The sequence below is a fragment of the Gobius niger genome (genome assembly GCF_951799975.1).
Source record: "Gobius niger genome assembly, chromosome: 16".
In the NCBI taxonomy this organism is placed as follows: domain Eukaryota; kingdom Metazoa; phylum Chordata; class Actinopteri; order Gobiiformes; family Gobiidae; genus Gobius; species Gobius niger.
Window position 1 is genome coordinate 7,954,833 of NC_136867.1, and position 135,846 is coordinate 8,090,678.

Consider the following 135,846-nt stretch of genomic DNA (forward strand, 5'->3'; position numbering starts at 1 on the left):
TTTTTATTTTTATTTTTATTTTTATTTTATTTATTTTTTGTTGAAAGCACTGTTTCCTGTGTGCTCGTGCGCTTGACAGAGCTTTGACGAAGCCATAGAGGCGGTTGAGCAATAAAGAGTTACTAACGCCCCCTGTTGGCGTGTTTGAACTTTTGTTTTCCTTCTTAAAAGTAGGCTTCACGAATAACAGTGCAACTAGCCTAGCCTGCCTGGCAAACCAGCCTTTACTTCAATAACAACAACAAAATCCAATGGAAGCGTACATGGCCGTCTTTCTGTGTTTGGAAATGTTCTTTGTGCAAGTAGCAAGTCAGGCGACAGAGATGGATGGCACAACTATCAACATGCTTCTGCTAGGACTTAGCATTAACCTTTTTTAGTTTACTACTGACGGCTTTTTGAGTGAATAGGCAATATATTTTTTTTTTTAATCGTTTAAAAGCATGGAAACCCTGATTAAGCAGTTGTGGCGGTATTCCTGCATTTCTTATCACTGCCTGCAGGTGGCGACAGTACACCAAGTTTGCCTGTCTCTTGGTAACCCTATCTTTTGGCATAAGTCTAATCACAGCCTATGTTTCAAATAGCTTGATTATGATGATATTATGATTTTCAGCCCAACTTGTTTTACACCAACTTTAAACTCACAAAAATAGTGCCTTAGTACATGTTGATCTAAATAAGCCGCACTTTGGACACTTTTATGAAGCTATCCAAAGTCACATTTTTGGTGTTTTCTGCTGAGGACCTGTTTACGTAAGTGTTCTGGCCTGTGAGTGTGACTCCTCCCAGAGATAGAGATGGTGAATAAGATAAAACAAATGATTATCCCAATGCGCCTGGCAGGATGTCCCAAACATTATTTCTTTCCCCTCACCAGACTGACTGCTGACAAGAGCCAAGATGTTCTCTGTCCTGAGGAAGCCCACCACAAGGACCATCCTGTGTGACCTGCGGAACGCCCACAGCAAGGCACCAAGGGAGAAGATCGGACCCATGGTAAGACTCACTCAGTGTCTGTGATGGCAAGAGGGCAACTCAAGAGTTTGAGGACCAGAATTCGTTGTAATATACTGTAGTATAAACAATAGATGAGAAGGATGAAGTTGTACAGTAAATTATCAAATGGCACAAGGGAAGAATGTTAGCACAAGTTAAAGCCACACTGCGGAACATTAAAGGTTTTGTGGCAGAAGCATCTACAAGGAGACACGCTGGAGCTGGAAATGTCCTGCTCTCTGCAAAATTACAAGTTAGGTCCGAGTAGAGGTGAGCCCACTCAAAGTAAGTACACATACTTTGTATTTTCAGGTATTTTTTACCAATGAAAACCAACAAAATGTATCAAATAAGACTTGTATGTTACTTGAATGTTAGGCAGTGTGAGTTTAAGTTCGGAACTACTTTATAAACAGCAGAGGTGGGTAGTACTCAGTTATATTTACTATTACTATACTTATAGGGCTGCAACTAACGATTATTTTGGTAATCGATTAATCTACCGATAATTTTTTACGATTAATTGATTAATCGCTTGGCTGTGAAAGGTGCATGGAAATTGTATTTTTTTCAATTTTTTGACCATATAAAGCTAAAGTGGCGCCGCTTGAGGACAAGTTGATGGAGTAAACTTAAAGTAAACGTTTGTTGGAGGCTCTTTGTGCTAATTCTGCTTTCTGATTGGACGAGACAAAGACAGATATTAATGAAATTTACAACGTACAAAACACTGCAGACCCTCACTTTAAAAACAAAGTAGGTTTTCATTCAAAATACATAATTTTCATGTCTTTTTTGCTCTATTTTAGTCTGTGTTTACTAGAAAACGATTAATCGATTACTGAAATAGTTGACAACTATTTTAATAATTGATTAGTTGTCGATTAATCGATTAGTTGTTTCAGCCCTATATACCTAATACAGTATATTTAGTGCATGTGCTTGAGTAACTTTTTGAAGTAATTGTGCTTCTGAGAGTAGTCTTACCATATGGTACTTTTTACCTCTACTTGAGTAATATACGGAAGTATCTGTACTCTTACTTGAGTGAAAGAAAAATATTACTCGTTCCACAGTGAGTCTTTATATGGGAAAAGTGTCATGATGTGTCATGAATAGATGTTGTTTGTGTTTTATGTACTTCATTCTTCTTCTTCTTGAGTAAAATAATTTAAACCCAAAATGGTGCAAAATGTTACCGATGTAAATCATATGTGCATACTGTTGTTCTGCACAACTAAAAATGGACTTGTCACATATTTTGTTCCCCCTGTAATAGTTTTGAACACTTTTGAGATACTCACCTCCACTTATGATTTACTGTCCATACTTTTGCGTAGCACTTTTTGCCGAGTACTTGCACTTGTACTTCAGTAGTGCTGCTTGGAAGACACCGTTTTCATGAAGCCTGTATCAGTATCATCCCTTTATTGGCTCTAATACGATCAAGTCAAGCGCGCTGTGTTCCCGGCGTCTGCAGAGTGGCTGACATGTTTTATTCATTTTTCTATCCATAGTCCGCGCGCCCGCAGCCCTGCATGGCGTGTGTGATGGGGATGGACGGGGAGCTGTGCGGCTCGTGTTGATACCACTACGAAACTGTTGATCTGTCCTGGGGGGCGAGCATAGGCCTTTTACAAAGACAGGCGGAGGTTAGAAATACTAAAGTGCAATGGGACACAGGGACTATCATGGTAGGGGGATATAAACGGGGTGACGCACAAGGACTTGACAGGATGATGCGATTGGGACAGTCTTTTGCAGGCACTGCTGACTAATCCCTTCTTTTCTACAGAGATTACATGATGCCACAAAAGGCCAATATTATGATTAACGAACATGCTGCATATTGTCTAAATGATTGTTCCCCACCTGCTAATAAGATGGTGCTCTTTTGTGTTTTATTAAGACAACATTCTAGTCTGTAGCACAACTGCAGTCTTGGCTTTATTCAAACTGCTTTACTCCCCTCTTTTATAAATCTATACTTAAAGGTGCATTATGCAACTTTTTATGTAGAAGAAGAAGATGATATTAGTGTGTATTTGACCTTTGAGCGGCTGTGTGAGTGGTCAGCATGGCTCTCTAGGACGCTCCAGGATCAATTGTTTAGAAGGTTTTCTCTGCTGCGTTGTAGAGACCACCGTGATCAAAAGTAAAGGCGCCATGTTGACCACTCACACAGCCGCTTGGTCACTACAAGGTCAAATACGCACTAATATCAACTTTAATTTTCACGTAAAAAGTTGCATCGTGCACCTTTAATGAAGGGCATTTCAAGTTGCTTATATCTGTGATAATAATGGCACAATGGGCTAAATGTTTGTCCACCGACTGAAGGTTTTTGAGCCTATAATTTGTCTGTCAAATCACAAAGCAACAGGTTTTCTGCGATAGTTTTTGTTAACTCAAGGGGGGAAAAGTGATGAAAACAAAGTGTGTATTTATTCGCAACTAACGTCATCCTTCATCAGGAACATTGTTTTATTGTCCAAGGCAGTTTTCAGACTAAGGAGCACCTAACAAAAAGGTTAATCAGATCTACAATAGGTCTACAATAGTAAATCAGGGCTGTAGCCTGAATAAAATAGGCTCTGGAAGCTGTAGTATGAACAGCTAAAGTAATAGATGATTTATTGTTGTTTACACTGCTCTGACATATTGTTTTTTGCTGTAAAAATGTAACTATGATAAATAGTTGATATATAATGGTTTAATATGGCACACAGTAGACTTTTCAGTTGATTTTGTTTTACAGAAGTCTGCCTTTGTCCTGCTGGTGTTCTCTGTGACTCTCCTGGCCCCAGCTGGATGGATCCTGCACCACATCCCGGAGTACAGAAACAGATCTTCTCCCACCACTGACCGAAGCGACCTGTGAACTCCTGCGCCAATAAATATTTGTACAATCTCACATTTTGTACACATTATTTCTCACACTAATCGTCTCGAGGAGCGCTTGCTTGTTGTTGTACGTGCACAGCTTATTGGACAGGATGTTGCTTCTTATCAGATGCTGAAGGGAATATTTATGCAAACACTGCCTCAGACTGTTTACCCTCAGCCTAGGGTGCTTGATTAGTATGTTCAGCTTGAGTTGCACTGGACATTGCTGTTTTATGTCTCCAATCAAAGTCATTCAGCACTCATTTCTGAGGCATCTGCTGCCACTGAAAGGAATGAAAACCTGCCTCCAACCAAAAAAAAGCTTACATTGAATATGCAGGATTATCAAACACACGTGAATGAAACAAAATGGAACTTTTAGGATGACAAGAATTCAAATCAGGGCAACCCACAATGCGAATTGAAATCGCCTGTTGCATTTTGCGCATTTCATTCCAAATATTAAACTCCAAACACTTAATAGAAGCTGGTTAGTTCTCCCTCGCTGTCTGTTGTGTCTGCTCAGAAAGGACTATTGGTGAAATCTTGAATGACAATTTGTCAAAACCCGGGTTAGTCCATTTTGGAAAGGTGCGCCGTGGTCATTTACGCACAGCCACGTTATATGCGCAAAAACGCTGTGATCCAATCCTGCTCAGCTCAAAGCCGTTCGGACGACTGGCTCCCGTTTCGTTTGTCCCGTTAAATGTTGGGGGAAAGGGGTGGAATATTCGCGACAGGTGACCCCCCAGCGCGGAGTGGTACATCCAAAGACGAGCTGGAGCCGGAGGTGGGGGTCTGCTCACTTTTTCACGACCCAGAGAAACACAGCGAACGCCGGTGAGGGTAGGGAAAAAAAACAGTGAAACACTTGCGACCGCGGGCTGCATGTTTCCCCAAGAGTCCTCAAAATGTCTACGAAGGCAGAGCAATGTAAGTGCCAGCCATTTTTTTTTTAAACAACCTTTCATATGTTATTCAGCGCGTGTGTGTGTGTTTTTTTGTAAACTGGTTGTGAATATGTTTGGGAATAAGAAAGCGAGGCGAGGGGAGCTGTCCTTGGTGATGAAAACGGTTTCCAGGGCAGGTTGCAACACGTCCTTTTCGCTGCAGACTCCGTGCACATTTTCCAACCTGTTCTGAAAAAGAAAAGGAAAGGACGAGGGGGGGAAAAAAGCCTCCAATGTCTCACCGACGTCATGTTTTTTTTGATTGACGCGCGTAAAAAAAACCGGGACCACCCGCGCATGTAGTAGCTGAGGCTGTATTACGTTGACGCTCTCAAGGTCGACCTCGCGGATTCTTTGCTCAACAATATGGTGGCACATGTGACATGATTGATCAGTAGATGTGGTTTGGTCACTCGAGTCTCGCTCAGCCATTACCACGCGCAGTCCCCGTGTCCCCTTCGCGTTGCTTCGTGTTGGTTTTTTGGAACAGGTGGAAAGATCGCCCTCACCACCAGCGACTCCAGCGTCTTGATACACACAGGTGCTACTATTCGTGCGATATGTTATTAAAAATAGTAATATCAGGGAGGAAATATGCCTGTTTATGACTAGGCTTCTAAACGATAATCACTGTTGGAATGGTCGTGAAATGATTGAAGACAACAGTAGGCTACTTGGAGCGATTCTGTAGTTAAAGGTTGCCTATATGTCAAATCTTCAGAGTATTTGATACATTTTTAAAAATTGATCCAAATCCCTTTTCCTTGACTTGATCATAGGGGATAAAACAAAATTTAAATTCTCTAGTTGGACGACATTGACCATATATTATACTAACTAGGCCTATATAATCCCCAGAATACCTATATATAATATATATATGTATCGCCAAAATACTTCATGAATGCTATTAGGGATGTTCATGATTATTCAGTTAGTTGATTAATCGTTATTATGGGCTTAATCAATTAAGGGTATGTTTTACAATTAATCGTTATGCTGTATGTTTTGAAATACAGTATAATGGAAGTGCAAATAAGCATTAAAATGTGGCATCTCTTGAAGTTTATAAACCTATTATTATTATTTTGGTTGATAATTTAACTTTTAAACAATGTTTCCGGAATATTAGTGGAGAAAAAGTTATGTCTACAGTCTTCAATATCAGCATCAGAATCAGATTAGTTTTTTATTGCCATGGTGAGAACAGGTTCACAAACTAGGAAGGTTTCTTAGTGCTGATGTGCAACATATAACACAGAATCTAGATAAAAAATAAGCTATAAAACTTTAAACTGTAGGGCTATGGGGGCACACATAAGAATATTAAATAAATAAGATAAACAATGAAAGGTAAGGTAAAATATGGTAAGATGACAACAATTGACATAAAACAATAGCGGGATTGTGTGTGTAGGTGTATAAAATGTCTCATAAAATAACACTAAGCCGATGGTTAACAGTTAATCGATAATCGATAATCGTTTGATAAAGTAACCGGTTAATCGATTAAGGAATTTGTGCAGAATGCGCTTCCCTAAACAATATGTTTGCCATATAATGTTTTTTTCCAACTCGTTTTTTTTTCTTTTCATTTTTTTTTTTGTAGTCTAAGTTTGACAAATAATGTTATATGTTGAAATTGCACTTTATTAAAGAAACAACATTTACATTGAAATGTACAGTTGGAAATGTTCAAGTGCTTCGCAGACAACAAAGCAAACAGCCTCGTCTCCAAGCGGTCGTTTTTTGTTTAAAACCTGTTCCATAAACACCCGACGCCCATAGCTGTAGTTTTGAAATGTATTTTTGTCAAATCCAGGGCAGAGAGAGAGAAACACTGCCCAAAATGGGTTACATATGACCTACAGGCCCATGTTACTCCGCTGTGTTTTCAGCAGGACAAAACTTGTCATTCAAAGTTCATATGTGTGAAAAGGGCAGGTGTGCAGTAAGAAGCAGTTGACTCTGATGCCACTGGTTGCTTCAGTAGCCGTATGAATCTGAGCGTTTTGTTCCTAAGTAATAGGTTACTGCCTCCTCTAGGGCTCTTGTATCCTCAATGGACGCCACAAAGGTCACAGGCCAAATGACCAACATTCAGAACTGAAAACAGCCCTCTTTTTGGTGCTTGGTGGTGTGGTATTAGAAAAGTGAAGTAGTTTTCATGCCAGCGATTCCTGAGACAGCTTTTGTAGAACACTAGAAGCCTCCTTTGCCTGTTGAAATGCGCTCATTCATTTGTTTCTTCTTGTCTTCTGTGCAGTTGCCTCTAAGATCCGATACTTGCAGGAGTATCACAACCGCGTGCAGCACAATATTTATCCTGTGCCCTCAGGAACTGACATTGCTAACACGCTAAAATACTTCTCCCAGACTCTGCTCGGGTAAGTACCCTGCACAGGTGAAGTAGCACACCACTTACTTTACCACACGGAGTTACTGCAACATCACAGGCTAGTGCATTCACAAACACACTGCCAGGAAGGAATATCGACATCAGTTTAGAATGTTGATCTTGATTTCGGTAGTTTTGACCATTAAGTCCCAACTTATCCAGCATTCAGACGATTTCATTTTACCTTTGGACTCGAGCAGGACAAAAGCTTTATAATAAGTGTAAGAATTAGACAATTCACAATAACAGGACATTTGGTGATGTGACCAGACTGGCTGCTAATACCAAGACTTGTTTTGTACTGAAAGCAATTTGAGAGCTGAAATGATCTGGAGAAGGGGTATAGATAGACTTTAAAAACTCGAGCACTTCCTGGAGAAACAGGAATCCACTGCATGACATCAGCAGGTGGAACAGAGCGTTTTTAGCTCTTAAGAAGGACATATGTTTCTTAAATACACGATTTAGGAAAATATCTAACTGATTTTTTTTTTTTTGACAAGTATTCTGATTGCAGTCGTAATTTCATGTTTTGTTTTTTACTAAATCAAGATTCAGTTAACAAGTGTGAATTTAAAGGTATAGCATCTTTAACATTAAACTATGAACTCCCTAAACTAACTCGTAATAAACTTACTGTTTCAGTTTGCTGAGGTGAAAACTACACATGTAATATAGTAAATCCCAATATACACCAATTAATGGATTGTTTTACTGTCCTAAATAATTGCAGTCTTTACGATTTGCTAATGCCTTTAAAGCCACACCGCATGGCATCTGTTTTATTACAGATATATTTATTGTTGAACATGCTAGCTGTGAGCGGCTCACCTCTCCTCAGGCCTGACTGTAACTTCACTGTGAGCGGGACGTCTCCAGCTCGTCTCCATGGAGATGTTGACTAAAGGCAGCCAAATATGAGATTTATGTTAAGCCCTCATCCAAATCCAATGCAAAAATAGCATCTTCAGCGTCGAGCTGCTCATTAGGAGCATGTTTTGTATTGGCAACAGCAGAATCCATAATGTTATGCGATGTAAAATCTCACAGGCATGAATAATTTAATATGATTGAAAGCTTACAAAAGTAAAGCTTACAAAAAAATAAGTTTTCACATTTTTGATAGTGCCAAAAAATGTCAAATAAATGTTTTTTTCTTAGAAGGAACAGGCCACCGTTTTTCATACTGAGATGTGTTCTTACCTGAGCTTGATGTGTATCTGTCTGGTCTATACGCGTGCGCTCAGTCACGCAAAAAGACCAAAGATGTTGCTAGCATTTAGCCTCTCCTCCTCTCCTCCATTGGGCCAAATGGGGATGAAGTTTGAAGCGACCAAGCTCTTCCAGGTTTTCCCTATATAAATATGGTTACATGAGCCTTTAAGTATAGTCACACAAAAGTAAACATGTCAATTTTCAAATTTTTCTCAAGAGCACTTCGACGTCCGCGCAGTCAAGTGAAGATATTGCAGCGATATTATAGTTCTAGTAGTAGTAGTAGTTCGAGTAGCATTGAACAGGCAACAATCTAGGTCCTGATGAATAAAAGATAAATAAATAAATGAACTCAAATCAAGATCCATGTTCTAAATTCACCTATTTTGATCAAATGTGGATGTTCTTTTGTTGCAGTGAAGTCACTCTCACACATTACACCAGTACACAGTGGTCCAGCCGCGAGTGCGCAGGCAGGAGCAGCAGGAGCAGAGGTGGGCAGCAGGCTGAGGGATGTGCATTGATTGGGTGTTGAGGTGATAGATGAACAGGCCGTGTGTAGTGTCCTTCCCCAGGGGAGTGGCAGAGGGCAGCTCCTCTGGAAGTGCAGTCACACAGGGTCAGGCTGCTCCCCAGAGTCCAGGGATCGAGAGAGGGACAGGGGGAACGAGTGGAGGAAGAAGCTGACATGTCCTGCCTCAATTCAGGTCAAGTAGGCGGCCATTTTGGACAAATCTTAGCTCTTCTTTGATCGGTGCTGCTCATTATAGAGGAGATTTAACTTTGGACAGTTGGCCACAGGATGCTGCATGGTGGTAGTTTGGAAAAAATAATTTAGTCTAGTTTGCATGCTCTCCCAGTGTTCACATAGGCTGAACCACAGAAACCATCGATATAGCTGCTTCCCTTTTTAAACTATAGACCAGGGGTCACCAACGTGGTGCCCGCGGGCACCCAGGGGCCCTTTGGGGCATGTCCAGTAGCCCTTGGGACTTTTTCTAAAGTGTAAAACACTTCATTTTCTTGAATCTAATTCTTAAAATTACAGTTATTTCGGTTCTTGTGACTTAGTATGAGTTTAAAATAAAGCTATTTTAACATAATATGGGGTCAATATCCTATAAGTGAACAGTGTAGTTTATGTCTTTAGGATTTGTTTTTAACTGGTGGCCCTCGAACAACTTAATGCTCTTAAAGTAGCCCTCAGCTAAAATAAGGTTGGTGACCCCTGCTATAGACGTTTTGGACATTTTTGGAGCGAAACGTTTTGGGAGTCAGAATGAGAATCCAGGACAAGGCTGTTGTTTTGCTAACATGCCCCAATAACCCATTCCCCAGTACGCCTCTATTTCTGACCTCTGCGTCTTCAGCACAGACGGCTAGAGGTGCCATTCTTGGAGCATGTGCTAATTCGAGTGAGATTTCAATCCCCAAGTGTCCACAATTTGCTCCCCGGGATTTCATCAGCCTTTTACTATACACAAGAGATCATCCTTCCATGGATCATCTGCACTCTGGTGATGCACAAGGATAAGAATATGCAAAATGGCTCAAGGCAAGGGAGGGTGGAACTGGCACGGGCGAGCTTTGAGGAGTTGAGATGTGTGTCATGTTCTCGGAAAGAATAGCCAAATGGCCAAAGGTGCTGGTGGGCTGTCACCGAATCACATTCCAGATTTTTGTTTTTTTGCATGGACTCCCAATTCTTGATGATTTTTGGATGTCCTGACGCAGTTTCTTCCATGTCAGGTTGATCTCGCAGCTTCAGGGAGGTTTTCAGACTAGGGACTATGAGACTAGGCTTGGCAGGTGAGCGGCTGAGATGCAAAGGGGTGCGGGTTGTGATTGGCCGACAGGTGACAGGAAGTGGGAAGGAAGTAGGAAGTAGAGGAGTCCACATCTAGCAGCGTAGACACTCTCTCACACACTTTCAGCTAACACATACACACATCCAGATAACATGGTAACACAGTGGGCTTTTGACAGTACCTGTGTGTCATGTGTCTGTACCAGTGCATTCTACATGTGTTTTGTGTGTCGTTCCCGTGTCGTGCGTGCGTGTGTGTGTGTGTGTGTGTGTGTGTGTGTGAGGGTGTGTGTGTGAGGGTGTGTGTGTGAGGGCGTGTGTGTGAGGGCGTGTGTGAGTGTGTCGTTGTGCACCAGTGTACGTGAGCGAGTGCGTCTGTTGGCGTCTATGTTCATTGTTCAAATTAATGATGTGTTCTTGATGATCAAATGAAGGCGGTGAAAAAGTCCCACCCTGAGATTCAGTTCATTGTGATATATTTGCTTTAAAGCCACAATACGGAACATTGCGGGTGACACGTCGCTACGCCACACGAGCTAATGAGCTACCGTCGCAACTCCAAACGTAAACAAGCGAAGCGAATACAAGTGGTGGTCAAAGTGCTTTCATAACTTGAATAAAAGTACAGAAAGTGAACGTTTGGAAGTATTTTCTGTAGTATTCAAAAAACCTTCCTTGTGAGTCAGTGGCATTGACGGTGCGTCTGCATACTGCCCCCTGCTGTTTTGGAGTTAGCGTCATAATGGGACAAAACATTTCAACAGAAACGTGTTAGAGTGATGTATTTACAGTATCTTTCAAATGTAGTGGAGTATAAGTAACAGGTTCTCAACAAAAATACTCCTCAAGTAAAGTGCAGATCCTCAAACAGTTCTTAGTAAGTACATTTACTGACCACCACTGGCCACACTTGCACAAACTAGTCTACCAAAATGTGCACCAAAGCCTGACAGCGACAAATTCTAGTGGGAAAACAAAGCATTTGGATAAAGACCTCATGTATTTGAACCTAGTGTATAGATAAGTGTAGTCAAAGCATAACAGTAGTATATTCAGGGAGGTGAGCTGGTAATGTCCCCCTCCCAGCAAAGTTTCGAGTCTGTGGAGTCTGTAATGACCCGTAATGAAATGATGCTTGTATTTAATTCTTTCATTGGTTAAAATGTTCCGTAGTGTGGTTTTAAATGTAAAATAAGCTCTTGATCAGAGTATTTCAGGGTATGACTTTGAGGGGATTTGCAATATGTTTAGATTTGCAATAGAAATTGTTTTGTCAAAAGTATGGTACAAAATCCCCTTTCTCACCAGCCAAGATGGAACTGTAATTCTGCTTTGAGGGATCCTTCTAAAACATTAGCCTTTAAATCATGACATAGACTAGTTTTGCTTTACATGAAAACGACAGTTAAAGTTGGTTACAGAGCAATGCTCTCTGGCCCTCCTCCCCTCCCTTTCCCTAGACGCTCCACACTCAACCCAACTAGTTTTTGCTTTTGTTTTCCTCTCCCCAAATTGACTATGTCCACCACCTTCCCCAGGGGACAGCAAACACAATTGTCCATCCTACATTAGCTCACACACATAATGCTACCAACCATCCCTTAAACAACCTATTCCTTTGTCATTAGTTCCTTTACCCTAGATTAGTTACGTTTATTTGATAAACCTGAATCCATATGCCTGTTGGATCTCATTTTCTCCTGATGATACTGGTGCAGTATCATAATGTATGCATACAGACATTATTTCTCTGGTGCAATAAACATGTGCTGTGACCTAGCATATTGGACTAACTCACACACATGTTTATTACTGGCTGAAGCATGTTTCAAAAGTGTCACCTCTGTATTTTCCCGAACCAATTTGGTGTCACTCCCATCCTTGACAGCCCCACTAAAGACAAGGAAATTTCTTTTGTTTTTCTAAACCAAAATTGGACATTTTTGCATGATGGAAACCTATTAATTGGACTCTGGCAGCCATCGAGGGACAGTCTTTTGTGCTGTCCCTTTTTGGAGAAGTATGGGGTTGCCACTGAAAACATGCCATTTTTTATATTTTTGCTCCTTGTCACCAGATACGCATGAGATGCAGTGATCATTGCAGTTTGAGCTCATGTTTTTGTTGTCAAAAACGAACAAAGTGAGAGTAATTGATGTGAAAAGTCACTCAGGGGAAATTTGCCCGAACCTTTGGTGACAAAGTTACAGTGAGACACTGCATCCTATGTGGGGTTTATCTGGGTTTGTTTTTTTCTATTTACGCTGTCTCTGTAGTGCCATTTCAATGTAATGTGCTGTTTTTTTGTGTCTTTGTTGTCTCTTTTTTTCCCTTGATCCCCTCCCCAACCCTTCCCTCCCCTCCGGCCCCGGAGCAGCATTCTGTCCCGCACAGGCAGGAAGGAGAACCAGGAAGCTTCCAATTTGGCCGTGCCCATGACCATGTGTCTTTTTCCTGTGCCATTCCCACTCACCCCATCTCTAAGACCACAAGTCAGTTCCATCAACCCTACAGTTACTCGCTCCCTCCTTTACAGCGTTCTGCGCGATGCCCCGTCCGACCGCACGGGGCAGGGGCAGCAGAGTCGGGACGCTCAGCTCTCAGAGTACCCCTCTCTGGACTATCAGGGCCTGTATGTGACCCTCGTGACCCTGCTCGACCTGGTGCCTTTGCTGCAGCACGGGCAGCATGGTGAGTCAAGGCCCAGTGCACTACTCCTACTCTTTGTCATCATCATCCCGAGCCGCCTGGCCTGCATGAAGCCTGCCACCAATGCTGCTTTTTTTGGCCTCCGTTTTTTTTTTTTGGTAAAAAAATCGGGAGGAGAGACGTCCTGCTGAGGATACGGAGGCTTGCATGGGGTGATGGGGAGCACGCTGGATCCCGTACAACCTAACCGTTCATAAGCCATTGGATAAAACGCCAGACATAGGCCTTCTTCTGTGTACCGTAGCTGACTGCATGTTTGTATTGTAAAGTGGGAGAAATGTCCACTTATGTTGTCATGTGCAAATATATTTACTGTAGGTTCAAATGCGCATACAGGAAAATGTAATGTCTTTAATTTTTTACCACATTGCGAGTACATCTGAGAATGACGTCTTTTGCATAATTGCTCAAACCTGCATCAATGCCTTTTTCATAAATATTTGACCATTGTTATAAAAAGCTTAAAAGCATGAACAGCCATCTCCTTGAGTAAAAATGCTTTGCTTTCTCCCGAGGGCAATCCCGCGCCTCAGTAGCTTTTGAGGAAAGCTCGCTGCCCACTTATGTCTAAACGATTTTCTCACTGTTCAAAAATGTAAATGTCACACTGATCGATTTGTCATGTAAGGCTGCGTACGGTGTGTGTTTACTGTAAGTGCAGCTTAAATTGAATGCGTGTCTGTGTGTGTGTCTCTCTGCCTCTCTCCCCCTCTCTCCACAGATCTGGGACAGGCCATATTTTACACTACAACTTGCCTCCTGCCCTTTCTCAGTGACGATATTCTCAGCACTTTGCCCTATACAATGATCTCCACATTAGCCACTTTCCCCCCTTTCCTGCACAAAGACATCATTGAGTACTTGAGCACTTCTTTCCTTCCCATGGCGATATGTAAGTATGGCTTCTGATAACACGATAAAGACATTATTATTATATTTTCCAGATTAGATGGCTATGTAATGTAGGTTCATAATCACCGCAGTTAAGCATAATTATGGTGGGTTGATGTGCATGAATAACATCAGCCTGTACGCGCTCTAAACATGTATGTGTTGATGTTAAGTTAAAATATTAATGTGTAATCTGTTCCCACAAAATTGAATTGAATGCAAGCTGTATATTATAGTTTAGATTAAATAAAGTGATTGCTTTAAATTACCAAAACAAGCTGGAAGTGCATAATCAGGTGAGTATTTTTGCTTTGTAGTGGGTTCCACTCGGAGGGAAGGGAGTGTGCCAGCGTATGTCAATCTGTCTGCTTCCTCCATGCTAATGATCGCCATGCAGAACACCACAAATCATGGTAAACACTTTCCTTGTATTGAGCCAAATGTAAGTCACTTTAAGCAGATAGCATTTAGCCACTTTTTGAAATGTGTCTTTTCATTTCTGCAGTGTACCACTGTCAGTTGTTGGAATGTTTCATGAAGCACAAGCAGGAAGTATGGAAGGTAGGCCGGCATCAACATCAATGTGATCATTGATGCAACTGTTAGACATATGAGAGTGACTACTAAAGACAGATACATATCTAGGCTGTACAATTTTATGCTAACAGCTAAATAAATTGCTAATTTGCTACTGTAGCTCATTTGCTACTGTAGCTCATTTGCTACTGTAGCTCATTTGCTGCTGTAGCTCATTTGCTACTGTAGCTCATTTGCTACTGTAGCTCATTTGCTACTGTAGCTCATTTGCTACTGTTGCTTATTTGCTACTGTAGCTCATTTGCTACTGTTGCTCATTTGCTACTGTTGCTAATTTGCTACTGTAGCTTATTTGCTACTGTAGCTCATTTGCTACTGTTGCTCATTTGCTACTGCTACTGTTTTCACAAATAGCCTAAGTTGAATACACCACACTGGTCACTCCCAAGTTCAAATATAAAAAGTTTGGAGGCCGGTCATTTACTGTCCAAGGCCCAAACTGTGGAACACACTTCCGGTAGCTTCACGTTTGAAGCATTACTGAGTTGAGTGTTTTAAAATCACAGACACATCTATTCAGACAAGTTTTCGATGCGTAGCCACTGACTCGACTGCTGTTTTTATGTGCATTTGAGTTTTTATTTATTGATATCTATTGATGCTTTGTGATTCTTGTTTTTATACTGGAAAGCACCCTGGGCACCTTCTGGCTGTGTTACGGCACTATACAAATAAAATTTGATGAATTGATTGATAAGGCTACAGTAAAATAATGTGAAGTCCTGCACAATGAGGAAATTCAAACCTTTGGCTTTGTACACCTTAATCTTGGTAAGTCATTTCTATGGAAAAGAAGTAAAAGTCATTCTGTCCATATTTATGTCACTGTTGAACCAGAGGAGAGCGAAGCAGTTAAGTAGTTCCCTGCTATATGCGGGAAATGCTGTCGTTGAGGCAGAAGTAGTAGTTCGTTGATGATATGTAGGCTTTAAAAACACGGTGAAGCACCACTTCAGCTGTTGACGGACAAGCATTCGAAAAGGAAACTACAAATGCAGGTTTAAAGATACATGAATAATTTTGATGGGTTAACAACATTAAAACATGATCAGGAGTCCGTTTTGTGCTAAACAGCATGGGCCCAGTAGTTTTACACAACAACAAACACTGCTACTTAGATATTGTACTAAAGGCAGCCTTTTGTCCGCAGGATTTGCTATATGTCATCTCCTATGGCCCATCCCAAGTCAAGCCTCCAGCCGTGCAGATGCTGTTTCATTACTGGCCTAATCTGAAGCCACCAGGGGCCATCAGTGAATACAGAGGGCTTCAGTACACCGGTCAGCCTCCCTACGAGCTCTAATACTCCTCTGCATTAGTCCATGTACTGACCGAGCACCTAACCAAGACCTTTGTTCTTCTCTGCTCTTCAGCCTGGAATCCCATTCACTGTCAACACATAGAGTGCCACAATGCTATTAATAAGCCGGCGGTTAAGGTGACTCTTGCCTACAAAACTTTAAATCTAATCACAAATCATGGAAATAAGTATCGTGCTTGTTTGGTCTTAATTCTAGCATCCACAAAGCTTGCCTACCATTTCTCAGGCTCCTCCCCTCCTCTGCTCAGTGATGTTTGACGCTTTAGAACTAGCATCGGGACATAGTAAATAAATCAGCATGTACCCTGGCAGCCGTGTGAGCGAGGCAATGATATCATCTTTCTTTAAACAAACTAGTGACTGTGTGCGTTTTGCTTTGTTTGCGCTCTGCTGCCCTGACTTAACAGCTGACAAATTGAGAAAGGAGAGCACAGATTTCAATTATCATGAGCGGGTGGTGGTGGTGATGAAGGGGGTCTTAATTGGAAGCGGTGACCCCATCATAGCCCGCGAGGATAGGGTACGCCGGCATCCAAAGAGCACTGTAAATTACTGAGCATTGAGGACAGGAGGAGCGGGGTTTAGCACAGGGGCCGGGCGCAAGCTGCAGGGGAGCACAGGGGAGCATATGCAGCCAGTCATCCACTCAGTAGCAAAAAAGGGTTCATGTAATGTCAGAGCCCATGGTTTATTTTGAGATCACGGGCAGTTTGAATCTTTGTTATACAGTACAAATATGCGCGCGACTGTGGTTGCCAGTAACAAAGGAGTTTGTAAGCACGTTTCACAACTTTTAGGGCGCAGTGCTATGTAATGGTAGACAGATAAAAATGCTTTTTAATTAGATGCACAGTCTTTTTCCCCCCAAAATTTATGTTTCTTTGTTGTTTTTACAGTATATGGAATTACAAAACTAATTTCATTCCACTACATGAGAAAAAGTTACACATACACATGATTAAAGATAATAATAATGAAAATAATAGGCTTAAAATGTGTATTGCTTGGGCATTGTAAAAAAACAAAACAAAAAAGACCAAAGTAAATTACATAGACTTCGCCCTTTTTCAAAACTTGCAGAAAACTCTACAATGGTATAATGTACTGTAGGGCTGAAAGATATATTGTATCATTATTGAGATATGAACTTTCAATATATCAATATTGCAAAAGCAAAATATATCGTTATTGTATTGATATTGAGATATGAACATTCAAAATATGAAAATTGATATAAATATAAAAGATATAAACGATAGAGATTTTCATCAATAAAACTGCACTCTATTGCATTATGATTTTATTTTTCTGAAAAATGCTTGGTTTTCACCTAACCCATAGTTATATCGTATCGATATCGAGATATCTGGCATGAATATCGAGATATGAAATTTTGTCCATCTCGTTCAGCCCTACTGTATATATTTTCTTAGGCCAATAGCATAATAATGAAATAATATGAATGAAACCCCTGAAAGTCGAAATGCGGAACATTCCAGGTTGAGTGAAATAAGCTGTTGTGAAACTGAAAACATAAACCAACATGCCAGTGATACGAAATGTGCTCAAAATAAAGCATTTATAAGTGGGCCTGATGTTTGGCCCCCTGCTGTAGAACGTCTGTGCTGTATTCTATAGTGGGTGAAATATTCCGCAGTGTAGCTTTAATCACAGCGCCGAATGCCGCCTGCTTGCCCACGCGCGCCACTATCTAATCCTGCCTGTTTCCGTTGCAGATGTGTATAGATCCGACCCTCTCCGTTGCCCTGGGAGACAAGCCCCCTCCTCTTTACATATGCGAGGAGTGCAGCCAGAGGATCGCGGGGTATGGACGTGTCACACCCCCACCATCCTTCATCAGCACGCCATTCCCCTCTGCCTGCGACGTTATTCTTCCATTTAATGTTGCCATAGTTACCCTAGTCACTGGTCCGATAATGAGATCATCATTACACAACCAGCCATCACTTGTTTCAGCTCCGCCGTACAGTCTGCAGCTCACAGATGGGTTTTAATGGTTGAAGAGAGAGTTTTAGTTCTAGCATTTGCCTTTCAGTGTATGCTCAGGCTTTACATATGTTAAGTTTAATCACGATATCTCGATTTGGCAAGACTGTTATGATTCGGTGATACTTTTGTTAAATGTTGCCCTATGCTCAAACACACACACACTGTTACTTATACTACTACTACTACTACTACTACTACTACTACTACTAGTTTGATCTCTCAGAAGAAGCAGATGGCTATAGTTATCCAGTTAAGGCAGTATGTTGCCTGTTGTTGTTTTTTGTCATCTCCTCCATCCATATTTGATGCCTTATTATATAAATGGTGCTCAAGGCGTTGTAATATTGTGTGATGTGTTCCTCTTGCAGAGACCACGCTGAATGGCTTGTGGATGTACTTCTTCCACAAGGTGAGGAAATACATCATATATTCATGTTTTTTTGTCTAAATGCCATATATTCTGCATGACAATGCATTGCATTATGTCTCAATTATGAGTGTATGATAGTATTCCCATTTTACAGTGAGTTTATTTCTTGCAGCAGAGATATCTGCAATTTGCCAAAAGAAGGTAAGACACTCTATTGTTTTCAGATAGTTTGACATAATGATAAGTGCGGATTGTAGGGATGCACAGTTAATCACAGTTCAATCACAAAGGATGCATATATATTATTATTATATTATCTTTATGGGATTTTAAAACCCGCTAACACTTTAGCTTAGACCTCTGGAAACATGTTCTGAAATGCGTGAGATTCCTCTTGTTAGCAGTTCATATTTCGGTTTTCTCTACATTGTTCATTCTCTGTGTTTAAAGTGTGTACTGGGGACAAAAGATATCTTATAAAACCTAAATAGCAAATATAATAGCAATAACATAGTGATAAGAAACATTTTTATTGGCAACTGCCCTAATTATTCATCATGTAAAACCCATGGATATTAGTGACAAAATCTTTCTATCTGAATATCAACATTAGACATTTTACCTGCCCTGTCTTAATTAATCACGGCAGGCCATATAAGATAGTGGTATAATCTGCAACCACAAAACCATGTTCTTATTGTCTGTTTAGCCGTGCCATTATCTCCGCCACAATCTTAATCCTATGTCATTTTAGCACGCTCTCAATTTTCTGCTTATTAACATCATCAGATAATCTTAAATCGAATATCAAAGAGCAAACATCAGTTGCTCCTTTCCAGTTACTTCGTTTTTCCATCCGTATCCAGCACAAGGTCAGGTATTTTTGGAGCTGTTATCTCCTCTCTCTGACAAGTCCGTTTATAGCCGTAGCTCAGATGAGTTTGACTGAATCTGCTGGGGCGTGCTGTCTGTTCGCTCGTGGTGAATGTGCGGCTGAGGGCACAGAATCAGGTTTACGGATGCCTCCGAGGGCCCCAGGTGTGAGGAGGGCCGCTGTATTTCTATTTCTTCTCGCCTTTGAGCAAAAGTTGACCAAAAGTGTGAGTTTTTGTATCATAACATAAAACGCTTGATGCACACAGAAAACATACGCTTCAGCAGGTGTAATCTTTAAGCCTACCTTTATGAAATAGCCCGTCCCAATTTTCCTAAAAGCTTTTGAACGCACTTTCTTTTTTTTTTTTCTTTTTTTTTGCATTTCAGGACAGACACAGTGAGTGTTAGTAGTTAAGGGGCTGTGCAAACCTGAGGGGGGAGTGTATTAATTTGACAGAGAGCACTGCATCTCCCTAATGGCACAAGATTAGTGGCTGATCAGATTAAGGGGGGGTCCTCTGGCGGTATCCTTTTTATTTTTTAGAAATCCGAGACGACCAGGGGATTGGGGAAGTGCCATTATTTGGTACCGATGAAATTGAGCAGCAAAAATTGAAGATATAAGAAGAAAAATGTTCTTTAAATTGACGAGGGGATGCCACAGTGTCATTTTTAATGCTATGTTTAGTAAAGAATAATAGTCATATGTTTGATTGTATTTCATTAAAGAGGTGGCAGTAGTGTAAGTAAGGCATTGGTCCAGATAGATAGACAGACAAATCGTAGATAGACAAAAATCATACTTCTAGATTATCATAGATTACCGTCAGTATTATATAACCTGACTCAACTCTCTAAACTCATTAAAATATCAAACCAGGTAAAACTAGATCATTTTATTTGCAAAAGTGTGAACATGAATCAGTATCGGGTATATCCCAGAATGGGTTGATCCCGGCGCACATCACCGTATGCCGCTCCTTGCCCTTTGCAGAACTGCAGCTCTCACGTCAGGCGGGCCGTGGTCACCTGCTTCTCGGCCGGCTGCTGCGGGCGCCATGGCAACCGGCCCGTCCGCTACTGCAAGCGTTGCCATGTCAACCACCACAGCGAGGTGGGGGCTGCGGCGGAGACCCATCTGTACCAGACCTCGCCCCCGCCCATCAACACCCGGGAGTGCGGAGCGGAGGAGCTGGTGTGCACCGTGGAGGCTGTGATAAGGTGATGGGAGCGTGTGTTTTCAGCCGGGGCCATAACAGAGTGAACACTGTCGGCATCACATGTTTCGGCTGGTTGCATTGCACGTTTTCGGGTTTTGATGTCGCCGATGTAAAGTATTGGTGAAGCACGATTCTCCCCAGAAATATCCTTGCAGAAATGACACAAATGTTGAAGCTGATGAGGGTTTGGTAGCAATCGGTTCCACAAAATCACTGTATTACTCTTGCGGTTTAAAGCGGCTCATACTCGTTGTACAATGAAGTCCATTCAGTCCATTTGTAGTATCAAGTCTCCCTTTTTCGCCGGGAAACTATCGGATTCACCCCGCTTTCCCACGGTACTCCCGTATAAGTGTTATCCTGTAAATCGCCCGTACTAGTACAAAAACACATTGCACGGTCATTCCCAACTGAACTCTGTCACCAGACTTGTGAGATCTGCCACCTGCAGCATCCTGGGTGGAATTTGTAGCAAGGTTGCAGCATAGTTGTCAAGTCTCCCATTTTTGCTAGGAAATGTGCATATTCTACCCATTTTTGAAGCTTGGCTGGGGTAGTTTGACAGCGCACAGCAGGCGCACACCGGATTTGCCTATTGGCAAATCCAAAAGTTGACAGGTATGTTTGTGTCTGCATATGGTGAACTATGGAAAACCTGAAAGTACCAGAAATGTTTATAACAATTAGTGTTGGCTAATATTGTAAACATTATGGGCTACTCTGCCATGCGATATTTTGACACTGATCGCCGATAACGATGCGAGACAGTCTTTTTGTGTTATTATAGGCTCAAAAGAAAAACAGTTTTATAATTGCAGCATTTTAAGTGCCCTCACAAAACAACAGCAGCAGATATTATAGTTTTAACATTTTCTGCTTCTAAAGGCCATTCAGGTCTCTTCCATTATGTTCAGGGCCTGTAAAAGACATCAGCACTAGGACTAGGAGCACATGGCTAATTATTCTAATAAAAGTGTGTAGCGACAAGAGCACTCTCATCACCCTGTTGGATTGGATTCTGCCTGAGTTTCCGACTCCTCTGTAAAAGGTAAATGACAGAACTCCAAAGGAAACAAGGAGCTTTTCTCTACCGTTTTGTTTTAAGCAGCTGCTGATTGTCCTCAGCCCGACCCTACCCGAGCCCGTGCACGTAGTGTCCGGCTCGACAATACGTAGTAATAAAGTAATGAAAAAAAAAAAACACACAAATGTAATATCGGGCCGTGTCAGGGTCGGGCTCGGGCTCAGGCGGAGAGTCTTAACTCTACCTCAACCTTTTGTGGGATTTTGTTGCCCGTTTTATCATTTTTTTAATAATATTGCATTTTGGGAAAACTATTTTCTATTGTGCCACACTCTCTTTTTTCTACAGTTTGCTCAAGGAGGCAGAAATACATGCGGAACAGCGCGAGTTTGAGCTAAATAGGCGTCGCCAAATGGGCCTGTCCTCGTCACATCACTCTCTGGACAACATAGAGTACGACAACAAAGAGGACGATCAACACGACCAGCGGCTCCTCAGCCAATTTGGCATCTGGTTCCTGGTGCGTTTACTGATTGTTTTCCAGAAAGCAGGATTGGATATAAATGTTTAATGTTATTGTAGGAATGCACATGGTTTTCTATTGGACTCCTACATAATATAATAATTTAGAGGTCATTCAGAGATTTCTGTAAAGGTTCTCAATCCAGTGAATGGTTTGTCATCTCTGTTTGTCTTTCCGTAGGTGAGCTCGTGCACCCCCAATGAGAACACCCCCACAGAGAGCCTGGCCCGCCTGGTCAGTATGGTGTTCCAGTGGTTCCACTCCACAGCCTACATGATGGACGATGAGGTGGGGAGTCTGGTGGAGAAGCTCAAGCCTCAGTTTGTCACCAAGTGGCTCAAGACCGTGTGCGAAGTGCGCTTCGATGTCATGGTCATGTGTCTGCTGCCCAAACCAGCCGAGTTTGCGAGGGTAAGATTTGATCAGGTTTAGTAACTCTGCGTGGGCACGGTGTTGAATGAGCCGGCTTTGGGGCCCTTTTGCCAAAGTACAGTGGAGTGATCCCTAAGTCTACTGTTAAGTTAAAAATGTCCTGTATTATGTTATGTTTGAATAAAGCTAAAATGATGCAGTTTAAATGGAACAAAATGAATATACAGGTAATCCTCATGTTGAGCGTTGTATCACATAAAAATATGGGAAATAATTTGCCCCCTAGTAAGGTGGGCCCCTATACAGAAGCCCAGTCTGCTTATTGGCAGAAACGGCCCTGTTAATAGGGGTGTGAGGATGAATGCTGACATTTAATTGAAGAGTTTGTGTTAAAGACGTGCTCAGATTACCATGTAAACGTGTCTGTGCAGGTGGGAGGATACTGGGACAAGTCGTGCAGCCCAGTGACTCAGTTGAAGGAGGGACTGAACCGGATCCTGTGTCTGATACCTTATAATGTCATCAGCCAGCCGCTGTGGGAGTGCTTTATGCCCGAGTGGCTGGAGGCCATTCGCACAGAGGTGCCAGACAACCAACTCAAAGAGTTTCGGGAAGTGCTCAGGTACTTTTCCAGGGCAGTAATTAAGCATGCTCGACTAGTTCATTTCATCTGACATGAAAACAGCTAATCACACTCTCTGCTTCATGCCTGCAGCAAAATGTTTGACATCGAGCTGTGTCCTCTGCCATTCTCCATGGAGGAGATGTTCGGCTTCATCAGCTGCAGGTTCTCAGGATACCCAGCATCAGTGCAGGAGCAGGCTCTACTGTGGTTACATGTAAGCGCTGCCCCTCACACACACATGTCCCCTCTCCCTGGAGCTGTCCCGTAGTTCTGTCTGCGGCGCCTGTGAATCTAACAGCTTGTCTTGGGGTGTGAAAATGGATTTGGGTCAGTGACTGAGACTGGGAGGAGGGAGAGAGTTTGTCTTTCATCCCTTGTGCACGCACAGGCCGCCTCCAACTCTACACGGATCAATTGAAGTTTTCTGTCACATCTCTGATCCAAAAATGGTGATGTTTTTAGCTTTAGTATGTAGGTCACAAGAATCAGGCTAAGGAGGCATCATCGGGGCACAAACGGAACATACTGTATACTGAAAAAGTAGACTGTAGATTCTCAATCACCCAGGTCATGACAATCAATATGTCATCAGAAGGCAGTGTGAATCTGATATATAGAGCTTAATATGCAAATTGAATCACAATCCTTTTTCCCCCCAAATTATTCCTGGTAATTCAAATAAATGTATGTGTTTGCTGTAGGTGCTGTCCGAGCTGGATATTGTGGTCCCCCTTCAGCTGCTCATCGGGATGTTCTCAGATGGGGTCAACTCTTTGAAAGAGCTGGCCAATCAGAGGAAGGCTCGCGCTTCAGATCTGTCCGGCAACACCGGGGCTCGCAGGGTGAGTGTGCGGTCAAAGTTAGTGACATTGTTAAAGGAATCGGCGTTATTTCCATAGGTTGTGTATCATCCACATGAAGCTAAAACTGGCATTAAGTAAAGTGTCTTTTCCATCAGCAAAAATTAACTAAGGTGCAATATTTTGTTCCTTGAGTATTAAAAAGTTACAACAGTATTCATCATAAAGGTGTGATTGTGGCCAGTGTGAAAGAACCTTAAAGCAAGACACTGCAGGTGAATTGGGGATAAATTATTGTAATAGATATGAGGGGGGAAATGTACTGAAGGTCCTTTTATGTTTTCACATAAAAAATAAGGCATTTTAGGCATATATTTTCAGCAATAGAGCCAAGTTTAAAGGTGCATAATGCAACTTTTTATGCGGAAAAAAATAAAATAATATTGTGCATATTTGACCTTGTAGTGACCCAGTGGTCCATCAGCAGAGACGCCCTTCCACACAATGAATCCTGGGGCGTCACAGAGACCACTGTGATCAAAAGGCACCATGTTGACCACTCATACAGCCACTGGGCCACTACAAGGTCAAATACACACAAATATCAACTTTTTTTCCACTTAAAAAGTTGCATAATGCACCTTTAAATTGATGGTTTTATTTTGATATAGTTGTCACAAAGATTTTATTCAGAAGAGATTAAGACATATTGCCTAGTTTGTGAATATTAAAGTTCAATAATCAGTAATGAAGTTCAAGACTGAGAAGTTTAGGGTCTGTAGGGGCTACTCAAGTGGACATATTGTTGCAAGGGTGTAAAGAAAACCACATTTTGAGAAAGTGTTTGTGCTACACGTGGATACCAAACATGTCAATATTGGTGAATGTATACGCGTGGGGAAAGACGAGGGAGCGCCACCCGCTTGTAGTTATTTCTTGTAAACGTCATGTAATAAGCATCATGAGTTTGGTCTATTTTTTACTCTGACATCAAAGCTAAGTTGTTAGGGGAGAAAATCTAGCTAAAGATCGATGTTTTCACCTGCTAGTAATTTTACCCGTCCCGTCTGACGAGGGACTACAAGAATAGTTAGTCATTTGAAACCCGGCAATTTCGCACTCCTCTGCTCAGCGCCTGTTTTGACAATTCACTTGGACGTACTGTAAGTTGCTATGGTAACTGGCAGTGTCTATTTATAGCTCTTTTAAGGGGATTAATTGAACTTGACTGTGATGCAGATTTATCACTGAAGTAAGGCTTCCTTGCACTTACACTTCACAAAGATAATTCCAGCAGGCGAGACTTAAACACGCAGGTAAATGTATGAGGTGCCATGCTGTTGTTTTGTTTTTCTGCAGGTGAGCGTGGTGTCGGACCCGGGCCGCCGTGGGCAGCACAACACCCTCAGCCCGTTCCCCAGCCCGTTTAGGAGCCCTTTCAGAAGCCCCCTGCGCTGTAGTCCCTTCAAAAACCTGGGCCACGCCACGGGAAACTGCGCCCTCGACCTGGACTGTGACGACGATGACATGAACCTCGGCTGCTTCATTCTCATGTTCGACCTCGTCTTGAAGCAGGTGACAAAAGTTGATTAATTTGTTTATTTGAGAAGTTGAGCTTTCCTGCCATGTATGTAGAGTCTTGGGATTTGGATATAGCGCTCATTGACGGAAATAATGCTAATTTCCCAGCCCTAGTTTGACGTAAAAGAAGCCGATTTACATACATTGCCTTGAGATTAATACAACAACGCCCAGAGGTGGGATTTGGGAGTTCTATTTCCTGTTCCCCTGTCTTTTACGCCCGTCTCCCCCGCTGTCCCAGATGGAGCTCCAGGACGATGGCGTGATGCTGGGTCTAGACAGCAGCCTGGGGAAGGACATCGTGGGCATCATCAACAACGTCTTCCAAGCCCCGTGGGGCGGCTCCCACACCTGCCAGAAGGATGAGAAGGCCCTGGAGTGCAGCCTGTGCCAATCCAGCATCCTGTGTTACCAGCTGGGCTGCGAGCTCCTGGAGAGGCTGACCCCCCGGGAGGAGATACGCCTGGTGGTGAGGCACACAGCAAGGGCTTTCTCAGTGTCAAGTTCAAAATAATCCTGCACTTTAGCCAGGAAATGTCCCTGGATAATATAGTCCTAATGCTGGGGTAACAAATACAGGTATTTTCCTGTAGTACCTTTGTATTGTAAACATAGCAACAACCAAACAGAGCAAACTATATACAACACATTGTAATTGAGACAGACATCCGGGTCAGTGTGACCTCCTTAGCTTAAAAGCCAGCCATATTTGTTTGGGTGAAGCTGTTTGGCCAGTTTCATGCAGCAAACATGTAGAGCGGGTGTGTGGCAGGTTGCACCTTAAAAATGGCAGAAACTTTGTTTACTGTCTGAGCCTGATCCTATAAATGTGCACTTCTGTTAGCAAACAGCTTCCAGGCCTGTTTGAATTTAATGTTTTATCCCTTTCCCACTGAATGGCAAGGCATGACATGTCCGTTCCTTGGCATTCGAGGTTCAAGGTTCAACTATATTATTGTCCCGAAACAAATTGATATAGTAAAACAACAATTGTATGTAAACAAAGATCATCCAGTCGCAGACTAATAATACCATATCAGTCGGGCTCTGAACAGCTGAGAGACAATCAGCATAAAATCAGACAAAGCCGAAGGTGCTGCAGCTTTCTTGCTGAGCGACATTAGAGCATTTATCTTGGCAACAGCCTCTGGAATTAAAGAGGGATGGGTTCCCGCCCAGGGCATTCTCAGGCTGCGTCTGGAGGGGAGGAAGTTCAACTCCTTAAAGAGCGGATGGTTGACACTCCATTATCTGTTGGGCTGTACGAACGACCCTTCTCTGTCTGCTCTGTGCACCAATGGTTTTATCTCCTACTTAGACCAACTTTGTTAGACGATTTTTGTTGGTCACACAGAGAGCACCAAGCCAAGACACAAAACAAAATGTTGAAACATTCATATAATTTATGTGGTTTCTCTATCATTAACCTATTACCGGATCACGTTTAGTTGGATGTGTATCTGCCCCCCAAAAAACAAAAACTGAAAAGGATTAAACATTTGAATCAGAGGCCATTATTATACACTAATTCTTATCATTCATTCATACATCTTTCATTCATTCAATTCATTCATTTATTGATTTCTAACTATGCTTTGGCCTCACCTAAATGTGGTTGATCGTTCAAAATTTGTGATGTTGAAGTCTGATAGCTCCTCTTTATCTCTATAGTTGTATAACATGTCTCAGATCGATGTCTTTTTGTATTCCACTGAAAGCATATACGCACTACTTTCACCTTGTCTAATATGGCAGCGTCTGTTGCCATGACAGTCGTATGGTCATGACGTCACGCTGACTTACTAAATTACACAAAGTAAGAATATAAATCTTGGCAATTTGAATCTACTGTATTTCTAAGATGCTCTGCCCTGGTTCACTTCGCAAGGTCAGAAAACACCAGTGGCACATTTTTGTATTCTCGGCTGGTCCGTTACAGCGGTTGCAAAGTAAACGCGCGAGTGGTTCCTGACAGGGCGCCCTCTTTGTTTCCAGGAGCCGACCGACAGCTTAGAGGAGACGCTGATCATGGCCTCGTCGGGCGTGTTCTCCCTGGGCACCGAGGCCGAGGAGAGCAAGGAGGGAGACAACCCCACGAGCACCAACGCCGACAACCCCAGCACCCAGTCTCCCGATAACGCCCGTGCGTGTCCCTCGTATCGAGAGTCTAACATTTGCATTGTCATACTTTATTTTTTTATTCCATTTTTATGTCATTTTCAGCGATGAGGAACAACTCTGACGTCAAGTTCTGCTACCAGCAACTCCCCGTGTCGTTGAAGCTTATCTACACTGTACTGCAGGTGGGTTTTGTTTGGAAATACCTGACTAACTGATTTATATACATTTTCGCTCATCCTGGTTTCTTATTCTGCACAGGAAATGTCCAAATTCGAGGAGCCCGACATCTTGTTCAACATGCTGAACTGCCTGAAGATCTTGTGCCTCCACGGGGAGTGCTTGTACTTGGCTCGAAAGGATCACCCCCAGTTTTTAGCGTACATCCAGGAAAAGATGCTCATTCCCTGGTCCGTACCAATACATTAAAGCGATAGTCTGCAAGTTTGCAAAGTGAGGAGAGATAGAGTGAAATTTGAAAGTATTCCTCCCCTCTTTGACCAGAAAACCCTTCTTAGTCTGCAAAATGAGGAGAGCAGGAACAGAATTTTCTAAAGTGAACGATAAAGCTCCTCCCCCTCCCCTCCTGATTGGACCTGACAGGAAAAGCTTGTCTCATTGGTCAACGCAGGAGGATACTAGACTCTGATTAGCTGCTAAGATCCGGGAAGGAGGGACTTCACAAAAAATGATTTATATCTATATACATATTATTATTTACTTTACATCAAAAGGCAAGATCAGGTGGATTTTGCTCATTTTATAACATTTGCAAAACATTTAGACTTCCAGACTATCACTTTAACATCCATTTGAGTTTTTTGTTTTTTTTCTATGTTATCAATGGTGTGTTATTTGTATTTCACTCACAAAAGCGCCTTCCTTCCCTCTGTAGCCTGTGGTCCATGCTGAAGTCGGAGTTTTGCCAACTGGCCTCCCTGGCTGTGCCCCAGCTCCTGCATGCCCTTTCCCTGTCCCACGGGGCGGACATCTTCTGGAAGCTCATCAACACCAATTTCAATCACCAAGACTGGAAAATACGCTTCGAAGCAGGTGATGACTAACTCGCAGCTTACACAAACCACGGTTCACTCCATGTTTCCGGATGTGTTACCATGGTTTCAAGAATTGGCACCCCCACAGGCTTTCAATTCAGGACTCTTTTCTTGTCCTTGGATTGGCCGAGCCACTTGACCTTGAACCTCATTGAGGACATCCTTGATTTATGAGGATAGTGTTGCTGCGCCGATACATAAAGCAGTTTCAAAAGGGTTAAGCAGCATAGCACGATAAGATACTAGATAATGCCGAGTGGACGTTTTAATTGTTTTCCATAGTGAGCCATCTTATCCAGTTTTCTGTAACATTTGTAATCCTGCTGAGGACACAAGCAGCAGGGGAAATCTGTACTGGATTCTTTGATTTTCTGACAGAGCCACATCTTTACAATCTCATGCTGACACCTAGTGGTAAACGCGGGAGCTACAAGCGCATTCATCTATCCATCAGTTCTCATTCTAGCAGCAACAATTGCCTTTATAAAATTGTACATGTGGGTGTCTTGTGATCTGGCGTTGACGCTCTCTCAATGCTTTGTCCATTCAATGATTTATAGTGGAAAAAGTGGCGGTGCTGTGTCGCTTCCTGGACATTGGCGCGGTCACCAAAAACCACCTGCTGAAGTATTCTCTGGCCCACGCTTTCTGCTGCTTCCTGGCTTCGGTGGAGGACGTCAACCCGTCTGTGGCCACGCGGGCGCGGCTGCTCCTGGACACCATCAAAAGGCCAGCGCTGCAGGTAAATGCGGGGGAAAAATTGGAACAAACAAATATCAAGCATTGGCTTAAATGACTTGAATTGAGGAAATGTATCTTGTTTTGAGCGGTTTTCACTCATTTAGACACTTTTCCTGATCGGACCAAGTTTACTTTGCTTGTTTGAGGACATTTCAGACCAGTTCTAAGGTAAATCTCGCTTGAAATAAGAAAGTAAAATGAGATAAGACCAATTTTCTTACCCCATTGGCAAAGAAAATGACCTGAAATAAGGACGAAATGTATCGAAACGAGTCAGAAACATCTCAGAACAAGTGAAATAATCAAGGACAAACGCCCAAGAACTTCTTAACTAGTCAAAACAACTAAAATTATTATGCTCAAATTCAGATGTTTATACTGATCTAGTTAAATACTTTTTGCAGTGAAGATGCTGCTTGGACTTGGAGAAGAATATTTGGCGTTTCAACCGGGGACACTTTATCATGCAAAATTGATTGAAAAAAACATGCCTGCCGTAGGTTTTCACTTCACACAATTTTCGTCAATAAAGTAACACTGTTTGCTTCGGTCAAATCTTCTGCTCCAGTTTGTATTTCTTGGATTTTGTGGCATCACCGAGGAAACATGAAACTGTTCTCCACATTTGTAAATGTTTGTTGGCGTTTTATTTAATTTGTCCCTTAATGTCCAATGTAATAATCTGCAAAAGTAAAAGCACAACTTGATACACTGAATTAAAGTGCATATGACAGGTTTGAATGCTTTTGAAAATATGACTTATTTAGAAGGATAACATCTGTTGTAAGTCATGATTATTATATGTCAGTGAAGCAGCAAATTAATTAAGAAATGTTGGGAAGAAAAGTAATTTTACATTGTAGTTTGACTCACTCATTTCCCTTTGACATAACATGGTCGGCACGGCAACAATTTAAAATGGTTTGTCTCTATCTATGTCACTTCCTGTCAGTGTCCAATAAGAAACTGGAACTAAACAAAAATGTTCTAACAACATCTTAAATAATTGTGTTCACTCTGTTTTTGCAAAAAACATGTCATATGCACTTTAAAGTTAAAGGGTTTGGGCAACAGGATTTTGGAAATATACTGTGCCTAATTGCGATTTTTCTGACATGCGATCGCAGTTAGGTTTGTAATTTACTGACAAAGGAGAGAAGAGAGAGCATTATGTACGTTTAGGATTGGCGTGGGGGGGAAAAGAGGAAAGAACGAGAGAGTAAAAACAGTGCCTTGACTGTGCTCCTGTGACTGTTCTCCTACAGGGCCTGTGCCTGTGCATGGATTTCCAGTTTGACACTGTTGTGAGAGATCGCCCCATTATCCTCAGCAAGCTCCTGCTGCTGCACTTCCTCAAGAAGGACATTCCCGCTCTGAGCTGGGAGTTCTTTGTCAACCGCTTCGAAACCCTGTCTCTGGAGGCACAGCTGCATCTGGACTGCAACAAGGAGTTCCCCTTCCCGACCAGTAAGTCTGCTACTTTTACACATTTTACTTTTAAAAAATATACAGAAATGCTTCACTAATATCACTACTGTTTAATAGCCATTACCGCTGTTCGAACAAATGTGGCCAACCTGAGTGACGCGGCCATGTGGAAGATACGCCGGGCACGCTTTGCCAGGAATCGCCAGGAGGGGGTGCGCTCGCTCCGGGACAGCGTCAGAGGAACACAACAATCAGACAGCGCTGACACCAAGCGCGCCTTCTCTCTCCCCGAGACGCTGGGCAACAAGCTTCGTGAGTCAAATCATGTCACATCTGCCACTTTTGGAGCATTGTTGCCCCTTCCTGCCTGAATGACCCTTTCCTCATGCCGCTTTGAAGTTTGCACTGTACATTTTGTCTGATTGTGAGCTCGGCAAACGTACATGAACAACATAGAACGCTTTTGTAATTCATTCTCCATCCCTGCGTTATTCTAAATGTTGTTCTTCATGTGGTTTTAGCTCTAAGGCTTACAAGACAAGAACTCTCTGCTCCAACACTGGGTGATATGATAGAAGTCCTGCCAGGTAAATAACACCGCAGGTTTGCAAGACGTCGTAGTAAAAACCCTTGAAGAGCTTACTCAATCTTTCAAGAAAAACTAATCAGCATCATGTTTGGGATAGATTTTCTGTATTACACTTAAAGATGAAAATCAGGCAACAAATTACCTTTAGTTTTAAGACCATATTTATGAAATAAATTAGGACTATTGTTAATCTCATCCTGTGCCACCATGGAAGTACAGTAACAAACATCACAGAAAGCTCTTTCATTCTTCCTTTCTTTTTTCTTTTTTTTTTAAATCAAAATCTACAACAGGTATTATTGCCTGTCTGTCTAGCAGCAACAGATAAAAACCAGGACTAGAACCAGAGCTGAGCACCACGATGTATCCATGTTCCACTGCTCTCCAGCTCTGTCTGTGCCTCAGCCTTTTGCTCCGCTCCTTCACCCTTTCACCTTTGACATTCTTGCTCATGATGCAGACCAGTCTGAGTGCCCCGAGGACGACAGCCTCATCAAAGACCTGCTCCCGGAGGACGCCGGGATCGACCACCAGACGGTGCACCAGCTCATCATGGTGCTGATGAAGTTCATGGCCAAAGACCAGAGCAGCGCCGAGGCCGACCTGGGCAGCGCCAAAGCCTTCAACACCGTCAAGCGCCACCTCTACGTGCTGCTGGGCTACGACCAACAGGAGGGCTGCTTCATGATCGCGCCCCAGAAGATGCGCACTTCTACCTGCTTCAACGCCTTCATCGCAGGCATCGCACAGGTATATAATATATGTAACACAGGAGAACACTAAATCTGACATTGTGACCTCCCAATTATAACCATCATAAGCGAATTTACCATTTTGAATATAAAGCAAAGCAGAGGATTGACTTGACTTCGTCCCTCAGGTGTTGGACTACAACATCGGCCTGGGGAAGCAGCTGCTCCCTCTGGTGGTGCAGGTGCTGAAGTACTGCACGTGTCCTCAGCTCAGACACTACTTCCAGCAGCCTCCTCGCTGCTCCCTGTGGGCTCTGAAGCCACACATCCGGCAAATGTGGCTCAAAGCACTGCTCGTCATTCTTTACAAGGTACTCCATATATCATCTCGTCTACTGTTTGACACACTGAAACTGGAAAGGGTTAAAATATGAAGACTTTAATTCGTTTTCATTCTTATATTTTAATTTATTTTACAGTTTTCAGCAAATATGCCAATGTTTTTGTTTGTCCAGTACCCGTACAGAGACATGGACGGCAGCAAGGTGGTGCTCCATCTCATCCACATCACCATCAACACTCTGAACGCCCAGTACCACAGCTGCCGCCCCCACGCCACCACGGGCCCCCTGTACAGCGACAACTCCAACATGAGCCGCTACAGCGAGAAGGAGAAAGGTGCGCTGTCTCGGTCATTGATTTCAGCTCTGGTTTAATGAGGGCACAGTCTGAGACACGCTGTTGACTCTTTGCCTCTCGTGTGTGCACTCTCAGAGGAGGACAGTGTTTTCGATGAGTCAGATGTCCATGACACGCCGACTGGTGCCGCGAACAAGGAGTCACAGACCTTCTTTGCTCGTCTGAAGAGGATCGGCGGCAGCAAGTCTGTGAAGTATCAGCCAGTCGAGCTGAATGCCAAGAGAAGTAAGCAGCACACGGCCAAGTGACACTGGCTAATATATTTCACATGTTTACAAGATAATTACTTTTTGAATACAGACATAGATTACTTCCATTCAAACTGTTCCTTGAAAAGAGAATTTCCTCCAAAATCGCTGTGTTTTTGGAGATTTCAGTTATGTTATAATGCAGCTTTGAGTATCCTGTTCACTCTGGTTGTTTCTTCTTCTGCTGCTGAAGTGCTAATCTCTATTTCCTGACACAAAACTGCCCTCTACATTTTTAAAGCCCATAGTCAATCAACTTTCTGCGCTCAAAGTGTGTTTCTCACGGTGCCTTGTATTTGCTAGCATGCCGTTTGTGAAAAGTGAACGCTTGTTTTCACCGTTTTACAAGATGTCATCGCCACCCCTGCCGACAGAGGCCACTCTAAGCCATCAATTTATAATCCTGACCACTCTCTTACTCTCTCACTGTCTATCTCACTATCTTTATCTTACTATATACAATATTAATGCATTCATAAATTTACAAATGACATGTCGACTCTAGGAAAGTTAGGAATCCCTTTTTAGACCACAACTCACAATTTATAATGTACACACCAGCTCTTTCATTTATATTCAAACCAAAAAAATCTGATGTAGGGCCTTTAAAAGAAAACAAAGAAAGACAGGGTCAACGAGGGTCACACTGCCGTGCATTGATTATTCCCCAAGCCAACGCTTCTGTATTGCTTTCCACTCAGGTGACATCGAGCTGTCCGAGTACCGCGAGGCCAGCGCGCTGCAGGACAGCATCCTCCACTGCGTGAGGGAGGAGAGCACCAGGAAGAAGCGCCTTCAGGCCATGCACAAGCAGAAGTCCCTAGACATCTCCAACACCGACACCTTCCTCTTTAACTTAGACGAGCACCGGCGAAAGTCCTGCATCGACCGCTGCGATCTGCAGGCGCCCCCCATCCCCATGCTCCTCCCCCCCACTTCCTCCTCCTCCTCCCAGGGCCGGCATCACGGCAAGGGGTCTTCGGACGGCTCCTCAGTCCGGGCCGAGTTCCTGGATCTGGCGGACAGGCGGGGGTCGCGGGGGGCCCAGTCCGACGTGTCCAAGCCGGTCATCCCGGAGGTGCGCCTGAGTTGCATGGAGACATTCGAGGACAAGCAAGACCAAAGCTCGGGGCCAGAAAAGGACGACCCAGACCTCATCGATCTCTCCTCTGATTGCACCTCCATCCCAGAAAAGCACTCGCTCCTCTCCATGTCCGACACCGACTCGTTAGTGTTTGAGCCGCTTCCTCCTCTGAGGATTGTGGAAAGCGATGAAGAATTCGATCTCGCCACCATTATATCCAAACTGAACGGAAGCCCGAAATTCTCCGCTTCCCCGGTGAGTAGCAACACTTTGAGGCTCTCCCCCGTCGTGCAAGCGAGCCTCGAAGACGAATCCGAGAAAAAGGACATAGAGAAGAGGGCTGACCAGCTGACGCCGAGCGCTTCCCTAGATTACCCGGAAAAGCCGGAAAGCGCTTCCCACGACAGCCAGCTGACGCTAAAGCAGAAGCGGGATATGCTCCGGAAAACGCCGCACGTCCCGGACAACTCCTTGGACGAGGCCTTCGAGGGATCGGGGATCTCGGGCAAGGCGGTTTTCCTGGACATCCCGGAGGACAAAACGGACTCGCCGTCGTCGCCGGAAAAGAGCAACAACGGAGAGGAAGAAGATGGAGACGAAGGAGACGACGAAGATATGGGAGACGAGGCGGACAGCGAGCCCAAACCGGAAAACACGGAGGGGTCAGAGGAGTCCGAGTTTAAAATCCAGATCGTGCCCCGGCAGCGCAAAGAGAGGAAGATAGCGGTCAGCGCCATACAGAGAGAGTATCTGGACATCTCCTTCAACACGTTCGACAAACTGGCCACGGAGACCATTGCTGAAGCAGGTAAGCGCATATTATTGTTACTAATTTTGTTTTTTACATGCTGTAAGACATATAAATCCGTAACTCTTTGGTTGTTTCAAATTCTTTTGCAGATCACAAAATTCTCTCCACTTTGGAAAAGCCCAGAGAATCGGCTTCAGCGCCGACCCTCGAAGCGGCTGTGCCTGAAACAAGTCATCGCTCCTCAGTGTCAAGTAGGAGACCAGCAGTTTTTATTCAGTAGATGATTTTCTTGTAAGTTAGGGATCAGTGAAATGAATACAACAGACCAAACGAGGGAATATGTTCGATTCCACCTCAGGCTGTAACATTAATCAGCATAAACCGTAAATATGCAAATGATTCAGTAAGTATAACAAACAAGCAATAGTGGCTAAATTGTGTGCAATGCATAATTCTAAAATGATGCTGCTCTACTTTTGGTAGATGCTGAAAATACATAACATTTTTGGAATAATGCAGCACTATTTAAACAATAAGAATACTGCCACTGTGTTTAAAGTCATTTCTGCCCAAAAATAAAGGCCTTAAATGTGACTAAGAAGCACTTAATTGCAGCCCAACTGGCATAAAATCTTAATGTCTTTGAAAATAATGACATTGTTTGACTATTTTAAACGTTTGTCAAAAATACAAAAAAGATTGTCTGAAATATGTTCAGCTGCACGAAAATGAAATGAAACGTGAACATATTTCTGGGAGTTACAAAGTATTACATTTGACTACAGCTTATTATATAAACCAAAGTCTCTGAGTAGCATAATAAGAAGCCTAAAACACTGCCCTAGCGAGAGAGGTGTTTCAGACTCACTTGACATTGATAAAAATATCATTAACACCCTTGTCTTCACATTACATAACTTTATTCACACAATGTAACTCACAGGGACATGTTTGTGTCGTGACGTCCTTGCTGCTTTCATATTTAGCCTGTACCTTTTTAATGGCTTCTATTGTTTGTGGTGTGGCCTCCAGCCCAGTACAGGCAGGTGAAGAGAGGCTCTCTGGGAGCTCTGACCATGAGCCAGCTCATGAAGAGGCAGCTCGAGCACCAGTCCAGCGCCCCACACAACATCAGCACGTGGGACACAGGTGCGCCACAGCGAGACACTCACTCCACTCAAAACCACTTTCACATTTTACATGTTCTTCTTTAGTTTGATTTGGATTTCAGACCTTGATAATTACACTTATTTTAAACAAATGTCTTTGGGTCGGCAGGATTTTTATTTTTATTTTTTCAACGTTTTTTGTTTGTTTTCCCTATAAAGAGACGTGTAGTAGGAAAATGTTTCCGAGTTATGAGCAAAAAAATACTAACCGTGTTTGCTGGTCATTTACAGTCTTTATACTGGGTTAAATGAATGAATTAGGTGTGTACCCTGGGTCCATGTAGTATTTCAGATTCAGATGTAATTTATTCAGACTTTAAAACATTTTCCAGATAAAGAGAAACACAAAGTAAATGCATAAATTCTGAAATGGAATAGGCAGAAGCTAAATCTTATTGAGCTTATCTCTATAACTGTCATTAGGGCTTAGTAGGGCTGGGACGATGCAGTTTAGTCATGATCCAATACGTACCACAATACTCGGGGGCCGATCCAATACATATCACGATACTCAGGGGCCGATCCGATACATACCAAGATACTCAGGAGCCGATACATATCACGATACTCGGGCCAATCCATTACGTACCACAATACTCGGGGCCGATCCGATACGTACCACGACACTTGGGGGCCGATCCAATACATATCACAATACTCAGGGGGCCGATCCAATACATATCACGATACTTAGAGGCCGATCCAATACATATCACGATACTCAGGGGCCGATCCGATACGTACCACGATACTCAGGAGCCGATACGTACCACGATACTTGGGGGCCGATCCGATGCGTATCACAATACTTGGGGGCCGATCCAATACATGTCATGATACTCAGGAGCCGATCCGATACGTACCACGACACTTGAGGGCCGATCCAATACGTATCACGATACTCAGGGGCCAATCCAAGACAAATCACGATACTCGTGGTCGATCCGATACGTACCACGATACTTGGGGGCCGATCCAATACATATCACAATACTTGAGAGCCGATCCGATACGGGGCACGATACTTGGGGGGGCGATACAATACTGCGATACAGTAAGTAAATATGATAAGTAATACCTTAAAAAGGAAACAGTCATGTGTCATGTCATTTGACATATTGAAGTATGCATGATAAAAATGCCCCCAAACACAAGTAATAAATGAAATATAGTATTCAAAAAAAGTATTGCGATCCAAGTCCGATCCGATAGTTTGTCCCAGCCCTAGTAGTTAGTGTTATTACTGTGTTATTACACTTTTACCCTTTTTTGTTTGTTTGTCCATCTGTTTTTCATCTGACAAATATATAAATGAATCATATTAAACCTAGTTAACAGTGGTTTCACGTTTCTTCTTGCTAAAGTGAAAATATAGTCAGATTTCATTCACTTGTAATCTCTCTGTCATTTTCCTCTCTGCAGGCCCCACCAAAACCAGCCTGCTCTCAGCTCCCAGCACCGTCAGCATGTTCGTCCCAGCGCCGGAGGAGTTCATCGACGAGCAGCCCACCACCATGTCTGACAGGTCCATAAGGCAGTCCCCCAGGCTCCCAGATGGTGAAAACATGCTTCATTTTGTAATCGGGTCTATTTTCCAGGTGTCGTGACTGTGCGGCCGTGCTGGAGGAGTACGACGAAGAAACCCTGGGCCTGGCCGTGGTTGTTCTCTCCATGTTCATCCACCTCAGTCCCGATTTGGCTGCTCCCATGCTGCTGGATATTATGCAGTCCGTGGGCAGGTACAGTGCAGCATTTCCATTTGAACCCTCCGCTAGCGGCAGCATCCTACACTCGCGCCGCTCTCGAGTGTGAATGAAAGTTTCGTAACTCGCTCTGCCGCTCATGAATAATTGAAATTCCCACTGTAACGCGCTGCTTCTGCTTTTTCGTTTCCAGGTTGGCCTCGAGCGCCAATTTTTCGGGACAAGCGGAGAGGTATGAGACCAGTGTGTTTGGGTGTTGCATGCAGAGGTTTGGTCTAAAAAGCCAAAGAATATGATACCATTCGACAAACTAAAGAAATCTAGTTTTGCCATATTGGAAAAGGCAGACGCTTCTATATTTTTTTGACCAGATGGAAGTCTACATTTTCCAACTATTTCCCCTTCAAAATCACATGTCATGTGCCTGCTTCTTCTCGTAAGTGGCAGATTTTAACACCAGATCCTCTTTCTGTCGCCACCATCCATATGGAGCCCACCACTGAAATCTGCCTGGCTTGCAGAAATAGAAATTCCATTAGTTTTGCCTTTAAACCTTAAAAAAAATACATGTACAGTTTAAAGGAGAGCTAGGCAAGTTTGATTTGTGGCAGGTCGATGAATGTCCTTCGATGTCAGAAGACCACAGGCCAAACCTCCAAACTGTGGCCCAAAAAAGTGGCACATTTTCCAAATCCCAGGGTTGTACATCATATATGAGCTAACAGGGACATTTCATTGTAATTTACAGTATTTTATGTATTTTTATAATACTCCGTGTGGTATTTGATCACCGGTGCATAATATATATTACATATTAATCAAAAATCATCTTGTGGGCCTGAGGTTGTTTACTAGAGGGACGGATTTTGCTCCAGACATTGCCTACCCCTGGTTTAAACAGTTTTATGGCAGAGGCTATTAAGTTTTTATTCTGCAACACATAGCTTAGAGACAACTACATACGACCTGCAGTAGTGCACAAATCAATACTTCCAGTACACACAGGGGGGGACATAAACAGGGGTAATGCTTGTGAGGGCTACAAGAAAGCAGACGGGTGAGTGTGTGTAAGGGTGTGTGGCACGTAGGACACAATAGATGTATGTTTCAGTACATATTGCTGTTATTATCACCATAATAATATACATACATGCATATAGATAGATAGATAAACCTTTATATATACACACACACAAAACCCTATGAGTGAAATGAATGGCGATTTGACTTCCAGAGCGGGTTTCAAGGTGGGTGGGCCAGTTTAGCTCCATTACGTAAACTAGAGTAGACAACATGACCTTCACCGACTCATCACTTTATTTTAGTAGCTACTCTGGCCTGTGAACTGGAGGGTAGTCTGTTCGATTACCGCCCGAGCACATGACGTGTTGTTGTGCCCGCCGGGTAAGAGACCTCACCCCGGTTGCTCTCTCAAGTCGCGGTACAAGGATTAGGCCAGAAAATAGCCCTCTGTTGTATTTTGAGTGTTCACCTGTCTTACTGTACTCGCTGTTGTCTTTCAGTATGTTGATCCCGGGGAATGTAGCGGGCGTGGCAAAGCAGTTTCTGCGCTGCATGTTCCACCAGTTGGCCCCAAATGGCATCTTACCTCAACTTTTCCAAAGCAACATCAAAGGTTGGACCATGTCTAGACATTTATTCATTGTGTATGCGTTTTATTATGTTGCAGTCCATTGAAATTACATACATTTATTTTCTATTGGTAACATTTCTATAGGCATTATTCAACAATGAGACAGTGAGAGTAGAAATCTAAATTTTCCCATTACTCTCAATCATAATACCTTTAATACCGGTACAGCCTCTATACAAACCCAAGAGTAAATTATTTATAGGTGTAATTTTAAAAAAAGAGCATTTTCAGTGTCAGACTCAAACATAATAGTAATAAATCAAGGGCTTGGACTATTTCCTGAATCAACCCACTGTATCTGTTTCTGATCCCACAGATGGCAGTTTCCTGAGAACCCTCGCATCGGCGCTGATAGACTTCAATGACCTGAGTTCAGTCGCTGCCCTCAACATGCTGCTGGAGGTGGGTTTTCCAGCAGAGCCTCCAGCAGGTGGAGCTGTTGTCAAAGCCGCTGCCCCGGCTTCAGAGTCCTTGTACTGATGCTGAGAGAAAAAAAAAATCTGCCTTTTCTTATACTCAGGCAGAATGACTTTGGAAAAAAGATCTGATCGCAATAAGAATTGTAGAGGTCACTAAACTACAATGTTAGCAGGTTTTATAGATGTGTTGTTTGCAGAGGAAACAGTAACACTCAGTATTTATGTTTATTTGTTAATTGCGTCCTATCTTTCACCACTGGGTCAAATTTCCACTAATGCTAAATCAAATCAATGACACAGTTAGAGAGCCACTGGTGCATGAGCTTCAACAATAGCCTGCGCTGCTCTCCTCATGAACTAAGTGGTTGATCTGTGTTGAATGATCAGTTATATGGAAATGCCCTGTATAGGGTCTCCTTATATAACTTAAGCGATGCTCTCTGCCTCTGTGCCCCCCAGGGTTTAAACAATAAGAAGAGTCTGCCAGCAGGGAGCACTATGCTGCACTGTCTGGAAAACATCGCCACATTCATGGAGGCGCTCCCCATGGACTCCCCTAGCAACCTGTGGACGACCATCTGCAACCAGTTCCAGACTTTTCTCACTAAGCTGCCCTCTGTGCTGCCTCTTAAGGTACATGTACTGACTTGGGCTGGGCAGTCTTGTTATGATACACACACACACAAAAAACCCGGAGAAGTAACTTCGTTCCAGTTTGAGTACTTTATTGTTCCACTCTAGCTCAATAAAAGTAATCAAACGAAAAAAAATAAAACTATACCACTACTATACTAATAATAGGAAAATGCTAAAGAAAAATGATAAAAATGAAAATACATATAAATGATTAGTAGAAATGTCACAATAGGCACTTACAAAATCTGGCAAGTTCAAATATAGATAGTAATTCTGGTTACTTTTGCTGTTTATTGTTCTCCTACAGCACTTCAATCTGTATTTGCTGGATTTTGTTGTGTAATATATATGCAATCTGAAAGTGTTTTTGTTTTGCATTTTCAAAGTCCTTGACTTATCAACGGACCCAGTCTGAGCCATAACTGCGTACATCAAGGTGCCATTCAATGGTTAGCATGCTGTTAGCTAAAATGACGGCTTGAATATTGTGTTCCCTATGGTTAATTCTCACTCCAAGAAACACTTTAAAGAGCAGTGCTTTGTCATCAAGTGTTGTTTGATATTTACACATGAACAAAAAGTAGTTTTTACCATTTGCTAATTGCTGCACCAGAATTGCCGTTCGGATTCGACTCGTTTTGCAGCTGTAAGAGTGACCCCGCTGCTCACTTAGTCATGCTCCGATATGCTTTGATGCGATTACGGTGGCAGGAAAAGCCATCCAGCGATGTCCTTGTCCGGCCCGGTAGAAAACAGACTTAAAAATTGTAATTGATCTGAAGCTGTTGCTTTTGACCTTGGAGGCTATGTTAGCTCTCTAATCAATTTACTGTGAATTCACAGCACATAAAGCACGCTTTTTCAGCTCATTGCATTGCACTTTTTTTCCCTTTTCGTTTCCCCAGTGCCCCATGGACTCCAGTCTGCGGATTATCATTTGTCTTCTGAAAATCCCCTCCACGAATGCAACCCGGGTACTTGCGGCGCATAATCTTAAGTATCGATCTCCCCGGCTCCCTGCAGCTAGCGCCTAATTGTGTTTTTTCTGTTTTCCACGCACAGAGCCTCCTGGAGCCCTTCTCCAAACTGCTGAGCTTTGTGATCCAGTACGGCACATTCAGCTTGTCCTACCTGGTGGAGCTGTGCGGCCTGTGCTACAAAGCTTTCAACAAGGTAGGAAACGAAAAGACACATTTCTGAACATCCCGAAACCCAAGCCACAATATATTCAACTCAGGAGCATTCTATAAGGCACTAGATATATGCAAAAGTAAAAACATTTGTACGTAGACTTGAGTCAACTTTCAACATGTAAATAAGTGAAAAATAATGTTTTCAATGATTTCACCTAAATTCACCCTCTGTACGGCAACACGATGGAGACAAACTTTCTTGCTTGCTTGTGAGTCAGTGGCATTGGCTGTAAATCTGCACAGTGCCGCCTACTGTACTGGAGTCTGCATTGTCAGGCTTAAAAATAAAACACATGAACAAATGTGCTTTTTACCTTGGAGCTTTTTATCTAAAAAAAATAGCTTTTCAACAAAAACACTACTCAAGTGACGTCCAGATCCTCAACAACACTACTGAAGTACAGCACTGAAGTAAGTTTACTTTGTTATGGACCACCTAAGGTCAAGTTTCCAGATTTCCCTAGTGGGATATTACAGTAAACCTTAGCCTTAGTTATTGCTGCTGGCACCAGTGGCGTTTATGAAAGCACAGAGATCAAGGCTGAAATATTATAATTGGTTTTGCACGTCATTTTTTTAAGCCATAAATTGTGAAACACCACGGCGAGGGTGTCCTGAAATAGTTTTAAAAAGCTCGTAAAATGTAGTATGGCACCATTACCAGCTTTATTGTGTCATTACTTTGTCTTTTAACGTGATATAGAGAGGTTCAAATGTTGAGGTCCCGCTCTCCAGCCGTTATGTCATTGCTCTTAAGCGCCGTAACCCAAGTCCGCCAGATATGTGGCCCAGCCCGCACTCGTGATTAAGTAGGCAATCAGCCACTATTGATTAACATGACTAGTTGGTGCGCTAAGGTCCAGAATCTATGGCGTATTTTGGGACAAAGATGGAGCCAGGCCTGTCTGCGGCGCGGGGCCAGATGGATACACGGTCCACTGCCACTGTCAGCGCCGCATGCTTTATGTCTCCGGCAATATCGATTTACTGCCCTCCTCCCCTAATTCAACGCACCATAATATCCGTTTTTCTAAAACGTGGGCCGATGTGAGCAATCGCTTTTGGAACCTGCTCACTGTTTGTTGAGCAGTACGATTTTGGAAACTAATTACGATAATTACGGTTTTATGACAAGTGCTCTGTGATGTGATTGGATTTAAGGTGTTTTTTAAATCAAGATTTAGATCACTGTACGTATTTTAGCGACCAGGAGCATCAACGTTTGATAGAGGAGTGGTATTTGACAGCAGGAGTCACACGGAGGGTTGTCAGTAGCCTGGTTTTACTATACCCTCTTACTTACTTCATTTCGCACAAGGGTCTGGATGTTCACAATTGAGCTCCATTATCAGGTGGGAGGGGTGAACTCCTTTGAAACAATTGGATCTGATTTTCACTAGCGTTTGGTTGTGACGTATGTAATGTACCCGTGAGTGAAGCAGCTACTGTATCATAACTCTATCATAACTCTATCATAACTCTATCATAACTCTATCATAACTCTATCATAACTCTATCATAACTCTATCATAGCTCTATCATAACTCTATCATAGCTCTATCATAACTCTATCATAACTCTATCATAACTCTATCATAACTCTATCATAGCTCTATCATAGCTCTATCATAACTCTATCATAACTCTTGGGAGCATTCCTTGCACATTCCAAGGCTTCAGTTTTAATTTCTGCATATTTGGGAGCCGAGTCAGAACGGAGTGAAGAGCTTCCAATACTTTCGTATCCGCCATCATTGCCAAACTACAACCAGCAAATACGGCGCAAATGCTTGACGTCACCTACAAGCCCCGCGACCCCGCTCACTGTTGAAATTCAACAGATGTAACGCGCTGAGATCAGACCCAGACGTACATGTAGGGAAATTTTAATTGACCAGAGTTTACGGATGGCTAAGGCCAGGCTAGGTTGTCAGTAAGTAAGTGCTTTTTTTGTCATTGTACAACAGTACAACACGATAGTGTCCAAGTGTTAGTCCTGAGCCGCTGCGACTGAGCCGAGCCACCATTGTGGGTCGACCTGACCAGCATATTTTTGGAGGTAGAGGAAACCGTAGCACCCAGTGGAAACCTGGATACCTTCAGCCTCCGCTGATCCTCTGAAACGGTGCAGCGCCTCCTGGGTTTGTCCCTGCTTCGTGTGGTGTCCTGCACTGGTCAGCTGCTTGCTCTTCCTCCTGCGCAGCTCCCTCCGCTCCGCCCCTCTGAGCCACAAGTCTTTAACCATTTTCTGGGAAGAGCTTAGCAGTTAATCTAAACTAATAGATACTAAAAGTGGTATTGAAACTTGAAACCCATTTGAGCAGGTATTGACATGTTTTTCTTTCATATAATAATAATTTTTGAAGAAAAGTATAAAAACACGTGACAAAAACAAAGAAATGATTAATATCATGTGCTGAGTTCACTGTACTCGTGTATTAAATGTTGAAAAAGTAGATTTTTCAAAAGTTGGGGGATTTGAGGACAAAGTTAAGCTAACTATTATTTCCTTCACATTGTGCAGACTATCTATCTTAGAAGGCAAACAGTGGCCAAGGGCACCGTTGGCCTGCGGCTTAACAATAGGTCAGGATTTTCTATTTACTAAAGCGCCATGCTCCATTAAGTTTTAATTATAAAGTGGCGTGCACAGGTATGTGACTTAACCGCACAGCCAGAAATGTCAACGATGTTCTGCAGGCTTTTGGAGAATGTTCCTAAAGCCAATGTACAAGAAGAGTGAGGTAGAGTTTAATATCTAAGTGAAGCTATAAACATATTTTGGAGTAAACTCATGCCATTACTGAAATGACTGTTATTTATATGTTTAATAAAAGCTAGCGTCAAATAGAATCCAACAATATCTGATTGAAATTATTTGGAAGATTCAGTTCGGTGGATTTCTTTTTTTTTAACATGTTGACATTTAAGAGAAAACGGAATAAGAGCTAAATTACGACAAGAATCACATTTACAGAGCGGCTGGAGCCTATTCGGGTCACAATATTTCATTTAGAAAACAAGAATTTAGAAAATAACATGCAAAGAGAGCGTCAGTTTGGTTTGCAGAGAATGTTGTATGACCTAAATAACTTGCTGCCCTAATGTGTGCTGCCCTTCTACAGAACTATGAGCTTTATAGATGTGCAGTAAATGTATATGCCGATTATGATGTATAAACTATGGTATTTACTCTCTTAAATTTTAACACACCACGTCTGTGCTTACACTTGAAAACAGTTTTCTTCCAAGCGTGTAATTGAAACCAGTTCTTGAAAATATCTTAAAAACGACATTTCCCCCAAAACTGTGCAGTAAGATGCTAGTGCTGTTGTAAACAGGCAGCTCGCTTTTATGTGCATGGCATGAACAAAGAGCGCGGCTTGTCCCGGGGGAGGAGGAGGCAGTCTGACAGCCTCCTCTGAGTTGCCTGGGACTGTGGGAGCTGAGATGTGGACTGGCCTAAATCTACTCCCCCGACCGGACCGGCCATTCTTCCTCTATACAGTCCCCTTACTGCCCTGTCACTATCTCCCTTCCCTGCTCCGACGACTGGCCTACTTTGTCCTCCCCTTTAGGCCTGTCACAATAATAACTACATTGACTAATCGCTCCCTACATGAAAAATCAATCGCTTTGTATTGTGTGTACCTTTTATTGCACTCTAATGGGACACGTCCTTTTAAACCAGTGATCTCCGGATTGTCCCATAACAACATGTGATTAAACTGATGATAGGAGGCACAGGCATTGACTTAGCTCTCTGTCCCGTTCCGTCTAGGAGAGGGATAAGTTCTACATGTCTCGAATCGTGGTGCTGGAGCTCCTGCAGGCGCTCAAGTTCAAGTCGCCCCTGCCCGACACCAACCTGCTGCTACTGGTCCAGGTAAAACGTCTTTAAGTAATCTTAATAATAATTATATCTAAGTCTGGGTGCTGTTAGATTTTCGATACCAATACTTTAACGATTCTTGGTTTTCAATACCGATACTTGAACGATACATTTTCCAATACCTATGCAAAAATATTTGTCGTCTAGAACCAGGAAACAGAACAATAATGTCTCTCTATCTTCATTTCGCAAACTAGAAGTGGCTTTCGAGTCCAATCAAGAAATGCATTGACGTATTTGGCTCGCTCTGACTATAACTGGGCGTCTCCATTATTATACTCATGTTTATTGGCTCACCTACCGAATTATGAGCCTCCCAAACGCTCCTCAGCCACAGTCACCTTACTTCCCCTCTCGCCCGTTTTCAGTTTGTTTGCGCAGATATCGGGACACGGCTAGCTGAATCCACCATCATCCAGAAGCACATGATCTCCACGCTGCCGGGGGTGAGGAGCCCGTACTGTTTACATCTTATTATCATCCGCCTCATAAAACAGCGGGAAACAAAGATGGCCCCCGCTGTGGAAGCTGCCTGTAAGGATAAAACCGTTTCTTTCTTTTTTTCCTCCAGTGCACCACGGCCGCCATGGAGTGCATGAGGCAATACATAAGCGAGCTGCTCGACTTCATCGCCGATATGCACACGCTAACCAAGCTCAAAGTAAGGGCTTTTTTCTTCTCAGACGGCTTTTCTTGATTTTACAAATGTTGGCTCTCTTAATTTCTTCATGTAGTCGATTTTCAGAAAGCTTCTTTTACTTTGCGCACCAAACTACTCCGTGAAGTGCCATTTTCTAACTACATCCACCTACTCTTTCTCCTTTTGGTCAGACACCTTCAGGCTCTCAAAGAGTGACAGGTGGTAGAGTAATCCTTTTTACTTTGGTGGTTTCTTCTTTTACCGGCTTTAGATACCTCTGTCCGTGAATCATCTGTGCATTCCCTACAACGTCATTGATTTGCTAGCATACCATTGGATAAAAATGACAGCTTGTATTTTTTTTTACGGCGGTTAGCCTTATCTTAACCCCTGGTGTCTGCAGAGGGAGCTCCACGCAAGAATTAAGAGGATCTGGCAAAAGTCTTTACTCATCAAGTGTCTTTTTCATTCATAATACAGTACTGACTGAAAGTATCAAAAACTGCTAAACTGGAGATGAATGTTCTTGTATCAAGTTTAACCCTTAAATGTAAGTCATATCCATCATTTCTCTGTGTAAGTCCTCTCTTGTTTCCGTCGGTCAGAGCCACATGAAGGCCTGCTGCCAGCCGCTGCACGAGGATACCTTTGGGGGTAACCTGAAGGTGGGACTGGCTCAGGTGGCCGCCATGGAGATCAGCAAGGGCAATCACCGCGACAACAAGGCCGTGCTGCGCTACCTGCCCTGGCTCTACCACCCCCCCTCCACCATGCAGCAGGGGTAAGCACATGTAGACTGTAGCACTGGCTGAAAGGCTTCACGGAGAGATTTCAAACGGGGAGACATACAAAGGCCCATACACAACTACAATGGGAACGCACATTAAACAAGCTTGTCAATAGGCTGCCTTCACATGACGCCATAACCGAATATAGGAGCATTATAGTTAAGGCAAGACTCCACAGGTCAATACTACATGGATTTTTTTCTCCCACAGCACAAAATACAGCTTTTATAATTCCTTAAGATGAGTTCTATTTGGAAAGTTTGAAATGATCCCGAATCAACTTTATTCATTAAGTTTATCCAATAACAGAGCCACATAAACTGAGCATTGCCTGACTTCAAGAAATAACTGAAACTGTTGTTTTCTGGTGTTTGCAGACCAAAGGAATTCATCGAGTGCGTGTCCCACATCCGTCAGCTGTCCTGGCTGCTCCTGGGCGCGCTGACCCACTGCTCCCTACACCAGGGCTCCACCTCCTGCATGCCCATCCCCCTGGACGCGGGCTCCCACATCGCTGATCACCTTATCGTCATCCTCATCGGCTTTCCAGAGCAGTCCAAGGTCTGCCAACTGCCCCGCTCATCGCTTTTTTTTTACTGACTCTCAACCAGGGCTGCGCCAAAAAGAGACAAACCATATTGAAGAGGCAGAGGGATGTTTAACCATTAGATTTGCCTTTACTGCCTTTTGCTTAGTGTCTTGCCACATGGATATTATATTCTCTAACATTTGAATAACATTACTTCCTATATCCCAGCACCTTACCCATGTCTTCACTGTGTCCTCAGACGTCGGTGCTGCACATGTGCTCCCTTTTCCACGCCTTCATGTTCGCCCAGCTTTGGACCATCTACTGTGAGCAGGCGGCCGCGGCGCCCTCCCTGCAAAACCAGAACCAGACCGAGTTCTCCTCCACCGCCATCCTCACGGGCCTGGAGTTCTGGAGCCGAGTCACCCCCAGCATCCTGCAGCTCATGGCCCACAACAAAGTGGTCAGTGACGCTACATGTGCTCACATTGGGTTGGGTGTTTCGTTTTTAGTCATTTATTTATGCTTGCTGTGCCTTGGAACTCTGTGTATGTGTTACGCAAGGAACTACCAAGCATCAAAACTTTGTGTGTAACCATATTTTTCCAAAAAATATATTATTAGCTCCTAGGATCTCTTCAGTCAATTTTTAGTGATATTTCTTTAGTTTTTGTGAACATAATGATGTTGTTTTGGTCAGATGGTGGAGATGGTGTGTCTTCACGTCATTAGTCTGATGGAGGCGCTGCAGGAGTGCAACTCGACCATCTTTGTCAAGGTTTGGCTTCTTTTTTTCATTAATTATTTAGTCAAATCTGATACGATACTCCACGCACTTACTATTTATAAAAATCAAATGCATTTTTAATGGGCCTGTATCCTGCCTAACTGTTTTTGTTTTTTTGTTTTTTAACCATGTCATAACAATGTTGTTCCCTTGTGGAACAAACTGGAGTTGTGTTTTGTTCGTTCATGCATATTTAAGTCATTTTGCATAATCCAAACCATCTACTTCTCCGGCAGACCTCAAAACACCAGTCTCCATCTGCAGATGTCGTAAAGTGGGGTTGTTTTTAAAGTCCTGGCTTCATTGGACCCACTCTGCTTCCACTACCCATAATTTCTTACCAATAACTTACACAAACTGTTGCTTTTTTCCTCTGTTCTAGCTCCAGGCAGTTTGTCTTAGAAAGTCTTAGAAAATGGGGTATGAACTTATCCATTCAAACACATAATTTTGAGTGATAAAAGAAAAATACTAGCTCAATACGGCACAACATCGTTTTTTCCATTATTTCTGTCAAAACTCTGAAATAGTGCTATTAATGTCCATGCCGACATATTGATTCCTTGATATTGATTCTGCATCAATGAAGCATTCTAACATCTCTGTGTTCTGTTTGTTCATTCTGTGTCATTCTCTCATTGCAGCTCATCCCGATGTGGTTACCCATGATTCAGTCCAACCTAAAGGTGAGTTTCATATGAAGCACGCTCCATACTCCTCTGTTTTATTATGCTTAACATGTCCATTTGTCCACAGCACCTGTCTGCCGGCCTGCGCCTGCGCCTCCAGGCCATCCAGAACCGGGTGAACCACCAGTGTCTACAGGGACAGCCCTCCGGGACCCCCCCGGCCGCTCTCCGCAAATGGCTGCAGTGCACGCAGTTCAAAATGGCGCAGATAGAGATCCAGTCGTCTGAGGCCGCCTCACAGTTCTACCCCATGTGACCTGCTCCTTTTGTCCAGCCCGCACAGACCTGCACTCTGCTCTTTACCAAAAAAAAGACAAGAAAAAAAGGGACTTTTGAAAATGAATGCTGTGCTTTTGGGAGCATTAGGACTGAAGCCTTTCCAGCATTTCATTACGGTCAGATGTTTTTTATGTACAGCGAGCTATTTTAGAATGCTATGATCGTGCAAATGTTTATAATGTATGGTGTGACTTAAGAGATTGTGAAAATAATATACTAGAGACTATATTGCTTTATAGGTTGCTTGGTCGCAGCCAAACAATAAAAGACCAATTTTTGATAAACAAGTTTGTGTAAGCTCTTGTATCGGAGTTTTCCGCCGCAGAAGAGCTTTTATGTCTTTGCAGTGAGCCGGCTCGCCTCTCCGCACACCTGACCTGTAACTCTGAGGGATATGTTGCCCAACAGTTTCCCGGATTGAGAGTTCTCTCCCTATACAAATGAATGATGAAGCCAGGCCCTATATTAAAGCATGGCGAGGTAGGATTTTGCATTTTTATGATTTCTGTGGTTTCTCTATCCATATCGCATTATTAGATAACGTTTAGTGGCCCATTAGATGTGTATTTGACCAGCAGAAACTCAACATTAGCATTAGCTCAGATGACGCTTTCACGCTATTTCATATCCAAAGTAGGGTGACCAGATTTTCCAACTTAAAAACTGGGACACAATTCGGGACTATGGCATGGAATGGCAACACTGTTGATGTCTTATGGTGAGGAGATGGTAATTGATAATCACATGGGCCAAAAGCTTATATTTTCAAGTTATTTTGGGGACCATATTTTGGCCAAAAACTGGGACGACTGGGACAAATACTGAGTAAAATTGGGACAAATCACTGGTTTTGGAAAAATCTAGCAGGATGTGGGACAACAGACTCAAAACTGGGAGATCTGGTCACTCTAATCTAAAGTAAAATCTGAAAGGTCTGTACATTTATTAATGATTTCTAGCCAGGCTTTGATATCACCTAAATCTGGTCGATGGGTGACCAGATGTCCCAGTTTACCAGGGACAGTCCCCGTTTTTAGTCCTTGAGTCCTTTGTCCCTCGTCCCAATAGATTTCTCCAAAACCATTGATTTTTCCCTGTTTTATTCTGAATCTGTCCCTGTAGTCCCAATCTTTTGGCCAATACAGTCTCCCAAATAACACTAGAATATATAGTTTTTTTTGGCCCCGTCACTATCAATTACTAAGTACAGTATAAACCAATTAAAAATCTCAACTCTAGCATCTTACCATAAGACGTCACCAGTTTTGTCCTTCAGCATGAGGAAGACAGTAAATAAAGTCAAGACCCCCTGCTGCATAGTCACAAATTGTGTCCCAGTTTTTAAGTTTGAAAATCTGGTCACCCTATAGATGGGTTGACAACAGCTGTAAACATCTGGATCGGCTTGCTAACTGTTCGTTAAGATCAAACGCCACTCCTCCTTTTCATTCCGATGGTATGCTATGTTATAAGTTATATGTATGTTACAGCCTCTTTCAAAGTGCTTTATTTTGGTCATTCTGATTCAAATAATCTGGAACGCTCCGCACTGTGGCTTTAATGAGAAGCGCGCAGAACAAGCTAATCTAATGGCTAGTCTAACTCCTCCCATTACCCTATACAGACAGGGCGAGGGGCGAAGCATCCCAGTGCAGAGGACAACTGGTAAATAAACCTATTCTAATAATAACGATAAATGTCCGGCCACGCTGTCATTTCATAGAAAATAGAATCCCCTTTCGGAATTGTAATGTGGCATTTAGGGCGCCCTGAATAGCCAGCCGATAAGGGAAATGGCTAATTTACCATAATGTAGATGGCGGAGTGATACAATTGGCCGCCGTGTTTACGGTTATTGAGCGGAGAGAGAACGTGGAGCTCAGGTGTCTCCGGGAAAAAAAAAAAAGAAAAAATCACAGGACACATGCATTAGCCCCGCTCTCTCTGTGATCTTTGTCAGGCTGTCAGTTAAGCTGCCTCTCGCCATCACAGCGCAGATCGATCACAGGCCGGCTTTGTAACTCGATAAGGTGGAGCCAGACATTCGAGGTAAACAAGACTATTTCGGTGGAGCCCCAACACACACGCACACACACAGATTTCAAATGGTTATTGTGGTACTAATGTGTTTCTAACATCCCAATTCTTCACAAGATCAGAAGCACGTTTCACGACTTTCAGAGCGCAATACTTTCACAATAAGCTCCTATAGTTCACGATCGATCATTTTTTTAATAAGATGCACAATGCACACGTGTTTGCTTCTACAGTATAATGAAAGACAGAACAAGCCGTTCCACAACTAGAAGGAAAAATCTGGTATAGGGCCTTTAAGTCTTTGCTAGTTTAGTTGGCCCTTTAACAGACGCAGCAGCCTGGACAATCACAGAAAGTAGCACCAAACAGTGGCTGGTGGTGCATAAATACAAAGCCTACATAAACAAAATTCAAATCATTGAAGTTCAGTGGATTTTACTCTTAGAAAGTGTTAGCCCTTAGTGGTTCACAACTGGTGGGTCAGGACCTAAAAATGGCTTGCGAAACCATTTCCAGTGGGACACGTTTTTTCTACACACAAAAATAAACATTTCAAGCTGGACAGACTCGAACACTGACAAAATCAACAATTAGAAAGATTTATTGACATCTATTTTTGGCGAGCAGACCCCGGCAGTAGACATCGACATAGGTTGGTTAGAGTTTGGGGTGTCTTTCCCCGGAGCCTGGACACTGGTGGTGGCATTGGAGACCAGCGGAGGATGAAGCTGTGAATGGAAGAGGCGGTGAAGGGATGGAGGTGAGCCGCAGCACTGCTGGGAAGCGTACGAGCCATCACGCTGGAGACTTAAGCACAGCAGGACCAAGGGCGATGATTGGCTGCGACGAAAGTGCGGTGCTAAGCGTATAGGCTGAAGTGACGGTGTGTCCCTGACAGATGCAATCATCGGCTGGAGGTAGGTGACACTGAAATTAGTCTTCCAGGTCGAATTTACACCTATACACTTATTCAACAACATTTTTGGAGGAAAAGACAATACATTACATTATATTTAAGTCTAAGTCTTGTTTGGGTGCCGGCGACATTTCAGCTGAGAACACCTGTTTTAGAGCGAATGTGGCACATTATCCAATTTTTACGATCCTGTGTGGCATGTCTGCATGTGTGTCATGTAATTTAAAGAGGGGGTATTATGCTTTTTTCAATCACACAGCACCAGTCTATAGCACACTACAATGATGACGAAACCTTCTGTTGGTCTGTAAATGCAGTAAATTAGAATAACTGCCTTGTATAAAATTGCTCTCTCAAAATGGCTGTAGTGAATGTCTTGAAATAGGCCTCTGACCCGTTCCGACACGCCCCCTCCACACACTGTCTGACCTATCCCTAAAATGGCCGCCATCAGAGTTTTTACAGATTACTCAAAAATACGTGAATGTGCCAAGGCAACACTTCAGGCATGTTTTTAATGAGGGAATGACATAAAAACATGATGTAAAGCTTGAAAAATACGATTTTGCATAATACCCCCCCCCTTTAAGTTGTTGTATCAAGTAAAAGTTGCTGGAGAAAACACTTTATTGCGGCTTGACAAGACACCTTACAGCAACACAGCAGGGACAAACCTTCTTCCTTGTGGTGAGTCATGGCTTTGACAGAACACAGTCAACTACTGTTCATAGAGTGTCCATTATTCGACTTATGAAATGAGCAAAACCCAAATAGACTTTTTACTTTGGAGTCTATAGAAATGTATTGGAAAAGGGGAAAAAAAAAGTTTTATATTTGCCGTTCAAATGGAGGAAAAAGTAAAAAGTTCTCAAAATACAACTCATGTAAAGTGCAGCTCCTCCACGCACGGCCCCCACCAGACTGCCACCGCCTCTCCAAATCATCGCAGCGCCATATGCTTTCACTCATATCGCCTGCTCTGCTGTCTTCCCGCTCCTTGTGTTCGTTCAGTCACGTCTGTGCAAAAAAACAAACGGGAAAAAAACACGAGATCCACCTCCTTTCACAAACCAACGAGCTGTTCACTAGATCTAATCCAGTCCCGATGAAGTCCCTCACCCCCCTCTCTCTCTCTCACACACACGAGGACAAACCACGGCGAGTCCATCACGCTCCCCCCCCCGTTGGCAACGAGACGACCGCGCATACACCACCCCGCAAAAACAATTACCTTTGGCCTAACGTGGTTTGTGGCGATTAAGCATTGTTGTAAGGTCTAACCGCATTACCACGGTCGAGGCTCCCGTCTGAGGATAACAGATGACATGACAGCAGGGGCTCGAGAGGCGCACCGCACATTAATCTCTGTTCTGATCTGCCAAAATTATATTACCAAACTATAGATACGGCGATGCTTAGGGAAGGAATTGGCTTAATGGGCGGAGATAATTCGATAGAGTTTTTTGTATGTTTGCTTTTTTTTTTGTCACTGCATGTATATGAGGGGCCCATGTTGAGGGCTGGGAGGCGGGGGTGACTCAGTATTTTTGAAGTTACATTGGGTTCACTGCATAGAATATGATGTCAGAATTTCAGATGTAAATTCAGGGCCGACATTTCGTTTTTGGAAGGAAATCAGCAAATGTTTAAAGTGCATATGACAGGTTTTAATGCTTTTGAAAATATGACTTGTTTACATGTAAGTCATAATTATCGTTCTGTTTCAGAGAAGCAGCATTTAATGAAGAAATGTTGATTGTTTTAAGCTAGGAAGTGACATAGACAGAGGTAAAGTTGGCACAAAATGGTTGGCACGGCACCAGTTTAAAGTCGTTTGCCTCTATCTATGTCACTTCCTGTCAGTGTCCAATAAGGAAGTGAACCTATAAGCATCACAAAAACGGTCAAACTAAAGAAAAATGGGCGAAATCTTTTAGCAAAATCTTCAATATAATATTGTGTTAACTATGTTTTAGCAAAAATTGTGTCTAATGTGTCATATGCACTTTAAAGCCACATTGCGGAACTCGATTTTGTAATTGTTAGCCTAACGTCGGAGGTAAGTGGTTTTACACGATATATGACGTGGGAAAGAGTAACTGAGTGGCCTACTTTAAATGTAAGCCTCTTCAACATGATGTCACATGAACGCGATGGGTATAAATGATGATCCACCCAGGCCTTTTGCATGTTTGCTCTTTGTCACTGCATGTACATGAGGGGCCATGTTGAGTGGCTTAGGAGGCGGGTGACTCACTGGTCTGCTAATATCGCACAGTGTGACTAAGAATGACAGAGACAAAAGCCACGCTCTCGCGGCTGACCCCACAGCGCTGATTCAGGAGGACGAAGGCGCCTGTAGTGGACCTTGTCTCTCAGCCTCTTCAGTCTCCTCATCAAAGCGGCCCCTCTACCCGGCCGTGCCGTGCTGTGCTCCTCGGTGGATAATTGCAGGTGCCATCCCTGGCCCAGGCGTGCGTCTGTCAGCCAGGGCCGTCCCAGCGTCCTTCAGCTCACGGCCCAAAATAAAGTGGTTAGTGTCACACAGTGTTTTCGAGATAAATAACTAATAGGCTACTATGTCACATTTTTCCCATTTATTTTTTGTGAAAGTTCATCCCGGTGAAGAACAGGGACGGTAGAAATGGATTTGCCTTTTTTTTTTTTATTGTTGCCACTTAACAAAATGTAACCTAACTTGAGGCAACAGTAAGTTATTTTTCTGCCACATGAACAAAGCTCCTGCAGTACCTCAGCGTGACCTGTCTGGAGCATCGCGATTACCCATAGCCTAGTGGGAGGTTATGTTTGCCTATAGTGCATGTTTTGGATTGGAGGGTTTAACCGGAGCACTCGGCAGAAACCCGCTGTCAGTGGAGAAAAATCTTTGGATATTTTGTCACAGTCTTTGTCCTAATTACTTTTCGTGCAGTTTCCATTTAGCAAACACACCGCGTTGATGAAAATGATAGATCCAAGTGTGCCCCTCTTCTGTTTGCGGATAGTGCGTGCCTAATCAAGTCCCCCTCGGCCTGGGGAGGCATCTGCCACTGTTGTTTGAACTCGCACTCCTCTTTTTTTTCTTTTCCCCTTCCCTTTCCAAAGATGCCTCTCTCTCTCCCTCTCATTAGCAGCAGCTTATGTAATCAGGCTCCCACAGGTATCCAGCCCTGGCCCCGCCCCGCCCGCCCGGCTTTGGAGGGCCATATGCGAGCTGGCTGCGCTGACCTGATGAAGAGGCAGCTGGAGGTATGAGGGTAATTAGTGCTGACCAAAGGGCTCTCAGGAGAGCGGGGAGGGAGAGCGCTGAAGGTCAGCTTTGAAAAGGACTCGACCGACATCAGCAGGTGTGGCTATACTGGCATCATCCCTGGATTAAAGATAAGGCAAAGAGTTAGACAGTATTTTCAAGTTTTTGTGTAAGCTCTCAGTCACACAGGAGCTTCCCGACACTTAAAATCCTCATCACGCTGTCGGTTGAATGAGATTTTTTGCTTACAGCTCACCTCAAGGGACTTCTGATTGGACTTCTTCTCTAGCCTTTTAAGTGAAGGGTTTTCTTTGTTCACACCTCTTTCAAAAAAACACCCCTCCCTTGGCTAAAACCATCCCTGTCATCACCATTTTCCAGCCTGAAGTTTCGACTGAAAACTAGACTGAAAACCAATACTGATTTGCAGAGCCGTCACGATGGGAGAGGCCAACCGGGCCCCAACCTGAAGGGGCCCCCTGCATGTGGCTACCAGGGGCGGAGCTTGAGGGGGGTCTGGGGTGGAATTTGAATGGCCACCCCAACCAAAATGGCACCAAAAAAACTTACCACTGGCCTCCCCCAGTGAAAAATGTGATGAGATAAGAGATAAGAGATAATGAGAGATGGCACAAAGTTTAATGACAAGTTACTATATTATCCTGAGTGGGGCCGGGTACAACTCAACAATGCAAGTCTGGTATTGATAAAAAAAAAAATTAAAAAAAGAAATTTCGAAAGCAGGCACCGAAGAATTTTCCCTATTTTTTTTTTCATTTTTTCCCAGTGTTTGCCCCATTTTCCCCATTTTTCCCCCCCATTTTTCCCCAAATTTGTTGCTAATATTTCTATTTTTCCCAATTTATTCAGTATATTTTTCCTTATTTTTTCCAATTTCCCCCCAATTAATTTACCGCTTTTTCCTTATTCTTGCCCCCTTTTTGTTTTGTTTTTTTTTACACAATTTTTCCTTATTTTTGACACAGTTTTCCCAATTTCCCCCCAAATTATTCCCAATTTTTCCCACACATTTCTTGACATTGGAGACATTTCTTCCACACATTATTATTTTCTGGTTCTAGATGACAAATATTTTAGCATAGGTATCGGAAAAAGTATCATTCAGGTATCCGTATCGGAAACCAAGTATCGTTAAAGTACTGGTATCGAAAAAATGTAATGGTACCCAGCCCTAATCCCGAGAGTAGATTTTTAAAAACTCAACTACACAGTTTCATATAGTACTGGATGCCGTGGCAGAATGGACAGCTATCAAGTCTGTATCATTATTTAGAACCCTTCTAAAGAAGCTCATGAAGCTTGTAGAGACAGTGACAACTCCTGCTCCCGCGGTCTAGTGCTGTCACATTGCTTTCATAACAGTGCGATCCACAGCACTGGGGGCTGGACAATGCATGAATGTTTAAATTGCTCAAAGTGTCCATTGGCATTAACATCAAGTGGCACAGCTAAAGCGGGGAAGGCCGAGTGCTGGGTAATTCATTCACATTACTCTTCAGTGCCTCAGCTCCACCGGCTACAGAGGCGCGGCTCTGCATTTGTTTCACACCATTAGCTAAACGCACACAGTGGGAATTAAAATGGCAATGAGAAAGGGGCTATAGTGTTTTAGTGCTAAACGCTTTTCATTTCTTTGGTTGGTTTGCATTTATCGCGTCTTTTTTCTACTTTGCAAACTTTGCACAGTATGTCACCTTTCACTTTTTTTTTTGTACTGCTATCTACTTGAATCATTAAGCCACAGGGCCGCTTCTAGCTTTTGGAAGAACAAGCAGTTGGCCCCCATTCTGTAGATACAGACGGCGTCTTAGGGAACGTCCACAAACGGCCACAGTCGAGGGGGGAAACTCCTGTTACTCCAACACTCCTTTAACAATCTGAGTTATGGATGTATTTTCTACCAAATATAAATACAGAACGTGGAGAGGAGCAAAGTGGTGGCCTATAAATAACTAAGAATGCTAACCGTAAGACTAACGCTAGCTTCATGCTAGTGGACAATCTTTGTAAAAACATCCAGAAGGACCTGATTTTGACTTGACTTTATTTGTGTGTGCTAAATATGCTTATAGTCCGCCAAAAAAATATCTGAAAAGAGTGCAAAAATAATGATTTTGAAACTTCCTTCCCCCTAGTATGACACATTGCTCCAACAGGAAAAAATAAAAAGTTTATACAAAACTAGTTTCAATTTAATACAAATCTACTTTAGAAAACTGTATTGAGAAGAGAATTGTGTTAATTTTAGAAATGCTTATATCAAAACCAAATTATTATTACTATGTATTGATCCATTTGGAAAACAATTGCACTGTTAGCAAATGGTACTAGCGTCTTTGTTAGCCTGTCAACATAGCTTTTCCTTGGCAGTCCTGGGCCTCATGTCTTCTGTCTAAATGTTTGCAAATAGAAATGAGCAGAAAGGAGCTCTCTGATTGGTTGCTTGATAAAAACTTTCCAAAAGGAGGCCCTGAACAGCCACGGAGAAGCTAATTGAAGCGGCTAATTCCTGATAACCCCTGATCCCAGATGTGCAACCTGGAATAAACAGACTCAAGAAAGTCTGACCAGTCAGTTGACCGTTGACCTGCTGTAGGCAAACGGACACTGAAATCGAGCATGAAATATTATCATAAACTAGATTACTCACAGAACACGGTTCAATGGTTCATTCAGTCACTTTTTATGTACAGCTTTATTTACATCTGAAAACTCAGCAACAAAGTCAACTTATGCACATTGCTTTCACGTGTTTGGTATAATGCATAAATTGAGCACTACTGATTGCCATATATACATTAATGGCTTGCTCCATCAACATGACGACATTGACTTAATTCTAAACGGTTGCACATTGTTTCAGCTTTACTATGTAGAAACAAACTGTATGCTCTGTTACACTGTACATGAATTAACAGTCCAGAAGGCAGATATTTAAATAGCAATATTTACATTCATGCATCCATATCTCTCTCATAGGTACATGGCGGGGTATACGGTTAGCTAATACCTGTGCAATTTAGATGCAAGCATGAGTTTCCAAATGGTCGTTAATTTAGCCAAATCTATGTTTTTACAGACAACCGTGGTGAGCCCACTCTCACGGCGGACACTCTTCAGCATGCACACCCACAGACAGACAGACAGACAGACAGACAGACAGACAGACAGACAGACAGACAGACAGACAGACAGACAGACAGACAGACAGACAGACAGACAGACAGACAGACAGACAGACAGACAGACAGACAGACAGACAGCAGTTTGATGTAGAGGCGGTGCTCCCATGTGGACAGCCGCGGATCTGTGGCACGGGACGCCGGCTCAGGCCTGACTTAGAGTAACCCGATCTATCGGCTGAACCTCGCAAGGTCAAACTCGGGCTCAAGTCCCCAGTTTTTCTATCAGCAATGGGCCGAGCCTTTCTGACACGCAGACAGAAGAAAGGAAAAAGATTGTCACATCCAAACAATAGGTGGCTGAAGGCATGTAGCTGACCCCAAGATTAAACGAGAACCGCTGGCGATGGCACACTGGAGATCATTCACACAGAGCACACCGACATCTCAGGACAAGCACAGCAGAGAGCGATCGGCCTCCACAGACCGACAGCAGCCTTAAAGCATCGGGACATAACACATGGATCATATAGTCTATCAATGATTCACTTAAAAAAAACAGCTATCAAGAGATCAAATCTTTAAATAAATCTTTTCAAGTGCGGATAATGTACAAGACAGATCTTCTCCTCAAAGTAAAAAAATAAAGATAGATAGGTAAATAAATACATGAATGGCTGAAGTATTTTACAGTTAGCCCCGGCCCACAGCTCCTCTTCACCATATCCGATCATTTCTTTAGATTGCATAGTCAGATGAACCGTGTATTAGGGCGAAGCAGGCCTGTCCGAGACCTGTCTCAGAAGTGCAGAACAGAAGATGGACAGTGGCTTATAAAAAGGTTGCATGTATGTAAAAAGTGCATGCATGTTTGTCGACGGCGCTCCGGCTGGGCCCAGGGGACTGCAGCCTTGTCTCTTCCTCAGCTGCTGACGTCGAAACAGCCTGGATCTGCAGCAGACTGGCACACAGTCTCTCCAGTCTGCAGCCAACCAGCCTGTCAGCCACACACACTGTTACCACCAACACAATGTTCAGCCTGCTGGGCCTCTCTCCATGTACATCTTTGTTTCATTCACTTCATCTCTCCCGCCGTCTGTCGCAGCTTCTCTTATAGCCGAATGCTGTCGTTTTCTGGGCAACATGCCAAGCAAAGAGGAAAGGGTCCAGCCCTGATGACTGGGGCTGAGGCGGGACTGTTTTTGGGGGTGAGGTGAGATGATAAGTCAGTTGTCCCAGGACGTAGTCTATACCACAGTGTTGTTGGTGCCCATGGCCTTCTTGTTGCGGATGCTCATGGCGTACTCCCCCCGGCTGGTCCCGTTCTCTTCCTTGCGGAGTGGTTTTCTGTGGAGACACGGTGTGATACAGTGAAATGAATTTCCACGCAGCAGTGTTTTGACGTCCTATTTGCCCTCGTCTAAAGGCCAGCCCATTAACTGGACTTTGTGACTGGTAACCTTTAGGCCCGTCTGATTTCTCTCTCTGACTGGACATCGCCATCCTTTCTAATAAGCTCGCCATTCAAAGGTCATTTTGCACAGAAAACATGAAGGAGACATGGGAAAGAGATGGGAAACTAGCAAGTGCCTGGTGTATTCAGTTCATACGTGGAATGAATGTGTAACTTTAATCGCTTTATTCGGGCTGTGATTATAAAACTAAGATGTTTTTAGTAAAGAAGTTCATATTCACTGTTTCACAAATGCTGAAGCTCCTGTCCATGTTTGGAATGTGCACTCAACTCAATCTTAATTTGAAAACAAAACTAGCTAGCAAAAATCGCTTTTACCCCAAATCTGTTCATGTCTTGTCATCGTCACAACGATATGTGACATGCTACTACTGCTGCTGTGTGTAAAGCCATTCTCCTGTGGCTGGATGCAGTATCGGTGAAAGCAAGTCTTTATGCACTCAGAGTATTATGTTTGTCCAGTGTACTGTGGTTGTGGCGACCCCCTCTCTTGCTCCCCTTATGTAACTCGCAGACACATCTCAATACAGTGGGTACAGTCATTGTCCGCTCGGCCTGTACAGTGCTTCAGCGGCGCAGGAGCCTTGAGCGACATCTTAGCTCGGTGTCTCTGAAAGCTCCACTGGCCGCTCCGGCCCTGGCCACTCTCCAGTGAGTCCGGGCCAAAGCTTTTTGTGAGCTCACGGAAGGAGCGGGAAAGGAGAGTCACTGAAATCAGGTCTGTCTGTTACACAATCCCAGGTGAATTTGGGGCTGTAGGTACAGGGTGCACACTGAGGGACAAGTCATTAAATGCCACGTTTGCTAATGCACATACCTACGTTAGCTCTTGTGATTGGAAATCAACTTGAACTCACAGAACTATAGAGCTATGCTTGCAGACAGACTAGTGTGTGTGTGTGTGTGTGTGTAAATAAGTCTGTCGATGATAAAGACTGTGCTTTGTAAGATTTAAGCCTCCAAACAACTAAATGATTAAACATTCTTTTCACTAGTTCACGCTCATAGTGGAACATTTGTTCGAAGACTAAGTCCTACACACAAAGCTAAAATTAAATGCAAATCTTTTGACAGTCCTGCCATGTCAGATTTACATTGGATTACATTACTATTGGATAACACTTTTAACCAGCCTTTAGTGACTTGTTGTCGTCCTGTGACTCCTGAAGTCTTCAGATGTGGATTATTGTTGCTCCACTCACTGCGTTTCTGCCTCAACACCTGTAAAGCAATCAGCTCCCTGCTGTCAGACTTCAAAATGGCTGCCTCTGAGCTTTCTGGCTCTTCACAAATCCTGCCCAGTGGATCTGCAACTTTCATCTGCCACCAAAGTTGTTTCAATCACAAAGTATGATTGATACAACGGTGGACAAAGCCTTTTTCTGAAATGTCTTGACCAAAAAGGCTTTTTGCTGTATTTTTTTGCAATCATTCCAGTTAGACACTCTTTGGAGATGGAGAAGTCTCATTTCTGTTTTTCTTTAAATCAGCGTCCAATCATGAAACATACACACAACGGTTTAATTATTTCCCGTCACACAGCTCCCTCAAGGCTTACATTGACACATAAAAGACTGCACGTCTCTATCACTTTCCTTTCTAAAGTTATGTCCAAAAGTCTGCCATGTTTTAGATGGCAGGGGAATAGACCACCTATGCCCAGGGCTGGCCCTGACACCAAGCAATATGACTTGGAGATACTACAGACTGTACTCTGACTTTTAACAATCAAAATGTTCACGGCTTTATAAAATTTAAATATCATTTCATTTGTAGAGACTTAAAAATACAAATCCATCTTTTTATTATTATATTATTGCTGATGGTCTGTTTACAGGTCTTATAAAATCAGCAGCCAGGGTCAAAATGTGAAAAGTGCCATTAGGTCACTGGAGCGTTGCAATAACAATACGTCAGTCATATAGTGCACAGTGATTGTTTGTGGTGAGTAATATGTCGGTTTAATTACCTGAAGTGGCCAAAGGTGCTATGAGCGAATGGCTGGAGCTGTAAACGGACTGACTAAGGCGTCCCAGAGGAGCTGTTGTGCTGAGGGTGCAAGAGTCTTAAGTCTGCTCACTATCGTAGACCTTTTCCACAAGGACCAGTGTGGCCCGGCTCGCAAGTGCCCCACTCTGACCCGCTCAGCTCAAGTGCTTTTCACTAACAGAATAAGAGGGTGGAGTCCTTGTGCCATAACATCACAGACTGGTGTGCTAAGTCAAAAGCAAGTGTATTACTGCAGTAAAATATTAAAACTACATTATAACAATATTTGATGAGTGTTTTGGAGAGCTGTCTTCACTGAGTCGAGCCAAGCAGGTTTATTTTGAGAGTGGCTGGACCACCACATATGATTACACGACCATCTGCTGCAGGGGATTCTGGGATATACCTTTGTGTGGGTATGGTTGTACTGTTAAAGATGTGTCAGGAAAGTGTTGGAGAAGTGACTGTGTTGATATGCGTTACATAAGGCGGCGGTGGCTGCTTTATTTGGATGATTTGAAGGGGTCAGGTTCATTGGGATTCTGAGCAGGCGTCGTTCTGACACATGTCACAAAGGAGCTGGAAGGTGCTGTTTACTCTCTCTGAGAGCCTCAGTCAGTCCAGTTGAGCGGAGACTGGCCGCCGCTCCGGGCCAGCACACAGGGCAGCGGACCTCTACCCGGCCCTTCAATAATAGATGGCATGCTGTTGACACATGGCAGGTGGCAACACAACACTTCACAGGTGGGATGAATATTTCATAAGAAAGCTGTGCAATCACAGCGCACACTCCTGTTTGAAGTTTGGGAATGGATCACGCTGAAATTGGGACATGTGTTGAGCTGTTTACAATTACTCCAGCCATCTGTGAATGTGTGTAGCATGATGTGGTTCAAAGAGGAAGTGTTTAAAACACTGACGGAAATTTAGATGATGCTAGTTTAGATTAAAAAAACAAAATGAGCCAAAGATAGTGAATATGAATCATTGATCATATTATGCACTGGGTGTTTTGGCTAGGGTTGGCTGCCGTCGGACTGCACTGCTGTGAGGTATTATGTGATGTGGACGTGTGCACAGTGTCTGTAACGAAGCGTGGAGCGTCATTAGTAAATTGGTTGGAGTTGTGTTTGTTTTGGTTCTTGGAGCCCTGACAGGCTGGACAGAAGCATCATGCCTTTTGCTGTAGATGGCACAGCAACACAGACTGGCGGCGCGAGTGTGAACGCTGAGCTCTGCTTACACACACGCCTCCCTGGTGCGCTGCACTTTGAATGCAATTGTGTGGAAGTGTTTTTTTCTCTTGACAGATGAGTGGCAGACACAGATTATAAAGAATAACAAAAGGCCAGGAGGGCTGGAGCCTGCAGTGCGAGGTCCTCAGCTGTCTGCAGCTCAGCTTTGGCCTGCTGCCAGTTCATTTTCATTGGGAAAGCCCAGAGCATGAGGGGCTGGAGCCTATATATAACCAGTGCACTTTCTCACTGACAAACCCTCTCTTTCATTGTTATTGACTCCGCCGCTCAATTACCGCCTGTGCTTGCTTAGCTGGACAGCATTTCACGCGCTTTTTGCTGTGCTGGGTGTCCTCCCCTTCCGCTGCACAGTCGGGACCGTTAGAGGATCCATGACAGATTTAAAGAGTGACATTTTCCCTGGCCCACTCCCATTGGCTGGTGACTAATGGACGCCTAATCAGACAGTCTGAACCTCCTCATTCACAGAGAAGGGCAGCGCAGCCGGGCACAGTCTCTGTCTCCAGCCCGCAGAGCTTCAGGACACGACCCGCTGCATGTATAAAAGATGTGGCCTGCCACTGAATGACTGTGCAAATTAATTCATAAATAATGACTTGGGTTCGGGGCGAGAGCCTGTATTGCAACAACACTTTCTACCAGGGCTGCATTAAAAAGGTGCCCCTTGGCTAAGCAGGGGCTGGAGCATTGCCATAATGAATCCCTCAGCCAACCAGCCATTACTTCCACTGCCTGACTTTGCCTATTTGTTGTAGAAAGCAGAGAAGGAGTCCCGCTGAGGAAAGCCATATCTGGCAGACCCAACGCAGTGCCATAAATATAATAAGGTATCATACTAAATGTATTGAAGGGCCCATAAATAAAGGCTGGAAGTGGCCCGGTTAAACTCCGCAGTGGCTCCACACGGCTGAATGACCGCTTCTGTTTATGCCATATTTCATCAAGTGTGTAAATATGCCAGAGTGATGTATGTATGTGGATGGCTGAGTGCGCAGGCTCCGCTCAGCGCAGTCCTGCAGTCACTGTTTGCTAAACGACAGCGGCCATAACACATGTGTCACAGTCAATGTGTGCGACGTGGTGCCAACTGACAACTGGCTCTGGGAAACCAAATCTCCGACAGTGTTTTCTGACAACCTGAATGACAGTCTTTTGCTTTTATATCCGTTTTTTTTTTCCTGCATTTGATTCTACGTATTTTCGTCTTGTTTCAGGTCCAGCTTTAATACATACGGCTTCTCTTTTGACGTTTACAGCCTCGTCCATTAGCAGACCTCTGACCTGGCAGCGACCTGACAGGGTGAGGACAGGGTGAGGACAGGGTCAGCGCTGTCTCCCAGACACCGGTCCCCCCCGTACAGCGTCCCACGGGCCAAATTACACATGACGTGCTAGACAAGCTGTCCCCGAGGGCTCCTCTTTCAAACCCTCCTTCTCCTCGTCATATTTCAGGCCCGGCGGCGCTCTGGGCGGACGCGTGTGTGTGTGTGCAGGGGCTCACCTCTTGATGGCCTTGTAGCAGATGATGATGGCCGACAGGAGGAACACCACGGAGGCACAGCCCACCGTTCCCAGCACTATAAAGTCCATCTCTGACCACCAGGGACGGACTAAGGGCACCACTGGCACCGCCACTGGAAACACAGCACACAAGGACACCAATGCATGTTTACAGTTGCTTCCATATTCGTTGTGACATTTATTGCTTCGCTTCCCAGTTGGACGTGAAAGATGTGACGACCACACTGCACATAAGGGCCATGCGCAAGTTTTATCCTAGGAATTTGGGTTTCTCCGTCTTCTTATTTCACTTATATTTTAGAAACAGCTGAATATGACTTTTCTCAATGAATTTGTAAAACTGTATAAAAGTGTGATTTACAGTTTATTACAGGCATTATCCCATCACATCAGAAAAAACATTAAAGCGTCACTTTAAAGCCACACTGCAGAACATTCCAGGTTATATGTTGCTAGATCACAAAAGCAACTTATGTGTCATAAAATTCAAAAGATAGACCTTGCCTCCTATGACCCACTACAGTGAAATGCGCATTGAAAAGAGAACTTACGTATTTCCTTAGCTTGAAGAAAAAAATAAGTTATTTGATCAAATTTACTGGGAGAAATGTTTGCAGAGAAATGTGCCTTTAAAGGAATAGGCCACCGTTTTTATATACTAAGATATGTTCTTACCTCACTTTAGTCGAGTTAATATATCCCCGTCTGGTCATTGTCCGCGCGCTCTGTCACGCAAACGGAGCACATACGCAGCCTCTCCCATATGTGACATAGCTCCGAAAAAGCTCACGATAGAAGCTACCAAGCTCTTCCACGTGTTCCCTATTTAAATAAAGTTACGTGAAGTGTTTTCATGCGAAGTATATTTACACAGAAATGTAACGTGTCGATTTTATAAGCAAATAAAAAGGGGGACTATATTGTGAGGCGTAATGATACGAGGAGTAAAACGTCCGCGCAGTAACTCCTAAAGGTTATTGACGGAAGTGAGCGGGGGAAGTCTTTAGGAGTTACTACGCGGACGCTGTGCTCCTCGTATCATTACGCCTCACAATATAGTCCCCCTTTTTATTTGCTTATAAAATCGACACGTTACATTTCTGTGTAAATATACTTCGCATGAAAACACTTCACGTAACTTTATTTAAATAGGGAACACGTGGAAGAGCTTGGTAGCTTCTATCGTGAGCTTTTTCGGAGCTATGTCACATATGGGAGAGGCTGCGTATGTGCTCCGTTTGCGTGACAGAGCGCGCGGACAATGACCAGACGGGGATATATTAACTCGACTAAAGTGAGGTAAGAACATATCTTAGTATATAAAAACGGTGGCCTATTCCTTTAAACAAATCCATGCAATACATGAGGTCTAGTTTCTCATAGCTGATGATTCAACCGTTTCCAGATAGACAACAATGAAGAGGCCCCGTTTGAGGCACAGGGAGCAGAACAAATGGAGACAGATTAAACTTCCAATTGGATCATCAATCCAATAGCTCTGAAAGCAATGCATCACAAAGCAATCTGCTCTGCCCCGAAATATTAGGCAACAAAAAAAGGAAGTAATTACTCCACAGAAGCACTGCAGAAACTGGACGACGCGGCAATGCACAGAACAACAATTATAAATTATTATTAGACTACAAACTGGTGTAATGGACAAGAAATCTCCACTGATCATCTGCTACTGCCATGTTGCAAGGCACTTTCTGAGAATCCCCAGTCTCCTGACCATATAGACAGTTACCCTTCTCACCTCAATTGATTTCCAGACAAATCAGTCCACTCCAATCAAGCACAGCATTTATCCTAATTGGACGAGGATTTACGCTCCACACTGCACGGACTGCTGTGTTTTGCAAATCATGTCGAAAGGCAATTTCTGTTCATCGTACTCATTCAGAGATGCAAGGCAAATCCACCAAAACACAAGCAAGTGGCGCATTGGAGAAGTCTTTTGTTTCACACAATTTTAGGAATGACCTACAATTCTTCTACAGCTGGAACACAAAATGGTCCTCCACATTTAAAAAAGAAAAAAATCCATCACCGGACGCAGAGTGCTTTCATCATGGCGCAATTGACTGGGTAGCATGCCGTCAGCAAAATGTGAAGGCTTTTATTCACTTTCCAAATTTAACAAACTTTGCTGGTTCAAAAGTTGCCCTATTTATATAAAACAGCTCAATTCATCACGTTTAAAGTTTAGTTTTCAACAATACAATGTGAGTTGGACTTCATTTCTCGGGGTCATGTTTGAGAAAGAATTGATGGAATTCCTTCAACAACAGAACGCGGGTAACATTTGCGTTGAGTGGACCTCATTTCAAACCTCCACTTTCTGCTCCCCCGTGGCACTTCACAGGCGAGCTGGCACTATTGCACATCAATTTGTCCATTACATCAGCAGAGAAAGCTGCCTGCGCTCCCTGAAGTGGGAAGTGTCCTTGCCTGTTCAGTAGGTCTTTGGTTCAAAGATATCCAAGCCGACTGCATGAATCATTTAAGGTCCCGTCAGCATTCCTTACACCCGCACTCTTGTCCAGCCCAATTACTCCGGGAGGGGAAAACCTGCTGCTCTTTCCACATTAGATCTGTGGAGTAAGACCACTCGCCAGGAATCTTGTATAACATTAAGTGCATCAGCAACTTCATGCCCGTAATGCACAACAACCCGGTCTCTCCTGCCAACACTGCCCTATAGTAACAATCCGCGTCTAAAGATTGTGCAACACATTTGGTTTACAAGATTTGCTGTGAAGGAATCAGGGGAATTACACGCTTCTAACAAACACGGCTTATTATTTATCTTTTGCAAATATTTACATTGTTAATGGGCTGCTATAAATAACCTAAAGCCCGAAATGGATCAACATTTGCAGCATTAGAGCAGCATTTTGTAAAGCCATTACTGTAATTAAATTAAGGAGTAACAAAACGGGATTACAATGCTAACTGGTGATTAGATTATAATTACTTTATCAAGTAACTCTTTCTAATATTTTAACACATTTTATTAAAAACTACAAAGTTTGCCTGAAAATACGGACATTATTTTGAGTTAATCAAAGAATATTTTGATCCATTGTGGGTTCATTGGGAAACAAGACATTCTCAACTGCAAAAAACTAAATGGGGCAGACCTAAAGGGCTTGGCTTGATGCAGTTTCAAAAGTAGCGAGTAAAAGTAACTAGACTACTTTTAGAAGAAGTAATCAGTAGTCGTGTTTACTTTCATGGAGTAATCCAGTAACACTTCTCCTCACAGAGGCTACTCTAAATTATTTTGGTCATTTTGTTGATGGACAGGGGCTCCACGGTAACGCAGAGGGAACAGGCTTAGCAAACTCAGAGTCAGCTTTTCTTTTTCCAGAGTCCGGACAAACAACGGCAAAGAACTTTGTGAAGGAAACACAAAGACAGGACACAGAACACTCCTGACACCTGTCTCCTCCTGCTCCTATGAAAACACACACTATATGCTTTTTTCTCATGAAAAACTAAGGCAGAGCTACACATTGACTACCCCTGGATTAGGTGGTGAAGACACAGGGGACGACTTCCAGCTCACAGACAGTTTTTCAGACCTTTGGCACATATATAGCTCTCTGTCATTGCCCCACTTTCCATGTTACATTTGCATATTAATCACTTTTAAAAGACTGTTTAAAGAACTGATGTATTAAGTGATGATTAAACAGTGGTAGAATAAATGGAAATGATGTTCCTTATGAGGGAATTATGCATGATGTCTCCGGCGTGTGCAGAGACGCTTTGTTCAGTTAAAAGGGCTAAAGTTGGATTCTCATTTATCCTATTACGCTCTCGTTTTTTTTTAATAACATCCATTTTCTGCCGCATGTCCAGGCGAGGGTTGCAGCGGCAGCAGAGGTGGCCAGAATTCCCCTCCCACGCAAACCACTGAGTGCACGCAGCAAGCCCCGATGTGAGAAAGCCAACAGGACAATATCAGAACACAAAGGAAGAAACAAAACATGCTGGCCCCCACTGGGCCCTGGCTGTGCTTCGAAATTCTGCCCGCAAAGGTCATGAACAGAACTGAGGACGTGAGATTTCACCAGTCTCTGCATCAGGTGGCACAGACTTCACCAGAATTTCAGATTTCACCACCCAAACTCACTCCACTACATTGTCCCTCATGCCTAAGTTATAGCAGCATGTCGGACCGTCCACAGCAGGATGGTGCCACAGTCTGTGGTGCACGCTGTCCACATTGAACCGAGGAGACACAGTTCATTCCTCCTTTAGGATTTTCAGCCTAGTCTTATTAGGTGTCCATACTGTATCGGTCGATCTCTAATAATGTTGTATAATTTTTTCCATATATCAAGTTGAATTATAAAACATGAAATACCAATACCAAGGCTTTTTAAAATGTAAAGTGATACTGTCGCAAAATAGTGTGTCACAAAAGCTGAAAACAAACCGCAATACCACTCGAGCACCTGTATGCCAACATTGTTCTCAACATTATGCACTGGTACATACTTTCAAATTAAGTATCTTGAAGAGGACACAACTTAATGCTTTGCTATCTAAAAACCAACATAATCATGGCTACACTAGTCGTTATTCATTCATTCAGCTCATTCACAGCTGCCCTGGGGTAGACTGATGGAAGCTGCCAGGTTCTCCACCAACCATACACACGCACTTGGTCGAGGAGGTAGAGTAATGTGTATTTACTAGTACAAGTACAAGTAAAAAGTATTGACCAAAATAATGACTCAGGTAAAACTAAAAAAGTACTTGGAGAAAATGTGACTTTGAGGACTGTGAGTAACTGTTGAAGCGAAAGAGTCTGATTTATTTTCAATGACGCCATAAATTGTGGGAGACAAAATATAAAATCATGTGGAGATTGTGATAGTTACAAAGAAACTGCCAAGAAAATGCCAGAAAATACAGAAAAACAAAATAATTATAAACGACAAGGTGCATGAGATTAATTTTATAGATCAAAATTACGCTTTTGCCACTTAAATATTTCCTCCCAGTGAAAAAAGTCACAATAATTTTTACTCAAGTAAGAGTACAGATACATAATCTTACTAGTAGAAGTAAAAAAAAGTATTGTCTCCTCTTAAATGCAAATAGATTATTAAACAATCTGTACACGGGATGCGCTTCCTGCCACTCCACTGCGGCGAATTAAGTGAGCCGGCTCATGGTGGGCTCGCTGTATGATGGATGTCATTATAGTGTGTCCAATTTCTCCTCCGCTGGGACTCACACAGGTGGCTGTTGATGTGCGAGGTCTAATTACCCAGTTAAACCCCCGCCTCGTCTCGTCAGATGGCCCTGGCAGCTCCATCCACTGACCTTGACAGCCAACACGGAAAGGTCTACAACTCTGCACTCAGAGGTAGCTGCATGGTGAGTCAGGGGAAAGAAAGCGCCATTCAAATTGACCAGATGGAAAAAAAAAGAAAAAAAAAACATTGGAACTGATTGATTAAAAACCTTTCCACTGCTGCTGATGAAGTGCTCCTCCCATCTCATAATATGACAGGCTGGTGAGACTTTCTAAAGACTCATAGTAATAGCTCAAAATGGCTGCATCATCAGCAGTCCCTGTCCCGTATATCAGCGCACTGTTCATTAAGGTGCTTGGGACGACATACAAATCATATCAACTGGTGGCAAGTGGCTGGTGAAATATGTTTGCAGATCAACAAGGTATATGCAGACAGAAAAAGTGGAAGAGGGGAAAAGAAAGAAAAGAAATTCCAGCCTTGATGCTAAATAGGCGGGGGCACGATAGCACAGCGGTGAGCGCTCATGCTTCACAGCTAGAAGGTCCCGAGTTCAATTCCCACCTTTCTGTGTGGACTTTACATGTGCGCCCCGTGTCTGCGTAGGTTTCCTCCTAGTACTCCGGTTTCCCCTATTTCCCATGTAAAGCGTTTTGTGACTATGTCTGTGAAAAGCACTACACTAATAAAGTCCTTTCCTTCTCTTTAATGTCTCACTCTTCACCACCTTTTATGCACCTGTCCTATCTGCTAACTTAAATTGGTCTTGCAGGATAAAAACAAACAAGCAAAATCTCTATTTCAGTATTTCAAATTGCCAACACGTTTGTATTGGCACTGGTTTCCATCTCTTCAATAATAGAGTATTACTATAATATTCCTCAACACTCAAAGCCAGTTTTGTATCCGAACAATCTCTGGGGCAGACTGTCAGGAGAACACAGTGTGTCAGGAGCGGAGATCAAACCACCAAACTTTGACTGTGTGGGTGACTGTCTCTACCAACTGAGCTCCTTCCTACAACCGGGTTATGTCTGCTTACGCAGCAAAAACCGAAATAGACAAAGGAGAATGAGAGGGAGCAAAGTCATTTTGGAGACCTTTAACATAGCATTTATGCAGAACTACAATGCAAAACGGTTATATAACTAATGTGCTTTTAACAGTCAACCTTTGTATCTAAGAAAGAGCTCATTTTGCAGACTGGTTGAGGTAGCACTGGGAATATTATGAAGGGTAGTGCTTTAAATATATTACATGCTGTTGTACACCAAACAGCACAACACAGTCTCACTGCCGCTAGCGCAACATCAAAACCAAGTGCCGGGTTCGGTTCATTAGCCTCTTATCACCATCAAATGAAAGCTAATTTAATTAACTCATCTGTGTTTTAATCAGGGGTCCTCCGGGGGAAACCCTCACACACTGATCCACTGAGCCTGGCAGCCCAGTAGGCGAGAATTTCACAGGCACTGGGTCCTCCCCAAGGGCAGAGCCTGCATAAATTAGTCCTACGTTGAGCTGTCACCGTTCTGCTGCCTCCATCAACTCGCCACGCAAACACTGCCCAGAGTAGGAAGTGCTATGGAGGTCTCCCAGGACAGACCCATGTGCTTCACCAGGAATAAGCAGAATGCATCTACATAGCTCGGGCTGTTAATAGCTCCATTAAGCCTCCCAGTTGGGATTCTCACTTTGTCGGAGTTTGCATACATCAGAGTCATTTTAACCCCATGTGTCACATTTTCTCTGTTTTCATCATTCTGTGATAACCGATAAAAAGGAACAGTGATTTATAATTAAATGACATGCATCCATTAGTGCCAGAAAATGTCTTAGCGCTTCAACTACAAAGCCAAAAGCTGAGTGTAACTATAGCCTGGAGTTCAGACTCAAACTGCTACATTTTCACCTCTTACGTGTGAACACCGTGGCAGAAGCCGGACAGGCCCCGGTGTGGAGCAGACAGGTGTGAGCCCAGTGTGAGTTTGCGTTACCTGGGGGAGCCAGTAGCCGTGGCGGGGGCGGTGGAGGCGGCGGTGGAGGGAGAGGAGGGTATCTTCTACAGTGGCACGCCAGCTGGCACTGTTCACTAACTTTCTCCGCCACAGTCTGTGAGCATGACCTCTGGAGTTCTCCCTTATGAAACACACAACAGGACATCGTAAAGCACAGCAAAAACCACCCGGACCCCGCTCCGCTCTCCTCCGCATTCACTTCAAATCGTGTCCTCGCCGTTGATGCGTTGCCAGGACTGCAGCTGATGTTGTTTATAATACATGCAGAATAGTAGCACGTCTGTGGCTCCCTGCAAGAAACCACCCACCAACAGAGTGGGCAGCAGGCCGCCCCGAGGAGTGTGTGCGTGGGCGGACTTGGAAACTCAGGCAGATCACATTACACATGAACCCTGGCAACGCTGTAGCGCGTGTGAACAGCAGCTCACCACTATCTGTAGGCAGGCGAGCAGCGCGGGCCAAAGGTTACAATACTCATCACTAGCATATGCTGCCACAGGGATCCTGATGGGAATGCTGTTCTCATGAAAACACACTCCAGGTTCCCACTACAAAAGACACGAGTGCTTGTCTGCCTCGCTCATGCATACATATCAGTCTGGCTTCTCTTTGAAACAGGTGCCAGTGCTGCTGCTGCTGCTGCTGACTCAATCTGCACACAAACAAAGCGTGGATACTTACAGCAACAAGACTGACATGTCGCCGGGAGCTAATTTTAGTTCCATTTAATGCAACTTTTTTCAATGCTGTAATATAGAACGTATAAGTGCCCAAAAATGTACGTTCACATGACATCTTAACATTCTAAAGAGCCTATTTTCACTACTGAGCTGGAGGAAAGGTAAGAATGGATAGAATGTGGCTTTACAGTCAAAATGTTGCTTCGTGGTTCGGATCTTTGCCATGACTGAGCCGGTCCACCTAAAACAAACACTGCCATAAAGTTTAACATCTTCTGTGTCAGCAGGAATGAACCCACGAAACCACGAACAAAAAAAACTATAAAGTTCAGCTATGGTGCAGATTTTTCCCCTCAGCAACATTTTGGCACCACTTTTCACCGCTGTATCTGCAAGCCCTTTCCTCCCCCCCCCCAGCGAAAGTGAGCGATCAAAGTCCCAGTGTACTTTGAAGCTCATTGCATTGCTTTCTGCCTACTCTTGTGCACTAATTGAACTTGCCAGAGGGGGGGTTTGCGTTGCGTCGCGTCGCGTTGCGTGCTTACCTGGCATGAGAGCAAAAGCAGTGAGAGGAGGCAATGACCGAAGAACAAAGGCCAAAAACTTAAAGTAAATGGCGCCAGATCTTGGACCAGCAGCATTCCTCTTGCGCTGTTCTCGAAGACACTACTAGGCAGCGTTTCCAGCAAATGAATGCAGTCGGCATAGGCTTGAACTGTTCGGGAAATCACCATCCACCCTGTCCACTCCGGCGGCGGTCCTCCTCCTCCTCTTCTCCTCTGTGACGGGCGTCTTCGCAAATAGTTTATGCCACGACCGTGATCATCTTGCGCTCCCGTCGCGGCTAGCATATAGGACAGGTGAGGGCCGAAAGTGTTTTGTGAGGAGGACGTGCGTGCGCGTGTGTGTGCCTGTGTTCTTTTTTTTTTTTTTTTTTTTTTTTTTTTTTTTTAAACGCCAGCAGCCAAAATTCTCACATCTCGGACAAAAAAAAGTAGTTGGGACTTGGGGGAGGGAGTTCTTCAGACGGAGAGACGGAGACGGCGACCCCGGAGATCACGCACGCCGCTATAAACCCACTCCTCCGACGCGCAAAGTGAGGGCGGTGGATGGCCCGTGCCTTACGTGCTCCTGCGCTGCGAGCATGAGTGCGAATGGGCCGTCCAAGTTGAAGAGAACCCGCGGAGAGAGGGAGATCCGTGGGAGTACCGCGCGCAACGAGCACGCATCTCCTTCCACAACTTGTCTCCTCTCTTCTTCTTCTTTCTTTCTTTTCTTTTCTTCTTTTTTGTTTTGTTTAGGCAGAGCGCAGGATGGGCGAGTCCGGAGGGTTAAAAAAACTGGTGCATCCCCTCTGTGTGCGCTGTTCGGTACGGGAGCATCACCATCAGCTCATCCTGTCAGCATCCAACCTTCCGCTCAAAAGGAGGGGAGGAGGAGGAGGAGGGGGGGAAAAAAAGTCCCAAAACACACGGGAGGGGTGGTGGTGGTGGCGGTGGTGCTGCTGCTGCTGCTGCTGCTGCTGATGCCGCTACTGCTTAGCCGCTCTCTATTTTTCTATCTCACACCAGCCTGTAAAGTATAAAGCCTACAATGCGTGGAGGCGAGTGCGTAAAGGATGACGCGTACTAGAGCGGATTCAAGTCAAGTGCGGCGAGGGAAGAAGAGGGAAGAAGAAGAGGAAGAAGAGGGAGAGAGAGAGAGAGAGAGGGAGAGGGAGAGAGAGAGAGTCCAGGCAATAAGACGCCTACCGAGCGCAAACACTGACTTGCCACACGGGATTGGACGAGTGCCAGTCCAGCGTCCCAAAGACAAAGTCGGGCTCGCGCCACATCCAACAGCGCTGATGCGAGCTGGCATTTAGCGCCGCACGTTCAACAACATAAGACACTTATAAGATATTCATCAGGCCGGTTTATTTTTAACACGGCCTCGTTTGGCGAAAGAAAAAAACTTTATCACATTACCTAGGAGTGCAAGGCAAGAGCCCAGAGTCAAATGCCACGGCGCGAGCATGAGTTGAGGATTGCGTAAGAGTGTTTTGGTGGTCTTCCTTTCACTAGACTGGGCGCGCGCGGTTACGAAATTACACTCCACGGCTTTGTAGATGGATGCCAACGTGACGTGACCAGTGTATTGGAAAAAAAAAGAAAAGAAAAACGAGGGACCTTAACTGGGGGTAGCGCTTATACATAAGAGGATTTCAAGAAAGAACATCTCAAGCATGTTTAATACCAACTTCCCAACGCAAAGTAACCGAAACAATCTCCTGTAGGTGTCGTGCGCCAGTAGAAACCCCCTGCCTGTCCAACAAAGTGACAGACAGCTCCCACGCACTTCCCAACTTCAAATCCCACCTAAGCCAGCTATTAACCCTGGATATAGATCGATGATAAGGACGCGTGGTCGCTCGCCTCATCAAGTCTCCCTTATCGGAAAGCTCTCCGCAAAGTGCCGAGGAGAGTGTGTGAGCTGTGAGCTAAGGGGGAAATCTGCAGCCCCGCTCTCAATTCAGACTTTTCAATCCACTTTTTTTTGGCTTACTTTGAATTTACCATTTAAGCTTATCCATCCTTTCCCCCTCCTCAGCTCTGTCCCTCTATTGATTATCTGACAAGAGGAGAAGCACTACATCCTCCTAGTTCCTTCCTGCTGCCTCGACTCATTCCATCAACCGGCAGTCACCCCGCAACATACATCACGGTCCTTTTAAGGCAGATAAGGCAACCTCTTAATAAGATTGCCGCGGTCTTTCAGCGATATTAATGTAGCCAGCACACTCAATCAGCGCCGGCGTCGCTAACAACAAACAGAAGCGCGCAGAAACAGCTTACAGCGACGTCAAGTTAATCAGGGAGTATTCAGAACGCGCGAGTGAGGAGCTGTACTATGCGTTTCTGGATGGGCGCGTGGATGGGCAACGATGGCAACGATGGGGGGGGACAGGCGGTGGAGGTCGATTGCCATCTAGTGGTGCAATTAGACAACGCAGACGTTTCAATTAGGCAAATGACCCACTGGGGTCAGAGGGGGTAAATCAACTGGATTGGTTCATTAGGTTGAAGGTGTATTGGGTAGGATTGGGCAGAAGACAGTTGGACCCAATGGGACACTTTGGTGGCATTGTGATTTCCTACAGGGCGCATGATTGGGATTAGATCAGTCACGGACTAGCAGGGAGCTCAATCCACCCAATGAGTGTATTACAAAATTTATTTGGTGTAGATGTAGTGTGCAAATATTTTCAAAGACAATCAATGGAAACCCCTATAAAGTGTAGCAGTAAAACATGAAATGGATGAATTCATAGATTGTCATGCCAGACACTGCATTCTAGTCTCTGTCAGCAAATACACCACTATGAGGGAAATATCACCTTCAGCCTGACCTTGGCAAGTAAAAGGAGGTCCCAAGTTTGATGCCCAAACCGTGTGAATGTTTCAGTGTGGAGTTTGCATGTGTCTGGGTGCTTTAGTTTCCTCTTTCAACCCCAAACATCCATAATAGGCTAAATGATCCAGCACTGACCAAATCAGCTCAAGATCAGGAGATTGCTCTCCAGTCGCTACATGAAGATCAATCTCCGGTCTCCAGACTAGGCGCCCTATGCACCTGCATGGAACCATGGAAAAATGGGAAAAAGGACATCTTAACCTTGACATCAACATGGATTAAAATTACCATGGGAATAAATGGTAAATATTATGTCCAACTTAGCACAGACATCTTGAGACATTAACATGGAGAGACCTTTAGCAAACTGTGCAAACACTCCCTAAAATAAAATAGGGTATTCTATTTGCTGATGTTGCAAAACTACTGCTTGCTGAATGACAAAAGACAACACGCTCACTTTGCATGGAGCCAAGAGCTGTCACTAAAGAAATGGCTCAACTCCATTAGTTATACAGTATATTTTTGCTCCAGCACAGAGGTGGATGGAGAAATGCTTACAAATCTCCCTTGTGAAAATGATTTCAATGAGTCTGCCAAGGGTAGCACTTTAGATCCTTCTGTTATTATGTCAAGACTGTTATTCATCAAACTGTCAAAGGTTCAAGTTTTGTTGTTTGTTTTTTTACCTCAAAACTCGACACATATTTGAACAGTTTCTTTGAGTATTTGCCTGTAACTGAATGATGAATAATGAATATGTGGGGTTGTACATACCTTTTACATGTTACTGCTCTCTCTATGTTCAAAAGCATGCAGTCAGCCTGAATCTGGTCCATGGTTGGAGGGATTCCATGTATCCTGACAGAAAGGAGAGGAGGAAGATAGATGTGTGAGGGAACGGGAAGGCATCCCAAAAGAACAACCCCCCTCCCCAGGAACCAGGCCGTGCATTAGTTCATTTTCAGCCCAATATCTGATGACTTCGACTCGGACGAGCTTCCTGAGGACATGACTCATGGTTCAGTTTGAAGACTCAGACATCAACTTGGCGAGATGCTGCCCTCAGGTTTTTGACATTGCCCACATCTGTTTGGCTTTCATGAACTGCCCTCAAAGCTGCACTACCTGAATTACTCCATTATCAAACCATGAAAGTCGTCATTGAGTAAAATCTTTCAGCTGTTGCCACAATGCAGTTATCGCTCTCACAGATCCCCCTGCACATCCCGATTGTTCACTTGAGTTAATTAGAAGTTCGTCTCAGCCGGAGCTCATAGTGAGACAGAGATGAGGCGTGAACAGGGCGGACCTCCAATGCAAACACTGCTAATTTAGTCTCTGATTGCCTGCTTTGCGCTGGAGGAAAATGCACTATATTTCGACACACATCAGCACACATGGTCTGTTTTTCTTTCACAAATGTAATGGTGCAAAAAGAAGTTTTCCCTACTAAAATAAAATGATTTGATTAACTATGCTTTAATACTGGCTTTAAGTTTCAATGAGTATTTTCATTGGAAGGCCCATTTATTGAACACATTTGGCATATTAATGAGAACAATGGGTTGGAATTGGGACTTTGAATCGATTTTAAAGACTTGTACTTCAAACTCGATCAATCAATCAATCAATCAATCAATCAATCAATCAATCAATCAATCAATCAATCAATCAATCAATCAATCAATCAATCAATCAATCAATCAATCAATCAATCACACATTCAAACATTGATTTATTTTATTCATCTATTATTCCTACAATGAGTCATCTTGGTGAAGATTTATGTCTGGAAATTAAAATAATTTCCCCTCAAAATAAAATTGTTCTGATTGGGATTCAGATTATTGAGAATATATCCACTTGTACTTCAACTTGTACTTCACAAGTGTTAGACTCTGTGTTCAAGTAAGTGAATTTAGCTCATAAATGCCTTGCCGAAACAAGAATGTGCTATCTGCTGCTGACAGTGCACAGTGCTACCGCTGCAGCCTGAAGCATGGCTAAAAAAGACAAACACAAAAAAGTATATCAGACAGAAGAAGGAGCGGTGCGGCGTCCCAAATGGCCACCAGAACCCCATTCCACCTGTCCGGGCTCAGGGGATGGCCCGCATTGTTGTGAGTTGAATGAAGTGCTCCTTCTCATTCCCACTCACTTCAAAGGAGTGGGCTGACAGACCGAGGGGATGGGACCCTTTGTTAATTGGTCCTTTGAGCCAAGCACAGAGAGGTTAAGATAAAAAAGAAAAAAGAGTACAGGACAATAGTAGGGTCTGGCTGGCTGCGCGCGGAGAGGGAAGGATGCACTGCACATATAGACTTGCGGGGGCTATCCTCACACAACCTCAAATTGAGCGAACGAGGCCATCAATCACCGAGCCCCGCAGTCCCATCTTGATAAATGGTCCAGTGCCTTACGCTGCAACGTTTTGGGGAAAAATCCATATTGTCTGTATTCTGAAGGTGGGTGCTTTGACAGCAGTTTGAAGGTGTTTTACGCACGGGACAAATGCCGGTGCCTCACATCTCATTCCATCGCCTCAGTGAAACGATAGGTGCTCCTCTTTCTTCTTCTTCTTCTTCTTTTTTTTTTTTTTTTGCCCCCACTTCAATGAGGGGATGAAGCGCAATTAGCATTTCACAAGTCCCCCTTTTCCTGCTCTATTGCAACCTTCCCGCAGAGCCCATGCTTTCTCTCCGGGGATTGTCCTGTTTTGGGCCCTTGTTGCCGTTGGCAGGGTGACAGTATTCGAGTGTGCAAACTTGTGCTATTGTCCCCGGGCCAGAGGGAGCCATGGAGACCCTATAATATGACACAGGAAAATGTTTGCTGATGGCAATTCTATGGGCTTTGTGCGACTCTTTCTCCTTCATGACGACTCGATTTAAGTCTCTAAATGTTTGACTACAAATGCAGGAGTGCTATCCAGCTCCTTTGCTTTTGTCCCGCGAGGTTTGAATGAGTAATTCAGCCTTTGTGTCGCTCGATTGAGGGGGCAAACAGAAAGACAAGATTCTTGAGCGTTCAAGCCCCTTTCCATGGTTATGCACTCTTAAGAGCCCCCCTCTCGCACCGGCCTCTGACATCACTCGTCGAGGGGATGTTTGGTGATGTGCAAATGAACTTAAACTACATCAATTTGGGGGAAAAATTGATCATATACTTGTCTATTTGCACACGTTCTGTCTTGTTTACGCATGCACCGTTTTGGCCTAAGTAGACAAATTTGGCACCTTTTTCTGTCAGCGCCTTTTTTACGCATCTCCATGACAACAATTTGCGGTGGTGAAGAATTCCGATAGCAGGGGGCTCCAAGGCTGATCGGGGTGCATTGTGAGGGACCTGGGGTCGCTGATTGGTTCAAGGAAAGCACCATCACTACAAGGAGTTTATATTCATTCAACTTGTTGCGACGCTCCACTGCAGCGCGTACACACTTTGGATGCGGTGACAACGGTCAGTATTAAGTCTATTAAGTTTTGTCCACTGAATGACCAGTTGGTTCAGTTATATCTACTGTTTTCTCCAGATTCTGGTGGTGGGGAACATGGCAGACAGTGAAGTGAAAACGTTGCTGAATTTTGTGAATCTGGCGTCCAGTGACATCAAAGCGGCCTTGGACAAGTCAGCGCCATGCAGACGCTCCGTGGATCACAGGAAGTACCTTCAGAAACAGCTCAAGCGTTTCTCCCAGAAGTACACACGAGGGCCCAAGTGTCACGCGCACAGGCCCTCTGAGCACGGAAGACCGGGCGCCTCAGCTCACGAGAGTGTGAAGGGCACAGCGCAGGACGTGGAGAACGCGGGGAGTGCAGTGGAGCAGGTGCCGATGAGAAAACGCCAACTGCCTGCGTCGTTTTGGAAGGAACCCAAGTTGGCCCACGATAAGAAGGAGAATTCCACCACAGGGTTCAAAAAGTCAGATGGAGATAAGAGGACAAAGATTTGTGAAGATGAGACGATGAAGGCCAGTGTTTCTGCTTCCGCTCGTCGCGATAAAGACTCGCTTCTTTTGGACTTGACCTCACATCACTGCGTGAGCGTCTGCGGCTGCTGTCCGCTCCAGTTCCACGGACACCAGGTCCTTCACAGTCACATAGTGGTGCCTCATCCTCCCCTGGGACTGTGGAGTAAAGCAGCGCACAGTGACGCACAGATGTCGGAGCATTCATATGGACATAAGATCCACACGCACGTTGTGGTTAAGCCTATTCCCACCAAGCCCACGGTCCAGTCTCCCATATTCAGCGTGTTTGGCTTCATCTGACAGATCCACGACTGGCCTGCACGTGATAACAGGACTTCTAACGATGTTCAGTATTTCAAAAGCACTTATCTGTAACCCTTATTTTTGTTATTCATGTGGCCATACGGACTTTGTGCTCATAGGAATGATGCCACTGATTTTATGTAACTGCTTGATTGCTGACAGTAAGTTCAAAAGTTTTTACTCTTCCCTTTTTAAGTCATGCAAATGTCACAGAGTATCCTGTTTTAGTTTCCTCTTTCAACTATGAAAATAGAATATGTGACAGACTTGCCTTTTTATCAAATTATTGTTTGATAGAGACTTTTATTTTTAAATAAATGACATACATTCCCATGAGAATTCATTTTAGCAAAACATGTTTTGACTTAAGTTTACTGTAAGACATTCTTACAAACACTTCAATAAAGCTTACAATAACATAACTTATAAATAGCCCGGATTAAAAAGTGACAGTTGCTTTGGAGTATTTACAGTCAGCCGATTTCACAGATGGACCTATGAAAAACAATAATGGTGCACAAGGCTCAGTTCGTCATGCTCAGATAAGAGAGCATCCTGTCTGGCAGAGGTAGACTTGTGAGTGATCGAAGGGTCCGTCCTCCTATTTGGCTCCGGATCTTCACTCGGCAAAGGTGCAGCAGTGAGCGAGGTGACACTTTAAAAGAAAAATTGCATGTTAAATTTGATTTATGGTGCATATGCATGTACATGGAGCTTGTCCTTACCTGACTTCCCCTTGACAGCTCTCCATTCCTCCGTGCTATCCAGGAGTTCTGTGAGCTTACTGCACAGCTGAACCTGACCCACATGTTCAAGCAGCAGGTCTATCATGGGTCCTGCCCATTTACACATAATGGATGATGCCAGCCACTCGCAGAACTGCAGAGAAGTGCAAAAACACCCATCATTCACACAGTACTTTCTCTACATCCATCATTTTCATTGCTTCCTTCTTACCTGGATTGGCCTTTCATGTGGTTCACTGCAGGCTACGCTGAGCATACTGCCATTCAGACAGATGCACCTACAAGCATTTGTGGCATCTAGATGTGGTTTAGGGCCATATATGCAAGTAAAACATGAGTGGGTATTGCACCCATTGTCCAGCAGGCACTTGAGAAGAGGCAGATTATTAACACAGAGCGCTATAGCAGTGGGGAACGTTGTAGCGTGACATGGGATTTTGGCATTGACATCAGCCCCTTGGTGCAGCAGTAAGTTCACAGTGCGGACACAGCCCTGCTTCACAGCCACCAGGAGAGGGCTGACCGGGTCTAAATCCACCCTTGCACCCGCTTTCAGTAATACCTCCGCTGTCTGGGTGCTGCCGTGAGCTACAGCCAAGTAAAGGGCAGTGGCCCTGTGGTCTGCAAACTGCGCTGAGTGAGAGTGGGGGAGAGGCGCGTTGACTTCTGCACCTGTCTGGAGCAGGACAGCTGCCACCGAGGGTCTGTTGTGCTGAGCTGCCAGGTGCAGGGGGCTGATCCTACTGTGCCGCAGCCTGGCTCGGCTCGTCACCGGCACGAGCAGGGACACCATCCTAAATGCATAACAAAGACCAGTAAATAATAATGAACATCGATGTCACATTACTCTGTATGCAAGAATTGATACAACATGTTTGGCAGCGGATAATACACCAATCATAAACATACACAATCAGCATTTGGGCAAAGAGACAAAAATGTTAATGCTGCGTTAGAGAAAATTGGAATTTAAAGATGTGATTTTCTTCTTTTTAGATATACTATTCATTTGCTATGCCATCTATAATATGTTATCATAGATGGCTCCTAGTCTTTATAATGACCTGCTGAAGGTCCTGCTGAGATATGTGAATGTCTTTTTCCAGGGACACCTTCATTTTAGAGGTATGGGAAACCAGAGATTACAGAGAAAACCCAACAGGCACAAAGAAAACATGCAAACTCCACACAAAAAGCCCTAAATGGTCTAGGCATTGAACCCCAGCTCTTAAATGAGGCGAGAGCGCTAACCACTGCACCACTGTACCAGCATAAATGATGGTGTACTTTATGGTGTACAAACAAAACCTTTAAAAAATGTATATAACCCACCTTAAAGCAATATAGGTGCCAAAATCACACTATCTCTACATTTTCTTTGTTCCAAGTTGTAATACCTGTGCTGATGTCATTGACTTACTCATGATGTCCGTATTGTGCAGCCACATGGAGAGGAAGAAGTCCTGAGTTACAACACTTGTTTGCGTCTGCATTTTTACTCAACAGCATTGCCACAATTTCCCTGTGGCCATTTGTGCAGGCTTCGTGCAATGCTGTGAGACCATCACAAGTCTGCATGCTGACATCAGCCCCTAAACAAAAACAATATTACAATTGCTTTTTCACATACGTCATGAATATACACAGTAAAATAACAGATAAACATACCTTTTTCAATAAGGAAGCTCAGTGCCCTAAGGTGTCCCTGTTGGGCTGCTACAATGAGCGGCGCAATGCTGTAAGTGTTTGGGGGATTGATAAAGGCGCCAGCGTCGATCAGCATCTCACAGATTTTGATGTGGTTCCTGGACACTGCCTCCAGAAGAGCTGTCCGGGCCTGGCTGCAGCGCTGGTTCACCGTGGCCCCATACGACAGAAGTAGATTCACCATATCGACGTTCTCCAGCTCACACGCTTCAAATGCACAAACACGGCGTTGTCAATTCAGGGCAAACACCAAAACCCGTGACACGTGTTCATGAGTGATTTCACAGTTGTACCTCTGAACAATGGGGTTTCTTTGTATTTGTTGCTTATGTCGGGGTCAGCTCCAGACCCCAACAGGCACCGCACACATGACAAGTGTTCACGAGACACGGCCAGGAGCAGGGCTGTCTGTTCCTGCAACGTCCGCTTGTCCACAGAATCCGGGTGGACTGAGGCAAACAGACTATAAGTCACACACTGACCTAGACACGGATTTATGACATAGCAAAGTGAAGCAGACAGTGCGGCCATATTGCTATACCCTTTAATAGTGTCTTCAAACATTCGGCCTCTCCATAATAGGCGGCGTAGTGCAGAGGTATCCATCCATCTTTGTTCTCTTTGACCGGATTGCTTGGACAGGAAGTGGCCAGTGCATTAACTGTGTGCACATCCCCTTTTTTTATGGCCATCACCAGTGGATCCACATCCCTTTAAAAAGAGAAACAAATGATTACAGGATAGGGCTGCACATTTTTTTGTGCAATTTTGATTATATTAGATTATTTTGTATCACAATATTGATTAAGTGGACTGGTCGCATTTTAAACAAGTGTAGGATTATTAACATTTGTTAGAAGACTGAGCGGCTTGTAAACATTCCCAATAGAGAGAACAGAGTGATGTTTGTTGTTTTCATTACATTAAGGTAATTTCAGTCTTTGCTAATTGCCTACAAAATTACAAAGTCGATTTGATTGTAATTACTTGTACAGCCCTTAAGTGGCACTTATGTTTTTCTTATTGATATTTGTTGATGGTGATATTACAATCGACTATTTCACACCAAACACACAACATAAACTATATCCCAGTGATTTAAATTGTATACATATTTCCATACATGTTTATTATTTATACACCAGCCCCAACAATAGCCGCGACCCCCTCCACAACAAAAGCCTTACGTCTCCTCCTCTGACGTTACGTCGCTGTGATTGCCCGGTCGTCTGCTCCCCGGCTGCGTCGCTCGAACCCTACAATTACCGCTCGCATTACGAAATTGCGATAAGTATTCATTATAGCGGAATTTGGTCATCATTACTGGCGTTGTTTCTGAAGCGTTCTTGTTTTCCCCACACAGACAAACCAAAACACACGGCTGTTGGAGGGGGCGGAGTAGCGCGCTCTGGTCTCAGCTGTGCGCGCTCATTATTATTTGGAGACTGTAAATGTCAGTCACTGGGTATGTCCATATATGTCAGGAAGCTCACGTAGAGAGAGAGAGATAAGGGGAAGTGCAGCGGAGATAATACAACGGTCTGCTCTGCCCTCGTGCAGGCAAATTAGGAAGAGGACAGAGATAAAAGCTCCAGACAAGAGCATTCAGGCTAATATTGGAGCGGGGTAAATATAAACTATAGCGAAAGGATTATCAGTGTCCATGTCATATGCAAGAGCATGGAAACAGGCTGGTGAAGAATGGTCATGTGACAAGAGCCAGATGGAGGAGAGATTTTCTATAGTATAAGAAAGCACAATGAACTTAATGTTCCAACAGTTCCATGGAAAGCACGGACCATTAACAAAAAAAGAAAAGTTTGTTACACAACAAAATAAGAATAAAATATATCAATGGATTATTATAATAATAATAATAATGCAATGATTTTATACTGCTCAGCGCTCTTTAAGACACTCAAAGTGAACTAAAATGTGCATTGTATTTATAATTCACTGCCACTCGCTAACAGAATGAATGCCACAGCTGCCTTGGGGTTGACTGAAACCTGTCAATCTGCGCCGCTCTGTGCTTCAACCACCACCAAACCCACATTAATGTAGGTGAACAGTATTAACTAGTACTGGGATAGAACGCGTTCTGGACAACCATTGTACCACTTAAGCTACATGGTTATGCTCAGATAATTGGGAACACTTAACTTGTATAACTGAGGCAAACCTTTTGGTTTTCTATACAGCAATACAAACGTTAGCATAAGGGAAGGCTATTACTGGTCTGACACATTTCCACAAAGCACAATACGGCCAGTGGGCCCATAACCAAGAAAAAGTGATTGTATAGTGTGTACAAGTGTGTATTACAAACTATAAAGAACTGCTATTCTAAACCTGAAACAGAAAGTGAAACATGTAAAGCTGAGGAGCTTTTTTTCTTTACTGTAGTTTGTCATGTATTATAAGCAGTAAACTATCCGCATAGAGTACACAACAGTATGTTTGTCTTACCTGAGAAGTACTGATGTAATAGCCGCAGTCCTTGATGGGCCGAAGGCCAAACTGTCTTTGAAATCACTGTTTAGTCTCTGGTAGAGAGTCCTGGGTCTGCTGACTGCCAGCATTGATCCTGTATCCAACTCCAAGCCCCAAGACAGAAAGGCCAATTAGAATCAACCTAAAATGTCACAAAATCAAAGTCAGTTACATCTTTATAAAATCACACTGCAGGCTAATGGTGAACAATACATCCTAATGGGTCTTTGTCAGAGCTGAAAAGTGCACTGGCAGACATCAGAGAGCAGCTCAGAGCTATAAGCTGCCTTTTAAGGGCATGTTCACTGTGTTGGGTTCCACTCTATTCTGCTTTTCCTAAACTGAGGTGATGGCTAATGTTACAGTGAGGTAGCCAACATCTTAAGGAATGGGCAGTCATCTGTTAATACTACAAATATGATACAACATTGCAGGCAAAGGTCCCATAAGCTTCAAAACACAAAACCTATATAAACAAAATTGTATGGTGACAAAATGTAGCCTATATTACAATATCTAAAACATGAACATGGAATGTGAAACTCACCAGTTGTGTTAAACTAGTTGGAGCTGAATGATCTGCATTTCTAACCACGACTGTCAGGTGTTGCATGGCCAGTTGTGACAGACCCAAAAAAACAATTACGTAGATGCGCAGCGTAAGAGAGGAAATCTTCTTTTTCACAAAAAAATCTAAACTGAAAGCAAAAAAAAACACACCATGTTTTTAAGCATATTTGTTTCAATCTTGACTGACTAGTTATTTATCAAGTCCAGCTTTGAGATTTACAAACATAACAAAGAACAGCATTCCCCCATAAAAGATGGAATACAAATGGATAGCAAAGTATTAGTGACCTAATATAAGTAGCTAAAATGATGCAGGCCTAATAAGTATGGTGGACTTGTTTTTTTACCTTTGCTGGTAGGCTAGGCAGACAGTGCACCTGCTGTGAAACGCAGCACCTACTAGTGCTTGTGTATATTCTAATGATTTGTATCTTCTTTTTTTATCATCAAATCTTGCATCTTGTATCTTTTAGCAGCAATTACAAATTATTTAAGCAGGCAAGGCAGGCTTCACGAAAGCCTATAATGTACTATTTCTGTCTCTGATAATTGAAGTAAATTAAGAAGAGGGACTCCTGAATGTACATTTTATTAGTTCGAAATATATATTTATTTTTTAATTCGTTTTCACAGCAGAGAGTGCGCTCTGTGTGCTCTTCCCCATCTTTGGCTTTCATCAGCAGCTCATTTCCATGCCTCATTCAGTCAGTAAACAGGACCGCCTCCCTGGCTCGTTGCCGTGACAACGATGAAGCGATCCCGTCGCATTCCCAGTTGTTGCGCTTGTTGTTTCCCCGGCAACAGCCACACAACTTCGGGACAACATCCGGAAGGACCCTTGTTGCTCTTGTCCGAACGAAGACTGAAATACGGGCGGCAAGTGTTCAGATATTTAGGAAACTAGCAACTTAGCGCCATGACGACTAGCCTGCCTTTTCTGGACCGAAGCGACCCACGTCTGAAACTGACCGTGGAAAACAGAACGAGAAACGTGTTCGTGACACAGGCTGAAGACAACAGGTAAGCAGGGCCATACACTGCTCTGTGTGTGTGTGAGGTCCATTCAGTTCTAACGTGACTTAACACTTCCATTCTAGGCCCAAAGAAGAAAATGTCAACCACATACCTGTTGTTACAGAGGTAAGCATTGCTGGGGGTTTGTGTTGAAAAACAGTTTTCATTCACAGTCATTGAGGTATAACTGTAAAACTGAATGCTGAGGTTTCTAACAGCCCCTGGGTTATAGTTGTGTCAGTAAATACTGCGCTTGTCCATATGAATTAAAAACTAGCATGTAGATCAATCTCTCAGCACAAATTAGAAAGGTGTGGGAATATTCAATTACACAGGTGGTCAATTGAACGTTCAAACCAAAAGATTAATATGGCAAATGTACATCTGCATGTAGATATTGTCATTCTTAAAAGCGGTGTATTGAACACACTTATTGGCCCCTGCCATCTAGATAGAACATAATTAACCTATTTGAATATTCTTAAAGGTCCTATACCTGATATTTTTACCAGGCAGTGGAATTAAAACTCCTGAAGTGAATTGTGAAAGTAGACATTTGTGTAAAAGACGCTGGATGATGGAAGAACTAGCAGGCACACTGTTGTCAGCATTATTGTTACAGTGATCCTGAAAAAGTGACTCAGCAAGTCGTAAAAGGTGCTTATAAACCCATTCCTGTAGAAGAATTGGCACGTTAGAAATGAATTAGGAGTGTTGGAAATGAAATAAATATTAAAAAAAATACAAAAACTAAAAGCAAACAAATGTGTACAAATAGAAATTGAAAAAAGGGTAACAGTGACAAGTACTAGATAAACTATGTCTATGCTTTATTCAACTTTATTTAGTTAGGAAGTTGGTTTGTTTCTCACTATATACATTGTTTTCCTGTAGACACCTTATCGACTCCTTGAGGCTGGACTGAACTCTTTGCAGAAGACGCTGGTTCTTCAGAAACAGGCCGAGTTGGAAGAAGTGAGCGGACTGCTGGCTCAGAAGAAGCAAGAGTTTAAGAGTGGTGCGGAAGCTTTAGCTCAGCGGCGCTCTGAACTGCAGCTCAAACAACAGCAGGTACGGAGCGAGGCAGGCAGCCGCGCAACTCAGTACTCAAAGCTCAAAGGGCATAAATAATTCATGCCTGACAAAATTATTCAAATTCTACCCAACACTGACGTTTTGCTTTTGTTCATTTATTTATTTCTGCAGAATAAAGAAAGAGTGAGCAAGTTTGAGAGGTATGTGGCTGAGAATGAACTGAAGCAGCACCAGGCACTGAAGAAGTTCAGAGATGCACAGGAGCAGAATAATCTCAAACAGCGAGACATAGAACGGTTGACAGACAGGCTCATTCGACTGCGAGCCAGGTGAGCAATACATCTCATCGTCAAACCCACACCTGATTGGCTTTGAATTTTAAAGTACAACAACTTAAGCTTTCTGCTACACCCCTGGTAATAACTAAAGGGAGATTCCCTTCAGTAGCAGGGGTGTAGCGGTTCAGCTATCTTACGGTTCAGTTTACGGTGCAGGACCCACGTGCATGAAATAAAATAGCCTAACTGTTCATCCATAGGCAGTATTTATAGTCTACAATTGCCCCCAACCCCCCCCACTTGTTACTTGTTACTTAAGTCAATTCACATTTTATGTTCATCCCAACGGATCCAGTGGTTCAGTTTGACAGTGTAGTTCATTTCTTTTTCATTGTAACTTCATTGCACAAACTGTACAGCCGACTTACATCCTGTATACTTAGTGTGTGGTTTGTTTATTGTGTAAATGTCATCTGGATTGGCTGCAGCTACAAACATGTAAAGGTCTGTTTTAACCTTAGTTGTGATATACAGGTGTTTAAATTGGTCAGGGAAAATTCCTATTTCAGTAGGCCTATTAAAATAATTAGTTTTACGTAGACTTTAATGATATCACGTTTAACAGGGGGCTGCACTGGGGACACAGGCAAATATTTAAATAATTATTTGTCATTATACAACTGTACAACGAAATTTGTCCTCTGCATTTGACCCATCCTTCGACACCGCTGGGACGACCCTTAAGGAGGAGCGGGCAGCAGCACTACCGTGCCCGGTGACCCATCTCCAGATGGGGCTGATGGTTCGCCTACTGTGCATGTTTTTAGTGGTAGGGGTTACCGGACTACCCGGAGGAAGCCTACACAGACACGGGGAGAACAGGCAAACTTCACACAGAAAAGCCCTGTCCAGGTGGGAATCGAACTCGAAACCTGCTAGCTGTGAAGCACAAGCGCTAACCGCTGTAATACCATGCCATGCTTTGTATAGTATATTCTATAAGTCTCTAAAGCTGCGCATTTATAATGGGCGAGTCTGCAAACACGTGCGACTGATTTAGCGTGAGCTAATCTGTGGGTTTTGTCACTGTTTCAGCCTGATGGCAGTCAATGACAATAAATAAAAGGAGAGGGGAACTTTGCTGATTAAAATGAAGAGAGAATGAGCGGAGAGGACAGCTCTGCTCCATTCTGCACCGGGAGACATTCGCCTCAGCTCATGTTTAACTGAAATTTATCACAAGAAAGTTCCATCCCAGGCCCGCTTTAATCGTGTTGAATAAGAAACTTTAAAGCGAGAAAAGAGCAATGCAAGACTAATATTTCTCTTTCTCTGCGTCATTGCATTACGGAGCTCACCTTCTTCTTCAAACACACGCACTTGACTTGAAGCGCGTGGTGCTGTGTGGTGTGTGGGCTTAACCATTTGGGACAATTTTAAAGGGGTGTCGTGGGGCCCTGAGATATCACCCATAATTGTTGTTTGTGCAAAATGTACTATGATTGATAGGCTCTGAAGCTCTGTGGAGGCTCGTAGCTGGTCCGCCCGCCTTACGAGGCCGGGCTCCTCGCCTTTTTGCCCTTATATGGAAAAGGCTTTGTAGGAGGAGATTGAGCAGCCATGTTAATTTTAAAGACCACTCGGGATCATTACAATGGATGGGGTTGAATGGAACACCGATCATCTCTTCTATCTTAAATCTATGACTTGAATCCAATGTATTTCAAAACATGTTTGCGAAGGTCTCAACTACAGGGAAGTTAGCCACCTAATAAATCCTTATGGAGATGTTTTTAGTTTATTATACTATTAACAATTATGTGACTATTAAAGTTGCAATAATTGATTCAATTAATTGTGCAGCAGCTCCACAATGAATTTAATATTAATTTCGAAACATAAATCAGAAACCATATAACTGCATTCACGATGCTTGTCAGAAAATCACAAATCACGCAGCCCTAATCTGTCAGACATTCCACCTCAATATAAATTTTATATATTATATTTAAATATCATATATTTTATATACTTTATATATTACCTGTGTTTAACTTTTATTGTGTTTATTGTACATATTGTTACTGTTCTTGTACAGCACTTTGGTCGACAATGGTTGTTTTTAAATGTGCTTTATAAATAAAATTGACATTGACATTGACATTGATAAATTACCTCTAGAAATAAACAATCAGTTAAATAAAGCACGGAAAAGTCATCCATCATTGACAGAATATATGACAATGTTATTCAACATTCAACTGTTCTTTTGCGGTCAAATTGACTGTTCTTCTTACATCGTTACAATTATGGTGTGACTGTAGTCATAGCTGTTTATAAATTTGAATCCTAATCTCCCTCATCCACAGACAGCTACTTTTAAAAGACAGGATGGTCAAATACAAAATATATGAAGACTACTTGGTCAAAACCATAAATTTTCTACCACACAGTAAGTCATATACTCACACTGTAAACCTTTTGAGTGATATCCCCGTACACCTGTTCAATGCTATACATTACTTTTTTATAGGTTACCTTGAAAATGACTCAGAGTCTTTAGTTTTGCCCATCATCCGGCGCCATGAGACCCTGTCCATCACTCACCAGGAGCTCCTGCAGCATCTGGAAAATATGGAGGATGAGGTGGAGGAGAAACAGCAACAACTGCAGACCATGAAGCAAGAGCATGGCATTAAAAAGCTGGTGAGATATTGACAAGTACATACAATGAGTGGGTTCAAAAAGTATTCAGATCTTTTTAAATTCTTTTCGTTTTTACAAAATGATTCAGATTCTATGTAAACAAGGGGGCCATTCCATTGCTCTCAATCATGTAAAGTGGGTAGGACTGTTAAGCTCTATGCTGCAGAATAAAATACAAATTCTTAGATATAAAACCTCCCAGAACCTACAGTATTAAAAAGGTGCTCATGCTAATCATGTTAATGTAATTGCAGATGTCCAATAAGGAGCTATCTGAACTTCAGAATGAGTTGGAGAGTCTAAAGGAAATGAACAAGCAGGCAGAGTTTTCACTACTAATGGAACAAGGGCAGTCCAGAGAGATGGTAGTGTATAAAGTATAAGTGGCTTGTAACACTGAAAGCCAAATGAGTTAATTAATCCTTTTTAGGTGGAAGAAGTGGGAAGTATCCTCATGGCTATCAACAATTTGGCAGAGCAGTGTCATCTCCCCGTATACGGACCACTTGAAGACATAAGCGTGTTAACAATGATGGACATGGTAAAGGTAATATCTGGGTTAATTTTCACTTTTTTTTTTTCAGTGTTTTACTCACTTCCTAACTGAAAACGTTTGTCTTTGTAGGAGTACATTCTGGACAAGGCGGACACAGAGAGGAGAGCCAGGAGACTGATGGAGCCTGGCTCAGCAGTGACATCTCTGGCAGAGAAGAAAGGGAGAGGGTCCATGAAAAATATGGGCAGCAAAACTCAGCTGAAAAGTTCAAGTAAATTCAGTAGAAGAAGTGACACTTTTAGTTAAAGAAAGAAGTCCAGTAGTGTGTGTTTTGTACTGAGTAATTGCAATATTTAATTCCCATCACGGTCATTTGTACAAGTGTTATTATATTTAATTGTTCACTTGTTGTTGAGTGGAATGTTTCTTTGTTGTATTTTGAAATAAATGAGACTATTCAAATGAGGCTGCTTGACCTGATAACAGGAGCCTGTAGGAGGGTAACTATGCTAACTTTTAAATGTCTTTACACCATCAATTTGTGCTGTAACACATTTAGTATGAAAACTGCAAAAGATTTGAACAGCAGCTGTGTGTGGTGCTCAGTTCATCTTTCAATACGTCCACGTGTTGGCACTGTGGGCTAATAAAGCTAGCGTTAATTAGCCATATGATTAGCATAGCTAAATTATGCAGCTAACGTTAATGAGCAAAAGTATGAGCACCTCATTTTAAAATACATTGACATACTGGTCTAAAAACATATAATAATAGTATACTATAGTATAAGTTAGTTTTATTAATAATAACGGTAAAATAGCCAACCTTATCCATGGACAGGTTGTTAATATACCAGAAACCACACTAGATTAAAATGAATGTTATCAGACCTTCTTCCTCTAAATGCAGTGTGTCTGTCTCTTTAAGAGAAGCACGTGGTACATACAAACATCCGGTGATTTCCGTAGACATAAACAAATGTTCACGTTGACATGCCGCTTGGACGTTCTCTTTTCTCGCATGGTTTCACTTTAGTTTCACCCAGTTTTTTGACAGAATGTGTCTGTATGTGTGACCGCTGAAATGCCTCAGGGCCAGGGCCAGCTCGAGGACGGTGAAGGTCCGCAGATGGAGGGCAGACGGCTTGTCTCTCACAGAGAGGACATTTCTTCGTACTTCGCAGACCAAAGGCCCAATTCTAAAATAACTGTAGGTTAATTTGCTTATATGTAACGCGATGTTAGCTTAATAAAGAATAGCCATTTGCTTTTCATTGTGTTAGGAGGTGTGCAGACAGTTTTCCACCGTGAGAAAAGTGTGCGGCGATGGGAACTGCTTCTACAGAGCCTTTTCCTTCGCATTCCTGGAGTCAGCCATACAAAACCCCAGAGGATTACAGAGGTCAGTCACCTACAGTACGAGCTTAGGCGCGATGTAAAGGGCCAATATGCTACTAAGAGCTGTTATTCCAATTATACAAATCCCATTTGCTAATACCCTACAACAGTGTTTCCCAACCGGGGGTACGGGGACCCCTGGTGGTACTTGAGCACTTGGCAGCAGGGGAGTAGAACTTTAATATTACTTTCAATGAAATGGTCGTTTTAATAATATTTTTAGTAAAATCTTTGAGAGAATTTTAGCTACATTTTGAACATAGCAATTGACTACACTAAATCTATGTTTAGTTGCTTCTACTTGTGTCATTATTTTAAAATTAACATATTTTGGCAACTCCACCCAGGTTCATTGACAAGATCGAGGAGAGCAACATTGCTTTATCTTGTGCTGGCTTTGAGGAGAGAAGTTACATGGAGCACCTTCAAAAAGTAATTCAAGTCAGTATGTAGGTAGTGCCTGTGTTATAACTAGATTAATAAATTTTGACCTTGATATTCTCTCTTAGGTCATCAACGTTTTGGAGCGGTGCAAGTCTGAGGGGAGCGTTGAGACCCTTCACTCAATGTTTAACCAGCCCTCCACGTCTGACAGTGTCGTCCAGTATCTGCGGCTCCTCACCTCAGCTTACCTGCAAAGCAATGAGGACTTCTATTCCAACTTTGTGGAGGCGCCCAATCTCCAAGCTTACTGCCATCAGGTTAGTGGTGTCATGCTGCTGCCCCCTAGTGAAACTGAGACTGCACAATTTGGGGGGAGAGCAACTTATCTGACGATTTGTGATGAAAAATTGCGATTAGTTGTGATTTATGTGTTAAGGTAAAGTTTTTCAATGCATATTCTAATTAACTTCAGAAACGTTAACTTTAGAGGGAAAACTTAATTATGAACTACTAAACTAATCTCTCCAATCGTTCAGCTGATTCCTAACTTTTACTTTTTGGTCAGGAGGTAGAAGTCATGGCAATGGAGTGTGACCACGTGGGCATCCAGGCCTTGTCGCTGGCTTTGAACGTGGGCATTCACATAGTTTCAATGGAGGGGGACGAACAAAAGCTTGTTCACAACATCATTCCAGAAGGTGCCGAGCCATCTGTGCACCTCCTCTATCAAGCATCGCATTACAACATCATCTACCCACAACATGCAGCCTCATCGACGGAACTGAAACCTGTGTGCATCAATTAAACTCAGGAACGGACACTGTTTTTGCATTTTAGTGTATATTTTTGCTATACAATAACACATTCAGGTTTATGACATCGTATTTAAAGTCACACTGCAGAACATTCCGGGTTATATGCTGCTACATCACAAAAGAGCAAATAAACTGACATACACGGCACAGACATAGCATGCCAGACACCACACATGCTCCCGATAGTCATCTAGACACAATGTTGTGTTGGCAGTTGTTTAAAAAAACATGAAACACATTTGGAAAACCAAATAAATTAAAACCTGAAGTCTGGCTACATGTAGTCAAAGCACATGGAGAAGAGCTACTGATGTCCTGCTTCCAGCTTGCAGCAAAGGTATGTAATGTACAGGTGAACTCATAAAATTAGAAAATATCGTGAAAAAGTTCATTTATTTCTGTAATTCAACTTAAAACTAATATATGATATAGACTCAAAATGACATATGTCAAGCCTTTGTTTGAATTTGGATGATTTTGGCTTACAGCTTGTAAAAAACCCAAATTCAAATGACATGAAATGAGAAATGTCAGCCCTCTTAAAACCATATTCTATGTACTTGGTACGGGCCCCTTTTACTTGAATTACTGCCTTAATGCGGCGTGGCATGTATGCTATCAGCCTGTGGCACTATGACATTTAAAGCCCATGTCCAGGATCCATCTGTGTGTGGTGGCTCCTGATGCACCGACTCCAGCCTCAGTCCACTCTTGTGAAGGTCCCCCACACTTTTGAATGGCCTTTTCCTTACAGTCCTCTCCAGACTGCGGTCATCCCTGCGGCTTGTGCACCTTTTTCTTCCCCTTAACTTTCTATTTATGTGCTTTGATACAGCACTTTGAGAACATCCAACTTCTTCTGCCATTACCTTATGAGGCTTTTGTCAATGATGGTTTTGGATGAATGAGCTGATGAAAGGGTGACAAGGGTGTTTAAGCTACAATAAAGTCCCTTTTCACAATATTCTAATCTTCTGAGATTTTGTATTTGGGGTTTTTATAAGCTGTAAGCCAAAATCCTCATGCAAAATGGGATACATCAAGCCTTTATTTGTTTTAGTTTTGGTAATTATGGCTCAGTTTGCAAAAACCCTGAATAAAACTGATGAATCTACATCATATATTACGTTTCACATTTGTTGTATTACAGAAATAAATTAACTTATTTACAATATTCTAATTTGCCGAGTTTTCACCTGTTTTTCATCAAGAAACAAAAACATGTAAACAAATTCATTTTATTTAAAAGATGGTATGTTGCACAGTGTGGATTTAAATAGACCCACCAATCTTTGTATTTATTAACAATGTACACAATTATTGCTTATTTTTTCTTTTCTTTTCTTTTCTCTGTTTACGTTTGCTCATTTGTGGGGAACCATTAACTTTCTGCTTGCTCTGTTGCATTAGGACTTTGGTCAGAGCACTCTGAGTCCCTGCCAAAGCAGTCTGTTTGAGCGAGAGTTTCCCCATCTGGGTGGGATATTTAGTCTTCATCACTTTCTTAAACACAGGCTGCGAGATCAAATGCTTCAAGTGCGTTTTCATGCCCTTCACCATCCTCTGCTGGTGGACATCGGCGTGCTCGTCTTTGGATTTACCTGAGAAAATGTGTAATAGCGTTGTAATATCGCGTTTGACTGGAAAGCTCATTTTATATTGGTATTAACCTAGTCTTACCAAGTAAAAGGTCTTCATCCAGGTCGACCTCGAGGGCTTCTGCAGCTTGTCGGAACCAGGAGTCGTGCTTTTTTTCCTTACAGTTGTGATACTCAATGCTTTCTATATTTCTGGCCAAATCCACCCGCTCCTATGTATCACATAACAAATCTCTGTTATACAAATGTATTTTCTCTAGAACAATCCATCTATGGATCGTTTCTTACCTTAATAGCTTCCATACATTCCGTCTCTATGGGAAACATCGGGAGATCTTCATCCTTTCCAAGAGTTTTGAAAATCTTCTTGAAGTTAAGCACGTCATCTGGGCCAATCAGCAATAAACACAGGCCCTCTTTGGTAGCTCTTGCTGTTCTGCCGCTGCGATGGACATACGTTTCCGATGTCCTGGGAACCTGATGTTAACATGCCAATAACTATTTTTGTACTAATAAAATGCAATCTGTTGTCAAAAACTGTATCATTTTCAAAAAGTATTAATTCGTTTTGTGTTGTGTAACAATTATATCTGGCATATGTCTTTTAACGCAATAAATATCGATTGCCAAAAAGTTACCTGGTAGTGAATAACTTGTTGAACGTCTGGAATGTCTAGTCCTCTTGCCGCCACATCCGTAGTCAGGAGTACAACACTACAAGAGAAATGTCAACAAATCACACATGGTGAGATATTACTACACTATTTTCCTGATCACAATGACTTATTCTATCGATTGCGGACACTGCTTGACACAAACCCACCTCTCCCTGTCAGCGAATCGTTCCAGGTTTTTCAGCCGCTGTTTCTGCAGCATGTTGGCGTGGAGTGAGAAAGCGGGACAGTCCAGGATGGTCAAAATGGATTTGAGCCTCTTGATGCAGTCTATGCTGTTCGCAAACACCATGGTGCGGCCCGGGTGCTGCAGCAGAAAGTAATAAAGGAAATAGTCCTTGTCGTCTTTCTGACAGTGGATCCGTGTCTCTGTCAGCGTCTCCACGGTAGCCTCCTTCCTGGTCAGATCGATCACTTTCGGCTTGGCTTTGATGCCCACTTTGTCCATGAGGATCTCCAGTTTGCTGCGCTTGTCCACGCGCTTTTTCTTCTTTTGCAGGAGGCGCGTGGGCAGGGTGTAAGCCAGGGTGAGCGTGGCGGAGAAGACGAACATTTGTCTTTTGGGATTGAAGTGAACTGTGTGCAGCGCCTCCAGTATGCTCTCCAGCTCGCTGAAGTGGCCTCTTTCTACCATGCGGTCGGCTTCATCTATGACCAGACACCTACAATATAATAGATGAAACGTTACGTCATTTTACTGATGATGACAAAATATACAGTGTACAGAACGACTTATGGAAGGTTTAGATAAGTTTATAAGAAGTTATATTAACAATGCCGTGTACCTAAGTTGTCTGAGGTTTTGCAAGTGTGGATCCTTCTCCTTCACCAGATCCCACAGTCGCCCAGGAGTGGCTACGATAATCTCAGGCCTGCGCTTCAACAACCTCCGCTGTTTGTGCTGAGACATCCCGCCCACGATTATGGCTGTTTTGATATCTGCAGAGAAAGAGCAAAGAATACCGTTTAGGCTTAATAGTGCAGCACTGTTACATTACACCCCTCACTATCCGTGACTTACTGGTGAACTTGGCCACGGCGTCGATGTGGTGTTTGACCTGAACGGCCAGCTCTCTGGTGGGAGCCAGGACGAGTCCGAGCAGAGGCTGATTTTGGCTTCTGTCGCTCGGAGTTTCTTCCAGGGGGGCCGGGTCAAACGGGGCCTTCGCACCTACTTGCACACATCCGAGCTTGATATCATCCGCTCCACCTTCTTCTTCTTCTTCTTCTTCTTCTTCTTCTTCTTCATCCTCATCATCAGGATCACCCTCGCTGTCACCAACATCTGCACTTTCCGGCTGGTCTTCTTCCGCTTCATCTTCCGCTTCTTTGTCAGCCTCAGTGGGCTTGTCCGGTAGATACAAACTCTCAGTCTTGGTGGTATCACTTTTAACAGTCTGGTCGGGGTGTTCTTTCCACTCCAGAATACTGTGAATCATGGGAATAGCAAAGGCCAGGGTCTTTCCACTACCTGCAACAACATTGTTAGTTAGTTCATAAAACAAATATGTGGCACTTACATTAAGATTTAATAGGTTTGCCATTTTTGTTCCTTGTGAATACTTACCCAAACAAAAATACAATTAACCATTAAAAATATTCTGGATAAACTCAATCCCCAACTATCCAGAGGGTTTGTTTACATTACACTTTTCCTGATCTAGACGCTACTCAAAAGATAAAATACATATTATGCACATAAATAAGAATACATATGCAACAGGTGTTCGTCCATCTTACTAAAACCATTGAGCTGATCTGCAAATTCAACCCACACACAGAAGTTTTTCCTCACCCGTCTCTGCAGCCCCTAGAATATCCATGCGGTCCCTTATGGCCGAGGGCAGTGCCAGGGCTTGGATGGGTGTGGGCGAGCTGAACCCCAGACTACTCAGTGCCTTCAGGACAGGAGCAGGGACATACAGATCCTTCCACGCACGCATGTCAGCATTAGTGTCCTCACAACCAGACAGGGCAGCACTAGTCCAATTCTTTATTTGCATTTTGGGAGGCTTTGATGGCTTGCTTTTGGGTGCCTTCTCTGATAATTCTACTGGCTGGTCTTGTGGAGGTGATTCCTGCACTGGCTGTTCCTCTGTTGAAGCATTGATTTGTTCCTTCTTCGTTTTCTTCGCCTTCTTCTTGTTGTTGTTTTTCTTGGCTGGCTTTGTTAATGCGTCCTGTTGAGAACTTCCAACAGAAACCTCCACAGCCTCTGATTTCGTCTCCTCGTTCCCCTCTGGTTGGGCTGCTTTGTCTGCAGCCTCCTCCTCCTCCCCCTCTGTGCTCTTTTTCAGGATCTTTTTCTTCTTCTTGGCCTTTTTCTTGGGTGTTTCTGTCGTCTCCTCGGTTGCCTCTGCATCTCCCTTCTCCTCAGTGGCCTTTCTCTTGGTAGCCTTCTTTTTCAGCTGTCTGTCCTGCTCTTTGGCTGCTCTGGCCGCCGCCTTCTCCGTGTCGACCAAGCGGTAGCTCGTCAGCTCCTCGAAGCACAGCAGCCCCTCCATGCCCTCGTCCGAGAAGAGGCTCGGGTCCAGCTCCACGGACTTCCATTTGCCCTTCACGTGGATGCTCCGTTTCGCCTGTTTGATGGGCTTCTTGCCGTGTGGCTTCATCTTCCTCGACTTCATTTCTGCGACTGAAAGAAAGAACCAATGTGAACGATAAACTCCTCGCTGGTGGTAAATGTTTCCGTAAACCTCAACATCATGTGACTATGAAAGGCGCAAACTTACTGTAATACTGCACCGAGGCGTCTTGATGCGAAAATGATTGTATGTTCCGTCTACTGTTGACATGCACGCCTGACACACGAGGAGGCCGCCATGACAGTTTGATCACGTGGTTCTGGTCTGTGAGGTTCGTGACCGCCACCTACTGGATAAGACGCGTATAACCCTTTTAAACAATTGCTTAATGCGTTAAATATGCACAACTACATGCATATTTTTATATTTAGAAATTAAACGTTAATAATTTGTGTAAAGGGGTATTTTGACTTTTTTAATTTTCTAGTATGGTACTCCCAATGTTCCTATATCAAGCACTGAAGTGATAGTAAGTGTAGTACAAATGTAATAGATTGTGGCCTGCAATTTTACCTGATAATAGATAATTTTCTTTTTTGTTAATATCCTCCTTTGCTCATCTCAGCAACTAATCAGAATCCTCTGTGCCATAACTTCAGGTGGAAAGTAAGTAAAAAGTACAAATTATAGGTACTTACTAAAACTTACTAAAATACTAAAAGTGTTTTATTGTCAGTGACCTCTCTACATTGAACTGGTTTAGTCCCAGTTTCGACTTGGTTTTGTGGTTTACCCTTTTAGACCTTGTTCAGATCTGGTTTAGTTCCTGTTTTTGACCTGGTTTAGTGGTTTACTTGTTCAGACCTGGTTTGATTCGATTGATTAAAAAAAAATCCTGCACATTAAACTCTTCAACTTAAATACTTTTAACTTGCATATTTATTGACTTATTGCAATCTTGCAGTCTATCAGTTTAAAGGCCCTACACCTATTTTGTTTTGGTTGTTACAAAAATGATAGTGACATTTTTTTTTTTTCTTAGTTGTAATCCCTGATTGTGTATGAAATTGAGAAAGTAAAGTAAACTTTTTTAAATTGTTAGTTGTGGCCCACAGTCATTTAGTTTTCACCTAACTAATATCCCCTTCTACACATTTATGTGCCAGTTTCACAACTTCCAGAGAGCAATACTCCTACAGTAATGTAAACAACTATCTGCAAGTTCACAATCCATGAAAAGGCTTTATAATTAGAAACGTGTCTCATTTTACAAATAAACTCAAGACCAAAACAAAATTCATTCCTACTACAAGAAAAAAGTCAGATGTAGGTCCTTTAAATTGAGTTTAGCTTTGGGAACTTAAGTCACTGCTTTTTTTTTCTCTCTTAACCATAAATAAAGATCTGAATTATAGTTAGCTTTTTAATGAGTTCAATGGATTTAAAGGGACATTTACAGCACAAATAGGAAAATAGATTTAATAGACATTCTACAGTTCTAGCTTTTGGTGGGGTCGATCACTCTGCCCATGAACAACAGGGCATTAGTGTCTTCATGGAATATGAAAAAGAAGAAGGGTCTGTTGGCAATGAAGGAGGGGGGTAAAGAATAGGGGGTGATGCCCATTGTCGTCGCAGCGGCCGCAGTGGTGCCGGCTTCATCCACGTCAATCACAGCCTTGTGCAGGACCTATGGGAGAACGCAGAACATTGTCATTACCATGAAGATGTCGTTACCAAGAACAGGCACAAGAATCTGACCTCAGACACTTTGAGTTCTCTGTTCTTGTGAAGATTTGTCAGATTGGCAATGTTTGTGAAGAGAGTGGAAACGCCCATATCAGGTAAGATCTTGTGCAGTTCGTACGACCGCTCCATCTTGAATTTGGGCAGATGGACTTCCACTTTGCTGAAAACACAAAGGTACTTGTTTTCCATTTGATCAACAAATACGTTTATGTGATTTTTGTGTCACACTGCTATATAATGACATAGAAGAAACTAAAAGAGGTCTGAAAAGCACATCTGGAACTTTTTTACCTACATTTCTCTCATGCCTCGTAACCACCCTTGAAACCTGTCGGCGCTGATTTCGTCATCAATGGCCGTGTAGTCGACTCCTTTATTGGGCAGCAGGATGAGCATCGACACCCCATGGTCATAGGGAAGCTTCAGTACTTTGGCACCAAGAGAAACATCATGCCCCATGTAGAATCGGGCCTCCCTAAACATCATCTGCACTTTCACCACGTTGTAATTGTCGATGTAGAACGGTTCCGTTTTGGTATAGTTGGAATTGAAGGGACTCTTCCATTCCCCTGTGATGAAGAAAAAAACTGTCAGAACAAAATGTATTTAGATATAAAGTAACTGGAACGATCCTATGTAGAACGGGAACAGCTTCGGGGGTACTAAGCTTCAAACTTTGCTTATTTTAGTTACAATTTTTTGTCTACCTTTGGATTGGTCCTTCATATTAGCGCGTATTTGACCTTTCAGTGACCCAGTGGCTTCTATTTGCCTCAAGGATGCTCCACGACCAACTTTTTTTTCTTTTTTACCACTTTACATTGTACAACACTTTTGAAACAAGTTATAATAACGTGGATTTGATTAGTTTTTCTGGATGGAAAATATGCGTAGCCATGGAGACGGTTCCATTAGCAGTGAAGACCTACCAGAAACCCTAAAAACAACTGATCCTCCAGCAGAGGTGGGCAATTCATTTTATATTTTAGGGCCATTTGAGCCCACTCTGGTGAGGGATGGTCGTGGAGCCTCTGATACACCGCTATGCAATTCAGAAAATGCTTAGAGGGCCGGTTTCTGCCCAAGGGCCGCAGTTTGCCCACCGTGATAGAAAGTAAAGGCACCGCACTAAACATTCATACAGCGGCTGGCTCATTGAAAGGTCAAATACACACAAATATCAACTTTTTTTTTTTCCCAGATAAAGAGCTACTTAAAGCACAGTAATAGTATTTGCCATAATTGTAGCAGTGCTGCTTGTACTGCTGAACGACATAGTTTAGAGATGCATGAAAGGCTTTAGAGCCATTAGAGCTTAAAGGAGCAAAATGAATTTATTTCTCTTTTTGTAGGGTAAAATTCTTTCCCCACCCATAAAAGTATGTTGTAAAAGTAGTCATTTGTGATAAAAATCAGCCTGATGCGTGAAGTTTGCGCCATATTATGATTTGTTGATGTTGTATATGGTCATTCCAAATAGTCACACATCGACTCCGAAAAATACCCATTTCGTCACATGTTGACTTAAAGGGTACTTGCAACATACGCAGTGCTAGAGCTGTTCAAAATAAAGCTCTGAGTTTTATATAGCGCACCTCCCTATACACTTTACTTGCATGGCTCAGCTGGTCGAGCGTTCGCCCACCGATCCAAAATTTGGTGCTATAATCCCCGCGGGATTGGCAGCCACCTTCCCGTCAGTCAGCCTCTTGGCAGCTGTGGCGACATACAATTAAGACCGGCGCTCGTTCTACGTACCCCTGAAGAATATGGTGTTGACAAGCATGAGCTCGGTCTCCGCATCGAGCGTGGAGAGCATCTCCGTCAGCCGCCCCTTCGTCTTGCCTTTGATGTGCTCGTTGATGCGGGCCACGCACTGCCTCGCATTGGAGAAGTTCACGGTTTTGATCTCAGCCTCAAAATACTCCCTCATCTGCTCTTCGAACGCCTTCTCCACGCGCAGCTTCTCGCTCAGGAACATCGTCATGTCCTGGTCGAGCCGAAGCGACCCGTTCTGTGTGATGTTCTCGTGGAGGAGCTGGAACAGCCGCGGGATCAGCTCGGGCCGGTTTTCCTCCTCCAACTGCCGCAAGTTGAGTCCCGTTATCATCTCCTCGCGCGTGTCACCGCCGGCGGCCATGAGGAGGGCGGCGAAAGTCGTGGAGATGCTCAGAGGGGAGAAGAAGACGTTTCTGTCGTCGTAGCTGGATATTCTTCTGTACAAATTCATCGCAAAGTCCATATTCTTGTGGGAAAGATCCGTGATTGTGGCATTTCGTAGGATTTCTGGGCGAGCCGGGGCAAAGGCGGACAGAATGATGAGGGAAAACGCCCAAGTCGTCCTGGAGAGACGGTCCGTCATGGTTCCTGGCAAGACAATAACATAAAATCACCAAAAATCACTCAATTCAAGTGCACTACAAAACTAATACATACCAGCTGGGGCCAGAGGATGTCCAACGCTTCAGCCTCTTATTTGGTGAAGCAAAGTGCAAGTGTGTTCAGAGAGCTACACATTAACCCCTTTGTGGGCGTTTTGAGAACCCCCCGCCAAAAAATGAACAAGAAATGGTATAAAGAGTGAACATCGATTTAATCAACTAATAAGTATCAAAGAAATGTTCAGCGTCGACGTACAACCCAACATGAGGAATTAGTGCTTACAGTCAGAATGTAGTGAGTAAAAAGTGAGCACAACCCAACAAACCAAAACTAATAAAAAGCCCAAAGTTGTGGAAAAACATATGACGTCATTGATTCAATAGCGGAGGTCAAGCTTCATTCTTGCACTAAAGCACTATTTTTACAGATATGTTACAACGGAAAGAGTGTAAATGATCAAATCGATTGGAGAAAAGGTGCACTGCAAACAGACCACTGGTAGTGGGTCCAAATATTAGGGGAAACGAGTGAATGTCAAAATGCTTCTTTGGAAAAGTATCTCATTTGGAAGTTACGTAACGGTCACCTTCATAGAGTGACACGATCAGAAAGGTTGCGATCACGTGACGCCGTCGAATCCTACAGTTTAATACTGAGGTGGAGGACAGGCCAGGGCTCTATGGAAGAGTCCGTAGAAAAAGGTTCTCAAACAGTCATCTGTCCTAGGTTGTTTTAGTATTGAGGACATTTTTTGTCTTCGGTACAACTGAGAGCTGACACAAGCATGGCATATTTGTTGTTTTTGACCTTGTTTGATAGAGTTCAAGGTCTTCTTTATTAGTCAAATTGAACTTGGGTAATGGATAGACATTTTCCAATTATTTATTCAATGATGGTGAATTGTTGTCAGGTGAAAGGACTTTAAGTCACAAGATGATTTGTGGACAAAATCACGCTCAGCATAAATGGAATTCATGTTGGCCGTCTCTTACATAACTGGTGACTCTCGCATTAAGTCCCCTGCCCTCCATCTGAAATCATTTTTAGAATGTCATGAATGCAACCTTTATTAATACATACAGTTCCTGCTTTGTTTTTTGCCTTACTTTTACTTGGTCAAATAAAAGTAAAGGCAATAACAAAGCTACAGTTCATTCATCATGAAAATACTGTTGCATGTATCAAATACAGCAGGTCTAATTAGTGCATTTAAACTTCAGGATTGCATCAACAAACCTTCAGCTGTGGAAAAAATGTGTCTTAATGATTGTTTTGGTTCACATCATACTTCAAAATAGTAATCTAAATACTGGAGAGGTGCAATACGTGTCATGTCTTGGGGAAAATTGAAAGGTCGCCATAGATTTAAATGTAAATAATAACGTGTGCATCTCCTATGGTCCAGACAGTGGCTATGAGATCACATTTAAAAGCACTAACGTTTATTTGAGCTATTGAGCAAACGTAGCATCAGCAAAGAGTAAAACCAGATGCTATTGGATGGAATAGATTGCATGTGCTGGGTAAAAAGGAAAGCTATACATTGTTGAAAGATTTAAAGAGCCAGTGTTAATCTATTTCTGGGCAAAAGCATACAGTACATTTCTTTAAAACTATGCCAGTGTATTGGAGAGGTCGGCATTCAAAGACATGAAGGTCTACAAACTCAGGTCCATTACATCAAATCTCTATCTATGGCTTACCTTTTGGTCTGCAGTGACCTCGAAGTGCCTTTAACAGTCTGCATTTAAACACAGCAGCTGTGTGCTCAAGATTCTGTCAATACCTTCCAAAGGAAAGGAATTCAAAACATTTACAATAGAAATTGAAGGCGCCATGGCAAAAAGGCATTTGCAATCTTGGATAAAATGCATCATGAATCTTCGTGGTTACACTTTTTCCAGCCACACTGAGTCAGTTTGAGAAATCCACTTCTTGCATGTCCATCTCATCTCTATGGCCTGTAACCAGCCAAGCACTTGTCAGCCTTCTGCCAGTCCTTACATTTGCATGTGCAAAAGGTTAAAGGAAGGAGCGAAGCTACCCCTTATGGGGACACCAAACCCAGAGAGCTGATCACCGGAGGACAACTTCAGGGCTGCTTGTGCTGCTCGTCCTGTTTGGTCCCTGATTTCTCTAATTCCAGAAGGACAAAGTATTTTATTTACCGTTCTCAGAAAGGTTTTTATTGAAGTTGAATTAACCTAAAAACTTACCCGAGCTGTCAGAAGGCTTTGTCTCTTTTTGTTGAGGAATGTTGGACTGAACTTGTTGCTGTTGTCTAGAAGGATACATGTGTAACAATAGCAATACTTGCTGATGGACAATAATTATTTAAAAAGAACAAAGCCCAAATTACCGATCAAAGTAAGCCTGTCTCTTCTTTCTCAGCTCTTCAGCTGTGAGTGTCTCACTTTGGCTGTCCCCTTGTGCTATCTGGCTACTAGATTGTACTTTTCCTGTTGGAAGTTCTGCAGAGGTATTGCTCATTACAGCCCCTAAATAAAATAAAAACGTATTTATCAGTACACAATAATATATGGATGGTGCTGTAATCCTTTACCATTACCTTGCATGCTAAGTTGTATTGCTCGGCGCAGGTCAGCCTCCTCATCCTCCACATCGATGTCTTGTCTGCTGAGAGCCAAGGCTTTCTTCAGCTCCTCATCTTCATCCACTACGTCCTCCACCACGCCGACCCCCATCTCATTCTGGCCCAGAGCTACAGACCGACTACTGTAAAAAGACAAAAAATATGGAAGACTTTTCTGAAATGTATAATATAATTTTCTGCAAGGCACTTACCCGGAGCTTGTTTGTCCCTCCTCCTCCCCGATGAGCCGGGGCCGCTGCTGCTGCTGTACTCTCATGATCGCTAGAATCTGGTCTGCTTCACACTCCGGCAAATTTCCTCTGATCACAAAAATGGAGTAACCTGTGCAGAGTGATTATGAATACTTCAAATAAAACACATTTTTGGTATATGTAGTCTACGCTACCTTCTTGTTGTAGCTGTGCAAGGAAAAGTGCTAGATATGTGTCCGATATTAATTCAGGTCCAGTCAACAAAGAATTCAAATTAAACCACTGCAATAAAGACAAAAAAAACAATGTTAGTAAGGAAAGTGTTAAGAGAATGTTATGACGAACTCCACACTATTGGTACCTGCTGTCCGAGTTTGCGTATAGTGAACCAGTGCTCCTTGTAGTTGCAGATAAAAGCTTTCTCATTTCTGAAAAAAAAATCAAAAAACATTTTGCTTTTATTGTTAAACGACAGAGATAAAAAAGCATCAATTAAACTAAGGCATTTACATTGGATTCAGCATCAGACTCTGGTATTCCCGGCTGTTAAAGAGGATTAGTTCTAGACCCCACACTCTGAGAGCGTTGCTAATGACCTGCAAACACAATGACAGAAAAGAGTTGCAGCTCAGACACTGTATAAAATGCATTTAGAGAAACAAACTAGTGCTCACTTGTATTGAGAAGAATCCACTGTCGTCCATATTGCCAGAAGGTTGCTAAAAAAGAAAAGAAAAAAACGTTAAGCATTGGGTAGCGTAACTGCAAGAATGGCAATTGAAGGTTTCTCCTTACCTGAAGAAAAGTCCTGTACTCCTCGCTGCCCACTCCCCCCTCAGCCATCCGTGCCCTCTCCTCCTCATCCAGCTGATGAGCGATGGAGGACAGGTCCACAGGCGTGAAGTACTCCCCTTGGAGAAGATTGTTCAGACAGTGTTGGGCACACAAAGAGCCCTCCTGCTGCAAAAAAAAACCAAAACAAAATCTATTTTTATAATGTAAACAAGAATCATATTGGAACATGTGTGTGTTAAAAGAAAGGGATATGGAGATGAAATGATAGAACTGTTGGATTAAAATGAAAATTGTTTGTGAAAAAAAAAAAAAAGTTAACAACAATGTCAAGCCTAGCAAACATATGTACATGCTTTTCAAGATATTTTCTAAACTTGAGCAAACATCACAAACACGCTCGAACAGGCTGGAAATCTGCTTTATGTTACTGACCCAGGACTGGCCATCTGCAAAAGCGGCTACATGGCTAGCTGACGTAACCACTTCATAAGCACTTCACTGATCAAACATTCACATCATTGAACAATCACAACGATGTGAATTATCAGGGCTGGCAAACATAATACAGACAGATCTACAACAAGATCGTGGAATGCTTACTGCAAAGAAAATCAAAAACTTTGGTTAGCAGTTGTCATTAGCTTGATGCTATTAGAACAATACATTACGCCCTGGTGCATTCGCCTTACGGCCAGTCACATGACACACTGGTGAAGAGAAAGCGCTCATGTATGTGAACCAGCACTGTTATTCTCTACAAATGATTTTACTTACTTTCTCGTGAAATATAGAATCCATCTCCAGCTTTCTGTCAGACATTCAACTCTGACCCCCAGTGTTTTCATCAGCGCAGAAAGCTGCAGCAGCTCTGAACAGCGCCGCCCAGTGGACATTTACGGGGCTCACTGTTCTTTCCTTTCTTTCACATAAAGTTCTGTTTGAAAATAGGGAAAAAAAAGACAGAAAATAAGATAAAATCAAATAATATCAAATAGTATCAAATAAAATCAAAGAAATAATCAAAATAAAATCGAACAGCCAGACAAATGAGTTTAATGATATGTCGCAAAAGTTAGAAGGGAACCGCACTGTCTCCTAGCAACGCCTCCTCCTCCTTTACGGCAAATGGAACATGGCGGAGAAATCAGTAGACGGGTTGGAGCTCAGCAAGGTTTGTTTTTACAATGCTTCTTCATGCTGACAGTAGTTACCGAGGCCGAAACTAACAATGTGTTGGCGAAACATGTAAACTCCGCTTCAAAGCTCTATTTTCAGCTGCGATAAAAGCAGTACAATTCAGCACAGAAGCCCGTGCTGTACCAGTTAGCCTCCTCTGTTAGCTCATGAAGGTTTGTGATTCCGCTCTTTGCTCAAACCGACCTTTTTTTGTTTTGTTTTGGCTGATGTGTGGTGTGCGCTATTCTGAAATGTCAAAGGCTATAGTTTAGGATCAGTCTGGATAGTTAGAGCTTTGCCCACAGTCAGTCGCCTCGTCTCTCTACAGCTTTGAAGCGTTTCGTGATGACAGTTTTAGCAGTTTGAGCTCTGATGGCACGAGCTGGTTTGACAGCTATCCTCTCGCGTAATATTTGTTTTCAGCTCTGGACTCCGCACAGATCTAACTTTTTATCCTTGTGTATGTATTTCGTTATAAAGAAACGGGAGATGTTAAATGTATGAGGTTCGTAATATTCTGTAATCAGTGTAATTTTCACTTTCAGATGTACTTTGTAATTTGTGCAAGTACATGCACATGGTTATACATGACTACATTTGCATTTTTTGCTTTTAAACTGTGAATAGGAAGATTCTTGTCAAAACATCTGTAATATGTAGGCCTGCACAGTAAGAGAAAAAATATCTGCACATGAATATTACGTTATTCTACCTAACAGTTTGAACATCATACATGCAACCTGTTTCAGTGTTCTGACAAGTGTGTCAAAGCAAGACTTTTAAAAAAAATACAAAGTTAGACCAAAATGAAAATGAATCAGGAAAGTCGTGACTAAAACTGAACTTTTGCTCATTTTTAAGTTTTCGCTTTAGACTGTGTTTGCAATAAGTGTAAATTTCAGTCATATGGACGATCTTCGTGAGTTTGTGATGTATTGTTGCAACTTAAAGGGAGGGAATATTGCATTGTCTAATATCGTGAAGACAATAATTTATCCATGTATTGCACAGGCTTAGAGATAAGTTTAATTTCTGTTCTGGGCTGGTGCCATTGATTTGCTCACAAAATACTTTCAATCAAACGTTATTGAAAAAGTCTCATAACACAACACACTATGGCTCGGCTAGTGCAAACACGTTTTTGGTGCCTTTACTGAAAAGCTGCGGAGGCTTGAAACTCATCGTGATTGAAAGCTCGATTTGTGCACTGCAGGAATGGCAGGAAGCCGCAGACTGCAGGACCGAGTTGCTCCGGCACCTGAAGGAGCAGGTGCCGCGGATCTTTGCCCTGAAGAAGGAGCTGAGCCCCCCAGAAGAAGAGACGCTGCTGCAGAGCCGCCTCCTCCACCCGCTGGAGTGCTTCCTGTTTGGAGAAGATCCTCAGGAGGGCCTCCAGAAGCTCCAGCAGGGAAGCTCCTCCTCGCAGCTCTGTGGGCGCGTCTTCAAGGAGGGCGAGACCGTCTACTCCTGCAGGTTTGGCACACACCCGAAAGCAGTAAAGACGTCATGACAACATTCTTACCTGTCTTGAAGAACTGTTTAGTGTTTAGTCGACCTGAGAGGAAGAGGATCACAAAGCCTGATGACAGCGACGCATTAACCACTTTATCTGTGAATGGACAGCTCTCAGGGCGCTTCAGGTCACATTACCAGGCCACAGTATTAAGGCATTAAGTGTGAATGAAAACTTAATGAGATGCTCCGATTTCAGAGCGGAGCTGATAGTGAGTGGACTTTGCTCACAAAACAGACTGTTTAGTTTTAGTTTGGCTTTACCCAAATCTAAAAGCTTCTTCAAAAAAAGTGTCAAAATACCTGCAAAAGCAAGAAGAAAACGAGAATGAAAAGGCACAAAAGCGTTAAAAAGTGACAAAATAGTGCCACAAAAGAGCAACCAAAATGCGGCATAAAAACGCTGAAAGTGCAGGAAAAAAGGTTCAAAAACTCATCAAAAACAAGGCAAATCAGTGAAAAAAACGCAATAAAAAACGCAATAAGGAAAGCCACAAAAAAGCGGTGAAAGTGCAACAAAAAGGTGACAAAAAACGCAATAAAAGACCTACAAAAAAGTGACAAAAACTCAACAGCAGGATAATGTGCAAACCATGTTATAGTATAGAGGTATAGAGATATTTTTTATATATAATGACTAAAGAGCTTTAAGGGACAACAAGTGAATAGAGTAGAATATCAAAATGTCAGCATTGGCCTTGCAGGTTTTCAGTCATAGTGCAGGTGGTTGATAAAGTGACGCTGATACAGAGATTATTGCACTTAGTTTTGCATATCAGTTATTGCACATGAGTTACTTTACAGTAGTATACAGGCTAACTAACAGCTGTGGGGATGAAGGACCTGCGGTAGTGCTTCTTCTTGCACTCAGGGAGTCTTTCTATTCACTTTAAGATTTGAGTTAGGATTATTTTTGTATGAATAATTTCCTTTTTTTTATTTTCTATTTTTAGTAGATATTGAAAAACAAAAACAACAGCAGCTACACCAAAATTAACCCTGGTGTCTTCTTTGTAGGGATTGTGCAATAGACCCCACATGTGTGCTGTGCATGGACTGCTTTCAGAACAGCGTGCACAAAGGCCATCGTTATAAGGTGTGTAACCATCTGTAATGAATCTTCTCTTACATGTCTCTTGGCAGTTGTCCTTAATAACTGACAATACCCCTGTTCCACTCTTTCACAGATGCATGCTTCATCAGGCGGCGGCTTCTGCGATTGTGGCGACGTCGAAGCCTGGAAGATCGGCCCTTACTGCTCCAAACATGACCCAGGAGCGGCCACCGCCATGGTAACGGTGAGTTACATAACGGAGCGCAAACCGAGAGATGTGGGGAGGGACGGACTCTACCCGATGATTCTGCGTCAGTGAACCCCCCCAGTGTTTATTGTCCCGTCTTACACGTTAGAAACCGCCTCAGTCACTGTAATGAAATGATCCTAAACACTAGTATAAAAATCAGACTGAACGACTTTGGAGGAAATGATAAAGAGTGCAGCATTTGTTGATTCTTTCCCACAGACGGCGGGAGTGAATCTTCCTCTTATGTTAGACTTCCTCCAACAGTCTGCAGCTCAGCACACTTGATGAATGGCTCTCATTAGGGGCAGTGGGGAGGCTGTTCTCTCTATGGACCGCTGCGTTTGGCTTTCCTCTGATAAGATCATGTCAGGGCTGTAAGTAGACGTGCAGCAGGCAGCACAGGGGCCTGTTTCCGTAAACAACAGGTGTCTGTGTTAGCAGGCACATCACTGGGTATTGTGTTCTGTAGACCACATCTGAACCACAACATACGACAGCCCTTATAATGGAAGTTTATATTTATTTAAAGGGCCCATGTCCCTCATAAAATTCATCAACCGTTTTTTGTTTTAGTCACGCATGTTGAAGCAATTCCTCTGAGACTTTCCCTCTGTCTTTCAAAACTCTCTGCTCCACCGCCTCCAAGAAGTGCTCCACTGCTCTCCAGTGTTACTGTTATTCCTCAGTATACCGGTCCTGTAGCTAATTATTTAAGCTCTCAAAACCTTTTTCACAACAAAGCATGTCTCGCCAACATCAGGCAGTCGTATGAGGAAAGGTCTGGATGCCCTGAATGCCCTGAACCTGATCCACTCCTGGATCAGGTTCTTTGGGGTACTCAGGGATACCCTTGACCAGTTTCAATTTTTAGGTAGTGGGAGCCGACTCTTATTTGCGTGAAAGCTATCCTGTCTTGCTCGTTGATTGTGTTATTTAACATCAAAGATGGCACAGGACTCAGAGATAGGTCTGGATTCCGAATATAATGTGTTGTCTGGTTGAGATGGAGAATTTTACTTTCTCATATAATTCTTTGAAAAATGTTTGTTGGGGGCTCTTTTCAGGGTTGGTGAGATCTTGGATGACTCGTCCCATTGGAGTCTTTTATCTTATGGCTTCATTCATGGTGTGGATGATATAATTTGGTGCATTCTTCTGTGTGAGTTTATGGAGAAAGGTTTTCTGTTTTGACCTCATCATGGTTTTAGCATCCAAGTAACCTGTTTCTACATATATGTAAGGTTGTTACAGGTTTACCAGGTTTCTGAGGAATACTTGATTGCTGCATTCAGAGCACTTCATGCAACGCTTTATGGTGCTTTATAAATGTGTCATCTATAAAACAGAGCTGCATGTCCTTTGTCCTCTGCTCAGCAGTGTGGGTGGAGCAAACAGGCACCTGTTGTTTTGAGAATCTTTGCTCCTAAAAGCCTGTGATACAAGGAAGCACAAACGTGCACCAAATCACAAGGGGAGCAGAAGCAATCTAAAAGCACACGCAGCATTTATTTGTCAGATAATAGCCTATCGTCAAATTAGGGTCCAGTTAGCCGAGAAATGATACTCAGAAAGAGGGTGGAAGGAGCTCTGACCTGAGGCGAGTGTGAGACGGCCGGGAGAGAGAGAGGCAGCGATGGGCACCACTTTGTATGCACAAATTTAACAAATAAAAATTATGGAATTGATAAGAAACTGTCACTTTTGTTGCAGAGGTTATTTGAATAGTGACCTTGAATAGATTCTTGGAAGGAATGAATGCAAGTTTCCATTGCGCTCCACTGTTGCTTTTTTGGACTAAGCTTTAGCCGACACGAGGAGAAGCGATGGCCAATGAAAGAAGGCGCTTCTTACGACCTCTGCTCTTTGTTCATCAGGAGATCAACGCAGCACAGTGGCACTGACACAGGTTTAAAATACAGCCTTTTCTGCAAACACACAACCATTCACATGACAGCTGCTTGTATCCATGTGTATTCGGATACATGAGCTACTGTGCCATGCTCTGGCCCACCTCCTCCAAGCCATCGAATTCTGGAACCGAGCTGGGCACGGTTTGATTGCACTCACTGCACAAACAAACTGTGCTAAAGAGGCAGACCTACACAACTGCAAATATTGTAATCAGCCAGTTGCACGTGTTATACTTTGCGTTGTGCATGCGCAGTTGGCGCTGAATGCCAGACTAGAGTAAGAAATGCTGAGCAAACGTGTGGAATCTCTGCTCCAGTGGGAGTTTGTGTTCAGCCAGCGCTTTGCTTTGTTTGTTTGAATGAAGAAGAATGAATCAACAGATGTTGCACTGGCCTTACACAAGCAGGAAATGACCCCCAGTTATGGCTTCATTTTCCCAGAAATGTGCTTTCTGTTTGTGGAGCCTGGGTGTCCTAATGTGAGAGCCCAATTAGAGAGATTCCCAAAAAGCTAATGCAAAAAGAAGAAAAAGATGTTTGTTCCCTGGGATTTTAAATGTAGGCTTCAATATTATCATTATGAAAACGGCAATACTGTATTCTATTTATTCTTATAGCCTATAGTCTTGCTGTGCTGTAGAGATTTCTTGTTTTACTCTCAGATGTTGTTTTGCTTGTTCACAGGACGACTGTGCGTTGGAGCCAGAGCTTTATGAACGTGCAGAGAAGCTGTTTCGGGTGCTGCTGCCGTACGTCACAGACTTCCTGGTTTGGGAGGAGAACTTTGAACTACCGTCTGAACTACAGCCTCGGTACAGTCTCGCCAACATTTCACACAGTATTGGGATGTCGGCTGTAACCAGTGACTTTGATGTTGCGCTTCTGTCTAAATTCAGCACAAAGGAGAATGCCTACTACTGCGTGCTGTACAATGATGAGCATCACTCATACGACCATGTGATCTACACCCTGCAGCGCTCAGTCCACTGCGATCACAATGAGGCGCACACACATACTGCTCTTATTGACAAAGAGGTGACGTCGACAATGAATAACATGTAGATCTGTAATACCACAATGTGAGGAATGATAACTGAATATTATCTGCTCATTGCCAGGGCCGACGGGCTGTTAAAAGGGGCACCCTACCCTTATGTCAACAAGCCAAAGACCTCATCAGGGTAAATCCCCAGCACACCCAGTATCACCTGTGCTCATGGCCTTCAGAGTGAAGCACTAACACTGTCCTCAATCCTGTGTCCACAGTCCAACTCAGAGCACATCTCCCTCCAGCCGCTGCGTGTGGAGATCCTTCACGCCGCAGTCATGGCTCATCAGACCTTCGCCCTGCGCCTGGGCTCCTGGTTCCAAAAGATCATCGGTTACTCTGGTACTGAACTCTCTATCTCTCTCTCTGTCTCTCTGTGTCTTTGAAATGTAGGAGTAATCATGGACTCAGACCTGAACTTAAACAGCCACATCAAAGCAATAACATCAGCAGCTTTTTTACCATCTGAGAAGCACTGCTAAGATCAGAGGAATAGTGTCAAAACCAGACTTGGAGAGACTTACCCATGCATTTGTCTTAGACTACTGTAACAGCCTACTCACTGTTAGACAGCAGCAGTACATCCAGATCAAGGGAATACAGATTAGTCCAGTGCTCCGGTCTCTGCATTGGCTTCCTCCGAATTGTCACTCAGAATTCAATAGAATTTAAAACAGCTCTGCTTGTGTACAAGTCTTTTCATGGTTTAGCACTGAAGTCCATCTCTGACATGTTACAGCCGTGTGAACCGTCTCGGGCCCTGAGAACCTCAGGTGGCACGGAAGCACGGCGGTTAGTGCTCGTGCTTCACAGCTAGAAGGTCCTGGGTTCGTTTCCCACCTGGACGAGGCCTTTCTGTGTGGAGTTTTATGTCTGTGTAGGTTTCCTCCGGGTTCTCTGGTTTCCCCTACGACTAAAAACATGTACAATTGGCTAGGATGAGTGAGAGTGTGTTTGAGAGTGTGCATGGGGGACGACGGATGGAAATTAGCCCATGGCTACAATCAGATGTAGCGTGTTTACATGGATGAGACCCATGTATGTTCATTAACATGCACTGTCCCGACCAAATAAACCAATAAATAAATACAAATACATAAATAAATCTCAGGGAGAGGTCTCCTGGTGGTTCCCAGTGTTAGTAATAAACACGGTGAGGCTGCAGTTCAGTTTTAAGTTGCTAAAATCTTTCCAGTATTCATGAGAATGTGAGACAGGCCTCAACTCTCACAATGTTCAAATCCAGGCTGAAAATAGTTATTTTTACCTGTGCGCATATGACACTGAATTTATTTTATCAGCACTCTTGAATTGCCTTGTTGTAAATGAATTGTGCTCTACAAAAAAACTTGCCTTGCCTTCCATGTTATATTTGTTCCTGTATGTGCTTGTTGCAGCGGGCTTCAGGCAGGCCTTCTGCCAGGTGGCTCTGGAACCCGGTTCAGACGATGACACGCCCTGTCTCATCAGCCGCCTCATGTTACATGATGCCAAGATGTACAAAGGCAAGGACACCTGCGTTGTATATCATTATTCTTATTGTACATTAACAGTACTTTCTTCCTTTAGGAGCCCGCAAGATTGTGCATGAACTCATTTTCTGTAGTATGTTGATGGAAACAGAATTCAAAAGGCTTTTTGCCATTGAGTTTACAAAGGTAAGGTGAAAAGCATGCAAACATTGATAGAGCTTATTAGTTTGAGTCCTAAGTGATTGTTCTCGTCTTCAGCATTACAAACAACTGCAGAAGGACTTCATCAATGATGACCATGAGAGGAGTATATCCATCACTGCTCTGTCTGTTCAGATCTTCACTGTCCCCACTCTGGTATGGTAGATCAGCTCCAAATACTGAAACCTCACAAAGAAGTTTAGTTGTAACTAAGTTTCTGATCCCATATTTGTGGTTTTAGGCGAGACATCTGATTGAAGAAGGTAACGTCATCAAGGTCATAGTGGAAACCATCATGGCGCTGCTCAATGAACATTTAGACGACAACAATCGCTTCTTCTTCCTCGGCTACAACTCGGACAAGTTTTCACGTATACAGGTCATCTTCCATGACCTCAGGTAGATCGACCTCTCCCTTCAACACTTAGCCAGGTTTAAGTTAGTGCTTTTCTTTATCTAATGAATGACCTTTTACTGTCTCAGGTACATCCTCATTAGTAAGCCTTCTATGTGGACTGAAGAGCTGCGCAAACAGTTCTTGGAGGGGTTCACAGCCTTCCTTGGCCTCCTCAAATGCATGCAGGTAATTTGTCCCAAGAAATACTCGACCTTATACAAATGTTTGGTTATAAATGCTAAGCCATTTTAGTAACACCGTTGTCTAATGCCCTTCCTCTGCTCCTCCTCAGGGAATGGAGGAGGTGAAGCGTCAGTTCGGTCAGCACATCGCGGTGGAGCCGGAGTGGGAGGCCGGCTTCGCTCTTCAAATCCAACAGCGCCACATCCTCACCATGCTCCAGGACTGGTGCTCCTCTGACGTCCGTGCATTTACCTTTTCCCGCCTATGTGAAACCGTGTTGCTTGCCTCCTTGGCTGACATTTGCCTATGCTCCTCTTCCAGGATGAGATCTTGCTGCTGGCGTTTAAAGAATGCCACAGACTCCTGATGCAGTGCAGCAATCAGCCGTTCCGCAGAGAAGCCTCGGATTGCTACATGTGCAAGCATATCCTCCACGTGCGCCCGTACAAGGTGTCTCAGGAGCCAGTCAGCATCCACCTCCCCATCTCCAGGCTTTTAGCTGGTATGGGAAAGTGCTGTCAAAGATCGGACATTTTGCACAACTCCTCTCCAGTTCTGGTTTTGATATGTTTTGTTATTTGTGCATAGGTCTGTATGTGCTCCTGTGCAGAACGGGCCCAATTGAGCGACTGCCAAATCCTGTAAGTCACAAACTAAGTAGTGAACAAACTTGTTTCACTTTAAGTCGATATCAAAGCGGTGCTAACCTTGTGCCATGCCCCGCTGTAGGAGAGTTATGACTTTGCTCAGCTGGTGGAGCTCCCCCTGCGTTGCGTGGTGCTGGCTGCACAGGTCTCTGCAGAGATGTGGAGGAGGAACGGGCTGTCCTTAGTTAGCCAGGTAGAAGGGCCCATGCATTTTCATACATACAAATACATTTATCTTTCCATAAACCTTCTGTTGCTTCCACTCGAATTCCCTTTTAATGCTGCTGTTTTTCTTCATCAGGTTTATTACTATCAAGATGTGAAATGCAGAGATGAGATGTACGACAAGGACATCCTCATGCTGCAGGTGGGTTCACAAACGTAAACCCATCTACTGTTGAGGAATATAAACGCGCTAATTTTCCTTATTGCAGATCGCCGCTTCCAAAATGGACCCCAACCACTTCCTCATGCTCATACTGCTGCGGTTTGAACTGTTCGACTACTTCAACGGGAGTCATTCAACCAAAGACCAGGTTTGTAAACACTGCACTTACTCCAAACGATGCCTCCTACTGTGTGTGAGTTATAGTTCTGATCTACATTTACAGGATGAGCTGGTTCACCTCAATCGCTTGACAGAAGAAATGCTGTACCTCCTGATCGTCATCGTTGGTAATGCCTCAATACACATTCATATTGCGTCAGGCCTCTGTGTTTATTTGTTTACGTGTGAGCTGCCTTTCTCTGATTGGCTTATCAGTTGGTCAAAATTTAATCTACTAAATGGCATAGAAGAGGCAACAGCGCGTCGTCTTTGTGGCCAGTTTTTTCCGTTCATCCTATTATTCTAGTTTTAATCTGGACACTAAAAACTGACCCATTTTTGACCAGCACTGCTCTGACATGGGTTTCTAGGTGAGCGCTACGTCCCAGGCATTAGCCAGGTCAGCAAAGAGGATGTGACTATGAGGGAGGTGGTCCACCTGCTGTGCATCGAGCCCATGGCCCACAGTAGCCTGGTCAAAGGCCTTCCAGAAAACGTAAGACCGCTTTGACTGAATAATGACATTTAGCAGCTTGAACCCTCTTATCCAAAATGATTTTATAGGAGAGCCACGAAACTGGTCTGGAGGGTGTTATTACCAAAGTTGCTACGTTCAAGTACGTAAAACATATTCTTAAAGCAATTGGAGTTATTGGAATTGAAATATGTCTAACCTTTTTTCCCTTTCCTTTTAGAAAACCAGGGGTGTCAGGTCACGGCTTATATGAAGTCAAGAAGGAGCTTCTCGCCGAGTTCAACCCCTTCTTCTACCATTACTCCCGATCACAGCACAGCAAGGTACTGATGATCACATCGATTTACTCCAGCCGTACAATGACGAGATCGTTTTGTCTTTTGTCTCAGGCTGAAGAGTCGCAGAAGAAAAGAAGAGTTCAGGAGGGAAATGACAAAGGTTAGTTCAGCAAATTGTTTTCCACATTTTCGTCCCAAAGCGTGTAGGTTTTCATCTCGCTGTTCCGCCTGTCCGCCCAGCCCTGCGCCCCCCAGTGCCCCCGGCCTTCTGCCCAGACTTTGCCAGCATAGTGCACCTGCTGTGCTGCGACATCATCATCCACATCCTGAGGCGGGTTCTCCAGAGGGCGTTGGAGGAGAAGACCACGCACTGGACGGAGGCTATGATCCAGAGGGTAGCTTACAACTAATACTCTGTGCAGGAGCAGATTTCTCCTTTTTGACATCACTGTTTTAACTTGAAACGTCCCTACAGGTGCTGCACCTCATTGGGCAGGCTTTGCTGGAGGAGAAGACACAGCTGGAGGATACTACAGTCGAGGAAGTGACATTCGATTTCAGCCTAAAAGGGCGCAGTGAGTTTTTCCACCACCGTTGCAGCCACATACATACTTACTTACCATTACCATTTTCTTAACCTTTCATTTCTCTTTTAGTCATAGGTTCTGAACATGGACAGTCAGTCTTCCTCCTGTTGTCGCAGATCAAGACTGTGCCCTCTCTTGAAACACAAAAAGACATGATCAACTGGTTGTTACAGGTAGGACACTCCTTTTAAACATGTTGCAATGCTGTTCAAAATATGCATAGTATTCCAGTTTTTAATGAGTTGTATTTGTCTTTGTAGATGTTTGAAATTGTCAAGTGTCTTAGAGAGAAGTCCAGTCCAGCAGCCTCTATGAGCGTGGAGACGGCGAAGCCAGAAGAGGTATCGCAGCAGTTAATGAAGCAGTCTGTCATAAAGAGCAAAAAAACAACAACAATTTGACATTTTGATACATTTCTTTTTCAGAGCGTTCAAGACAAAGAGAAAGCTGAGCGGAAAAGGAAGGCAGAGGCTGCCAAACTCCACCGGCAGAAGATAATGGCCCAGATGTCGGCCATGCAGAAAAACTTCATAGAGTCAAACAAGATGCTGTACGAAAACATGCCAGAGAGCGGCCAACAAGGACAGCCGGTGGCATGTAGCCAGAGGTAACACGCAGATCGTCTACACGTAGTAACATTACCTTCCTCAGTAACTAATACTACCTGCTAAGCTAAAGACAGAGAGTTTGAGAGCAAATGTCATGAATTAAGCGCAAAATCTATTGTGTATTGCAACTCCATTGAACATAAAACACAATGTCTCTCTAGAATCATAGGACCAGTAATTGTCATCACCTTTCCACTGTCGCATGGAATGACATCTCTATTTTCTTTCAGCGCTGCCAACAATCAGAGGGAGCTCTGCGTGGCCCTGGGGCCCAGTCGCGGGCCCACTCCAGCGGAGAGGGAGGTGCTGACCTGCATACTCTGTCAGGAGGAGCAGGAGGTGACGGCCAGAGCTCCAGCCATGGTCCTCACAGCGTGTGTGCAGAGGTCAACTGTGCTGACGCAGTGTAGAGGGAAGATCCCCACCACCAGAACAGATGGTCAGTCAGTCGGACAATTTTACTCCTATTGCTATAACACCACAGTTTGGGAGAAAAAAAAGCTGTCAGATGTTTTTGTTTCAACTGCAATCAATTGTGCTTCCCAAGTTTTCTTCTCACAAGTGAAATGCTTTCACTGCCTTCATAGATGGAACATCCTATCCACTCTTCATGCCTCCTGAACTGGCAGTGGGCACTCACACCGGCAGCTGTGGACACGTCATGCACGCCACATGCTGGCAGAAGTAAGTAACTACAGCATTTAAATGGGTTTGGCGTTGTTATACACTGGCACGTTATGGACTTTTTCCAGATATTTTGAGGCGGTTCAGAACACGACCAGGAACAGACTTCACGCAGAGCTAATTTTTGACCTGGAGAATGGAGAGTACCTCTGTCCCCTCTGCAAGTCTTTGTGCAACACCGTAGTTCCTCTCATCCCCCTGGAACAGCTGACGTTCAACTAGTAAGACTGTTCAGAAAAATATATTCCATGTCATGCTTCCCAGCAAACACATTAGTAGCGGTAACCTTTGTCTTTGACACAGTGAAAATGCTGAGTTAATCGGACAACACTTGACGATGCCACGCTGGATCCAGGTCCTCGGTGCCAGGGTCAGTGGACTTAAGTCTCTCTCTCAGGATAATGGTAAGATCACATTAAACCATGGCAAAATTCCTAAAAAGCTTCCACATGGAGTCTCCTAACTGTTCACACACTTACCTTACAGATAATAAAAGCATTGAAGAGGACCAAGGCCTTGGTGGAGAAAGTCAACCTGATTTTAGATCTATTCTGAGCTATGGAGTGCAGGAGCCGTAAGTCTTCCTTTTTTCATCTTGGCGTTCTATTGTGTGTTTGCTTTATGTGTAATTGTTTTCTCTACAGGAGGAAGTTTTCAGACAGCATCAGTGACATGATCGTAGTGTGTGCCACTACAGTCTACAGAGTTGGACTGCAGACTCCCCCCAACGAGCTGTGCCCAAGTGTGCCACTCATGACCTGGAACACCTGTGCCTTCACTATCCAAGCCATAGGTACGACCTGCATATCCACTGAACACTGTCATTTATGTCTGCTGTGCAAACTTTGAGTCATTTCCATTTTCCTGCAGAAAATATTTTGCAAGAAGAGGACAAGCCACTTTTTGGGGCATTACAAAACCGACAGGTAAGAGGCTGGAGCTTGTCGGCATCATCGGTGACTGTAATGAAATGTAAATGGCTCCTATTTAAATGGTCATTCATTGTAGTTGGCAGGTTTAAAGGCCATCGTTCAGTTTGCTGCTACTCAGAGAATTAAGAGCTCTCAAGCGGTGATCCAAAGGCACTTTGCTGATATGTTGGGAGGTACGCAGCAATATATTTCAAGAGCATCATTGTTGGTACAGTTTTTTACCACTATATGTGACAGTATTTTCTTATGCATGGTTTATTACAGTGTTGCTCCCAGCCATGAGCAGAAAGAATACTCCCTCTGTTGTGGAGGTGGACTTCTTCCATCTTTTAGTAGGTGTTTCATTCACAAACAGCTGGTTCTCAGGTTAAACGTTATAATTCATCGCTTCTGTCTCCTATCACCAGGTGGGGTTGGTGTTGTCTCTGCCCTCCCTGTATCAGGAGGAGACTGTGGACTTGCAGCCCTCTGTCGTCAGCTCAGCCTATAACCATCTGTACCTCCTCCACCTGGTCACTATGGTCCACATGCTGCAGGTGCTCTTCACGTCCACAGGTAAATGCCACACACACCGCTGTCATCCACTCTGCGGTCCCTTTACCAGGCTCACAGTATCATCACCTGTGTGCAGACTTTCCTCCTGTGGCTGGAGGAGACGACACAGAGGAGGCTAAAGCAGCAGCAGAGTGGTACTCCACAGTGGTGCAATTCACAAAAAGGTATGCAGTATCAAAACATACACAGTGGACTAATACTGACCCAAAGAAGATAGGCCTCTGTCACTCCGGACCTTTTCCCCCAAGGCACTTAAGGTTGATATAAATAAACTTCACTGTCCGGACCAAGGAATGAACTGTACAAATATGACAACAAATATCTTCGTTTGTTTTTTATGATTGTGCTTTGTCCACCAGGCCGATGCCGGAGGTGTCGGGCAGTTCTGTGGCTGAGCGGGTCAAAAGAGGGATGGAGCCTTTCCTGCGATGTGCTGCTCTCTTCTTTAACTGTCTTACAGGAGTGCACCCCCCAGAGGAGCTCTTTACAACTACGGGTACATGCCACCAATTATCCTTAAATACAGTACATTTTTGTGTGTTTTATCACATTATTTCTTAACAGTTACATCTCAAGGCCTAATGGAGCCGCTGTGCAGTTACTTGGCACTACCCTCCAATGTGTTCCAGCTGTTTCAGGAGCACAGGGACACTGTCACCACTCTGCTGCAGAGGTAGGTGACACACAAGTCATATAATTATAGATTTATACTTAACTCATCTCTGACTCTACTTGCAGGTGGAGTGAGAGCCCTGTCGTTTCCAAAGCACTTAGGGGCAAGCTGCAGACAGTGAGGTAATGTATTTTCATGTTGTGTAATATTTGTCATTTATATTCATTGTATTATGATCTTAACAAATCAATATCCTCAGATACCCCAGGAGAAGAAACCGTTTGATAGACCTGCCTGACGATTACAGCGCTCTCCTCAACCAAGCCAGCCACTTTCAGTAGGTCCATTTTCACATTTGCATTCCCCGCCCTGGTAAGTCGCGCGTGTAAAAGCATTTGTTTTTGTCCGTAGATGTCCCAAGTCCATGGATGACGAGCGGAAGCACCCCACGTTGTGCCTGTGCTGTGGCGCCATGCTGTGCTCGCTCAGCTCCTGTTGTCTGAGCCAGGTGGACGGGGAGGACGTGGGAGCCTGCACTGCCCACGCTGCCACCTGTGGGGCCGGGGTGGGCATCTTTCTCAGGTCTGTACACCTTATCTGCCTTTGTCATGTTCTGTGTTGTTCACTCAACTCTGTGGTTTATTATGTTCTGTTTGTTGTGACAGAATTAGAGAATGTGAAATCGTGCTCAGGGCCAGTAAGACGAGAGGAAGCACATATCCAGCACCGTATCTGGACGACTACGGAGAGACCGACCCTCACCTTGTGTAAGAATGATTGGGATTAATCCAAAGAAATATGCTTTGATGATTCAAGTCCAAATTCCACTCCAATTACCTGTCCTTTAAAGCACTATGAGATAATTAAGATGAGTATAGATTTACTACTAGCTATTTTTATATAACAAATAGATGATTATACAGAGTAACAATAAGCTGATGACAGTTTTTGTCACAAAGAAAGCCTAGTTTTTAATTGACTGAGTTTATAAATGCAGTGAATGTAAGTAGCGATTGGGTATACTTGTATATTATTGTACTTATGGTAGAAGCATTGTTAGACAATAGTCTGCTGTTTAAAGATGTTTCAGCTGTTTGACTGCAGTCCATTGTGAAAACCTCTGCCTCCCTTGCAGCTCTGTGTAGATACATGTCGGTTCAGATGCTTTCAGCTCTGGAAATAAGAGTTTCTTTAACGTCAGTTCTGTTGGTAATGGCTGATTTGTAAGTACGTTATTCTTTTTAGTCAAACAAGCAGCAGTAAGTGTGATTTACAGTAAGCAGATCTGATTCTACTAAATGTACCCAACACGGTGCACAACAGCTCCATCTAGAGTTGAGGTCATCAGCTGCCCCTGGATTTCACTATTGATTCTATTAAAATGTATAACTTCCACTGCCCTATGATGTTGATTGAAATTCCTTTGGTATTTAAGAGTAACATGTAACTCACTGCTACACATGGATGCAGTTACTGTCACTTAATGCTTTGATTTTCTTTATCTGTTTGTAGGAGAGGGAACCCATTGCACCTGTGCCCAGAGCGCTACAGAAAGCTGAACCAGCTGTGGCAGCAGCACTGTATCCTGGAGGAGATCGCGCGCAGCCTGGAGGTGGTAAACGTCATGTTTGCTTTTGAGTGGCAGATGTTGTGATGATGTCTCCAGCTGTGATCTGCAGACAGAAGTCACACAGCCATAGAGCACATGCTGCTCCAGCGCTGCCGAGCACACACGCGCATGCGCACACACACGCCAATCAACAGCCCCGCTGCAATCAGACAGGGCCTGCACCCACCTGCCCGAGGGACCCTACGCCTGAGGCCGGACAGAGGACCAACGGAGCAGAACCCCAAGTCGCCTTCTAATAAAACATTTTCTGCTGCGAGCAGCGTAGATCATGCGGCTCAATGAAATCAAAACATGCATAAAACACACACTCATCCTTCAGTTCCTCTATTCTTTCTGTGATGCTGTGAATGTCCTTCATTCTCTGTCATATTAGATATATTTTCATTATAATAAGTTATAATTAATGTTTGTTTTGAAGAATTTCTTGCTGCTTTTGCCTGTTACTGCTTCCATTGTCCAAACATCAGCAATAGCATACAACAATTATATCACATAGATGCAAATAACTAACCAGGTAACGGCTAAAATGTTTCAGAACTACGTGCCAATTTGGCTGAAATTTTTTGTTTTAACCACTTGGTTATTATCAAGTCCTTAGTGACTGAAATGTGCTCTTTATATCATGAGCATGTATTCAATGAGCACTTGACTTGAAATACAAAGGTCAATTTGTAGCCTTTAACAGTTGTTTTAACTCAGTTATTTAAAAAAGAAAATATCACTTTCTGGTCACTTCATGTATTTGTTTATTAAACCCTGAAGGTAGCACACATCCCTTGTTTCTCATGCATTAACATTTTCTTTTCCCTTTATTGCAAAATTGTCATGGCTTCCAGGCAACTGAAAATAATAAAGTCTATGCCTACACACTCCGCTCTCTTATGTCACATTTGTAAAGCTATTCTAGAAACGACAGCTTTTTACCCCCGTCCTCTGTTTAAATGTACTCCCTGCTCCATGAAAAAGATGACCTGCTGTAAGTGTGTCATGGCTGAGGCACAGTTACACAGTTGTCTTGATAATTCTGCACCTGCTTAATAAAAATTCCATTATTTTAAAACCGCTTTTTGAATTAAAAGGCAAAATTAAGACACACTTTTCTCCTCTAACTACATTGTCTCTTCTTGTCAAATTAGTATCTAATTAATCCACACAGGTTTTGCTTGAGAATAATTTAAAAAAAAATATTTTAAAAAATCAATTCATCAGCTTTTTTCTATTCTAACCTCTTGCACTAATGCACACGCATGTTTATAAGCGTATCTTGTAGTACTCATTTAGAAACAATTAAGGTAATTCAAGAAATCCACTGGTGTTTCAGTAAAAAGGCAATGTATTTGAAATATGTCACAAGGCCTTTAAGGATGTATTGTAGTTTACAGTGATGTTTTATCCTACAAATGCTACACCTTTGCAATTTTTTATCAATATTTAAATTTTACCATTTAAGATATAGAAGGCCTATTTGTAGAGGATAAAAGCATTTTCTGAGCATTAAAAAAGATTGGACTCATCTTTCTCTAGCAGCTAAGCATGAAGCAGTTTTGACTAGGTTTAAAACATTTGCTCCAACCAGACATAAGGAGCTGTTGTGGAGGCAATTTGAGCACTGAACTGACCCACAGAGTGTCTGGAGAAACCGTCCAGACACGAGAAGCACCACCTCACTGTGACATCAGCAAATGGGAAGTGAGTGTCTTGAGGTCTGCGGGTCAGCTGGCCACTGGCAGTTGTTTAGGGGGCACGTTGTCAGGGCCGTACGTAGCTTTGGAGGTGCAGGGGACGTTAATGTTGGGGTCTCCGTTGTTGGCCGTGTCGATCTGGTTGCACTTTCCCAGGTTCTTGATGATGTTGAGGTTGGTGCGCGCCGTCTCCATGAAGCTGTTCTCCAGAAGCCAGCCGTCTGACTCCGAGTCGGGGTCCCCCTGTCTGAGCACATTCTCCAGAGCGGTCTGGAGGTAACGCACACCAGTCAGCACGGACAGCTACAACGAGAATAGATCAATATTAGTTAGAACAATACGATATTTAATTGTCCTTTGAAGGTTAAAGGGGGGGTATTATGCAAAATCGACTTTTTCAAGCTTTACATCATGTTATTATGTTGTTCCCTCATTAAAAACATGCCTGAAGTGTTGCCTTGGCACATTCACGTATTTTTGAGTAATCTGTAAAAACTCTGATGGCGGCCATTTTAGGGATAGGTTGGCCGTCACCAGCCGAGTAACCAACCACTGCTCCTCAGCAGAACCCCCTCCCCACTGATGCCACAGACAGCGTGTGGAGGGGGCGTGTCGGAAAGGCTCAGAGGTTCTTAAAGAGAAAGAGGCCTATTTCAAGACATTCGCTACAGCCATTTTGAGAGAGCAATTTTACACAAGGCAGTTTTTCTAATTTACTGCATTTACAGACCAACAGAAGGTTTGGTCATTGTAGTGTGCTATAGACTGGTGCCATGTGATTGAAAAAAGCATAATACCCCCTCTTTAATAAGTTGTTTCGTGATGGTCACCCCAAAAACCTGACCAAAATGTTTATACATAATAACCCAATAGCATGTAAAACAAAGTAATAATGCATTTTCAACATGCTAGATACATTTTTGTGTGAAAAAAAAAAGTTGATATTTGTGTGTATTTGAACTTGTTGTGACCCAGCGGCCAAGAGGTCAGCATGACACCTTTACTTTCCATCACAGTGGAACGCTAAGACGCTCCAGGATGAATTGTTTGGAAGGTTTTCACAACGGATGGACCCTCTCACCAGAAAACCGACAAAACAATGGATCCTGGATGCCATACTAACAAGGGCTACTAGGGACTAAGATATATCGTTATCATATCGATATCGAGATATCAACATTCAAGATATTAATATCGAACAAGCAACGATGTATCATTATCGTATTGATATCGAGATATGAACATTCAAAACATAAAATAAATAAAAATAAAAAAAGACTATTAGGTTTTCACCTAAAAACCTCAAACCTAAATCTTAAATCGCATCGTATCGATATTATCGTTTAGCCCTAATACTACCCACTCATGCACCACTGGGTCACAACAAGGTCAAATACGCATTGATATCAACTATATTTTTCCATATTAAAAAGTTGCATAATGCACCTTTAAAATATGTTGAAAATACCCCACTTTATTTTAGCTTATTAAACAATGTAAAAAAATAAAATAAAGAAAGAGGTCCATATTAAATTGCTAAATAAGCATACATTTTTATGAATTAATTGATTTCTTGAATGCTCCCTGACCTCAAACACCCAGATGACCAGCACGGTGAGGCCGATGGACTGCATGATGTAGGTGTAGTGGTCCAGCAGCGCCTGTCTGCAGCCGCGCGTCCACAGGTTCAGCTGCTCCGTCACGTGGTCGTAGTTGTAGTGCGCGGAGTCGTTGCTGATCTGGCTCTGGATGCACGGCCGGGGCGAGTTCACGTTACAGCAGCTGAAGGGGACACCGTCCATCAGGTACTTGCCCTCCACATTGCTCCTCAGGCGGCTTGAAAAGAGAGGATGTGAAGCAAAACGCGGAAGGTGAGCAAGCGAACGTCACCAGAGCTGCCATTTTACCTTTGACTTTGGCGCCAAAATGCTGCAAGGATTGTAACTAACTAGTAAATTAAGAAACAAACAAAAAGGAAAACTCTGGGCTTATCCGTGGATGTTGTGAAATTAACTACTCATTTTCAGTCCTTTAAAAGGGCAATACTCTGCAGTTTAGAGTTGCACAGCACAATGGACGGCCAGTCACGTGACAGCCGTCGCCATATTGCACCTTGTCATGTAAACAAGGAAGCTGATTTAAATATCTATAAAACCACAACTTTCTCAGCCACAAGTTCACAACTGTCAAACTAAGCAATAGGAATTACTGCTACAACTTAGGATATCTGCAGCCCAAAAAAAAAAAAAATTACAGAAAAAACAGACAATGGTCTTGGTCTTGTCTAAATGTGATTTTATGGACAAAACATTTTTCATCCCACTATCAGAAAATAAAACGGATACAGGCAGGGCTTTAAATAGATTGCTTACTGGAGCCTATCTCTCAATGTGTAAAGCGGTTAGACCAGGGGTGTCAGACTCATTTTTCCAATAAATGAATAATTTAAATAATAATAATAAAGCTGTGATTTGGTCAAAGCCCCAACTTGACTGTAGCTTCATTAATAACAACAGCTTACTCTTGTATTGCACTGTGTCACAAGTTACTCAAAGTAGCCTACTACATAGTCATTATTCATTCACATCACACTCGGTGGTGGTAAGCTGTTATTGAAGCCACAGCTGCCCCTGGGGCAGACAGTCCATTTACCACGTGGCTATATAATGTGCTGTTCATATCCTGAGCTCGTATAATGTCAGTGCCCTCTGCTGGACACGTGTGGAACTCTTTCCTTTTTTAAAATGTAATGCCCCCTAGTGGATAAAATGAGCATTCTGGTTATTCTTTAAAAAAAAACATAACTCCGCACAGGAATGGGCTAGAGACTTACTTTTTTTTTTTTTTACATACTCTAGAATTTATGCTCTACGGGGCAGGGCCGTATGTTTGACACCCCTGGGTTACACTATCTCATAGGATCCAATGTTGGGAACTGGCTTGCTCTATAAGTTGCACTTTCTCTTTTTTTCATTTCAACTTTTCAGTTTGACTACCTCTACTTGTGTGAAGACTTACTCGATCACCTCCTTGCTCGTCATGTCCAGGTAGCGGTTGCTGATCCACTGTATTTTTAACCAATCCCTAAATCCATTGTTCCCACAGCAGTGAAACTCAATCTGCAGCATGTCCACCGTCCTCTTCAGAAAACATCTCCCAGGCGTGTCGGTGTCTTTGTAAAACCTCATCGCGGCCGCCAGTCCCATATCCAGCGACTCCTCCAGCTCCCCCCGCATACTGTAGCACATCAGCGCCCCCACCAGGATGCAGGAGGTGAAGAAAAAAGTGCACACAATGTACGGTAACATGATCAGCTTCCAGCGCATGAACTTTGTTGTGTCCACACAATCATAGCAAATTTTCCCACCCAGGAAGTTGATGCCGCAGGCGATCAGTCCGACCGCTATGAGCATGTTCGGGACATACTGGATGTCTCTCTCCGCCATCAACTCTCTCCGCTTGTTAATCTCCACTTTGAGGAACAGGCCCAGGCTGAACAGGATAGCGCCCGTGACGACGGATATCCAATTCAGAATCCATAGCACCTGAGCGAGTTTGTCCCGTTTGGTCTTGGTGAACTTCACCGGCAAAACGGCCATTTCCTTAGGTGCTCTATAATCCGGAGAGATTATATTGGTGGGACATAGGTGAATGGAGCGTGAGCGTTATCTTCCCGTACACTACACAACATGGGGGGCAAAGTTGAAGCGGGGTCCGTAGTGAAATTTCTAATACAGTTATAAGAAGCTTAGCCCATGGTTGACATCTTCTTGAAGTGTGAATACGCCTGGTATGGTCCAACTTGACAGATGATGATCATTCAGGTAGTTTGTTTTGTAAATGTATCCATTGTTGGCCTTGAAAGATAAAAAAAAAAAGAATATAGTTGTATATATAGTTTGTTTCACGTGTCTATTTACAACATTTGATTCCTTCATAAGAAATATTACCCGAGTTTTCCTGATAGATAACATATGGCTAACACCAAGCAATAGCGTGTAGACCTACCTTTAAGAGGCCATCTTGAAAATAAGGCCATGTTCATCCACTTTGTTTGTTTTATTGCCCAAATGTCGTTCCATAGAGGCAAACGGCAAAGGAACACATGTAGTGGAGTGGCAGCCAACGCAGCACAGGAGTAAGACACTAGTAGCCCAATCCTGACCCTCCTCCTAATCCACTCTAATCATTAATCATCCCGAGGCCCATGCACGGATTACAGGCCCACCTTCTGCCGGCTAAGGTCACCGGCGCATTGTCTCGAGTATTTGTGAATGTGGATCTGAAATCAAAAGTTGTAGCTGTAGACTTTTGTAAAGATTTTTTAAAGATATGTGGCTAGTATGTCATTGAGCATTTAGTGAGATAGAACAAGAATTCAAACTATGTTGACTATTGTGATAATGATGCAATAGCCTTGATAGGTGATATTCAGATTCAGATTTTAAACTTTAGAAAAAAAGAAAATGATATACTTTATATTATGATTTATTTTACCATCCAATAACAGCCAAAAACTTTAAAGTGATATATTTGTTAAGTCAACATTTTTTCAGGGCTTTGTCAAGGCAACAAGACACATTCGTCCTCTTTGTATTTAGCCTATTTTTAATTTTGACACTTTTAACACTGTGTTTGGTTTCGGCTTTCTAAAAATAGCCATAAATAGTCACGGACCGAGAAAGCCCTAAGCCAGACAGACTCGAGCGGCTATGAATTTCTCTTCCTCTGCTCTAATTAGCTCATGTTAAACCTCTTCACCTCCTGCCATCACCCTAACCGTCATCCCTTGTTTTTCTGTCTGCTTTGCTTTAGATTAGCATTTACCCCCATAGTAACACACTACATAGCAAATCAGCCAGTGAAACGTTAACCGAGAGTGAGATTAGTGGATTAACGTGTACCAAAGTAGCTTGTGAAAGAGGAGAACGCTTCGAAGTGTGGTTACCGGGGTGGTCAGCAAATCCTGGTGGACTGTCGCCTGCAGGTTTCAGTGGAGGACCTGGTGTTGCTATTGCACAGGTAATGCTTCTGATCTTTGTTACCAAGGCTTCCCAGGATGCATACTTGAATGGAATTGTCTCTTTTCTAAGCCTGTGAATGAAGATGTTGGATTTGGAGGGCCAGTGGACAGACCTGCTGGCCACGAACAACATTACAGGCATTGTTCGCGGGCTGAACGGCATCACTAGAAATGGTATGGTTGTGAAATTGTGCTCTATATATCGATATCGAATGAATATGATGCCGGCTAGTTATCGTTATTGCAATTTCCATATTACAAGAAACCACAGTATACCACAGCCTTTTGATTGAGACTTGAATAGATGTCTTATTAAAGTTTACTAATCAATATTGTGCTCAAATCACAGGCAAAGCGGATGAAACGCTGGCTTCTTTCTGCTGCTGGCTGCAAAGGACGGCGGAGTTCACGAAAAAGGAGTTGCTGAGCTTATGTACATGAGCTTTCAGAAAACATGCACATTATGACATGTACATCCCCAGCATGCAACACTAATTGTACAGTTTTTCCCCCCCCCAGGCTTTAGCCGCTGCCAGGGCCTGTGGATGTTCCTGAACCGCTACTCCTCTCGCAGAGTGCACAACCTGCTGCAGAAGCTGAGGAATCTGATCACTCTAGTGCAGTGGGTCAGAAGAAAGATCCTTTCTGGACAATCATGGCCAGGTACAAGAACACTCAAGTCCTGGTTCTGGTTCAGACAGTGCTATGCTTGTGCGATTAGGATTGTGTTTTTATATGTAGATTGCAAGGACACTTCAAATACGCGGCGCAGCTTTTGGAGTCGAGAAGACAAAGACTTGAAGAAGCACCTCTGGCTGGGGCGTCTGGTGGAGTGGTGGAGCCTCATGGGACTCCTGCCCAAGCACCAAGGTACAAACGGAGGCAAAAGGCAACTTCGTCGATTTCATTAACAACAATAATCGTATCTCTGTTCTGTCTTCCACGTCAGAGTCGAAAGGAGAAAAGCAAATCGCTCACATGTGGAAAGAAATGAGCCAGAGCCGTGAAAAATCTGGGTAAAAAATGAAGACTTAGTTAAAAAGGAAGCAAGAAGGGCAGCGGGCAGACAGTGTGTTTGAATGAACGGCTTGAGAGATGATTGGTTGTCAGAGAATGGTGACTGGCTGGGATTGCATTGAAACCTTTTAGCACACGTCTTTAGCCCTGCTCTTTTACCCTCCAGACTGACCAACAATGAAAATGAGAGTTGTAACTTGGTCATCCAGGGCTTGGTGACCCATCTCGTCCAACAACACGGCAGCCTGTGGGCGCCCGACGCCGGCGGACAGCAGCGCTACCCTCCCTCTAGTCTGAAGGCCCTACTGAAGCTTGTGCTGGTCCCTCGTGTAGACACCCAGTCTGTTCAAGCTGTCGTATCCTTTCAAACCATCTGTTCTACAATACTATACTACTACGATCTGTCTGTTACTTGCTAAATGAAAACGCATCCCAGATCGCCTACTTCATCTTGGACGTGGCAAAGTTTTTACAGTGTAGAAATGACCTCTTCAAATCCCTGTGCCACGCGTTTACGATTCCAACCAGTTTCTCTCACCAAATCAGGGCTTTCTGGATGCTTGATCACGGCCAAATTAAGGTTTGAAATAAAAACGAAGCCTTTTTTAATTGAATACATTTTGAGATTTTAGTTTAGCACCTCTTTACTCGTCAGAAACGTACTTCTAGTGCTTGTAATTGCCTGCTGCTGACATTTACAGCTTCTTAATGTGATGATTAAATTAAAAGCAAAGCACTCAGATTTGCCTATTATATTAATCAAGTCAGTCATCCCAGAATTGCCACACATTCTCAGCAATGGCTATTTGATTTTTGGTGACTATACGTCTTGCTCTATTTAGGCAGGTATGGATCTGTTGCTGAACCCGCGGACAGCTCTTCCCCGCTTTTCCTGGCAGCACCGATGCATCTTAAAATCTCTGCTGTCGAGGAGGGAGAATGTTTCGGCTCTGAGATATCTGCACGTGACTCACCCCGCCATGGAGAGTGTGGAAGACGTGAAGCTCAGCGCCCAAGTCTTGCTCCAAAACAGGTGCAGTTTAGTTGTAATAAATTCACTACCACACATAATATCGAAGTTCAGTGCTTTATAAAAGTTATTGTCCCTGTAGTTGTGCGTCTGAAGCTTGGGCTCTTATCAAAAGATGTCGCTCAGAAGATATGGTCAGGCATTTCGTCCAGACCTGTAATGCGTTAGGTCTGAGCGCCGAGGCCGCCAAGTACATCCCCCCAGGTTATGAAGTAGGTTCACAATATGAGCACATGAATGTATTAGGAAAAAGGCCTGTGTAATTGAACTGTCTCATCTCTTCTATAAAACATGTTACAAAATCTCATCCAGGATCAAAGTGGAGGTGATGCTGGAGTGTCATTACAGTTAAAAGGTATTTAGCAAGTTTTTCAAGTTGTTGTTTGTCGAATACTTACTATATATATTAATACTATTTGTGGACAGTGAACTATATTGAATTGAATCAAAATTTAGCAATTCTGGCCACATGTCTCTCCCAGAACTCTTTCACTCATGTACTTCCCATTTCAGTCCTTCAACAAGTGATTCCATTTCCTAACTCTTCTCCACAGTCGGTCGTCCATGCCCCCTGTCTGCCATGCTGCTCCGGGCTCAGAGAGGGAGAGCGCCGTCCATCGAGGAGCTGCTGCGGCTGCTCACTCAGGCCGTGGCAGAACTGAGACTGCCCCCTACCTGTGCTCTGAGGTGCTGCTTAAGAAACAACAGCACTTTTCTACAGGACAAGGTTGTAAACACAGCTTTTGTGTCTGATTTAGCGAGCTTACATGGCCTCATCACATGCAGCGGGAGACCAAGGCTGAGAGCTCAGAGGTTTTCCTGTCGACTGAGGTGTCGTTTCTCCGCTCCCCCAGCCCGTCCATCGTGGAGATAACAGCCAAGAATGACGACTATAACGTATGGCTTTGTTTTTTTGTACATGGACATAAATGATGATTAATGATAAAACTACAGATTTCCGTAAATGCCTATTATTACTTCTCCCTTATGTTCTGTACAGCAGCACGAGTCAGTCCCAGTCCCACCTGTCCACAGCAGACGCCGCGTCTCTTTCTCCTCGGTGTCCTCTTTGTCCCCCATAAGAGAAGACCAGACTTTTTCATACGAGTCCACTGTGACACTGCAACAGATCTCTGCACTTCTAATCCATGACCAGGAAGAGGAAGAGGAAGTTAGCCAGGTCTCCATCACTGCTGAAGTTTTCCCAGAGTACCACGATCGGACACTAGAGGGCTCTGCTGCCCCTGTCATTGACCACTCCTATATGGCACACAGGTGAGAGGTCGCTTCACATGCAAGAGGACAAAAACAAAAGGAAATTAATGTGAAGTTTTTGGTGTCATTTTTAGTTTTCGGAATAGGTTCTGCAGCACGGATTGTTGCACAGATCTACCATCGCTTCCAGAAGAGATGGTTCAAACTCCAACCACTCCAACCAAGTCAGTACAACCTGAAGATTCAGAGATCTTTCAAGAAGATGCATCAGGAATATCCAATAGTTTGCTACAAGATAAGCTTCAAACGGTACGTCATGACTCTCAAACTGTAGAATGTCTCCCACTGGTGGTTCATTTATACTTCAGCAATGGATTTATGTTTGGCGTTTGTGTTGGTGTATGTTTGAGTCTTTTAGGACATAATTTACAAAATACATTTTTACAATATTTTAGACCCACCTTCGTCTTGCTTTGATCTTGATCTATGTCTTGTTGTAGTTGAAAGTCTGTACTTGGTGGGAAAAGTCTGAGAATCACTGAAAAAGACTTTCTTGCGTCTCCCTCTGCTGGCAACATTGGGAAGTGAAGTATATGATAAATGACTATGGCATAATCAAAGAGACACTAAGGCAATTTAAGTGCTAAAATGATCCAAACAAGCCTGTTGAAGTTTTATGTTGCACTTCCTTGTTGCAGATATTTACATTTAGAGTTGTAGTTTCGCTTATGTTCCCTTTTTTTCTCTTAGCATTTACCAGCTGGATTCTCTCTGTAATCCCACAGGAAGTTGGTGAACTGCGAACAGAAGAACTGTCCAGTGAAATTTCCCTTAACCCGTTAAATGTTGATCAAACCGACCTTTCAGACAGGCGTCTGGAGGGAGGATCACAGGCAGTGGTTGAAAACGGTAAGAGGCCACACTGTTCTATTTGTATTCTCAAAGCTTCACTGTGATGACAGATGCTACTTAAGCTTTATCAACAACACAAAGCCATTAGCATTTATCTCTATTAAATATTTATAAATGCATCTCTTTAAGGGAATTAATTAGCTTAATTACCTTTCTGTTTTAATATTAATCCAAAGATTGATTTTAAAACATCTGCTGTACTCACCCGTCAGAAGATAATTATGTAGAATTAATATTACTGTTAGTCTTCTTCTTCTTACCAGTTAATATTTTGTCTACTCTGCCCACCTTTGTGCATGTTGCAGACTGTTTTCAGAGTATGTAGTATTTTCTATGTCACTGGAGTTACTATTTCCCGCTGTGGGGCATTCCAAAGGCACTTGTATAAGCGGTGGGGGGTCTCGTGAGCCTTCGCTATAGGCAGCACTGGAATATACTGCGGAAGTGAGGGAGTGAGATTGCTTCCCTTAACCTTGGTGTAGTCAGTCACCCAGAAAACAGACCCCATGCACCCCCTCCCCAAGTGTACGGGGTGGGGGGTGGGGGTCTCCTCTGCTACAGCTGCGGCTGCTGCTGTGGCTCTGCTAATCATCACTGGGCCTAAGGGATCATGTCTGTAAGGCAGGGGTTAAGGATGTGAGGGCAATGTTGCTTAACACAGGGTGCGTTATATAATGCAGATTGGATTTACAGCCCAAAAAAGACAGGGAATTTGATGGGGAATGATTTTGAGTTGGGGGTGAAGAAAGTGCGATTTGTAAAACTTCACATAGTGAAAGATTATGTTGGCGCTTATCTCTTATATTCATTGGTTGATTTTAAATGGTAAATGGTCTCAACTTACTGTATATAGCGCTTTTCCACCTACATTAGGCACTCAAAGCACTTTACAGTAAGGAACCACTCACTTATTCACACTCTCGTTGATACACCAGTGTGCGCAGAGTCACCACATCAGCCACAGATATTGTGTCTGGATTGGGCAATGTGAATGGAATGTCTTGCCCAGAGACACACTAACAGTATTCATGCAGACACATTAATAGTATACACAGACAAACCGAGCAATGCGTCTAGAGCTTGAATTCTCCCAAAGAAAAAGAGGTACATATCGTGCTGCATTTATAAACCTAGCCAAATAATACTACTATTTTCTAATGGTGTTCCTCAAGGATCTGTATTGGGTTCAACATTGTTCATTGTACGTTGCTATTGCTTATGTTGCAGGAAGTGTTTTTATCCATATGAAACTATTCTATCTCGCTGAACACTGCCAACCTTTGTAGTTTCGATAGCTTTTAATATGTCCGTTCCAGCCTTTAACTACAGTTAGACACAATTAGTGGGCGCACTTTGATCAAATCCTTCACAAAAAAGACATTCTCTAAATAAAACAATGGTAAAATAAAAGAAATAAAGCAATATTAATTTCTTCTTTTTTTTGCAGATAACCAATCAGTACCTCCAGTCGGACCTACCCATCTTCCTTCACACAGCCTTTTATTCTACATGAACTTTACACAGTACAATGAAGACACCCAAACTGGAACACAGGTGAATATTGCCCATAAGAGTAATCCATCATCTGACCAAGTAGCCTCGAGCTGTCCCCACATCTGTCAGCAGGGGTCAGTATTGTTCCAAAGCAGGAGCCAGTTAACCTGTTAAGATGATCTCATTTTTTGCCCCAGAGGAGAGTGGTCCATCCCCACCCAGCACGCACGCTCCCCCTTTCATGCTGTCCTCCAGTATCAGCCTCACGCCTGCCAGGGCCTCCCGCTGCGATGATGTCATTGTGAAGACATGAGGGGGGGGGTACAGTCTATAGACGAGAGAGTACACAAACCCCTGTT

General features: G+C 43.3%; 11 protein-coding genes and 1 long non-coding RNA gene across 14 annotated transcripts; 6 read left to right on the forward strand and 6 right to left on the reverse strand.

Moving 5' to 3' along the window:
- The first annotated feature begins 4,604 nt into the window (after positions 1–4,604).
- Positions 4,605–49,229, forward strand: unc79 (unc-79 homolog, NALCN channel complex subunit). 2 transcript variants are annotated; one of them, XM_079573244.1, is made up of 51 exons: positions 4,605–4,818; positions 7,102–7,222; positions 12,633–12,946; positions 13,686–13,856; positions 14,173–14,268; positions 14,361–14,416; positions 15,603–15,732; positions 15,826–15,890; positions 17,510–17,598; positions 18,152–18,192; positions 18,326–18,354; positions 20,024–20,250; positions 21,622–21,793; positions 21,977–22,207; positions 22,600–22,790; positions 22,884–23,007; positions 23,495–23,635; positions 24,953–25,168; positions 25,416–25,643; positions 27,170–27,317; positions 27,398–27,477; positions 27,554–27,702; positions 28,188–28,345; positions 28,908–29,089; positions 30,354–30,555; positions 30,634–30,828; positions 31,038–31,103; positions 31,566–31,855; positions 31,986–32,168; positions 32,313–32,475; positions 32,572–32,721; positions 33,446–34,636; positions 34,729–34,830; positions 35,612–35,728; positions 37,171–37,273; positions 37,347–37,487; positions 37,645–37,683; positions 38,975–39,087; positions 39,422–39,507; positions 39,984–40,157; positions 41,066–41,134; positions 41,223–41,333; positions 45,135–45,239; positions 45,614–45,691; positions 45,817–45,906; positions 46,491–46,666; positions 47,051–47,234; positions 47,462–47,665; positions 47,903–47,980; positions 48,634–48,675; positions 48,746–49,229. In XM_079573244.1, exons 1-51 carry the CDS (start codon positions 4,797–4,799, stop codon positions 48,932–48,934), a joined length of 8,022 nt encoding a protein of 2,673 aa, XP_079429370.1. In that variant the 5' UTR covers positions 4,605–4,796; the 3' UTR covers positions 48,935–49,229. The 2 variants fall into 2 exon arrangements, with proteins under 2 accessions (XP_079429370.1, XP_079429371.1); XM_079573245.1 differs by lacking the exon at positions 31,038–31,103.
- An 8,646-nt stretch (positions 49,230–57,875) lies between these two features.
- prima1 (proline rich membrane anchor 1) lies at positions 57,876–73,379 on the reverse strand. Its single transcript, XM_079573263.1, has 4 exons — positions 73,063–73,379; positions 71,817–71,958; positions 64,524–64,656; positions 57,876–59,650 (listed from the first exon to the last, which is right to left on the reverse strand). Exons 1-4 carry the CDS (start codon positions 73,366–73,368, stop codon positions 59,551–59,553), a joined length of 681 nt encoding a protein of 226 aa, XP_079429389.1. The 5' UTR covers positions 73,369–73,379; the 3' UTR covers positions 57,876–59,550.
- A 5,702-nt stretch (positions 73,380–79,081) lies between these two features.
- Positions 79,082–80,287, forward strand: LOC306976027 (protein FAM181A-like). The gene is made up of 2 exons (XM_079573868.1): positions 79,082–79,372; positions 79,446–80,287. Exon 2 carries the CDS (start codon positions 79,464–79,466, stop codon positions 80,181–80,183), a length of 720 nt encoding a protein of 239 aa, XP_079429994.1. The 5' UTR covers positions 79,082–79,372; positions 79,446–79,463; the 3' UTR covers positions 80,184–80,287.
- An 11-nt stretch (positions 80,288–80,298) lies between these two features.
- Positions 80,299–85,693, reverse strand: LOC306976026 (ankyrin repeat and SOCS box protein 2-like). 2 transcript variants are annotated; one of them, XM_079573867.1, is made up of 9 exons: positions 85,680–85,693; positions 85,109–85,274; positions 83,181–83,350; positions 82,933–83,088; positions 82,601–82,846; positions 82,353–82,524; positions 81,144–81,726; positions 80,912–81,065; positions 80,299–80,841 (listed from the first exon to the last, which is right to left on the reverse strand). In XM_079573867.1, the coding sequence occupies exons 2-9, from the start codon at positions 85,219–85,221 to the stop codon at positions 80,711–80,713; spliced, it is 1,725 nt and encodes a 574-aa protein (XP_079429993.1). In that variant the 5' UTR covers positions 85,222–85,274; positions 85,680–85,693; the 3' UTR covers positions 80,299–80,710. The 2 variants fall into 2 exon arrangements, with proteins under 2 accessions (XP_079429993.1, XP_079429992.1); XM_079573866.1 differs by lacking the exons at positions 85,109–85,274; positions 85,680–85,693 and adding an exon at positions 83,827–84,072.
- Positions 85,694–86,381: 688 nt separating this feature from the next.
- Positions 86,382–91,744, forward strand: ccdc197 (coiled-coil domain containing 197). The gene is made up of 9 exons (XM_079573674.1): positions 86,382–86,722; positions 86,800–86,842; positions 87,611–87,787; positions 87,923–88,080; positions 90,399–90,481; positions 90,563–90,735; positions 90,990–91,100; positions 91,166–91,282; positions 91,361–91,744. Exons 1-9 carry the CDS (start codon positions 86,619–86,621, stop codon positions 91,535–91,537), a joined length of 1,143 nt encoding a protein of 380 aa, XP_079429800.1. The 5' UTR covers positions 86,382–86,618; the 3' UTR covers positions 91,538–91,744.
- Positions 91,745–92,194: 450 nt separating this feature from the next.
- On the forward strand, positions 92,195–94,203 carry LOC306975906 (ubiquitin thioesterase OTUB2-like). Its single transcript, XM_079573706.1, has 5 exons — positions 92,195–92,440; positions 92,514–92,632; positions 92,976–93,060; positions 93,138–93,329; positions 93,578–94,203. The coding sequence occupies exons 1-5, from the start codon at positions 92,315–92,317 to the stop codon at positions 93,815–93,817; spliced, it is 762 nt and encodes a 253-aa protein (XP_079429832.1). The 5' UTR covers positions 92,195–92,314; the 3' UTR covers positions 93,818–94,203.
- Positions 94,204–95,058: 855 nt separating this feature from the next.
- On the reverse strand, positions 95,059–98,852 carry ddx24 (DEAD (Asp-Glu-Ala-Asp) box helicase 24). Its single transcript, XM_079574327.1, has 9 exons — positions 98,832–98,852; positions 97,895–98,734; positions 97,121–97,570; positions 96,885–97,038; positions 96,249–96,761; positions 96,064–96,139; positions 95,714–95,902; positions 95,508–95,637; positions 95,059–95,428 (listed from the first exon to the last, which is right to left on the reverse strand). The coding sequence occupies exons 2-9, from the start codon at positions 98,724–98,726 to the stop codon at positions 95,145–95,147; spliced, it is 2,628 nt and encodes an 875-aa protein (XP_079430453.1). The 5' UTR covers positions 98,727–98,734; positions 98,832–98,852; the 3' UTR covers positions 95,059–95,144.
- A 1,200-nt stretch (positions 98,853–100,052) lies between these two features.
- Positions 100,053–103,529, reverse strand: serpina10b (serpin peptidase inhibitor, clade A (alpha-1 antiproteinase, antitrypsin), member 10b). Its single transcript, XM_079572902.1, has 5 exons — positions 102,810–103,529; positions 102,132–102,740; positions 100,669–100,942; positions 100,386–100,533; positions 100,053–100,314 (listed from the first exon to the last, which is right to left on the reverse strand). Exons 2-5 carry the CDS (start codon positions 102,733–102,735, stop codon positions 100,123–100,125), a joined length of 1,218 nt encoding a protein of 405 aa, XP_079429028.1. The 5' UTR covers positions 102,736–102,740; positions 102,810–103,529; the 3' UTR covers positions 100,053–100,122.
- Positions 103,530–103,618: 89 nt separating this feature from the next.
- Positions 103,619–107,218, reverse strand: atxn3 (ataxin 3). The gene is made up of 11 exons (XM_079572903.1): positions 107,130–107,218; positions 106,356–106,520; positions 106,235–106,279; positions 106,071–106,156; positions 105,922–105,988; positions 105,755–105,842; positions 105,561–105,690; positions 105,325–105,491; positions 105,115–105,253; positions 104,972–105,036; positions 103,619–104,891 (listed from the first exon to the last, which is right to left on the reverse strand). Exons 1-11 carry the CDS (start codon positions 107,172–107,174, stop codon positions 104,848–104,850), a joined length of 1,041 nt encoding a protein of 346 aa, XP_079429029.1. The 5' UTR covers positions 107,175–107,218; the 3' UTR covers positions 103,619–104,847.
- A 237-nt stretch (positions 107,219–107,455) lies between these two features.
- On the forward strand, positions 107,456–123,713 carry ubr1 (ubiquitin protein ligase E3 component n-recognin 1). Its single transcript, XM_079573246.1, has 47 exons — positions 107,456–107,526; positions 108,745–109,004; positions 110,061–110,139; positions 110,231–110,341; positions 112,942–113,069; positions 113,154–113,292; positions 113,376–113,438; positions 113,524–113,647; positions 114,703–114,810; positions 114,875–114,963; positions 115,036–115,134; positions 115,220–115,377; positions 115,462–115,561; positions 115,668–115,796; positions 115,880–116,060; positions 116,147–116,199; positions 116,288–116,398; positions 116,507–116,572; positions 116,640–116,741; positions 116,817–116,880; positions 117,124–117,248; positions 117,317–117,369; positions 117,448–117,550; positions 117,617–117,665; positions 117,746–117,900; positions 117,981–118,080; positions 118,162–118,265; positions 118,353–118,433; positions 118,518–118,699; positions 118,931–119,139; positions 119,288–119,384; positions 119,453–119,605; positions 119,688–119,788; positions 119,871–119,958; positions 120,029–120,177; positions 120,255–120,310; positions 120,393–120,489; positions 120,581–120,648; positions 120,724–120,871; positions 120,948–121,035; positions 121,231–121,367; positions 121,436–121,544; positions 121,610–121,666; positions 121,744–121,821; positions 121,896–122,066; positions 122,150–122,251; positions 122,997–123,713. Exons 1-47 carry the CDS (start codon positions 107,488–107,490, stop codon positions 123,136–123,138), a joined length of 5,205 nt encoding a protein of 1,734 aa, XP_079429372.1. The 5' UTR covers positions 107,456–107,487; the 3' UTR covers positions 123,139–123,713.
- A 1,113-nt stretch (positions 123,714–124,826) lies between these two features.
- On the reverse strand, positions 124,827–128,395 carry LOC306976227 (photoreceptor outer segment membrane glycoprotein 2-like; the record flags this gene model as incomplete). The annotated part of the gene is made up of 3 exons (XM_079574123.1): positions 124,827–125,099; positions 126,386–126,632; positions 127,815–128,395. 3 exons carry the CDS (start codon positions 128,393–128,395, stop codon positions 124,827–124,829), a joined length of 1,101 nt encoding a protein of 366 aa, XP_079430249.1.
- A 3,603-nt stretch (positions 128,396–131,998) lies between these two features.
- Positions 131,999–132,500, forward strand: LOC306976116. Its single transcript, XR_013793749.1, has 3 exons — positions 131,999–132,078; positions 132,179–132,221; positions 132,421–132,500. It is a non-coding gene; the product is annotated as an uncharacterized lncRNA (long non-coding RNA).
- The last annotated feature ends 3,346 nt before the right edge of the window (positions 132,501–135,846 follow it).

What these genes read in the sequence shown, in the direction of transcription:
- unc79 (XM_079573244.1), top strand. Translation starts at nt 4,797, where the DNA reads ATGTCTACGAAGGCAGAGCAAT. An exon ending in TCAAAAGGCCAGCGCTGCAG is followed by an intron (nt 29,090 to 30,353) that starts GTAAATGCGGGG and finishes GTTCTCCTACAG; the next exon opens with GGCCTGTGCCTGTGCATGGA. An exon ending in TGATCTCCACGCTGCCGGGG is followed by an intron (nt 45,692 to 45,816) that starts GTGAGGAGCCCG and finishes TTTTTCCTCCAG; the next exon opens with TGCACCACGGCCGCCATGGA.
- prima1 (XM_079573263.1), bottom strand. Translation starts at nt 73,368, where the DNA reads ATGCTAGCCGCGACGGGAGCGCAAGATGATCACGGTCGTGGCATAAAC. An exon ending in TGCTTTTGCTCTCATGCCAG is followed by an intron (nt 71,959 to 73,062) that starts GTAAGCACGCAA and finishes GTGTTTCATAAG; the next exon opens with GGAGAACTCCAGAGGTCATG. An exon ending in TGCTACAAGGCCATCAAGAG is followed by an intron (nt 59,651 to 64,523) that starts GTGAGCCCCTGC and finishes GTGTCTCCACAG; the next exon opens with AAAACCACTCCGCAAGGAAG.
- LOC306976027 (XM_079573868.1), top strand. Translation starts at nt 79,464, where the DNA reads ATGGCAGACAGTGAAGTGAAAACGTTGCTGAATTTTGTGAATCTGGCG.
- LOC306976026 (XM_079573866.1), bottom strand. Translation starts at nt 83,960, where the DNA reads ATGATGACCAAATTCCGCTATAATGAATACTTATCGCAATTTCGTAAT. An exon ending in AGAAACCCCATTGTTCAGAG is followed by an intron (nt 82,847 to 82,932) that starts GTACAACTGTGA and finishes GTGCATTTGAAG; the next exon opens with CGTGTGAGCTGGAGAACGTC. An exon ending in GCACAATACGGACATCATGA is followed by an intron (nt 81,727 to 82,352) that starts GTAAGTCAATGA and finishes TTATGCATTTAG; the next exon opens with GATGGTGTCCCTGCTCGTGC.
- ccdc197 (XM_079573674.1), top strand. Translation starts at nt 86,619, where the DNA reads ATGACGACTAGCCTGCCTTTTCTGGACCGAAGCGACCCACGTCTGAAA. An exon ending in ACACAGGCTGAAGACAACAG is followed by an intron (nt 86,723 to 86,799) that starts GTAAGCAGGGCC and finishes CTTCCATTCTAG; the next exon opens with GCCCAAAGAAGAAAATGTCA. An exon ending in AGCATGGCATTAAAAAGCTG is followed by an intron (nt 90,736 to 90,989) that starts GTGAGATATTGA and finishes ATGTAATTGCAG; the next exon opens with ATGTCCAATAAGGAGCTATC.
- LOC306975906 (XM_079573706.1), top strand. Translation starts at nt 92,315, where the DNA reads ATGCCTCAGGGCCAGGGCCAGCTCGAGGACGGTGAAGGTCCGCAGATG. An exon ending in GGCCCAATTCTAAAATAACT is followed by an intron (nt 92,441 to 92,513) that starts GTAGGTTAATTT and finishes TCATTGTGTTAG; the next exon opens with GAGGTGTGCAGACAGTTTTC. An exon ending in TCCAAGCTTACTGCCATCAG is followed by an intron (nt 93,330 to 93,577) that starts GTTAGTGGTGTC and finishes CTTTTTGGTCAG; the next exon opens with GAGGTAGAAGTCATGGCAAT.
- ddx24 (XM_079574327.1), bottom strand. Translation starts at nt 98,726, where the DNA reads ATGAAGTCGAGGAAGATGAAGCCACACGGCAAGAAGCCCATCAAACAG. An exon ending in TCTAGGGGCTGCAGAGACGG is followed by an intron (nt 97,571 to 97,894) that starts GTGAGGAAAAAC and finishes ATGTTGTTGCAG; the next exon opens with GTAGTGGAAAGACCCTGGCC. An exon ending in CAAAACCTCAGACAACTTAG is followed by an intron (nt 96,762 to 96,884) that starts GTACACGGCATT and finishes ATTATATTGTAG; the next exon opens with GTGTCTGGTCATAGATGAAG.
- serpina10b (XM_079572902.1), bottom strand. Translation starts at nt 102,735, where the DNA reads ATGACGGACCGTCTCTCCAGGACGACTTGGGCGTTTTCCCTCATCATT. An exon ending in CAACACCATATTCTTCAGGG is followed by an intron (nt 100,943 to 102,131) that starts GTACGTAGAACG and finishes TCTTCATCACAG; the next exon opens with GGGAATGGAAGAGTCCCTTC. An exon ending in GAGAACTCAAAGTGTCTGAG is followed by an intron (nt 100,315 to 100,385) that starts GTCAGATTCTTG and finishes GTTCTCCCATAG; the next exon opens with GTCCTGCACAAGGCTGTGAT.
- atxn3 (XM_079572903.1), bottom strand. Translation starts at nt 107,174, where the DNA reads ATGTCTGACAGAAAGCTGGAGATGGATTCTATATTTCACGAGAAA. An exon ending in GTGGATTCTTCTCAATACAA is followed by an intron (nt 106,157 to 106,234) that starts GTGAGCACTAGT and finishes TTGTGTTTGCAG; the next exon opens with GTCATTAGCAACGCTCTCAG. An exon ending in AATACAACTTAGCATGCAAG is followed by an intron (nt 105,254 to 105,324) that starts GTAATGGTAAAG and finishes TATTTTATTTAG; the next exon opens with GGGCTGTAATGAGCAATACC.
- ubr1 (XM_079573246.1), top strand. Translation starts at nt 107,488, where the DNA reads ATGGCGGAGAAATCAGTAGACGGGTTGGAGCTCAGCAAG. An exon ending in GTCATCTTCCATGACCTCAG is followed by an intron (nt 115,378 to 115,461) that starts GTAGATCGACCT and finishes TTACTGTCTCAG; the next exon opens with GTACATCCTCATTAGTAAGC. An exon ending in AGCTATGGAGTGCAGGAGCC is followed by an intron (nt 119,959 to 120,028) that starts GTAAGTCTTCCT and finishes TTTTCTCTACAG; the next exon opens with GAGGAAGTTTTCAGACAGCA.